Genomic DNA, 144,179 nt, shown 5'->3' with positions numbered 1-144,179 from the left:
CCCTCCCCCATTTTTCTTGGTCCTCTACGATTTAAAAATTAATTAGTCTGCGTTTTAATAAGATATGATGTGTTCCTTTAATAAAAAGTATTGTATAGTACTGAATACTTGGTTATTTTGACATTTTTCTGTAAATATATGCAAAACAAAATTTTTGATATACCCATAATCAAAGGTGCCAGGATTATAATTTAGTACGCCAGACGAGCGTTTCGTCTTCATAAGACTCATCAGTGACGCTCATATCAAAACATTTATAAAGCCAATCTAGTACAAAGTTATAGAGCAATAAGTCCCCCTTTAACCCCTTTTGGACACTTTTTCAAAAGTCTAACACCTCTTAAAATATTCCTCCGATATTACTCTTTAAATTTATACAAAAAAATTGCGGTACCCTGGGGTGTAACACAAAACTGAATTTTTGCCGTACCAGCTGATGAACTATATGTATTACTTATATGTCATGATACTTCACGTTAAAATCCCATATTTTGATTGGCTAATACGAGGTGTTAATATACTCTATCACATGGCTGAGCGGGTGACAATTTTTTGGAATGTTACCCTCTCGTCAAGACCAATCAAAATCGATAATTTATAGGACAAGGAATAGAACTTGCATCAAATGATTAAATGCAATACTAAGGTTCTACGTTGTGGCGAAAATTTTATTATTTGACTATCAAAAAAGAAATAATAAAACATTTTCTGTTGTTTGTTTTTAATACCCGCAACGTTGTTATGTACAGGACGTCAAAGAAAATACTTTTAAAATGATATTAATATGTAAAAGACAATAATAATAGGACATTCAGTAAAATAAATTAAATATCACATAGCTGAGAAAGTGATAGAGCAGATTGGTACCCCTCGAAAAAGCAATGTAAACCTTGGCTTCACCGCGGTTGACAATGTTTTCTCGGGGTAACAATCTGCTATATCACCCTCTTAACTTTGTGTTATTTATATAATGAAGCAATCTAAATTTTAATTTCACTTGTAGAAAAAAAAATTGGGAGACAACTGTTTATTTTAGACTTATGGTAGTTTGGATGAATGTTTTACATTTTTATAAACCAAATATGAGAATTTGAGTCAAATCGGTGACCACGAATTTGACAGCTAGTGCCCCTTTAAAAGTCTTTTCATCTTTATATTCGTATAAGCCATGGCACGAGGTTTTCATTGCAACTAAGTGTTCATCCTGCACATCAGGAATCATCTTACCTCCTATACATTTCTAGGAATATGATTGGTTAGAAGCGTCCGCGTGGAGACCGTGAATATTCCATATAAGATTATTATGGAGGCGGGACTTAATTCAATACACTGTTAGAACTGGAGTTACGACTTTGGTACCATATGATTATTTAAATGTTTTGAAAGTTCTGTTTAAAATTGTTATATCAAGGACTCAAGGTTGTTGATACTAAATTGTTATTGTTGGTATAATATTTTTTTTGTGCAAGCCAATGGAAGAAGGTTCTTAAAAATGAACACTTGAACACTTTAAATAATATAAAAATAGGGAGATGTGGTATGATTGCAAATGGGACATCTCTAGTCTAAATTCAACATATACAGATAGTCGGTAAGATAATTTTGTGGTTATCTATCGCTCTCAACCCATATAGAATTTACTGGCCCGTATATATCATATTAGGTTACTAACACACTAGGTAACTAACATGACTAATAATATAAAAAAAAATATGTATATACCGAACTTAAACAGTATGTATTCTTTATAATGTTTCAGTCGATGTTTTAACTATATCTCGCTGACCTGTCTGGTTAATTGCTTTACTTGTAGCATTTATCGACTTGCTCATTTGATATGATACCATTTATCTCCATTTGTTGTAGAATAATGAAACAATAATTGTGAAGTCAGAATTGAGATGTAAACAGATGTAGTACTCAAGGTTAAAAAAAACTTTAAGGGGCACAAGATATACGAGATATATTAAAATATAAAATTTATTCTTTCAGTCATTAATAAAATTGAAATTGTGAAATAATAATTCGCTTTTAACAGCCAGTTTGATTAAATTTTGTCAAATTAAGCTTAGAGACATTGATTATGAATTATAACTTGTAAATGCATAATACATATGATCTCATTCAGTCCGTAGTCTAGTGAAATTCAATCTAACTCCTTACTTAGAGATGGATAACTCATGAAGTGTGCATGCTCAGTTATCTAAAGGAAAAGAATGTCAATATTGAAAGTGAAACAAATGTAAATCATTTCATTGACTGATTTGACATGTTCGATCAACAAATAATCATTCGTATGCAGAAAAATCTATTGCACGAATGTTCTTTCTATTTATATCTCTATGTATGTGTATTTCGCTTATTTAACCAAAGGAGCTTTTCGGAGGTCAACTCGATATTCAATTAGATGGCATCAAGACTAAAATACACACACTACACAGCTACATATCATGGAGCCCATGTCCTGTAAATTGTTTATTTTATAACTTTTATAATTGGGAAACATGTAACAATATGTTCCCCATTCCAAACTAAAAGACAAATTAAAAGAGTTTGTATTGCTTGGTTTCATAAAAATGAATGGCCAACAAGTATCATGTCTAAGGGTAGGATAAATTCTACTTTGTGCAAAATCACTCTGATTCAAACAAAAATTTCTCTGAAACTGACATTAACAACCTGCTTAATTTCTTGATTGACAACATTATTTGTTACGTTGGGAGGATGTGTATTTTAACAAACTATAATCATGTCTGTGCCCCTCTCCTTGCCGACTTGTTCGTTTGTTGATATGAGGCTGACTTCATACAGGAACTTATTAGGAAGAAAGAAAAAAGTTATCAATAACCTTTAACTTTGCCTTCGTTATATAGATGATGTTCTCTCACCAAATAATGCAAAATTGTGTTATTTATTAAACGCATCTATTCCATCGAACTAGAGATAAAGGATACAACAGATATAGTTGATACAAAACAAGAAGATGGGTATGATTGCCAATGAGACAACTCTCAACAAGAGACCAAAATGACACAGTAATTTACAACTATGGGTCAACGTACGGCCATTAACAATGAGCAAAGACGGTACAGCATAGTCAACTAAAAAAGGCCCCGATAAGACAATGTAAAACAATTCAAACGAGAAAACTAACGACCGAATTTGTGTACCAAAAAAAGAATGAAAGTATATATTATGTCAATAAAGGCAACAATAGTATACCGCCTAAAATACATAAATCGATTGAGAAAAAACAAATCCAGGTTCCAAACTATAACTGAGGAAACACATCAAATATAAGAGGAGAACAGCGAAACAACAGAAACACTAAAATGCAATACGCACAGAAACGAACTATAAGATAACAATAGCCATTTTCCTACACATAAACAAACGACAACTACACTATATACCTATAGGATTTAACATTCGTCATAAAGCCTAAATAGAAGGGTAAAAAAGTATTCCATAAAATCAAGTCTCATTTTGACACTTTAATCTTTTCTCTTTAAACCTTTTAGAATAAAAATTGTTTTGTAATCCAGGTTTAAATTGCGTTCTTTTCAATAAGGCTTATTATTAAAAATTATAGCAAACAAAGATCAACAGACATCAGACTTATACCTATGGGGTTCTTTTAACTTGAAAGAGTAAAAAATTATAGCTTGTGTTTGTCTTGATTTTCATTCTCCATTATGTCTTTATGACCTAATAGATTCCGCTTACCGGCAAGTTTATAAAACAGGAAATGGACCTCCGTCATAATTCATAATGTTATTCATCACCTCGAAACAAACATATATTATAGATCAACCAGATTCAAGATTAATCTCGAGTTTCGTTTTCATTCCTTTCAATTATACAATCAATTATTTGCAGCAAATATACAAAAGACAAAATGGATAAAAGATATGAGAAGATTTAGTTAACGTCTGAAATCTTTTTAATATATCTTCACGTTTGACTGTATTCATTGGTGTTTTTTGTTATACGGTGTCAAGTTTTGCCCAAGGGCCATGAATGCTCTGGTATAGGACCGTGAATGAAATCTTATCGAGAACACATATTGAAGGCCAATTGCTAATCTTATTTATAAATGAATTATAAGAACAAAGCACTAAATATAAAACTCTCTCCCAAAATGGTTCAACTTTATGATCAGTATCTGAGAAAAATCATTGTTTTAAGGTACAATGTTTTTACAAAACTAAAAAGGCAAATTGCTCCATGGCATATTCTTCAATAAAACGAGGTCAAAGGAAATGCATTTTTACTTATTTCTCTGTTAAATAATGTAAAACGGTTGTAGAAAATATTGCATATCACAATAGCAAATATTTGTATATGTTTAAATTTTCTTTGATATCATAAAAAAATAAGAAAATAAGGAGAAACCCATCTTTATCTGTCTATTGATGTTCCGTCATTGTGCCGGATGTTAGATATCATCGAGTCCGAACAAATTTTGCCGGTGTGTTTAGACACAGTGCACTTGTAAATTCATTTTTATCTTCAAAGTATGTACATGTGTACAAAATATATTTTGTCTTCTGTGTTTACATTTTCGTTTGTTGTCTAAAAATAGTTTAATGTGAGTAGTCCCCCTTGATGAAAACCTGGAGCTCAAAACTAATACGGGACAGATAATTAATTGACGCATTTTATAGTCCTTCGCTACTATTTTATTTTTATAATTGATCTGCAATGCTACTATAATTTATAAATAACAACCAAAGCCAGTGGCGGATCTAGAATTTTTCATAAGTGGGGGCCCACTGACTGACCTAAGAGGGGGCCCGTTCCAGTCACGCTTCAGTGATTCCTTATATAAGTTAAACCAAATTTTTTTCTCAAAAAGGGTAGGGGCACGGGCCCCCCTCCCCTAAATCAGCCTCTCAAAGCCCTTTCAATGATTAAGAACAAAGTTGTAAACATCAAAGCTACAAGTTGCGTAAATTAGTCATGTCGCAAATCTATACACGGGAATTATAAATTCTATTTTATCCTGCATGATTAAATATTGTTCGTAAAAAATCTTCTGTTTACATATTCGAAATTATATTCAAGTTCTTAAAGAGAAAAAAAGGCAATTTTAGATAAGTTTATGAGTTAAACAAATTGAACATTCAATAACAGGTGCTCCGATTACGTTACGTAACTTTACATCGACGTTTTCGTATGGAACGCCGGAACTGTCTTATAGTGTAAATATTAAATCTGTTCTGTCGCTTTGCCGTTACGTCCTGTCATTTCTTTTTTATGTTATGTGCAGATGCCTTTATATCCTGACACGGCATCTCTGTGTTATGTCAAATTAGTAATTCGTTTGGTCAAACAATTGTATGATATGTCATTGCTAAACTTTGTTGTGTAAAATATGCATTACATTATGCTTTAACTACTATATATTCTGTGAATACTTCGGAACTTTATGATCAACCACCTTTACATTCTCTCATATTTTATCTATGTTGTGTCTATTCTTCTTTTACGTAAGTCAGTTAATAATTGCGTCCTGTCTCAAGTGTTATTGTTATGTCAAATGGTCGAAACGTTTTGTTTTTATTCACCTTTGTTCTATGTAAATCTCATGATATTATAGTCTTTTGGCGTTATGTTGCGTTTATACATATGTATATCCAGTGAAAAACATAATACATCATGGTATAATGCATATGCGTTTTGCCGTACAGTAGATACTCTCTGTGAGCATTCCGCATTACGTCATGTGCAAATGCCTTTTACATGATATGTAAACAACTAATACGTTTTGTGCAAACCTCGTTAACCTTATGTGCATACATCGTTCACCCTATGTGCAAACATCGTTGACCTTATGTGCAAACACCTATAACGTTATGTGCAAATACCTATTAAGTTATGTATAAAATCTACATCGTTATGTGCAAACACTATTACGTTATGCGCAAATACCGTTTACATTATGTGCAAACACCGATTACGCTATGTGCAAATGCCTATTACATTATGTCCAAACATCTATTACGATAGGTGCAAACACCTATATTACGTTATGTCCAAACACCAATTACGTTATGTGCAAACACCTATTACGTTATGGTAAAACGCTTTTTTGACACAGATTAATACAAAACGCATCAGTGATATACACTTTGAAAATTAAGACAATTGTAGGTTTTAGCTTTCTAAAAAGCTCTGAACTACTTCGCTGTATTCTGTTTCAAGCTAATATCCATTGGATGCTGAAAGTGAACTGAAGGTTATATGTGAGCATTGGGTTGTTAATTTAGTATTGGAAATGTAGTATTTTTATATATTAATTGATATAAAAATGTTTTATAAATATTTAGATTTTTGTTCTACTTAAAGAGTGTGCGTTATACATCCCTTTACTGGTTGAAAATTTAAATATTTACAAATATATAGACACGATTCTCGAGATGTGTCTCTCTGGAGGTGTGCCTAAATTGACAAAAGTCATGAAATACATTTAATGCATTTTTGAAAATTACGCGCGATGTTCGTACCGTTTACGTTTTTGTATGTTTTGTGAATAAAAATGCGCTGCAGGTGCAGAAATAACGTATTTTAAGTAAAACAAAGATATCATTGGCTGGATATAAATATCCTTTTTCAATTATGTCCATTAAAACATGATAAAGCGCATTTCTTCGTGTTGTTGTGCATTTGATTCTGGATTTTGGAAAAATAATTGGCTGTCCCGGGTAATATTTGATGACGAAAAATGAAGAATAAGCCTTCTTTTCAACTTTTTTTCGCCGATTTTTATTATTTCGTTTGTTGCCGCGAATTGCCATGAAATGACAACCCACTATGATATTTTTTACGGCTGATGGCGTCTTATTCTGTTACGCCATGCAAATCTGCAAAGTTTCCTAGTGTGCCATCTCCATTAATTTTCGAAACTACTTTAACGAAAACAGTTAAAAAATACGGATAAATGATGTCATCAGGTGAGAAAATGGTATAGCTAGTTTAATGCTATTTTTTGGTGATTAATTAATTTCAAAGGCAAAATCGATCAAACACAAAAACTAAAAAATCCTACATTTTTTAATTTGGTGAATAAAATGTCACGCGTTTATTTTTTACAAAAACGTTGCGTCCAGTCGAAATAAACGAAAATAATGATTAGTTTTGCACTTTATAGTCGACAATCAAAGTCTTATATAGACATGTTATTTTCTAATATTTTCAAAATATCTATATTGATCTCCATTGCTTCGAACTGTCCGAGAAAACAATGTTTGAAAATTGGTGACTAGATGTCGCACGCATTAAATTTCTTACGGCGGCAACCTGACGTAGTTTTGAATAGCCAAAGCAACAAAAAACGCAGTGCCATAAAAACACAGAGAACAAGCGCACAACTTAGTCGATTGTCAGTGCATATATTGTTCTACTGATTTTTCTGATTATTTTTTATCATCCTATGATATTGATAAGTGCCCTCAACCCGGAACAGATTGAATGTTTTATTTTTTTTCGCAAATTTTATATTAATTGCAGCACTTGCAAGTTTAAACGAGTTAAACTTGGGTGCGTAATTGTACGAGCATTTTTTTTCCGTTTCTATCTTATAGCACTAAAGAGTCTTCTTTAAAAGAATGTTTCGGATGATGCTCCCAATGTTTCTTTGAAAGGATACGAATATATTACTGTAAAAACTAAGAAAAAAAACTTACACTTGTCAGAAAATACACTAAACCGGGCAACATGTTGAATCACTTTAGAGAACTTTAAGACAAATTCGCTGGACATCAGACGGAGTAGAAAGTTTGCCTGATATTTCATGCATTATCACTTTATATTATCGGTTCAGTATAAGTCACGAAATTGTTTTTGAATGTTACTAAACCGACATTAGTTTCCAACACGAATATGAAATTTTTATCCGAAATTATTCTTCGAAACTTCGTGAAAGGGACTTTAGGACGCAGCCGGGGGCTTTTTCAAGTAGAAATTATCTTTTATTGCGGGAACGAAATAATACAATCTGCGATAGATTTTTTTAAATATTGCGGAAAACATTTAAACGACACTAAGTTACTGTATTGTAAGCGCCGAATCGGGAGTATAGATCGTGACACAATATCTTTTAAATCGTTCCTAATATTTAAAATCTCTATCAAGTCTTTTTTCTTCTTTGAATGATGCTAATTTGACAGTTACGTATCTGTCATGTTATTCTTGTGAAAACTATTTGTTTGGTACTTACAAAGACTGCATGAATAATTCCATTTGAAGTATAAAGCCCCCATACCGACAATTGTCGAGAACAATTGAAGCCGTAATTGGGGGTCCCGCAGAAGAGGTGGTATGATTACCAATGAGACAATTAACTCTCCACAAGAGACCAAAATAACACAGACATTAATAATTATAGGTCACCGTACGGACTTCAACAATGAGTCCATGCTGCATAGTCAGCTATAAAAGGCCCCACAATGACAATGTAAAACAATTAAAACGGGAAAACTAAGAGCCGTATTTTATTTAAAAGGAACGAAATACAAATATGTAACACATAAACAACCGACAACCACTGAATTACGGGCTCCTGTCTACATGGACAAGGGACATGCACATACATACATAGTGTGGCGGGGTTAAACATGTTAGCGGGATCCCAACCACCCCCTAGGTAGACAGGTACATTAACTTTATTTATTCTAGAAGTATTTTTGTAGCGTCTAAACCATGAAAAATGTTAGATTTTAGCGATAACGTATGTTACGCTTATAGGCACGAGCATCGCTCGTAACGTCTACATATTGCAGATTAGCAATGCAAGTAAAAACGTATTAATTATTGATATTGTATTTTTTAAACTTCAGTGAGTATTTTATGCATAATAAAACGACCATGAATTAATAACATTTGATCTGAAATGTAATACACACAGTTAATTTCCCGGCCTTTGATGTCCTCAGAAGAGAACTTGGTGTCCTCAGAAGAGAACAGTCTGTAAATATTTATCTCATTTAAGCCAATAGTTGTTGCTGAATTTCAAGATGGCGTGTATATCGACGGAAACTAAAAGCTCTGCCCTGTTATTCGAAGCAAAAAAAGCTACATGTAAAAAACAAAATGCAACCTCATTTCTTTACGGAAAATGTGAACGGAAAATAAGTTGATATAAAAAAAAGAAGACGTGGTATGACTGCCAATGAGACTACTTTCCACAAGAGACAAAAATGACACAGGAATTTAAATTTTAGGTCACCGTACGGCCTTCAACATTGAGCAAAGCCCATACAACATAGTCAACAATAAAAGGCCCCGAAAAGAATATGTAAAACAATTCAAACGAGAGCACTAACGGCCTTATATATGTAATGTTCTTTTCCATCTGCACCAAGCGGGTCATTTCATAGGTCGCCATATCTTGCATACATAATTATAACATATGGGTTTGAAAGGCGCCAAATTACATTTATGAATTAAAGACTTTTGACAAGGTCAACACATTATATATGCGTGTATTTAGATTATATTGACTGACTGACCTCTTATCTTGTATTTTTTTTAATTAGCAGGGAGTTTTGGCAAAACTGAGTCCCGAGCCCCCTCTTAATCAAACTGTTTATAGAACCAACTAACTCAGCTCCATCATTTTCAAACAATCTGGTTCCGCCACTGGTTATTTATTGACAAATCAAAAAGAGAAAAAAAAATAGTTTTTTTTTTAACATAAATTAATAATATGAAAATTTCGTTTAACTCGTTAGAAACATAAATAAAGTAAAAACATCTTTAATATTTGGACACACGTACAGAAAAGTGTGTTACCGCATGCGGAGGAATATCTCAAGAACGTTTGCGATATCCCATGCAGAGTTATCTGTCTTTGCTCATTCTCTGCGTGGGACATTGAATGTTTTGCTGAAAAATATGAATCCCCACTCAAATGCAATCAATTAGAAAAATCGAAATATTACAGAAGAGTATCCACCATGCACTTGCACAGCACTATAATTAATATAGTGCAATAGAATGATATACAAATGGATGAAAATTATATATACATGTAACTGTAATTTATAAGTATCAAAATATTGTATAACAAAAAAACAGAGTTTACTAATTTGTATCACTTCTACGATGAGGGTGAATTTATCATCCACGCACAGAAAAAAAATTGTCTGTACTTTAACGTCATTTTCAGGTAACGAGATGTGATTTTGTTTTCTGAGACAAGTGCTTGTGACCGTCCACAAGAACTTGCGGTTATCCGATGTTCAGTATTTCAGTACTTTGATTCATATCTTTAACATAAAGATGTTCTCAAAAGGTAATAAAACATAACAAGGGTTTTATATTTTTACAAATGTCTTACTGTCCTTATATTATCCTGATTCATTTTAAGAACTCAAATCGTATCAATGACATACTGCACATTTAAAGATTTTTGAAACTGGGAGTTAGCTGGCAATTGTTTCATGGCGATTTAAACGGATGAACAAGAGGGTTCCGAAATTCCAATAATACAAATCATGACAAGTGAACTTTCTTAAGTTATAATCAGTAGCATGACAATTACAAAAGAATTTTAGACTTCATTTTCGTGTTAAAGTCTGTCACAGTTTTCTTTTCGTTATATTGGTGATTTTTGTTTAAAGAATTCTAAATATGTTACGTCGATTTCAAGGCGAACAAGATTGCACCAATTCAAGATTGTTTCCGCACTTTGAGGATAATTTGGATTGAATCATATGAACTTCATGCCTCGCTAGCCATTTATAAAAAAACACGTCTCGCTTTAACAGTAGACGAGAAAAGGGGGACCGATATATCTAAAAATTCGTAAGGGTTCAGCGGAACCCAGTGTCTCGACTACTTTTACTGTTCATCGCAGGCTCAACAAAAATGAGGAAAAAAGTCTATAAAATACTCCTTTTGTTACGATCTTTGATTGTAAGAAGCTTCTGTCCAGGTTTGTTAAAAATACAGGCTAGTTTATGAATCTAATAAATGTTTTAAAAAAATGAACTTCAGACTGGAAGTCAATTCATAAGTAAAATATAGTTACAAAATCATAACAAAATTTCCTTCTAGATACTAGCGTTTGATCACAAACCAGCTTCTATCCAAGTTTGGTACAAATCCAAAAGAGTATAAGAAAGTTATTAAAATTCTAAAAAAAATACATTATAACCACAGAGTGAACATGTTGTTTCACAGAGTGAATGTAATATTTTCTGGCAGAAAATTTTAGTTTATTTATAAGTAAATTACGGAAAAATGGAATTTTATTTTTTACAAATTTTAATTCTGGATACTACATGTAGCTTATGATCATAAACAAGCTTCTGTCCAAGTTTTGTAGAAATCCAGTATAGTTTAAGAAAGTTATTACAATTTCAAGAACTTTAACCACAGAGTGAATATTTGTGGACGCCGCCGCCGACGACAATGACGACACCGACGACGACGGAATGTAGGATCGCTATGTCTCGCTTTTTCGACTAAAGTCGAAGGCTCGACAAAAATGGCAATATTTAACGGAAACTGTCAAAAAATATTTTAGATTGATAACATTTAGATCCAACAAAATGTATTTGTATGAAATTTTATATTTTTTTAAATAAGATTTGTCAGAATAATGATGTGCAGCCTAGCAAATTCCTTTTATGAACATATGGCTTAATTGTGTATTTGGTTATATTTATCAAACCATTCGCGTTCATAACTAAACGCATCGAAGATTACCGTTTATACCGTATATCCAGTAATAATATTCATTGAATTTATGACTCTCCGTTCGGAAAATAAGTTTATGTTTCTAATTTATACGACGATATTCGTTGAAATATTGAACACAAAAATATATTCATATCAACAACTGTGGAATAATGTATTAAACTAAATGTACTTTGTCGGTAAACGTAAAATTCATTTGTGCGAGCTTTATAAACAGGACGAAAAGCGAGGTTTGCCGAATTTTCTCCTGTTTCGCAGCGAGAACTAATACATTTTTTATTTATGACAATGTACATATATTGTTTACAATTTACACCTGGTATTTGAGAATAAGTTGTTAAATCTTAACCATTGTCTCTGATTTTTTACAACTATAGAAACGCAGATTCGAAGAAAACCCCAAAATACTAATACCAGAAAGAAATCCATATTACCGATTGATCAACATGCAAGCGGGTAGCAGGAAAATTTATTTGTATTTGTACAAAGTTAACAAAGCAAAAAAATGTTGTTTAGCTGTTATTTGTATACAACAACTAGCTAATAGCAGGATAAAAGCGAATTACTTAACTGTAACAATTTTTTTGTTAAACTGGGGAAAAAACTAAATGGGTTATTTTTTTTTTTAGATTAGCTGATAATGCTATATGGGTTTTTGTTAAAGGCCATAATGGGATCTATTGTTATTTCTTTCTTTGTCAGTTTGGTCTTTCGTGGAGAATTTTCTCATTGGCATGCATACCACATCTTTTTTTTTTATAGATAGTCAGTATTTTCTGAAATTTAAAGGGAAAATTATGCTATGATGAACATTTTAGCAACGAAATTATTTATTCATTCTTATAGACAACAAAAGAAACTATATACACATCACTTATAAAACAAAGAATAGAAGAAAACAATAATAATTTACTAGATAATGTGTTGTTTTTTTTTGTATCGTTCTTGATGACACGATTCGAAAAGTTACTAGACCAAATACGGATAAATGAAAGTCATTATCTGGAGTTTCAAGTTTCAATTGTCAGAAAACAGGGCCGGGTCACCTGACCATCTCTTTACAGGACATCCACCTTTTCAACACGCCTTGTCAGGGACGGAGGAAATAATAAGTCTTAGGAAGGTTAATCAGAATAATATTCACAACTGTTATAAAGGAAATGAACGAAAATAAAATCTTAAACATTTTGTAGGATTCCTTAGCTGCTACGTGAATCGTGGGAGACGTCATTACATTTGTAGCATTAATCTAGTTCATATGAAAACCATACTGGGAGGGTAATAACAAATCATCCTGGTCTCTTTTGTAGAGTTGTCACATTGTCATTCGTACCACATCTTCTATTTTATATCGTTTTGTTCCTTTCAGTTGCATCTCTTGGAAACTTAGAGTCGTGTCTGTATATTTGTTAAAATTTTCCACAAGTAAAGTGAACAAATTTTCAAATAAAATAAAGTATCGAAATGGGGAATGTGACAAAGAGAAAACAACCCGACCATAGAAAAAACAACAGCATGGATGCATAATGCACACTTTTAAAGTGGAGCAAAATAATTTCCCATAAAACTAGATACATTGTATGTATATAGCAGTTTTACATCAATCAATATAATTATAAAAATCCACAGTTTGTATTAAGAAAGGTAAATATTTTAATTTTCTTTATTTTCAAAATGCATGTCACTGATGCGTTTTGTTTTTAAATCTGTGTAAAAAAAACGTTTACCAGAACGTAATAGGTGTTTGCACATAACGTAATTGGTGTTTGGACATAACGTAATAGGTGTTTGCACATAACGTAATGGATGTTTGGACATAATGTAATGGGCATTTGCACATAACTTCCATGGTGTTTGCACATAATGTAAGCGGTATTTGCACATAAAGTAATAGTGTTTGCACATAATGATGTAGTTTTTGTACATAACTTAATAGGTATTTGCACATAACGTAATAGGTGTTTGCACATAAGGTCAACGATGTTTGCACATAGGGTGAACGATGTATGCACATAAGGTTAACGAGGTTTGCACAAAACGTATTAGTTGTTTACACATCATGTAAAAGGCATTTGCACATGACGTAATGAATGCTCACAGAGAGTATCAACTGTACGGCAAAACGCATATGCATTATACCATGATGTATTATGTTTTTTACTGGATATACATATGTATAAACGCAGCATAACGCCAAAAGACTATAATATCATGAGATTTACATAGAACAAAGGTGAATAAAAACAAAACGTTTCGACCATTTGACATAACAATAACACTTGAGACAGGACGCAATTATTAACTGACTTACGTAAAAGAAGAATAGACACAACATAGATAAAATATGAGAGAATGTAAAGGTGGTTGATCATAAAGTTCCGAAGTATTCACAGAATATATAGTAGTTAAAGCATAATGTAATGCATATTTTACACAACAAAGTTTAGCAATGACATATCATACAATTGTTTGACCAAACGAATTACTTATTTGACATAACACAGAGATGCCGTGTCAGGATATAAAGGCATCTGCACATAACATAAAAAAGAAATGACAGGACGTAACGGCAAAGCGACAGAACACATTAAATATTTACACTATAAGACAGTTCCGGCGTTCCATATTTTCGCATTATATGACGTTTACCTCCATAAGCCAGGAAATGTCATGGCGGGTCACATATGTGTTTCCCAATCGTTCACAATCAAGATTATTTTTATGTTTCCCAATCTTCCATGGTTAGTTAAGATGTTGAAATAACAACATCAAATGCTTTTACAAACAAAAAGAACGGTTTCGAGGATAAGTAAAACTTTAATTTTAAGGCACTATCTGACACACCAAGGATTCACATAAAAATATATACCAGTAATTACAAATTGTAATGTGACTGTTCTAAGTACGAACAATCTTTTTATTCATCCGATAGACTTGTGTTGCGCCTTTTGCGTTTTCTCATAAAGTACTGAACATTTTCTTTATCTCATAGCACAGTGTTATTGAGAAAGTCAAATCACATTTATAGACATCTTTTTACTCGCGTTTCGAAATAATAGTTGAATAATAACTTGCCTTGTGAGCCATCTAAATCCTAAGTTTCTTGTAGTATTATATGAAACTTGCACCAAAGATTAATATCAACAAAGTCTCGAACAAGTCTTAAATGAGAAAAGATCTGTTATGAGAGTAAGAACTACTAGTTCTTGAAAACGTAAATTATATTAAAAAATATAATATTGTGGAACCTCAAGGTTACATATCTTGTCCGAAATGTATACCATTTATGTAAAGGATCAATGCTCTTGTCATGACCACTCTGATGTATTGTCAACTTTCATTTTTGATCTCTGCAACAAGGAATGAGATTCCATTATCAGCTGTCAGGTCGTAATTAATTTCATTTTTCGTAAAGTTACAATTACATATATATAACAAACAATGACTGAAATAAGCACTATTAGTTTTTGTCTCTGAAGAGAAACGTTGCCTTTTAAACAAGAAAAATTTCGGAAGCATCGTTATTATTTTAAAGCAATCAACATGAAATGGGCTTTTATTCTGGCATTATGTATAATATTATTTGTAGTTCATATTTTTGCCGCAGTTGCTTTAGCTAAAACCAGAAAACTAAGAAAAAACGGATTTTTTCGCTTATGTTTTTTTCTGATCATAAGTGACGCCTGTGTTATGGTTGAGTACGCATGGCATACAATTGCCTTCAACACGAACAGTTATAACACTGATGGTGCACACCAAGGCCAGTGTCTATTCCTTAAACATTTTATTGCTGCAGCAATACAATCTTCTCTTTTGATGACAATCCTTATGTGCCTTCAAAGGTTGAATGCCACATTCAGAACACAGAATCACATTTTAAAAGTTTTGACGAGTAATATTGCTATAGGACTAGGATTTCTATTTCCACATATTTATTTCCTATGTCGTTGTATTTTGGAGTTTGTCGACCAAATCAAACGTTTTCAAATTCCACCATGTGCACCGAAATATAATATGCAGAAAAGTTTTCTCCTCTTTGCAGATATTCCTAATGCCTTATTTGTTGCCGTAATTGCAGTCTGTTATCTTGTTACAATTTTTAGAATAATTCGAAATCGGCGGCAGATAAATGTAATTGGACACTTGTCTGACTTACAAATTCAACAGAAAAACAAAGCAGCATTGCGAATGCGCTATAACATGATTACCCTCAGTTGCATTATCATCGTAACAGCTTGTTCAGTGCTACCTCGAACATTATATGGTCTTTATACTAACATGACTGGTATTATCAACGAGGAAATAGTTAAAGTCACTAACAATTTGCTTTTGCTCAATCCATTGGTAGACCCCTTCATATATATTTTCAGTATCAAAGAAGTGCGTCGTCAATTGAAATGCAGATGTTTGCAATCGATTCGAACGGTTCCTGAGACAACACCTATTCAACTAATAAATAATTGAACATTGAACATAAACATGACAAAATATCACGGACGTCTAAAAGAACTACATACATGTAAACAAAAATAGAGGGAATTTTATGTTATTTTATTTTTTATTGTCTTACAAATTCTGGATATAAATTTACGACATTAAATGGACAATCATGAAGTAGGTATTAAATTAAAACCGGATATATAAAATATTCAAGTTATAACGTTATTTGTTATTTATAACGCGTCTGCCGCACTAAATTATAATCCATGTACCATGTAAACTTTTTTTTAAATTGTGCATTATCTCAGTTTAAACATGTTCTGATTCTGTGCTGGTTGGTAGTGTCACTGTGTTGGGGATCCTGATACGGGACTTGAGTTTTTTTTTTAAAAGTGAGTCTCATTTGAAACAAACGTTACAGAATCAATCAAAGTGGGCAGAGGATGTATTCAATCAGATAATGCTCTTCAACTTTGTATTTATTTGGCTTTTTTAACTATTTCGATCTGAGCGTCACTGATGAGTCTTATGTAGACGAAACGCGCGTCTGGCGTATAAAATTATAATCCTGGTACTTTTGATAACTACTAATATGACTCATATTTTTACTTCTGTGCATCCATTTGGCTATTGAATAAGCGTTTTCATATAATCGTAACTTTAATAACATGAAAATTAAACTCACAATAATACTGAACATTCAAAACGGAAAGTCCCTAATCATAAAAGGGCAACATCTTCTCTCCAATATCAGATGCAAATATATCCGATTCGAATAGTTTTATTTTAAGATACAAAAAGCTTGAATTGATGATGTTTAATATAATATGCTGACTAAACTATTTTAAAAGGTGCTTACGGTTAAGTGACCTTTATTACTACAATAAGCATTGTCTTGTACAAAGTCAGGAAAATTACAGTTGTTGTTCAGTCGTGTTTGATGTGTTTTGTCATTTGATTTTGACATTTGTTTAGAAACTTTAAGATTGAATTTTTCTCTGAGTTCAGTATTTTTGTGATTTTACATTTTGTTTAATTCAGTTAAATAATCAAGGTTAGATGATTTAACTACTGGTGCCTTTAATTTCTTTCTTTATGTATACATTGTCTCCAATACATTTCGACTGGATAGAAATAGCCTTTGAGACTTGCTGTTCAAACAAGACTAATAAAACCTTTAAGGCTCGCTAGAATGAAACAAGATGCGAACAATTCGCGTTAAAGTATAACCTTCAACTTCGAGCAAAAACTATAACGAATACCAACTATAAATTCAAAACTAATAAAAAATAAAGACTTCAGCCTGATTAAAGAAAACAAAAATATGACAAATAACCATCAGCGACAACCATTGGTTTAAGCTCTCGTGACAGGGCGTATCATGTTTGTTTCCGCTTTCTTCACTCCCAATCTACATTGCGCAAAACTTAAAATCATACCTAAAATTTAGGTTTTGCACAATTTTAAAACTGTGCAGAAAATCATGTCCTCACAACAGTTATTGTTAAAAATATGTATACATTAGACATCATGAAGTTTTGTTGAAGACAAAAAATCTAAAAGTCTTGCAAGGACTTGATCCTTTGTATCTAAGTACATTCATACATTTATACATTTATCCAAAGTGGATTGCTTATAGTATTGACCTGGAACTGTGGTTGATTGTGTTTGATTACCTTTGATTTGCTGTGATAATATTTTGTACAAATTTAGGTTGATTTGTTGTGTTTCATATAGAAATATGGTCGGGTGGTTGTCGCATTGACATATTCACCATTTCCTTTCTCAATTTTATAATAAATAATTACGTATTTTATAAAGCATTTTTGGCAATTTTAAAAGATATGTCTATGAGAATCAAGATTCTAAGTTCATTCATAATATTTCGTTCAGACGACAATTATCTCTGACGCGCCACTTGAGCTGTTTTTATTCGGTTACACCTAACGTCCTTGAAATTTCTCATTCCCATCTCTCCTTTCTGAAATATTTTACCCAGATCATACTTGACAGGATTAGTATGCTAGACACCGATTGCATTTGCTCTTATTGCTTGAAATTTTGCTTAATTTCTGAGACGAGCAATTAAAATAACTTTTGAACGAACGGACGAACAGACAAACAATGTGGTGGCAATATTGATCCACTTATAGAGTGTGTATTGGTGGGAAAAAGGGGGGTAAGATACAGAAGGTAACTCAGTTATCATATGTAAGCCTGAGAACATACTAACTGATAAAAGGTAAAATCACAAAAGTAATGAACTACGAAAATTTAAAACGGTTCGTCCTTAATCAAATGACAAAATTTATAATCAAATCAAACTAATTGACATCAACTATCATATTCCTGACTTGGTACAGGCATTTTCATATGTATAAAAATGGTGGATTTAACAGGGTTTTATAGCTAGCTAAATCTCCCACTGGTATAACAGTCGCATGAAATGCCATTTTATTGACAACGATATGTAAACACACAGACATATTATAGATAAAAATTTTAAAAAATATGGGTACAACAGTGAAAGTTGTGTATATACTAAATTTAGTCCTGGTATCTATAATGAGTTTATTTACAACTACTGGGTCGATGCCACTGCTGGTGGAGATTTATTTCCCCGAGGGTATCACAAGCCCAGTATTCAGCACTATTTGTGCTGACATGAATTGTCATTGATATGGTTATATTTATAAATTTACTGTTTACAAAATTTTTGAATTATTTGAAATACTAAGGCTTTTCTACCACAGTCATGGAATACCTTAGCTGTATTTGGCAAAACTTTAAGGAATTTTGGTCCTCAATGCTCTTCACCTTCGTACTTTATTTGGCCTTTTAACTTTTTTGGATTCGAGCGTCACTGGTGAGTCTTTTGTAGACGAAACGCGCGTCTGGCGAATATACTAAATTTGTATATGATGAGTTTATTTAGTATCTTAATCACTATAAAAATATTTTAATCATTGCTGTGGCGTCATTCTATTATAGTATCCTTTCTTTATTACATTTACGTGCAAGACACCATTTTAGTCTATTATTTTTAATGACACCCTACTCTCTCTTGTAAATATTGGACAGCTGAAGATAGCATTATTGATTCTTACTGGCAAAAACACATTTTGTTTATGACAAAAAATACAACGAAGGAACAAAGGACAATAACACAAAAATGTTTGATTTAATTCCCCTTCTATCACAATATTTTTGTCAAGTTTAGCAATGTTTAGTTGAAGAATAAAAACTTTCAATGCTTATTTCAAAGCCATTTTCCACAAGTTTCGGGTAGTCTCCTTAGCATCAATTAGGTTGATATACTCGTGCGATTTGTTTTTGTTGCTTTATCCCCCTCAGTTTTAGTTTGTAACCCCAATTTTGTTTTTGTCCATAGATTTACGAGTTTTGAACAGCGGTATACTACTGTTGCCTTTATTTAATGTATTTCTTTTTGCGAACGATTTATCTTCGGACTTCTATGAATATAAAAGTCGGGCTTTTGTGATGCTCTCATTCTTTCTAACATCATTTTAGCTACAAATTAAACGAAAAGAATAAAATAACGAATTAAAACAATGCTTGTAACGCTTGATAGATCATGCCGCAATACAAGAACCACAAGAAAAATAATTGTATTATCATTATCAAAAGAAAATCAGACGTTTAATCACATGTTGGTATAAAAGCCGCATATTGGTAATTAGACAAAGAAGCTTATTTAAAGGAAATTTATTAACATCCTAAGCTTTACCATGTGAACAAAGTACAAGTCGAGAGCTTGCTTCTTTAACTAGAACCAGGTGACTATAGTAGTTATTGTTATAATTTTCAGGTGTCGGTGTTGATTAACATGGTTACGCTTCTCAACTGCGATGCATATGGTTAACAGAACAGCTGCCTCTGCTGAAAAAGGCTGGTCTTGAACTAATTTACTCAAATTATAGACTAGTAAGCAACTTATCTTTCCTGTCTAAATTAATTGAAAAATATGCGCTATATAGACTGAATGAACACGTGAAAGATCATGATCTCCTTCCTACAAACCAATCTGCGTATCGTCAATTCCATTCGTGCGAATCTGCCCTTCGACGACTCGTTAATGACATACTCGATGGGATGGAGCATCAAGAAGTCACCGCTATGATCGCCGTTGATTTAAGTGCAGCATTCGATACTGTAGATCATAGTATTTTGATAAAATTACTCGAATATCAGTACGGTGTAAATGGAACCGCACTTAAATGGATCGATTCCTATTTGAGACCTCGAAGCTGTCGTGTGAATGTCAGCTCTACAACATCATCAGAGCGACAACTTGAGTGTTGCGTACCACAGGGAAGTTGCTTAGGTCCCTGGCTTTATTTAGTCTACGCCGGAACTCAATTCGACATTATTCCACCATCTATTACTGTGTACGGATTTGCCGACGACCATACTGCTAATAAACGTTTCGTGCCAACATTAACGAATGAGATGGATGCAATTCGTGACTTACAGGGCTGCGCTGTTCATATAAACACCTGGATGAACAGTAACAAACTAAAATTGAACAAAGCGAAAACAGAGTTTATTCTCTTTGGCAGTCGACAACAACTCTCTAAATGTCAGACAAAAGAAATAATCATTTGTGGAGATGTTATAAAATCAAAACCATGTATACGGTACTTAGGAGCTTTTCTGGATGAGACTCTAAACTTCAAAGACCATATTACTAAAAAATGTAAGACAGCAATGATGAACTACTACAAAATAAAGTGCATAAGATCCTATCTATTGAAAGAAGCAACTGAAACTTTGGTCTTATTTTTGGTTATTTCACATTTAGATTATTGCAATGTTATACTTTTTGGAATTTCACAAACTGATTTATATAAATTGCAACGTATACAGAATATGTGTGCCAAACTTGTGTTAAACCGTTCTAAGTATAATAGTGCCAAGCAGGCATTGTTTGACTTACACTGGCTTCCGATCAAAGCCAGAATTACATTTAAAATCTTAACATATATGTACAACTGTCATGTAGGTAATGGACCGTCATATTTGATCAATTTGTTAAATCCTCAAGTGTCGAAACGTTCATTAAGGTCGTCAGAATCATCTATTGGTTGTTATGCAGTCCCATATAACCAAAAGAAAACTTTTTCAGATAGAAGCTTTAGTACTATTGGGCCAACATTGTGGAATGAACTAGGTACAAATGTGAGAAACTCTGAATCTTTGGATATTTTTAAATGTCGGTTGAAAACATTGTATTTCGAAAATTATTTTGAACTTTTCTGACTTTTTTCTTGTGTATCACAGTATAGATTTTCAATTTTTGGTATAGTACATACATATTGTATTTGTGTTTAGTATTTTTGTATTTTATATGTCATTTATGTACAACGCCATTGAATACATATTGTAAATGTAGAAATAGGCGTTTAATTAAGTTTTCATGTTTCATGGGTTTAACATTAACAGATATAAGAAAATGTGGTGTGAGTGCCAATCAGACAACTCTCAATCCACGGCACAATTTGTAAAAGTAAACCCTTATAGGTCAAAGTACGGCCTTTAACACGGATTCTGCTGGAACACAGCAAGCTATAAAGGGCCATAAAATTTACAAAAAAATAAACAGTAAAACCAACGGTCTATATAAAAAAAAAGAGAAACGAGATACACGTATAGACTTCATCAACATAAAACAAGCAGTGAAGATCACGTTTCTGAGGTTTTACAGAATGTTAATGCTATGGATTTAAAGAACGTTTACTACAAAAAAACATGTGAAGTTATGACTGTTAGTTTAAAAGTATTGTTACTTTCCTTAAAAACCTGAATAATAACATTTCAGTGTTTTCCCTTCAAATATGCAAATAACGAACCAATATATCTCTAAAAGTAAGTCATATAAATATATTTTTCGTTGCATATTTCATGAGGAAGCATCGAAATTGACCTTGTATCCAAATTTTAAGAAGAAGTCGCTCCTTTAAATAAACTTATTCTAAAAGGTTACCTATTCAACACTGTAATGAGATCATTGAATATTGTTTTTTTTGGTATAAATATTGATTTTGATAATATCAGTAGATTAAAAGCAAACCAAAAATTTCTAGAATGTTATATACATATACACATTCATGAATCTACAATCTGTCGATACCTGTATCTTGGCATTGTACAAGGTCATATTTTTCTATGACTGTTTATGACATCTTTACATATAATCCATTGGATATTGGATGTGTACGGATTGATAATTTAGTCTTAGATGCATGATTGTTCCATTAGTTGTTATTGACTTTGAACAAGCTGTCAGTTAATGCGAGTACTCTCTGATCTATACCTAGTGTCTTTTTGTTGTTGGGATGTACAAGTAACCGGTCATGTCCACATGTATTTTTCTCCATCAGATGATTTTTATAGTTCGTTCTTATGTTGTACGGTTATACCACTGTCCCAGGTTAGGGGAGGGTTGGTATCCCGCTAACATGTTTAACCCCGCCATATTATGTATGTATGTGCCTTTCCCAAGTCAAGAGCCTGTAATTCAGTGGTTGTCGTTTTTTTTATGTGTTACATATGTGTTTTTCGTTCATTTTTTTGTGTACATAAATAAGTCCGTTAGTTTTCTCGTTTGAATTGTTTTTCGGGGCCTTTTATAGCTGAATATACGGCATGGGTTTTTTCATTGATTAAGGCCACACGGTGACCTATAGTTGTAAATGTCTGTGTCATTTTGGTCCATTGTGGAGAGTTGTCTCATTGGTGATCACACCACATCTTTTTTTTTTTTTATAAAAACACAATACGCTTTCTCTTTTTTCATATCTACATTTTCCGAATGCCTTATATGTTAAAAAGATTTCATTATGTTGTGTCGTTGCTGCAACATATTATGTAACAAAAAAATAATTCCGCCGGAACAAATTTCACAGGAAATATGTTCCACCGGAATTTATATCACATGAAATTTGTTCCGGCACTATATAATTTGTTCCGGAACTAATTTATAACAAAATGTGAAATAAGTTGTTGAACAAAAATCTTAGCTCCATTAATGTTGTTTCAATTAATTTATTTTACAAGTATTTAGAGTTTTAAATAAGTAAAATTAGTTTCTGTGGTATCAGTTTTAAACAAACATGCACATATTTCATAGAAATCAAATAATAAATTCTGCTCAAACATATTTTCACAGAAAATAAGTACCTTTGCAACAAATTGCACATTGTCTTTAAACACGTTAATTATTATGCCAGTTAAATACATTTGTAATTGAAGGTATGTCTGTAACTGTAGGATGAAGATAAGAAATAAAATCCATGATAATGTATCATAATTTGTATTTATCTTTTATGTACTAGTATTCTTCCTTAGTTCCTTTTAACTGCCATGGTCTCGTGTTCTAATCATACATGGACTGAGGTTATGTAACAGTTTCAAAAGAGTGTGTCTTTTGTTTCTAAATGTCTTTTGAAATAATTGATCAGCCATTGTGTCCTTTTCAAATAAGTAGATATGTTCATCTTGACTTATACTTTTTCTTAGTCTAGTCTTCTGACACAAAAGTGTCATTTTGAACTTTTTTCCGGAGTACATAAACATTTGCTCTACTCCACAGGATTCGAATTGGATGATTTACACTTTTTACTTATATATCATTATATAGTACTTATTTTTATAATGGACATGAATGATAACTTTAAACTCACTGTTGATAAATGCTCATTTTTTTTATAAGGTAACTTGTTTAACCAGTAGCACATATTTTACGGAAAATGAACTTATTTACCAAGAACAAATCGCACAATCCGAGAACTTTATATTGCACCAAGTAAGAAACAAATCGTATAAACCCGGAACTTATTTAACTAGTTAATGAACAAATTTCACCAACCCGGTACTTATTTCAACAGGTAAAGTGTTTAAATTATTTTATATAGATGGAACAAATTATATTTTAATCATTTGTGAAAAATGTTCTCCTAGAACATATTTCCTGTGATACATGTATCAGTTTCAAAGGAACAAATTTTGACTCACTATTACTAATATTCTAACCGTTTTCTTAATAACAATTTGCTTTTGCTCATTATTGAAGTAAACCCCTTCATGTATATTTTGATTTTGGTATCAAAGAATTGCAGCGTCAATTATTATGCAGCTGTTGGCAAACGAGCACAATCAGTACATTCTACTGTATCTGGTAGCATGTTTTATTTACCTAAACAACATACAACCACAAAGACATCTGGTTAATCACCATATGATACCTGAAAATAGAAGAAACATTGTTTCATGATTTATTGCAATGATATATGACGGATTCAAAAGGAGACGCAAAATAATTTGATTGAGACGTTAACAATAATTGTTATACATATCAAACAGTTATCAATCGTTTCATTCCGTTTGAAAAAAAACACCATTAAATTCATTTTATTCGTTCTTTTTCTGAATTTGGATTTGCCATTTCGAAAGATTTTCTACCGATATAAATGAGGTGTCTAAACAGCTTTGTTAAAGAACGGCATTTAATTCATATAGAAAAAAAATCGTTATCTTAATATATATAAAATTGAAATGAGTCGAATGTATATAAGTTTTTCTTGTTTCCAAATCCTTGTTTTTGTAAAGGTATAATTGTAAGTTTGAAAATAGAGTCTATGTCTTTTACAGTGATCAAGATCACAACACAATGTTGACTGCTGTACCCCAATTTTTGACAATTTCGTCTATAATGTTTGTTTGCCCGAACATAGTTGCCACCATAATGGTATTCGATACGACTTTCATATAAAAGATATGATTTTATCGCATGGTTTAATCCATCATTTTCTCTATTAGTGAATGCCTGTACCAGGTCAAGAATATGACAGCTGTTTCAATTAGTTTGATGTTTTTAAGCTTTTGCTCTTGACATTTGATCATGTACTTGAATTTACTTGTATTTCGATATTTCACATTCAATATTTTATGGTAAAGGCTAGAGAAAATACAGAAATGTTGTCACTCGAGATCACCTCAAACAAGAAACAACCTTTGAAGCACAATCATTCACAACAGATTAAGTTACGATACTTTTTTTGAAAATTTTGAAAAATGGCATTTTTGAAGAACTATTTTTTTCAATCATTTAAATAGATTTTTGAAGCTGGTATGTCAGTAATTATAAGTAATCATTTGTTGATTAATGTTGATAGTTTTGCCTGGTTTCTTTTGTTACTTATTGTAACATCTCACCCGAACATCTTTGAAACCAAGTTTTACTATGCGTATTATTGTGTGTTTATTCTACATTGTTTAGAGGTATATGAAAGGGTTATGCTCTCATAAACACTAAGGCATTTTTAACTCCTTTGTCAGTCATGTGAACATATGTCAGTATGTTTTTTTAGTTTAGTGTGTCGCCCATTTTGCTTTCTCAACTGGTAAATATCATTGTTTGATAGGTCAGAAAACCCCAATTCCGGATGCACAATTGTTCACTATGTTGAAACCCCATTTGTGGCCTTGGGCTATTTTGATTTTTCTCTTGGGTCGGATTGCTGTCTTTTTGACACATTTCCTGTTCCCATGCTCTATTCTATAAAAGAAATTCCAAAGAATATGGGGTGTGTTAATGGATGGATGTATATTTGAATTTTAATGTATACACGTCGTCATGTGCATGTTACAAAATGACTAATATAAGGGCAGAATCCAAGTTTGTTTCACAGCGGTCCAGTGTGGACTCAGATTTATGGTCGGAAGCAAAATACGCAAATCTTTTGAAATTTAGGGATTTATACGCTATTTACAAAGTATGTTTTCACTATCTCTGTTTTAACTGATGACCAATATTATTGCAGTTATAGGAGGAGAACGCCTGCCACATAACCACGTCCAAATAGACAACCAGAATATTGCAACTATTTTCGAGCTTGAGGTAAATAAACATTTATTTGTTATAGATAGAGAATAAAAAAAAAATGCAACTCTATTTTATTCCGCATTTCAATGTTTAAGAAAATCTTTGATGAATTTATAACAATGTTTTGTATGAAAATATCAAATTACTTGATTAGATATCAGATGGCGTCCTTCATCAAACCAAGACTGGATTTTTTTTTTCATTATTAGAAAAACCGCTATAGAATAGTTATTGTTGATTAGCTGAGCCCATATATACTTTTAGATCTATTTTTTTTAATTAAATTTGTGAGTATACACCACTATGAAAGCTACAAAACATGTGTATCATTAGCGGAACTGATAGAGGAAAACTGTATAATAAACCTAATATTGTAAGAGCTTATTTCTCATTAATACAGCATTATTATAAATTAACCCTATTGATGTGTCGTGCCTAATTAGGTCCATCACAGAATATTCATATCTTTTATAACATCATCTTAAAATGTTTAAAAGAAATTCTTTTCCTCGCAAAATGGTTAATTATGTATAGAACTTTTTTTTCATCATACATGGTAGTGCAGCGGCGCAATCTGAAAAGATGCTTAGTTAAGGAGTTAAATCCACCCAAAGAACACACATCTTGATTTTTTTAAATGAAAGAGTACATGTTAAACTAATGTTTTAAACATGCCATAGGAAAATCGTATGGTTAAATTTTCGTAAAAATGGCCTTTTAGCGCGTTATGTAGTGTTTAATTAGAAACAAAAAAAACACTGATATACAGAAATGTTAACTATTATTACGAATCACAATACCAAGGCTATGTTTTATATGCAAATGTAAGAATATAACATTAATGATGAAAATAGACAATATGATTTTGATAGATATTTACCAATTAAATTTTAAAAACCGTTTTACTTTAGGAGTTATGGTAAACACGATTTTCCACGGCTTCCTTTGATAATAGGATAATGATAAAACGCTTCAATTGTGTTTAATTGGCATTAGTATACACTTTTTTAATTACTTTATACAAAACAATTTTCATTTGTAACATTTCTTTTTCGTTTTTTTTAAACTTAAATAGAACACATCAATCTGGTACACAATTAATGTAATTAAGAGAGGGAAATCGTCCTTAGATTGGCACACATGCATTTCTTGTCAGGCTCAAAGCATGAGAAAAAAAATGACAAGGAAAAAGTAAGTTTTGTTGAAGCTACTAAAGAACAAAAAAAAGATGAAATATATGTGATGATTAGGAAGAGTTGTCTGCTATCAATAATTTCCTTTCGGGGTATATTGAGGTAAATACCGTAGATCTTGTTGTTAATCATACACTAGCTAACAAATCTTACTCGTCAGAAACAATAATTTATGAAATCGGAAGAGAAAATCGGTAGCACTTGCATAATTTCAGTAGCAACAAACACATCTTGAATTACAACTCGATCAGATTGGTATTCCTGCATTTTTTTGTAAGAACAAAAAAACTGTGCAAAACTGCATACAAAGCGGAATTAATACACTCATTATAGATATCAGGTAGGAAAATTGTTTTTAAGCCAGATGCGCGTTTGGTTTACAAAAGTTTTGAAAACAGTTTACTTATAATTATGACCATATCAATGATAATTTATGTCAATACAGATGTGCAGACTTCTTGGCTACTGAAACCCTCCGGGAGTAAAAACTCCTCTAGCAGTGCCATCGACATAGTTGTTGTAAATAAACTCATCATAGATACCAGGAATGAAATTTTGTATTTGCGCCAAACGCGCGTTTTGTCTACAAAAGACTCGTCAGTGATGCTGGAATCCGAAAAGGACAAAGATCAGATTAAGAATATACTAGTCAGACAGATAGCTGTAAATTGAATCAACGGTTTTACATGAAAATTTTCTGAAAATGCTTTTGGTTATGTATAAGGCTTGTTAGAAAAAAGTAAAATAACAAAATTACCAAACTCCGATTAAAATTCAAAACGGAAAGTGCCTAGTTCAATGGCAAAATTGAAAGTCCAAAAACGCCAAACGAATGCATAACAACAGTCATATCCCTTCCTAATATTATCTTATATTGTCAATTCAATCAACACTTCCCAACCTGACCAAATTTGTTTGTTGCTAAATAGTTGAAAAATCTTTTCTGGCCGTTACAAACCAAAATCAAACGACCCATAACAAAATGCTAACATGACGCATACAAAAATCAAAGTATTAATGAGAATTAATTGATTCATTTCAGTTATTTTTTTCCGTTGTCATCTAATGGTAGTCCTATCCAGGAAGGATATGATAACAGAAACATTAATACAGAAGCAGTGAACGGCAAGACTACTTTTTGCTAGGGCAGTATTTTATGGTGTTGTCAGTTTGTTTTAGATTTATGAGTTTGACTGTCCCTTTGGTATCTTTCGTCCCTCTGTTTTAACTGCAGACAGAAATGTAAGTTTCAAGCTCTGTTGAACAGATAAAAGTTACACCAGGACAGGATATCTTCCAGTTGACGAGCTAACCAAACAATCGCTCTGAGCCTCGCCGTCAAAAGAATGCCAATAGCGACATACTATCCTGTTCCAAAAGTTGTAAAGCTACATCATAATCTCTCGGTTTTGTTAAAACTTCCGTTCAGAGTAAAATTTCAACTGGAAGTTTGGTATATGCAAAAACACCAATGCTAACGGCACTGAGAGAAACACGTGATCAGTTAAATGACTTGTCCCAAGTTTCTTTATTATATATAGATGATTCGATAGAAGTCAGACGAAAACGTATAATAAGGCTTTATGGTATAAAAGGAAAATCCAAACGCTGCTATAACAATCTGAACAAGTTTCGGGTCAAATAAGCCACTTGTAAAGATTCCCGCTTGTTCGACTCCTACCTTGTGGTGCATCATTTAAACAGCACGTCTTAATGCCTTCTTTCCCAACCAAAGTCTGGAAGAATGCACATATCGCCAAGTCGGCTATCGGATCGACTCTACAGTTTGGCAGGAAAGATACAAATTATGGTCTTGAACTGGTATTGTTTGAATTTCACATTTTATCTGACTTTCTTTAAGATATGATATGCACGTGTAAAGGAAAATTAATTTGCGGTATTAGGGTTGATTGTGTTTTCAACAGAATATGCACTGTATTGAACTTTGTTGATGTCAAGCATCAGACCTTTGTGAAAATATCAATACACAACTGACACAGGTTTTTGATGATGACGTCAACAGTCATCAAAGGCATCAGGCCCACAATCCAACACGCACGTCTCGTTCACACAAGACCCAGAAGTGACGTTCAGGTCGAAATAGTAAAGAAAGCCAAACAAAGACGAAGACCAAAATATCCAAAAAATGGTGTCAAATACGTCGAAGGTTATCTGCCTGGGATAAGAGAATTCCAAGTATTTAGAATAATTCATACTTTTGCTAGCTATCCAATAAAACAACTATTCAAAGTTCCAATGGAAAGGGTTAAGGCATTTATAGATACCTGTACGCTCTTCAACAATGAGAAAGCCGAAACCGTGTAAACAGCTACAAAAGTTTACTTCGTGATCGATTTAGACAGTAAAAGACCAATTTCATACACAATATAAAGATATACAAATATGACAGTGATGAACAAACGGCAACCACTGAACTTAAAGCAAGTGTGTTGATGTGTTTCATACATTTTCTCGATTTTCCTTTTTTATTAGATTTGACTCATGGTATTGTTGTTTGAATAGTTTTATACTTCTTATTTTTTGGGTCCTTTATAGTTTGCAGTTCTATCTGAGCCAAGGCTTCGTTTTGAAGGCCGTACTTTGACCTATAACGGTAAGTTTACTTTTACAAATTGTGATTTGTATAGAGTTGCCTCATTGGTACTTATACCACATTTTCTTATATCTATCTACATAAAACATGTTCACCATTACATTTAACAGTTGTGAAACTGCACAACACAAGAACCAACTTTACAAAACAATAAAACAAATATGAGAAATAGTAATTAACAACAACGATTATGATTGAAGGATCTTAACTTAGGAGACACATACACAGCATATGGCAGGGTTTAAGATGTTTTAAGGCGCTGCCCTTACCTGGTAGAGTGATGTACAACATGATAAAACTATAAAAAAAAAAAGTTGTAAAGGGCTTTATTCATAGAATCGAAAAAAGCAGAAAAAAACTTTTATAGAAAAAAACACAGACTAGACGTGGTAGCGTATTAATTTATCTATCACATATATTAATCCTGGTGTATACGTAACGATCATACATGATAAAATTTAACTAATTACACTTTGGCGGCTGTGCACAAAAGTTGCTGCAAAAGAGTTTTGAGGAAAAGACTAGAAATTGACTCTGCTTACGTTTAACGGTCACCGTCACAAAATGACGGAGCAATACAGTGGTGTCGTTGTCTCAACTCAATAATGACAGTTTGCTTGGTCTTTGATCATAATTAAATACCAGAATTGCTCTTCTAATCTGTGCTCAACTGCATTGAATAGTAGGATGAGGTTACCAGATCGACGAACCGGTTTCACTAGTTGTGCAGGTCAGATGACTCTCTCAGTTTTTGTTCGTTACCTTTATGTGTCTCTTGTTAAGCGACTAACGAGATTTGAACATGAGTAAACTAATTTCAAAAAAATGTTATTGCACTGGCCAATAATCATAAACATGTCGCAAGTGAATCAAAACCCAGAATTTCCTATCGATCAACAAAATCGTGATGATAACGTTAACACTTATGTTGTATAGATTACATTCGTCTTCTCTCATAATCCTAATATTTGTTTGTTTAATTTTTAATGAAAAGATCAAAATCAAAAACTGATTAAATTAAATGCAGTAAATGCATATACATGTGTGTATATGAGTATTTCAAAGTATTTGAATACTGTTATACCATATGCATGCTCATATATTACTTGCACTACCATTACTATATTAATGAAATATTATTACTAAACTTAATCCATAGATTTCATAGTGTTATTCCATAGAATGCTTGGTATGCTATATTCCACTTGCTTGATTATTGTGCCACAAGATAATATATGTTGTTTCTTGTAAATTCATGAAGAAAAAAATATTAATAAAAAAAATGAAGTCTTGAAACGGCCCTTCTACGTTCTGTGTAATCCTTAATATCATGTCTACTTGGATTTATGAGAAACACTCAAGGACATGTTGGGAATGAAATGAAGGGCCATCATCAATATATCAAAAGGATACGAATGTTAATTACGTAATATATAAATGAAAGTAGGCAGGTGATATTACATTCGTTATTAATTTCTTAGATAAATGACAGGTGTTGAATCAGATCGACATGGTTGGCAATGTTTGTTTTAATAAAGAAACGTTGCGCTTATACCGTTATATTGATGTAACTTTTCAACATGAAATGGCCTTTTATTTTCGGACTGTGCTTTATATTATTTTGGGTTCATATCATTGCCGCAGTTGCTTTAACTAAAACAAAAAAACTCAAGAAAATCCGATTTTTTAGGTTGGCTTTATTTCTTATCGTAAGTGATGCCAGTTTGATGGTTGAGTATGCTTGGTTTGTAATTATATTTAACACGAACAATGTTTATACTGATGGTGCACATCAAGACAAGTGTTTAGTCCTGATACACCTTATTCCGGCAGCAATCCAATCTTCTCTCTTTATGACAATCCTTATGTGCCTGCAGAGATTAAATGCGACATTCAGAACACCGAAACAAATGTTGAAGGTTTTGACAAATGATTATGCAATAGGATTAGGATTTCTATTTCCACACATTTACCTCTTAATTCGCTGTGTATTCGAATTTTGCGGCTTAGTTCAACTTGTGGAATTTCCATGTGGATTAGAATATAACACACAGAAACGTTTTCTCCTTTTTGTAGATGTTCCGATTGACTTTTTGGTTGCAATGATTGCACTCTGTTATCTCTGTGTTATTATAAGACTTATTCGAAATCGGCGCAAGGTAAATGTAAACGGGAACTTGTCTGACTTACAGATTCATCAAAAAACGAATGCAGCATTGCGAATGCGCTATAATATGATTACTCTAGGATGTATCATTTGCGTAACAGTAGTTTCAGTTTTACCCAGAACGCTCTATGGTCTGTATGCCAACATTGCCAACACCATCAATGAGGAAACCATTAAAGCCACTAATAACTTGCTCTTGCTCAATCCTTTGATAGACCCCTTTATATATATTTTCAGTATAGGAGAAGTGCGCCGTCAATTAACATGCAAAAGTCGACAAACGAACCGTACAACACTTATAGCAATAGCGAAGCTACCAACAAATGCTACTGTATCTGGTAGTTTGTCTAAAGTACCGAAAGAACATACGACAACAACGCTGCAAGATGAAGGTTCATTTGTTTTATTATCTCAAAATGGAAGGAACATTGCAATGATATCACGGAATCAAAGGAAGACAAGATGCAATAAGGATTAAAGGATTTTATTTTCTATTAACGACGAAGTTCATGAAATTATTGATAAATATGTGGTATGTATCACAATAAATATTTAACATAAATAACATTTAAGTTTGTTAATTAAGCACCACTCAACAAGAACTCTGCAACAAATACCTGCCGGATGGTTTTATGTTTCAAAACAATAAAAATGACAAACAAATTTGGCAGACAGCAAATAACGGCTACAAATGTATTGTGTGTAGTGTTTCTTTTCCATCCAGACTCTTAAAATTTTACATTTGTGAATTAATTGTCAATTACTTTGTAACCATTATTATAGACTCTAAATCTTACTTAAATATTGTGTTTACACAATCCATTAACAGAGAAACAAACGTTTCGGAATCTCTTATACACATATGAATGATTTAAATAAAAATGACTTTGTTGTCTCGACATTCTGGTTCCTTTCTTAAATCTGCAAGTTTGGAAACAGGTTGTTAATTCAAATAAAGAAAAAAATAAGCGATTTATAGCATTTTTATGACCGCTGTTTACAAATACATGTACCATATATTTGATTTTGTTCGATTCAATTTGTCATCTAATCCATATAAGGTAAGCTTACTCTTTTGGTTAATTTTATTTATAATACTTAACGTTAAAATATCATATTTTGAGGGAGTTAATGTACTCTATTACATGGTTGAATGTTACCCTCTCGTCCAGACCAAACAAAATCTATAATTTTAAGCACAATAAATAGAATTTGCATCAAGTAATTAAATGCAATGCTTAAGTTCTACGTTGTGGCTAAGATTTTATTATTTGACTTCAAAATAGAAATAATAAAACATCTTTTGTTGTTTGTTTCTAATACCCGTAACGTTGTTATGTACGTGACGTTATACAAAATACTTTTAGAATAAAATTAATATGTAGAAGACCATACTAACGATAGGACTTTCAGTATAATAAATTAAATGACACAAAGCTTCGCCGCGGTTGCCAATGTTTTCTCGGGGTAACAGTCTTCTCTATCACCCTCTCAGCTATTAGTCCATCAGCTAGTTTTCAAAAGCGCGCTAGTTAAGGAGTTTGTGTTACACCCCAGGGTACCACAAGGTATAAAAAAAAGTGTCCAAAAGAGGATTAAAAACGTCCCTTCCAATGTCCCCTCATTAAGCATGCACGACAAAGTAATTTTTTATTATTTTTTTTCAAAATAAAGCGATTAAAAAAAATAAAGTATAGATTTAAACAACTGAAACAGATACAAAACTATCATATTAAATATAACTCGGAAGATTTTTGTTTAAAAAAGATGTTTTTTTTACAATACAAACAATCCGATTTTTTGGGTTCAAATTAAGGCATATTTTCTCCTTTCTTAAAGAAATTCGTTATGCACTTACCCGTTTCAGTTAATTAAACTTGAGAATTAATCATTATGCAATGTTTAAATCATTTGCAGTATTTATATAACGTCTAAAATATGAATTATTTAATAAAATATATGTACGTGCAAATACTCGTGAAATACCTGAAATCATCAAATTACCGTCTTTGATTCAGTATACAACATGTACAATGTATTCACACATAAGCATTATCAATTTTCAACTGAAAACAAACATTTAATTGTCGATTTATGATGTTTTTGTGAGACAAATTATTTTATAAAGTGAATGTGTAACGAAATATTTAAGAAAAAATACAAATTAAGGTGATTTTTTTAGTGTTCAGAAAAGGTGCACTCTATCGAACTCAATAAAGGTGTGCTTGATAACATTTTGTGTTTTAGCTATGTAGTGATTGACTTAAGATTGTTAAGTCATTCAATCGACAAACATCGCTTTGAACGAACGTCAACTAGTCAGTTGTGGAATTTGCAATACTTTCTTAGGTTTCTTAGAGATACAAAAAAATGGCTTTGTTGGTTTCAGTTTAAATAGAGATTCTGATAAACGTTGGTTGCTAAATGCACATGAAAGAGCATCAATATCCTTAAAATGTCGAGATTTGGTAGGAATGGTTGACCCTGAAACATCCGCCTAAAAAGAACTCAGAAAAACTCGAATGAAGCGAGACGAAACTAACTGATGTTTTGAAATTGTTTCAGACACTGCAAATCTGGCCAATTCCATTAAAACATCTGAGCAGTTATATGGCTTGTTCTCGGGTTATGTTACTTCTTCGGATTTAATGTGCGACCTTTTAAACGCGTATGAAAAGGGAAAATTTGCTTCAGAAATTTTCATTACGGAACGGCTTATTCAAAAGTCAACCGATATCTTCACAACACTCAAAAGAAAATCATTTCTCACATTTTTAAAAAAGGAAATAAAAGGCAAGCAGTTAATGGCTGATAAAAATAACAAACATTGAGAGCAGATGAAAAAAAAACGTCGCCTGCTTCTCATTGCCCAGACAAGATAGTTGGTTATGCGAAATGTTCTCCAGTTCGAATTGGGTTCTCTTCCAATGTCTCTTGCAAACTTTGAGGGTACACGTGTAATGAAAATTTAAAATCTGTGCTGAGTCGTCTTTAAGAAAAGGCTCATTACTTAGGAAAGCATGTGGATATTTGATGACATGGCAGTTATTCAAACCATTACCAGGATACCGACCACTTTTTTCGATTTGACAATGATTATTTTAAAAACCATCCTTTTAGTTTCGAAAAGTGGTCCCGCATCGATTTTGTCACTGATTAGTATCCCACAATATTCATAAAGAAATTAAAACGGCAGGTCCTTGGGAGGGAAAATCATTACGATAAGTTCAAACCATCACAATCGTGTTCTTGGAAATGGAAGAAATGTTTGTTAGTTGGGGGAACACACAGTTGCTTTTATTGAATTCTTTGGTTTTGAAAAGATTGAACAATCCTATGGATTTACACTTGAATGTATTGATTTATTTGTATCACATGGAAGTTTGTGCCACAAAATATATGTTGAAAATGAAACAGTGTAGTCTATAGAATGGTTTTAGCTTATAATCAAACAGGAAGAAGCCGATAACAAAAATGTTTCTTAATGCAAAAACATGCTGACAAAGGTTACGACTCCATTGTTATAAAACCCCTGACACTGATGTGGAAGTATTGCCTTACTATTTTCACAGTTGCATATCAATTCTAACATTGTAAGTCTGACATTTACATCTTCCAAATGCAGATTATTAAATGTGCAATTAATGTGTGCGAAATTTGGTGAGAATGTTTGTAGAAAACTGCCATGATTTCACGCCAATACAGGTTGTGATTCAGTAAGTGTTTTGACTGGTAAAGAATAAAAAGCAAAGCATTCGGCTTTTTGACACATTATGTTGAGTTTTCAGAAGGTCTATTCCATCTTGGCGAAGAGTTGTCAAAACGCTCGAGAGGTTTTCGTGTTCTATATATGGCTACGAAATTAAAAATATCGATGAATAAAGATCAGAACGTTTTGAAATGCAAAAGATGCAATGTTAAAGCACATTAAACAAGCCAACATTCAGACGAGGATTTGGAAATCTGCTTTTAAACACAACATTGTTTAGAGCGCTTTGATCATTATCAGTTTGCTAGACCAACCACCAGCGTTAGATGTTTTGATAATTCTGATGTGCTGTTCATGTTAAGCCGGTTGTGCCAACAAAATATATTCATGTGTTCAACAAGCTTTATCCTGAACAGATAGCTGTATGTTAATGCTCGAAAGCTTGTAGATATAAGCATTATCAAATCGTTGATATTGCTAACGATGACGACGAAGATAATGGAGGAGATGATAATAATAATTCGGTAGATGCAGGTGACCAAAGTGATGATGTTTCTATGGATTAACTCTCTGAGTGACCTTAAAATGTGGTGATTCGGTTGTTAAATTAAAAAAACATAGAAATCTGGAAACCCTGACAGTTTTGTGTGTTTTAATATGTGAGTTATTTCATGAATGTGATGTATAAATTTGTGACAGAATCGTGCATTTCTGGTTGCTTATGTTTGTTTTTGTCGTTGATTCTATGTTTTTTTTTCTTACCTTTATTTTTTTTTCAACAGCCTTTATATACTTTATGGTCTATGTTTCAATGTGAAAAAATATACCATTTTATCAAGAAAATTAGTACGTATGCTTCTATTCATTCAAAATCATGACTTTTGGAAATACCCTCCCCCTTTTTTCCTTGGTCCTCTACGATTTAAAAATGAATTAGCCTGCGTTTTAATAAGATATGATGTGTTCCTTTAATAAAAAAAGTATTGTATAGTACTGAATACTTGGTTATTTTGACATTTTTCTGTAAATATGTGCAAAACAAAATTTTTGATATACCCATAATCAAAGGTACCAGGAATATAATTTAGTACGCCAGAAGAGCGTTTCGTCTTCATTAGACTCATCAGTGACGCTCATATCAAAACATTTATAAAGCCAAACTAGTACAAAGTTGAAGAGCAATAAGTCCCCCTTTAACCCCTTTTGGACACCTCTTTCTAACACCTCTTAAAATATTCTTCCGATATTACTCTTTAAATTGATACAAAAAAATTGCGGTACCCTGGGGTGTAACACAGAACTGAATTTTTGCCGTACCAGCTGATGGACTATATGTATTATTTATATATCATGATACTTCACGTTAAAATTCCATATTTTGATTGGCTAATACGAGGTGTTAATATACTCTATCACATGGCTGAGCGGGTGACAATTTTTTGGAATGTTACCCTCTCGTCAAGACCAATCAAAATCGATAATTTATAGGACAAGGAATAGAACTTGCATCAAATAATTAAATGCAATACTAAGGTTCTACGTTGTGGCGAAAATTTTATTATTTGACTATCAAAAAAGAAATAAGAAAACATTTTCTGTTGTTTGTTTTTAATACCCGCAACGTTGTTATGTACGGGACGTCAAAGAAAATACTTTTAAAATGATATTAATATGTAAAAGACAATAATGATAGGACATTCAGTAAAATAAATTAAATATCACATAGCTGAGAAAGTGATAGAGCAGATTGGTACCCCTCGAAAAAGCAATGTATACCTTGGCTTCACCGCGGTTGACAATGTTTTCTCGGGGTAACAATCTGCTATATCACCCTTTTAACTTTGTGTTATTTATATAATGAAGCAATCTAAATTTTAATTTTACTTGTAGAAAAAACAATTTGGGAGACAACTGTCTATTTTAGACTTTTGGTAGTTTGGATGAATGTTTTACATTTTTATAAACCAAATATGAGAATTTGAGTCAAATCGGTGACCACGAATTTGACAGCTAGTGCCCCTTTAAAAGTCTTTTCATCTTTATATTCGTATAAGCCATGGCACGAGGTTTTCATTGCAACTAAGTGTTCATCCTGCACATCAGGAATCATCTTACCTCCTATACATTTCTAGGAATATGATTGGTAAGAAGCGTCCGCGTGGAGACCGTGAATATTCCATATAAGATTATTATGGAGGCGGGACTTAATTCAATACACTGTTACACTGTCTTATATAGACGAAACGCGCGTCTGGCGTACTAAATTATAATCCTGGTACCTTTGATAACTATTTACACCACTGGGTAGATGCCACTGCTGGTGGACGTTTCGTCCCCGAGGGTATCACCAGCCCAGTAGTCAACACTTTGGTGTTGACATGAATATCAATAATGTGGTCATTTTTTATAAATTTCCTGTTTACTAAACTTTGAATTTTTCGAAAAACTAAGGATTTTCTTATTCCAGGCATAGATTACCTTAGCCGTATTTGGCACAATTTTTTGGAATTTTGGATCCTCAATGCTCTTCAACTTTTTACTTGTTTGGCTTTATAAATATTTTGATATGAGCGTCACTGATGAGTCTTATATAGACGAAACGCGCGTCTGGCGTACTAAATTATAATCCTGGTACCTTTGATAACTATTTACACCCCTGGGTAGATGCCACTGCTGGTGGACGTTTCGTCCCCGAGGGTATCACCAGCCCAGTAGTCAACACTTTGGTGTTGACATGAATATCAATAATGTGGTCATTTTTTATAAATTTCCTGTTTACTAAACTTTGAATTTTTCGAAAAACTAAGGATTTTCTTATTCCAGGCATAGATTACCTTAGCCGTATTTGGCACATTTTTTTGGAATTTTGGATCCTCAATGCTCTTCAACTTTTTACTTGTTTGGCTTTATAAATATTTTGATATGAGCGTCACTGATGAGTCTTATATAGACGAAACGCGCGTCTGGCGTACTAAATTATAATCCTGGTACCTTTGATAACTATTTACACCACTGGGTAGATGCCACTGCTGGTGGACGTTTCGTCCCCGAGGGTATCACCAGCCCAGTAGTCAACACTTTGGTGTTGACATGAATATCAATAATGTGGTCATTTTTTATAAATTTCCTGTTTACTAAACTTTGAATTTTTCGAAAAACTAAGGATTTTCTTATTCCAGGCATAGATTACCTTAGCCGTATTTGGCACAATTTTTTGGAATTTTGGATCCTCAATGCTCTTCAACTTTTTACTTGTTTGGCTTTATAAATATTTTGATATGAGCGTCACTGATGAGTCTTATATAGACGAAACGCGCGTCTGGCGTACTAAATTATAATCCTGGTACCTTTGATAACTATTAGAACTGGAGTTACGACTTTAGCACCATATGATTATTTAAATGTTTTGAAAGTTCTGTTTAAAATTGTTATATCAAGGACTCAAGGTTGTTGATACTAAATTGTTATTGTTGATATAATATTTTTTTTTTGTGCAAGCCAATGGAAGTAGATTCTTAAAAATGAACACTTGAACACTTTAAATAATATAAAAATAGGGAGATGTGGTATGATTGCAAATGGGACATCTCTAGTCTAAATTCAACATATACAGATAGTCGGTAAGATAATTGTGTGGTTATCTATCGCTCTCAACCCATATAGAATTTACTGGCCCGTATATATCATATTAGGTTACTAACACATTATGTAACTAACATGACTAATAATATAAAAAAAAAATTATATACCGAACTTAAACAGTATGTATTCTTTATAATGTTTCAGTCGATGTTTTAACTATATCTCGCTGACCTGTCTGGTTAATTGCTTTACTTGTAGCATTTATCGACTTGCTCATTTGATATGATAACAGTTATCTCCATTTGTTGTAGAATAATGAAACAATAATTGTGAAGTCAGAATTGAGATGTAAACAGATGTAGTACTCAAGGTTAAAAAAAACTTTAAGGGGCACAAGATATACGAGATATATTAAAATATAAAATTTATTCTTTCAGTCATTAATAAAATTGAAATTGTGAAATAATAACTCGCTTTTAACAGCCAGTTTGATTCAATTTTGTCAAATTAAGCTTAGATACATTGATTATGAATTATAACTTGTAACTGCATAATACATATGACCTCATTCAGTCCGTAGTTTAGTGAAATTCAATTTAACTCCTTACTTAGAGATGGATAACTCATGAAGTGTGCATGCTCAGTTATCTAAAGGAAAAGAATGTCAATATTGAAAGTGAAACAAATGTAAATCATTTCATTGACCGATTCGACATGTTCGATCAACAAATAATTATTCGTATGCAGAAAAATCTATTGCACGAATGTTCTTTCTATTTATATCTCTATGTATGTGTATTTCGCTTATTTAACCAAAGGAGCTTTTCGGAGGTCAACTCGATATTCAATTAGATGGCATCAAGACTAAAATACACACACTACACAGCTACATATCATGGAGCCCATGTCCTGTAAATTGTTTATTTTATAACTTTTATAATTGGGAAACATGTAACAATGTGTTCCCCATTCCAAACTAAAAGACAAATTAAAAGAGTTTGTATTGCTTGGTTTCATAAAAAGGAATGGCCAACAAGTATCATGTCTTAGGGTAGGATAAATTCTACTTTGTGCAAAATCACTCTGATTCAAACAAAAATTTCTCTGAAACTGACATTAACAAGCTGCTTAATTTCTTGATTGACAACATTATTTGTTACGTTGGGAGGATGTGTATTTTAACAAACTATAATCATTTTTGTGCCCCTCTCCTTGCCGACTTGTTCGTTTGTTGATATGAGGCTGACTTCATACAGGAACTTATTAGGAAGAAAGAAAAAAGTCAGCAATAACCTTTTACTTTGCCTTCCGTTATATAGATGATGTTCTCTCACCAAATAATGCAAAATTGTGTTATTTATTAAACGCATCTATTCCATCGAACTAGAGATAAAGGATACAACAGATATAGTTGATACAAAACAAGAAGATGGGTATGATTGCCAATGAGACAACTCCCAACAAGAGACCAAAATGACACAGTAATTTACAACTATAGGTCAACGTACGGCCATTAACAATGAGCAAAGACGGTACAGCATAGTCAACTAAAAAAGGCCCCGATAAGACAATGTAAAACAATTCAAACGAGAAAACTAACGACCGAATTTGTGTACCAAAAAAAGAATGAAAGTATATATTATGTCAATAAAGGCAACAATAGTATACCGCCTAAAATACATAAATCGATTGAGAAAAAACAAATCCAGGTTCCAAACTATAACTGAGGAAAACACATCAAATATAAGAGGAGAACAGCGAAACAACAGAAACACTAAAATGCAATACGCACAGAAACGAACTATAAGATAACAATAGCCATTTTCCTACACATAAACAAACGACAACTACTGAATTACAGGCTCCTGGCTTGGGACCGGAAGTCTGTTTTACGCACAACTACACTATATACCTATAGGATTTAACATTCGTCATAAAGCCTAAATAGAAGGGTAAAAAAGTATTCTATAAAATCAAGTCTCATTTTGACACTTTAATCTTTTCTCTTTAAACCTTTTAGAATAAGAATTGTTTTGTAATCCAGGTTTAAATTGCGTTCTTTTCAATAAGGCTTACTATTAAAAATTATAGCAAACAAAGATCAAGAGACATCAGACTTATACCTATGAAGTTCTTTTAACTTGAAATAGTAAAAAATTATAGCTTGTGTTTGTCTTGATTTTCATTCTCCATTACATCTTTATGGCCTATGCCCTAATAGATTCCGCTTACTGGCAAGTTTATAAAACAGGAAATGGACCTCCGTCATAATTCATAATGTTATTCATCACATCGAAACAAACATATATTATAGATCAACCAGATTCAAGATTAATCTCGAGTTTCGTTTTCATTCCTTTCAATTATACAATCAATTTTTTGCAGCAAATATACAAAAGACAAAATGAATAAAAGATATGAGAAGATTTAGTTAACGTCTGAAATTTTTTTTTATATCTTCACGTTTGACTGTATTCATTGGTGTTTTTTGTTATGCCCGCGTCACACTGTCCCGATTTTTACGCCGATGGCAACACGATTATGGAAATTTTCAAAATCGGGACTGATCGTATCCAGATCGGGCTATTCGTAGTGCCATCTTTAACCATCGTAGAACCATCGGCCACTTTTTCTAGCCTTCGGGGACAACTTCGGGAAGGGCTCTAAATTTTTTAACATGTTGGGGGTTCGTATTGAGTTCGTATCACCATCCTCACCATCGTAATGTCACCGGGAATGCTTCTTTGAACATCGTATTGCATTCGTGTTTCCATCGTTACCATCGTGCAGTTTTAACATAACGATACTGACACGAATGAATCACGAAGCTACCCGAAGGTCTTACGATGGAAACACTGAAGACCTCGTTATCTCGTCGTGTTGCCATCGAATAAAAGTACGAAGGCAACAAGATGGAACTACGACGGCAATAAATCCAGCTAAATTTAAGTTAATTTTCGCACTAAAAATACATTTAAAGTGACATGCGCGATATGCACTAGTCAGTCTAATACGACAGTTGATAAATACGTTCACAAAGCATGGAGCTCATATCATATGATTCTATGAAAACAAGAAAGGCGACAGCTTTGTTTCTATTAATTCAAATGGAACAAGAAGGGTTTACTTTTACAAGTAAACTATTATTTTTTGTCAATTTTTCATAGCAAGTAACATAATGAAAATCTTAAACGCGCCTCGTACACCAACACTGCAGGTACACGTATATAGGGAAACCATCTTTTTCTTCATTATTCTGATTTTTGATGTATCGTCTGAGTTGTTGTCACACGAATATTTACTCCATAACCATTTTGTTTTCTATATATCATATTTTGCTGCATTTGTTGCTTTCCCCACATCCTTCCTTTTGTCTATATTATTTTGATATTCTCCTGGAAAAAGCTCTTTTTGAATAAAAGGGATCAACGAACCCATTACCTTACCTTTAAGATATCTTTTCAATATTGATCAAACAATTTAAATCGCGTGATGCCTTTGGCATATAATTTAAATGCATCGTGAGCTGTACACGACGTCTTTTAGACATCGTATGGCCATCGCGCCATCATCGTAATCCATCGTGTAACCTCCGTGATCCATCGTGTATGCATCGGCTGAGATATGAAGCTTAAATACCGTCTTCGGTTAACCTTCGTATGTCCATCTTTTGCTATCGTATATGATTTCGACACCATCGTATAGACTTCGTTATTCATCGTACTTGCTTCGGTAACTTTTTGGTATTTTAACGAGATCGTGAACAACTTCGTACGAACTTAAATTTTCGCATTCGGGTGTCCATCGTATATAAAAATCGGGACAGTGTGACGCGGGCATTATACGGTGTCAAGTATTGCCTAAGGGCCATGAATGCTCTGGTATAGTACCGTGAATGAAATCTTATCGAGAACACATATTGAAGGCTAATTGCTAATCTTATTTATAAATGAATTATAATAACAAAGCACAAAATATAAAACTCTCTTCCAAAATGGTTCATCTTTATGATCAGTATCTGAGAAAAATCATTGTTTTAAGGTACAATGTTTTTACAAAACTAAAAAGGCAGATTGCTCCATGGCAATTTAAAATGTTGCGCACAAACACATTTTTTTCATAATTCGAATGAATAAACAATAACTCTTCTATGTAAAATGTCATTCCGTTCCAATGATTAAAATAATTTTTAAAATTACTTTGTGTTAACATAGTCAGAAAGTTTGTAAAAAAAATTAATCATTTACCAAAAAAAGTGATTTTCTGATAGTGAAAGATCGCCGACCGCTTTAAAATCGTGAAAGGGATCGTGAAAAGGATCATGAACGATCTGATGCTAGGAAAAGGTTCAAAACAATATTTAATTATAGGATAATTTATATTTTCAATTAGTATAGCAAATACTTGATTTACATGATTCATCCTATTAGGTTTTGCTGGCGGATAGGACTATAATTGTACAATTCCATTGGATCTTGTATCTTATAGCAATATCGTTGATTCATTTATTTTCGTGGGTATCAGTTTTCGAACATTTGTATGTTCGTGGATATTTAATTGTGTGGCTTTGTCGAGGTCTGCATACAAATCTATAGAAATTTGTCATTCCTTGAACATTTGATTTCGTGGTTTACCTGTTCCCGCGAAATCCACGAAAATTGGTATCCAGCGAATATAAATCATTCCACAGTATCAGTCTTTTTGTCCGCTCATCATAAGTTTTTATTTTTGATACACATTTAATATTGATAATAGAACTTATTCTTATAATTACAATTCAAGCTGAGCATCATGTACAATCGAGGCACTTTGAAAGACGTATAGCTATTGTGAAAAGAATGATTAAGCAATCAAGGAAAAATAACGTTTCCTTTTCCTTTTTAGTTTATGTCAGCGCCTCAAAGAATTATCAATCAAGATATTGACACGTATCCAAAACTGGCAATTTTGTTTAACTAAAATAGAAATAAAACTCACGTAAAAAAAAACATACATATTTTTTTTCAGGGCGGATGCATGAAAAAAACAAAGAAACATATATCATACTTTTACTTATCGACGATTTACGCACCGAAGGTGCTTTCATTTTGTAAACCTACGTAAAAAGACACGTTTTTAATTATATCAATTATTCTTAAGAAATAAAAAAAAAGAGTTAAAAAAAATTAAAACATTAATGGTCGTTCTTATTTAAACATTACTAACTTCAAATTGTTGCAAAAAGTAAAATCACAAAAATACTGAACTCAGAGGAAAATCAATTCGGAAAGGCAAAATCAAATAACAAAACGCATCAAAAACGAATAGACAAGAACTGTCACATTCCTGACTTGGTACATGCATTTTCAAATGTAGAAAATGGTGGATTAAACCTGGTTCTATAGCGCTAACCCTCTCTCTTTAATAACAGTCTCATCAAATTCCGTTATATTTACATGATGCGTTAAATAAACAGTCACAATTAATAAAATAGTCAAAATATGGGTACATCAGTCATCATCGGATAACAATTTTAAAAGGGGACAATTTAACAGAACACAAAAACATCTATCTACGAACACATGGATTGACTTGAGTGTTTGACGTCATAATTTTTTTATACGTCACATAAATTTGTCGTTCAATGTGCATACAAACAGTTTTAAAATTTACATAGGCAATTATATCAATTGGTAGAAGAATTAATGTTTTCTGACTATTACGTCTGTTCCGACGCGGGACGTTTGGGCTTTTCAAATGAACATTTTTTGACATTTGCCCTTTTTAAAAATGGCAATGTACGTTTGCGCTTTTACTTAATTAGAAAATTTGTGCTCTATGAATAAATTAATTCAAAAAAACATTTGATCTAAAAAAAAAACACACAAGAGTAATATATTTAAATACAGCAAAAATCATCAAACTTTCGTCATCAATGCTTGTGTCAGATAAAAAAAAACGACCACCCTTCATGGGTGTATGGGAGTAAATTCCTTATTACAACCATTACTCTTTCTATAAATAATAGGTAGAACAGGTGGTTAAAAATTGAAACAAGCTTAAATAAACTACGACGGTACAGTTTCTCGGACTATTCGTGCAACATAGTGGACACAAGCAGGGATATAGTTTCCAATTCTTAATACACTTTATGAAAGCTAATTGACGAATAACGTCAAAATTCCAATGTTTCATCCATAAAGTATTTCTTGTAGTATGACTGTTTTACCAGGGAAAACGTCTGATTTTGTCGTATGTTCGAAGAACTTCCATAGAATATTTAAACACTATTCAATGACTTTGGTTAATTTTCTAAAGATAACAGGTACATGTACACAAAGCACAAATGTCTTGTCGTTTAGTGTTAAGTAAAAAGACCCAAACGTCTTGCGTCAATCTGGCCACGCCTTGTCTTTCAACCGAGATATGTGTTTCCCAATCGTTCACGATCAAGATTATTTTTATGTTTCCCAATCTTCCATGGTTAGTTAAGATGTTGAAATAACAACATCAAATGCTTTTACAAACAAAAAGAACGGTTTCGAGGATAAGTAAAACTTTAATTTTAAGGCACTATCTGACACACCAAGGATTCACATAAAAATATATACCAGTAATTACAAATTGTAATGTGACTGTTCTAAGTACGAACAATCTTTTTATTCATCCGATAGACTTGTATTGCGCCTTTTGTGTGTTCTCATAAAGTACTGTACATTTTCTTTATCTCATAGCACAGTGTTATTGAGAAAGTCAAATCACATTTATAGACATCTTTTTACTCGCGTTTCGAAATAATAGGTGAATAATAACTTGCCTTGTGAGCCATCTAAATCCTAAGTTTCTTGTAGTATTATATGAAACTTGCACCAACGATAAATATCACAAAGTCTCGAACAAGTCTTAAATGAGAAAAGATCTGTTATGAGAGTAAGAACTACTAGTTCTTGAAAACGTAAATTATATTAAAAAATATAATATTGTGGAACCTCAAGGTTACTTATCTTGTCCGAAATGTATACCATTTATATAAAGGATCAATGCTCTTGTCATGACCACTCTGATGTATGGTCAACTTTCATTTTTGATCTCTGCAACAAGGAATGAGATTCCATTATCAGCTGTCAGGTCGTAATTAATTTCATTTTTCGTAAAGTTACAATTACATATATAACAAACAATGACTGAAAAAAGCACTATTAGTTTTTTTCTCTGAAGAGAAACGTTGCCTTTTAAACAAGAAAAATTTCGGAAGCATCGTTATTATTTTAAAGCAATCAACATGAAATGGGCTTTTATTCTGGCATTATGTATAATATTATTTGTAGTACATATTTTTGCCGCAGTTGCTTTAGCTAAAACCAGAAAACTAAGAAAAAACGGATTTTTTAAGCTGGCTTTTTTACTGATCATAAATGACGCCTATTTGATGATTGTTTATGCATGGCATACAATTGCAATGAACACGAACGATTACAAAACAAGAGGTGCACATCAAGTTCAGTGTTTAGTCATGATACATTTCATTCCTGCATCTATCCAATATTCCCTGTTGATAACAATCCTTATGTGCCTGCAGAGATTAAACGCGACATTCAGAACACCGAACCAAATGTTGAATCTTTTGACGAGTAATATTGCTATAGGACTAGGATTTCTGCTTTCACACAGTTATTTTTTTGTTCGGGGTGTCTTGGAGTTTCTCGACAATATCCAACACGAAGATCTTCCATGTGGACCAAAATATAAAGCACAGAAACGTTTTCTTCTTTTTGTAGATGCTCCGAATGCATTATTAGTTGCAGTGATTGCATTGTGTTATGTCGTTGTAATGTTGAGAATAATTCGAAATAGGCGTCAGGTAAATGTATTCGGAAATTTGACTAACTTACAACTTCAGCAGAAAAACCGAGCAGCATTTCGAATGCACAATAACATGATTATCTTTAGTTGTATCATTATCGTAACAGCTATTTCAATTTTACCCAGATCGCTCTATGGTCTTTATGCCAACTTTACTGACACTATCAATGATGATATCGTTAGAGCCACTAACAATTTGCTTTTGCTCAATCCTTTAGTAGATCCCTTCATATATATTTTCATTATCAAGGAAGTGCGAAGTAAGTTAATATGCAACTTATGTCAACCAAACCATACAGCTCCGACTACAAAAGCTATACAACTAGTAATTTCAGTTACACCATGTGGTATATCTGATGTACCGACCACGTGTATATCTTGAAAAATGGAAGGAAAACAAACTGTTTTGTGATTTTTTTAAATGATCTGACGGATATCAGAGGACGAAAAACAAAGACTAAAAGAAGGGTTTTCTATTTTGAATGAAATCCATGTACTTGTTACAACAATTAATTATTAATAGTTGTGTAATAGGCTTACAAATAAACTATTGAAATTAAAATAAATCTCAATACCATGTACGTTTTTATTTATTTGCATTATAAATAAAATTGTCATTGGATCATTTGTCTATGAAAACCAACGTACTACAAAACGACAAAACGCTAGGCTATATTAATAGTCGAACACCTCGAAAAAGACGCTTAATTATCGATTAATGTATCGGAATAACACACGGCTGGAAATTGTTTTAAATCATAGAATAAGATCTATATTTAATTTTCGTCTGGTCGTTAAAGACGCTTAAGGTGGTTCGTGTGTCTTTCTCCATCTTGGATTTTGAAGCTGGAAACAACAGTTGGTTTTGATCTTTTATAGAATGTGCAAATTTTGAGAGAAGTGTGTAATTATGAATACGACTTTTGATGTATATATAGAAAATTGTATTTCTCATCGTTTTTATTTAAAATGTGCTATACATATAAACGGATAAATATACTTAATATGTCTGAATAAACCGTTTCCTTTTAAAGAACTTTAACACGACTTCCTCTGTCTGTGTGTGTTGCGTTTTGGTGTTGTGTCGTTGTTCTCCTCTTTTATTTAATGCGTTTCCCTCGGTTTTAGTTTGTTTCCCCGATTTTGTTTTTTGTCCATGGATTTATGAGTTTTGAACAGCATTATACTAATTTTGCCTTTATTTAAGATTTGAATAAGTTATGTATAGAAATATCTGCTTATAAATCTTTTAAATATTTAGCTCGTTCTAGAAGATTCAGTTTAAACACCCCGTTGTATATCAGTTCAGCATCTGTGGCTGTAATTAATCTTGATTCATATTTTTTTCACTCTTGAATTAATTTTGAAACTTTTAAATCTTTAATCTAAGATTGAAAACAAACTTAAGGTGAGTTTTTGAGATAATGTTTGGATTGAAATTTCATTCTATTTAATGTCTTTGTTATCCGTGGCTACACATTTTGATATAGTGCATCATCACTATGAGAAGGATTTTACAATTGTCGTGCTTTCATTGGACATATCATGCTTCTGATATTACAAAATCATCATGTGCGTATTTAACAAAGGACACAGAGAGATTCATGACAAAATTGTGTTTTGGTGTTGATGATGTGTTTGTAGATCTTACTTTATTGAAAAATCTTGCTGTCTACAATTAGCTCCATCTATAAATAATTTAATTTTGGATGTAACGCGTCTTCTGATTGGCTGACATTATTTTGTTATGAGCCCATAGACATAATTTAGTCATGTGACCGAGACGTCATCAACGTTTTTTCATGGTTTTCAACGATTTAAAATGGAATTTAGAATTAAATTATAAATAATGACTGTAATATTTCTTCTGTCTATTCGAAATAACATAAAAAAATGTGGTGAACACTGTTAAATAACCCGCTACTATGTTATTTCTTCATAGACAGAAAAAAATATTACAGTCATTCCTTTATGGAATTGGCCCAGAAGTGACAGTGGGAAAATATTTTGTAAAAATTTACAAAAATTTACAAAAATTATTAAAATTGATAAAAATTTACTATAATGGACCACTTTGGTCAAGTTGACATATTTGTAGCTCTTACTTTACTCTAAATTATTGCAACTTACAGTTTATCTCTATCTATAATAATATTCAAGATAATAACCAAAAGCTTCATAATTTTCTAAAAATTAACAATTCAAGGGCAGCAATGCAACAACAAGTTGATGTGAAAATTTCAGGCCAGACAGATCTTGACCTAATTAACAACTTTATCCACAGCAGATTTATTTTCTCTAAATGCTTCGGTTTCAGAGATATGAGTAAAAAACTGCATTTTACCCTATGTACTATTGTTAGCCATGTCGGCCATCTTGGTTCTAGAGCGGGGTCATCGGACACATTTTTAATAAGATACTCTTATAATCATTATTTACAAGTGTGGCTGTCTAGCTTTAGAGGAGAAGATTTTTGTTTAAGATTACAAAAATTTACAAAAAATTGCCTATAAAGGGCAATGACTCCTTAAGGGGTCAATTGACAATTTTGGTCTTTTGATTTATTTGTAGATCTTACTATGCTTAACATTATTGCTGTTTACAGTTTATCTCTATCTATAATTATTATCAAGATAATTACCAAAAATGGAAAAGTTTCCTTAAAATTACCAATTTGGGGGCAGCAACCCAAAAACAGGTTCTCCGATTCATCTTAAAAATTCAGAGCAGATAGATCTTGACCTGATAAACAATTAAACCCCCATGTCATGCTCTAAATGCTTGGGTTTCAGAGATATAAGCCAAAATCTACATTTTACCCCTATGTTCTATTTTTAACCATGGTTGCCATCTTGGTTGGTTGGTTGGGTCACCGGACACATTTTCAAACAAGATACCCCAATGATGATTGTAACCAAGTTTGGTTTAATTTGTTGAAAAAACATAAAAACATATTTCCAAATATTATCCAAGCATCATTGTGTTAAGATTATGCTGTTATTATAAAGTCATGAAGACTTAACATTAACAAATTAGCTAAAATATTGTATTTATACTCAAAATTATATGATTATCTTTGCATAGTTTTGTAGCAACCATATGTAGACGAAAAGCGGGCATTGCGTACTAAATTATAATCCTGGTACCTTTGGTAACTATTTGTGTCTAAGTCTTTCAAAATAAAATATATCATTTCAATTTAAAATTCCAAGATAGATTTAATATGGATTTCAGTAATTTACATCTGGATCAAAAGTGCGAAAAGTAATACATGCACCTTACACTCAACTACAAAAGAAGCAATTTAACTAAATTTAGCAGGAGGACAATATTCCAATTACTATTGCATAAAATTGGACCCTCATAGTTATATTTTAATGAACCTTTAATACTGTTTAGAGATTCTAAAATTTGAACTAATATATAATTCTTTGTATTCACGGTAAACTGTTGCTTAAGAAATCTTTCCCAAACTGTACAATTGTGTATAAATTTGTATATATATTGTATACAGTCTTGCCTTTAAAGTAGTCATAGTGTAGAAGATTAAAGACCGATCTGTGTCGAACACCTTTACGAAGAGTTCCGTCTGGCAATATATTCAATATATATACACCGACAGCAATAATAAGTTCAGATAAATGTTAAGGTGAAAACTTCGGGGAAAATCATCTTCTTTTGAGGTGAGGTAAATATTTCATCTGACTTTAGGTGTTATACCACCAATTCATGGTACGTCACATCCGGCTCTATACAAAGATAGGTTGAACAAATATAGTTGTCGGTAATTAATCCTACATTTAATGGCAGTAAATCATTTCTGTAACATATGTCTTGGGTATTTCAAACACATATTATTATTTTTTTATGGGGGGGGGGGGGGGTTCTACAGAATATTTTGTAAACTTGAGACTACACGCTTCCTAAACCTTGTACACAGGTTAGATAAGGGGAGAAATTTGATTGGTTAACAACCAGTCATGGTTATTTTATTGTATGCAATGAAATTTTATGTGATTTTTTTTCTATAGTACTGGATAGGATAAAACTTTACTCATACAAAGTATTTCTTTATTTGAAACAATGATAACTTCTGCACATTTTTTGGAAAAGGGCAAATTTAACAAAGACTAGTAATAGGGGAAAATCAATGGTGGTTTAAATTTACACCTTTAAGCGTGTATATTTAAATATACAAAAATACTGAACTCCTAGGAAAATCTAATCGGAAAGTCCATAATCACATGGCAAATCAAATGATAAAACACATAAAACTTGTAAAAGACTTGGTTCAGGCAATAGTCACCCTTTTCATTTATATAAGTGTTAATGTTATATGAATATGTAGGGTGTTAATATAGCAATATGATTGCAATAATATAGCAATTTTTAAAATTGTACAATTCACTTAAACACTGCAATAAAATTCATTTCTAAATTTAAGTTTATTGAAAAATGCTTGGAAATTAATTAAGGTTCTCTTAAATGTGCAAAATTCTGCATATATAGATTAGTACAAAAATTAAATTGAATGTTCAATCTTTTAGAAATGACTCTCAATGGTTATCTATATAAAATGTATATATTTAGATATGATACTATGAAACTACATCACAGAGTTTTGGGGGATGGTTGAGATCTCACAAAACATGTTTAATCCGTCTGCTGTTTGTGCCTTTCTCAAGTTAGGAACCTCATGCCTTTGTTATTTATCGTGTTTTTTTTTTACTTTCAGTTTATTTCTATGATTTGGAGTTTAGTATGAGGACCTTTTCATCGAACTAGTACACATGTTTTTGTTCTGGTGACAGCTGAAGCGCACCTCCGGGTGTGGGAGGTTCTCGGTGTTGTCATTTAATCTATAGTTTTATCATTGTCATAAAAGCGGGAGGTTTGGCCAGCCATTTAACCAGGTTCAACCAACAATTTTAACATAAATGTCCTGTACCAAGTCAGGAATATGGCAGTTGTTATCAAATAGTTTGTTTCTAAACCTTCCATCCTTTACGGGTAGTCTTTCCATAGATAAATACAGTCGTATAAGATAAGCAAAATGAGTATGTTGAATTTAATGTATGCCTTTTTGTGCTTCTTCGTTACATTTGTTGTTTTTAAAGTGATTAAGATGATAACACAATATTGACTGCTGTACCCCTATTTTTGACATTTTTACTCTTTGAGTATGTATGTTTTGTTCATGCATCGTTGACAATGAAATGGAATTTGATGCGACTGTCATATATGTGAGAGGTTAAGCTAGCTATAAAACTAGGTTCAATTCACAATTTTCAACATTAGAAAATGTCTGTACCAAGTCAGGAATATGGTGCGTTTGGACTTTTGATTTTGGGCTTTCCTTTTTTAATTTTCCTCGGAGTTCAGTATTTTTGTGTTTTTACTTTTTCTAGTGGATATGCGTTTGTTTTTGTTGCACTTCAGTGTTCCTGATGTTGCTTTGTTTTGATGTGTTTCCCTCAGTTGCAGTTTTTAATCCGGCTTGGTTTTCTCTCAATGGAGTAATGACTTTTTAATACAGGTATAATGCTGTTGTCTTTATCCATCTCAGTTCTCTTGAAAAACTGATATACTCTTTTAGATTTACAATAAGGTTTTAAAGATTAAGAACTTTCCTGTATTCTTTTTTCATTTCTTCATTTTTATGTTGTACCTTTAATCTTGCGGTGGGTTATGCCTTTCCAATTGAACACAATATTCTATAGCTTATCTTTCCAATGACTTTCTGAATGAAAAAATATCGGAAGGGGAAACCAGGCAAACCAAAGATTTGATATGGACACATAATCTTTTTGCAATGTTTGCGGATGATATATTAACTGAAAAGACATTAGGAATTATGCATGTGATAGATGACAATGCAAGTTTAATTTGTCAAAGGGACAATGGTGAAGCTGTTTTAGGTGTGTGACGCAACAAAACTAGAGGCTCTAAAGAGCCTGTGTCGCTCACCTTGGTATATGTGAATTAAACAAAGGAAGCAGACAGTTCATGACAAAATTGTGTTTAGGTGATTTTGATGTGTTTGTACATCTTACTTTACTAAACATTCTTGCTGCTTACAATCATCTCTATCTATAATGAACTTGTCCGTGTAGTTTCAGTGGAAAATGTTAGTAAAAATTCACAAATTTTATGAAAATTGTTAAAAATTGATTATAAAAACGATAACTTCATAGGGGGTCAATTGACCATTTTGGTCATTTTGACCTATTTTTTAGTCTTAAATTGCTGTATATTATTGCTGTTTACAGTTTATCTCTATCTATAATAATATTCAAGATAATAACCCAAAACAGCAAAATTTCCTTAAAATTACCAATTTAGGGGCAGCAACCTTACAACCAGTTGACCCATTCATCTTAAAATTTCAGGGCAGATAGATATTGACCAGATAAACAATTTTGCCCCTTGTCAGATTTGCTCTAAATGCTTTGGTTTTTGAGATATAAGCCAAAAACTGCATTTTACCCCTATGTTCTATTTTTAGCCATGGCGGCCATCTTGGTTGGTTGGCTGGGTAAAAAAACACAAATTATAAACTAGATACATCAATGTTGATTGTTGCTAATTTTGGTTTAATTTGGCCCAATAGTTTCAGAGGAGAAGATTTTTGTAAAAGATATGGAAATTTACGAAAAAAGGTTAAAATTGACTATAAAGGGCAATAACTCCTAAAGGGGTCAACTGACCAATTTGGTCATGTTGACATATTTGTAAATCTTACTTTGCTGAACATTATTGCTGTTTACAGTTTATCTCCATCTATAATAATATTCAAGATAATGACCAAAAACAGTAAAATTTCCTTAAAATTACCAATTCAGGGGCAGCAACCCAACAACGGGTTGTCTGATTCATCTGAAAATTTCATGGCAGATAGATCTTCACCTGATAAACAATTTTACCCCATGTCAGATTTGCTCTAAATGCTTTGGTTTTTGAGTTATAAGCCAAAAACTGCATTTTACCCCTATGTTCTATTTATAGCCATGGCGGCCATCTTGGTTGGTTGGCCGGGTAAAAAAACACAAATTTTAAACTAGATACATTAATGATGATTGTGGCCAAGTTTGGTTTAATTTGGCCCAGTAGTTTCAGAGGAGAAGATTTTTGTAAAAGTTAACGCAGGACGACGACGACGGACGACGACGGACGACGACGGACGACGGACGCAAAGTGATGAGAAAAGCTCACTTGGCCCTTTGGGCCAGGTGAGCTAAAAAGTGAACTGCCATCGAAAATTGACTTACCATTAGCAACTCTCAAGTTGTGAAGTAGAAACTGCTTACATTTCCTGGGCATCCTTATTCACTCTTACATAGGGGTTAACTTGTACTGTTTGATATAGATATCTTTATCAATATCGATTTTGTTTTCCCTGGAGGAGTTTTATACAGCCTTCGTAATAAAAAGAAAGGAGTCTCTATTTTAAAGCTGGACATTGGGTTGAATTAAAAAAAATGTGTACTATCTTAAGGTAAAGAAAGGATAATGATCAATCCTTTTTATCATAATGCCTGTCTTTACTTATATGTTAAGGTAGGGGGACATTGCTTCCTCTGTACTACTGTATAGCGGGATATTTTCGCGTGTGTAAAACTTCGTGATTTTTGTTGAAGAAGGTATAGGAAATATTTTGGTGTTTAATATTTTGGCGTATTAAAAACTTTTGTTAATACCTTTGTATGTACATCTGTAATTTGGCGGAAATTTGTTTTTGTGATTTTGTTCTATCAGCGAAAATAACCCACTATACGGTATATATAACCTAATAACTAACACGTTTAGAAGTTGATTTTGTGGGTCAGTCTAGTATAACCAATGATATATCTGAAAACTGGCTATACTTTAAGCCTTGTTCAATCATATAAGCTCCTCGCTGTTTGTAATAGATTTTGGATATACAAATCTTTTGAACTTACTTTTTACTTAGAAGACACTAATTGTTGAATAACTCATCTGGTACTTCATGAATATAACATAATTTTTTCACATGACCTTATGGTACTGCATGTAAAATAAGCAGGCAATTATGAAATAGCAAGCTACAAAGGTTAAATAAGGAATTTATTGCACATTATAAATTGAATGTAAAGTTATTAACTACATTATGAAACGCTTATAACTTTAACTTTAAGTCGGTGTTAATATAAAAAAAAATGTTATTTTTTTTTAAAAATACAGAAAAACAAAAGAATAAAAAACTTACAAGATCTTGTTCAATGAGATTCTTATCAATTACAATAAAACACATGTTACTACACACATATAGACATCAATAGTTGATCATACATTCTTATATAAAACACAGACAGACATACCACATAACAAGGTTTGTTCACTTGAGAATTTTATTTCAATGTACAGTGAAAAGACATAAGTGTTCTTAACTGAACATATTTGCTTTACATTCAATATCAGAAATGTTTTAATGGTATTTTCAATAAGTTTTACGCCAGGTGTTCATTTTTTTATTTATATATTTTTTGGGTAATTAATTGGTTTTAATTAATTTGACAATCTGATTTTAAATCTTACATTTTTTTTTTAGACAAATAGAGTTGTCTATCAAATAAAATCATCATAAAAAGAATATTAAAATTTGTTTGCCACATTCACGTTTCAACCTCAAAAGACTCATCTGTGACATATAAATCAAACAAGTAAAAAAGGCCAATATAATGTAGAAGGTTGAAGAGCATTGAAGTCCAAAAATTCTTAAAGGTTTTGAGAAATCAGCTAAGGTAAATAAACTCATCATAGATACCACGACTAAAATTTATATATAGGCCTGCAGACACGCGTTTCGTCTACAAAAAACTCATCAGTAACGCTCGAATCCAATAAAAGTTTTAAAAAAAAGCCAAATGAAGTACAAAGTTGAAGAGCATTGAGATAAAAAATTCCTAAAAGTGTAGCCAAATACAGCTAAGGTAATCTATGCCTGAGGTAGAAAAGCCTTAGTATTTCAAAAAATTCAATTTTTGGTAAACAGTTAATTTATAAATATAACAATATCAATGATAATTAATACTGGATATTCCAAACAAACAGTAGTAAATTCAGTCCTATGATATAAATATTTTGTGTGTTTGAATAATTTATCTGTGTTATTTAGGTCCATAAACTAGAATACAGAAGATACACATAAAAATATCGATAGCAGGGGCGGATCCAGCCATTTTAAAAAGGGGGGGTTCCAACTGTATGCTCCCATTCAAATGCATTGTTCGTCCAAAAAAGAGGGGGTTCCACCCCCCAGAACATCCCCCCCTGGATCCGCCAATGGATAGTACATGTTGATGTTAAGTTCAGTTCAGCAGTTCTTAAAAATTGATACATTTATATAAAAAAAACTCTTATAAAAACCCTCTTTCAAAATCAATACCACATAAAAACTTCATAGATGAAGAACATTTAACACTGTAAAATTAACAGAGAAATAACATGGAGATGGTAATGAAAGAGGCAACAATTAAACAAAAACAGAAATGTGTAAAAAAAATATTCATATCTAAAAATTACATTTCACAATCCTAACAAAAACTAAACATTGAAGGCCTTAAAAAAATATAATAAACATAATGGTCATGATTATCAGTAAGATGCCAAGAACAAATACTTTTTTTCCCATTTAAGTAAAAACAATTCTGACATGCATAATGCAGTAGGAACGATGAAGATAGAAGAAAAAAATTGTCAAAATGTAGTTTTTTCAAAAGTATAATAAAAAAAATTGGTTACGATATTTTTTTTACAGATTTAGCATGGATACCCCAATTTTGTGTGATAATATGAAAAAAAAAAAACAGAATTTAAGATATGAAATATAGTTGTAATAATATGTTACATGTTATGCTATTACAAAGGAGTTAAAAATATATTTTGTTATATATCATTTGGGCCTACCCTGTTATTAAATGAAATTTAAAACATTTACTTTCCATTTCTACATGTATACATATAACAAGGCTTTAACAAATAACCAAATTGAGCATAGAATGAAACACACGAACAAAATCAGTTAGAAAACTAATTGAATGGAAAATGGTCAGATGAATATAATGTCATTAAAAAATACTAAAAAATGTTGACTTATACTGAAATTGAACAAAACACTGAAAGCCATGGTTATTTTTGTTCCCAATTGTAAAATACCTATTTCAGAGGAAACAAGAATGTGTCCAAAGTACCAGATGCCCCACTCGCACTATCATTTTCCATGTTCAATGGACCATGAAACTGGATAAAAAATAAAATTAGGCATAAACATTAGAAAGATCATATCATAAGGAACATGTGTACTAAGTTTCAAGTTGATTGGACTTCAAATTCATCAAAAACTACCTTGACCAAAAACTTTAACCTGAAGCGGGACAGACGGACGAACGCACAGACGAACGAACGGACAGACGAACGATTGGACACACGCACATAACAGAAAACATAATGCCCCTCTACTATCGTAGGTGGGGCATAAAAAACTTCAGTAAGTTTTATGTAATTTAAGTATATATATGTAAACTGAAATTCAGAATATTGACCATATTTGAGCATCTGCAGGTTGGGGCTATAAATTTTCTGGATTTCAATTTTAGAACTTTTACAGGTTACTTAATTTATTGTGTGCTTGGTTAAAAAAGTAATATATCTTTTACTCTATAACATAGAAAATACATCCCTCAAAACATTTGATACAGTTGGAAATATACAGAAAAAATATCCTATTTAGTTCCTTCTTTAATTCTATAAGATAGAACAGCCAAAACAGCTTTGCTGAGGATAGTCAGGAGCATGAACTTTCTTGTCTAATCCATACACTATAAAGTCAGAGTCTGTATCGTCCCATTTGTAACGACAAACTGTCACTGGTACTATCCGTACTCTGTGTCTCTGTAAAACATAAAAAAAAAGAAATGTTTACTTAAAACTAGCCAAGGCAGGATATTCCACAAACAAATATCAAACATCAAAAGATACATTTGCATCTGTCTTAAGGGGGCTCCAGGGTATAAATAAAAAAAAAAATCTTATATAGGATTTCGCTATATTTTTTTATGAATGAACTTTATCAAATACTTAAAAGAAAAAAATGAAATAAAAAAAATGGGGTCACCGTTCATTTAAGCTCACAATCTGCTTCCGGAAAAAGCATACATTTTTGTTAATGCCCTTTCATTCTGTTGAATAAATAGGAGAAATAGAGGCAATATCGAAATAAAAAAAGAACTCAATTACCATGATTACAGAAATCGCTTAAATTTTACAATTATTTAGTTTATGTACAGCTGATTTGAAAAAAATAATAAAAAATATAGTCACCGATGAGTTAAAAAAGATATTTCAAATTTAATGCCAAAAAATGACATTTTTGCACCAAAGGGAGATAATTTGGAGCTTTTTCAATGATATAAACATTTAAAAAGTCATAAAGGGCCAAACCAAATCGATTTTTTGGGTTGATTTTTGTACCATATCATAAAGTAATAACTAATAGTGTAATAAATACAATTTGTAATGAAAAATAAAGGTTTAATTTTTTGCTGAAATTTTTGTACCCACGAGCCACCTTAATTTAAAAGATGTGCTGTTTTATATGATTATCTTTCATAAGGAATCTGTCTCATTTGTGATATTTAACAATATGTATCTGCATATTGAATCTGAGTCATTTGTGATTTTTTACGAGATGTATCTTGCACAGAGAATCTGTCTTATTGTGCTTTTTTAAGAGATGTATCTTGCACAGAGAATCTATCTTTTGTGATATTTTAAGAGATGTATCTTGCACAGAGAATCTGTCTTATTGTGCTATTTTATGAGATGTATCTGCACATGGAATCTGAGTCATTTGTGATATTTTATGAGATGTATCTTGCACAGAGAATCTGTCTTATTGTGCTATTTTAAGAGACGTATCTTGCACACAAAATCTGTCTTATTGTGCTATTTTAAGAGATGTATCTTGCACACAAAATCTGTCTTATTGTGCTATTTTAAGAGATGTATCTTGCACAGAGAATCTATCTTTTGTGATATTTTAAGAGATGTATCTTGCACAGAGAATCTGTCTTATTGTGCTATTTTAAGAGATGTATCTTGCACACAAAATCTGTCTTTTGTGATATTTTAAGAGATGTATCTTGCACAGAGAATCTGTCTTATTGTGCTTTTTTACGAGATGTATCTTGCACAGAGAATCTATCTTTTGTGATATTTTAAGAGATGTATCTTGCACAGAGAATCTGTCTTATTGTGCTATTTTATGAGATGTATCTGCACATGGAATCTGAGTCATTTGTGATATTTTATGAGATGTATCTTGCACAGAGAATCTGTCTTATTGTGCTATTTTAAGAGACGTATCTTACACACAAAATCTGTCTTATTGTGCTATTTTAAGAGATGTATCTTGCACACAAAATCTGTCTTATTGTGCTATTTTAAGAGATGTATCTTGCACAGAGAATCTATCTTTTGTGATATTTTAAGAGATGTATCTTGCACAGAGAATCTGTCTTATTGTGCTATTTTAAGAGATGTATCTTGCACACAAAATCTGTCTTTTGTGATATTTTAAGAGATGTATCTTGCACAGAGAATCTGTCTTATTGTGCTATTTTAAGAGACGTATCTTGCACACAAAATCTGTCTTTTGTGATATTTTAAGAGATGTATCTTGCACAGAGAATCTGTCTTATTGTGCTATTTTAAGAGATGTATCTTGCACACAAAATCTGTCATTTGTGATTTTTTACGAGATGTATCTTGCACAGAGAATCTGTCTTATTGTGCTATTTTCAGAGATGTATCTTGCACACAAAATCTGTCTTTTGTGATATTTTAAGAGATGTATCTTGCACAGAGAATCTGTCTTATTGTGCTATTTTAAGAGACGTATCTTGCACACAAAATCTGTCTTTTGTGATATTTTAAGATGATGTATCTTGCACAGAGAATCTGTCTTATTGTGCTATTTTAAGAGATGTATCTTGCACACAAAATCTGTCATTTGTGATTTTTTATGAGATGTATCTTGCACAGAGAATCTGTCTTATTGTGCTATTTTAAGAGACGTATCTTGCACACAAAATCTGTCTTTTGTGATATTTTAAGAGATGTATCTTGCACAGAGAATCTGTCTTATTGTGCTATTTTAAGAGATGTATCTTGCACAGAGAATCTGTCTTATTGTGCCATTTTGTGAGATGTATCTGCACATGGAATCTGAGTCATTTGTGATATTTTATGAGATGTATCTTGCACAGAGAATCTGTCTTATTGTGCCATTTTATGAGATGTATCTGCACATGGAATCTGAGTCATTTGTGATATTTTATGAGATGTATCTTGCACAGAGAATCTCAAAAAGGCTTTCTTACAATTACTATATTTGTGGCTTTTTAAACTTTTTGTCTATTAACAGTGAACATGATTCAGGATTTTATCAGATACATGTCTTGTGCATACAAAAAATGTATTGTAAATATTAACTCTGGTAAGTTTTATTATAATTTGAAAATTAACATCATGTATTTAAATGAAATCAAGTTAGTTAATTATTTATAGTTAAATTAGGTCAGTCATATTTAGAAGGGATAGATCTCTTGGTATCATCACAGAAATCCTTCAGGACTTCATTTTGATGAAAGATATTTATATAAAGTGTAGGGTAATCACATTTGTTAAAAAAAACAAAAGTTAGGGAAAAACACCACGACCTCAAGAAGGAATCAACAAAAAACAGAGTTAAGACAGCTGAAGAAATATGTAGCACATTAACAACTGCACTTTAGTGTTAATGTTATGGTAGGTACCTGCATGAGAACTCTCTCTGAAGGAACACAGGTGTTTAGAGAGAAGACAATTTAAGAGTACCTGCATGAGAGCTCTTTTGCCCTGAAACTTGTGTTTGGATAAAAGAATATGATATAATATGTGCATGAGAACTCTCTACATGAGACACTTGTGTTTGTATATAAGACTATGATATGTTATCTGCATGAGAACTCCCTACATGAGACACTTGTGTTTGGATAATAGATTATGATAGGTTACCTGCATGAGAACTCTCTACATGAGACACGTGTGTTTGTATATAAGACTATGATATGTTACCTGCATGAGAACTCTCTCCATAGGTTACTTGTGTTTGTAAATAAGACTATGATATGTTACCTGCACGAGAGCTCTCTACATGAGACACTTGTGTTTGGATAATAGATTATGATAGGTTACCTACATGAGAACTCTCTCCATGGGATACTTGTGTTTGGATAACAGATTATGATAGGTTACCTACATGAGAACTCTCTCCATGGGATACTTGTGTTTGGATAATAGATTATGATAGGTTACCTACATGAGAACTCTCTCCATGGGATACTTGTGTTTGTATATAAGACTATGATATGTTACCTGCATGAGAGCTCTCTACATGAGACACTTGTGTTTGGATAATAGATTATGATAGGTTACCTACATGAGAACTCTCTCCATGGGATACTTGTGTTTGTATATAAGATTATGATATGTTACCTGCATGATACTGCTCTCCATGGGATACTAGTGATTGGATATAAGATATATTACCTGCATGAGATTTCTCTCATTGAATACTGGTGTTTCGATATAAGATTATGATATGTTACCTGCATGAGAATTCTCTCCATGGAATACTGGTGTTTAGATATAAGACTAGCTGATGCATTATTGATTTCTTGCTCTGCAAAATGTTGGATTGGATATACCTTCAAATACAAAATAATTTAAAACTATGTGTACATATAGGAATATTATGCCACTTAAGCATGCTTTAAAAATTGACATAAAGACAATTAAGTCTCTGTTATTTCACACAATTTGTGCTTTTACATATACAGTCGATTCCACTTAATTGCATACCGCTTAATAGCATAATTCGGTTAATTAAAATTGAGAATGGAAATGGGGAATGTGTCAAAGAGACAACAACCCGACCAAAATAAAAAAACACAACAGCAGAAGGTCACTAATATAGTTTTCTCCTGCACAAAACCATTTCCCAATCATCTAATGTTAAATTGTCCGGATATATGCATAGCTCTACAAGTGGCCTTTCCGTTTATTGCATAGAAAATTATTGGCGTATAGATATGCTCAGTTAAAACTGACGAGATTTTTGACCAGAAACGGCAATTTGGTAAGTATAATTTTCTTAAATGCATTCTTATTTTCGTTATTATTTCATATTTACTTTTGTGTTATTAAAATAAAGTTTTAAAACAGTTTCTTTCGTGTTTATTTTATGGAATTTGATTTAAAATAAACCTTTATGTCTACACAGGTAAAGTTTCCCATGTTCTATTTTAAGCCTCGAGGTCATAAAAATGTCAAACAGATAATTGTTGTAAAAACACTGACCATTCTATCTCAAACTTGAAAGGGTGTTAATAATTGATTGGATTTAAACAATTGTCCATAGATAACATTTCGGGTTAATTTAAAAAAAACAATAGGCCTACTTCCTGCTAATTATCGATCATAACATAACCAATGTGAACTTTAGTAATTGGGCTTGGGGTGATCTGTATGTTAATGTTAAATATTGTAGGGCATTTATATATGGTTACAGAATTTTATACATCAATCATTTATTTTTGATATTTTATGAAAAGAGCATTCACTTTTTATTATTATATTTTCTCAATTTCAACACTTGTGTCCTGCAAATAACCCGTACAGGGCCCCATTACTGCTTTGCATATACAAATTCGAAACTAACGATGTGTTAGTTCACTGTCCAACTGCATATCAAAGGCAATTCATTACACATCTATTGTTAAAATAATTATAAACTGTGAAGTATTGTTTAAAAGTTTATTTTAATCAAAGCATAGCTATGTACATTGTACATATGGGTCATAGAAACAAATCTATTTTTAGAACAGTTTGTTTTCGTATCCCAAGTAAAGCAAAGTCGGAACACAAATAAACTAAATCAAAATGTGTTTATAATCTTTATTTAAAGAAACAAAATATAATAACACATAAGACACTAGACATAGAATTTTTATTGGAATAAATCAACATTCAGTATGTTGTATTTGGATTACAGGCTTTCTTCAGGGATTTCCTGACCTGTTCTATCGATGTTTTTTGACTCTGTCATTTGGCATTTCGGATATAAGCATATTCTGCTTTATTGCATAATTTTGTCTGACAAATAGGCTATGCAAATAACCGGAATCTACTGTATAAAGTAATTAATTTCACACCAAAGGTACAATGGCATAAGTTCATTTTTTATGATAGCCCCGTTGGTTTCTCCATTTTTTTGGTGATTAGACTTTTACTAAATATTTACTCCTGCATCATAGGTCACACCAACCTTCACTAAGAGACAACATGCTTTGTCTATCATTATAAACGTTAACATAGCCAAAGTGTAATGAAGCTGTCAATTTATTGTTCATTTGGCCAAGCAATCTCTTGTTAATAAAATAATACAATAATTAATCTATCAACCAATCTTTTTCATGGCAAAAATTTGCACACAAAAAAGAATCATGTGAGACATATCTATTATTATTAATAAAAAATAATCTAATTTTGGATGTAACCTGTCTTCTGATTGGCTGACGTAATTTTGTTATGAGCCCATAGACATAATTTAGTCATGTGACCATGATGTCATCAACATTTTTTCACGTTTTCTACGGTTTAAAATGGAATTTAAAATTAAATTATAAGAAATGACTAATATTTTTTCTGTCTATTCGAAATAACATAAAAAATGTGGTGCACACTGTTAAATAACCCGCTACACCCGTTATTCAGTGTGCACCAATTTTTTTATGTTATTTCTTCATAGACAGAAAAAAAAATTATAGTCATTCCTTAAATATATAATTAACAATGCATTTAATATGCTAAACGATTAATTCCGTCAAATATGGCTGAAATATCAATGAACCAATGAAGATATCTGTATGAAGATCTGCATAATGATAGAATAATCAGCATATTCCTTTTACTACAATAATAAAAAGTTACCCTAGGATAAGTTTCTTCAAATGCAGTCTGTCCTTCCACCTTCTTTACAAGTTTGTCAGGTAAACTGGTTCTTTCTACAATGTGGTTGTCATCGTGCTTATGCCTATCAACAGTGTAAATTTATTATTAAAATGCATGCTGGTATTTATGACATCTCTTGCGCTGAAATTGAAACTGATTTATAATTAGATGTACAGTGAAACCTGGCTAAACCGAATCTTGCATAAATTCAAAACCTGTCTAAACCAAAAATGTTCTCAGGTCCAGTCATATCAAACTTAATGCATTGTGAACCTGATTAAGCAGGATCTGCTTACCCTTCCGGAGCACCTGAGATCACCCCTAGTTTTTGGTGGGGTTCGTGTTGTTTATTTTTTATTTTTCTATGTTGTGTCATGTTTACTATTGTTTGTCTGTTTGTCTTTTTCCATTTTAGCCATGGCTTTGTCAGTTTGTTTAGATTTATGAGTTTGACTGTCCCTTTGGTATCTTTCATCCCTCTTTTAAACTGAACATCTGCCAAAACCGAAAAAATCTTTAGTCATGATGAAGAACTTGACATGTTCCACTGTACTTGGAATGGTGGACAATGGGATCCCTTAAATTTAGAAGTCATTGACACAGTTATAAAGTGTAAAATTTCCAATAAGGAGAGAAAATGGATTTGTTTTAGTGTAACAACATATTAAATATAGTTCTGACAAAAATGTTTGTTTAAAGTGATTGACAAAAACAAGAAATTAAAAAAAAATTAATGAGTATTACTCAAATGCTGTAAGTGGTCAACCATCATCATACATACAGTGCAGTCCGGTGTATCTGCGCACCTACATGTAAGACTTATGTCTTCACTTCATTCAACAGATAAAACCAATAATTGGATAATATTGTGTGAACACATTCATAACATACTTTTATTTCATAAAATTATCTGTTTGTATAGTTTCAACCCTTACCATTTTGTGTAATATGTGTCCAAAATTAGGGAAACTCATGTTCTGAGAGTTCCTCCAATGTCTGGTGAATTCGAACATGCCTTCCAAAAATAGATTATTTTGAATATATATAGGAAAGATTTTCTTCTATGAAATATAGCTGAATTTGAACCAAGCACACTGCCAAGGATGCAGAGCAAAAACTATTTCAATCTGATATAAATTTGACTTTTAAAATAGAACAAATTTCATCTGATGATGTAATTTTAGAACAATTTTATTTGTGTTAGTGTGTTGATATGAAGAAATCAGCAAATGCACAGTATCACCAGCCATGTGGACACCTGGGACTCCACTGTAATTCTAATATATTGGTACTTACCATTTAATGGTCAGTTGTATGAAGTATTTGAGTATTCTATGACCTTGACATATTTTACAAATAACATTGCCTTTACTGTGACAGGTCAAACAACTGTAAAGGAAATATTGTTTATTAAGAATCAAAAACAACAAGAAAGATCAAAGGAATCGTATTGTAATTTACATATGCAAGCTTTTTCATTTTACTGAAAATGTTCACAAAAACCATTTATAATTGTTAATTATAGAATATGCATATATATTTAAGGAATGACTGTGATATTTTTTCTGTCTATGAAGAAATAACATAAAAAATTTGGTGCACACTGAATTACATGTGTAGCAGGTTTTTTAACAGTGTGCACCACATTTTTTAAGTAATTTCGAAAAAAAGACAGAAAAAATATTACAGTCATTTCTTATAATATAATTCTAAATTTCATTTTTAACCGTAGAAAACATGAAAAAAAATTGATGACGTCACAGTCACATAACTAAATTATGTCTATAGGGAGATAACAAAATAACGTCAGCCAATCAGAAGACGTGTGACATCCAAAATTAAATTATATATATATATATATATATGAAAAATAAAGGGATTCAGGGGCTTGTGTTACATTTATAAAGCATTTGTCTTGGAAGAAATGGAAAAATATGCAAAGAGTAGCCAACTAAAAATTAACTTATTTTGTAAATTATGAAATTGTCCAGATGTAAATTTTTCTTCTATATCACTTTATACAACAGAATACAAACTTACTCTCTTTTACCTGTACCATTACAAAATGGGCATGCTTCTTCATCATCCATTCTTTTCCCAGATCCAGAACAACTTGTACATCTATTCTGAAATTAAATAGGATAAATACATTTAAAGTCAGGAGCCTCTGGTCTTTGTTAGTCTTGTATTATTTTAATTTAAGTTTCTTGTGTACAATTTAGAAATTAGTATGGCTTTCATTATCACTGAACTAGTTTATATTTGTTTAGGGGCCAGCTGAAGGACGCCTCCAGGTGCGGGAATTTCTCGTTACATTGAAGAACTGTTGGTGACCTTCTGCTGTTGTTTTTTCTATGGTTGGGTTGTTATCTCTTTGATACATTCTCCCTTTCCATTCTCAATTTTATTTGACTAGAAATCAAGGCAATTTTACTATCTGTACAAATCTATATTCATAAGGAAAACTAATAGACTTAAAATAAGAATGTGTCCTTAGTACACAGATGCTCCACTAGCAATATCATTTTCTATGTTCAGGGGACAATGAAAAGGATTTCAAAACTCTTAACTTAGCATTCAAACTAGAAAGATCATGTCATAGGGAACATGTGTACTAAGTTTCAAATTTATTGGACTTCAACTTCATCCAATACTACCTTGACCAAAACATTTAACCAAAAAAATTAGCATGAAGCTGGACAGACAGACAAACATACAGACAGATGAACAGACAAACATGGCACAGACATATAAACATTATGCCTCAAAGTGGACAGGCGATACAATATTTGAGCCCTAAGTAGACTTTCTACATTTATTGTGTCCTAATGCTTACCTGTCCTCTACCATGGCAATGCCAACATCTAATAAAACCAACTGCAAAACAATTGTGGCAAGGCTAAAATAAAAAATGGAGAAAATTTGTGAATCATGCCTCAACTATTAATGACTTGATTTCATAGAGTGATGAGTTTTAATCATATCTGTATTGCACCTGAACCGGTAAATGGATTTTAGTACTGGAATATTATCCTCAATGATTTGATTGATGTCAGCCTCTGTTCAATATTCTTGCATTATCATTCTGGAATTTCTATTGTAACAACCTACTTTATTTCTGACATTGTTCAATTGATAAAATGCAAAAACAGACAGTTAAATTCAGTTTTAAATTCTTCATTTTATTTTTTAGTCAAATTTGATTTTGAAGACCAATTATGTCTATGCTATCTTTCAACCTAAAAATCTTGATGCATATTAATGATGCTATCTATTTCTGTCCAAACTTTATAGTGCGTCTTTCTATGTTGTGATGTTACACTATTGCTTCAGGTAAGGGTGAAGGTTGGTACCATTATTAAAACATTTAAAACCACTGCATTTGTTTGCACCTGTTCCAAGACAAGGACCTGATGTTCGGTAGTTGTCGTTTATTAATTTGGGTCATAAGTGTTTCTCGTTTCTCCTTTTTTATATAGATTAGACAATTGGTTTTCCTGTATGAAAGGTTTTTCACAAGACATATTTTGGGCCCTATATAGCTCAATTTTCAGTGTGAGCCAAGGCTCTGTGTTGAAGAACGTACTTAGACATATAATGGTTTTTCTTTTATAAATTGTGAAAAGCATACCACATCTTCTTATATCTATTTACATGATTTTGTAATTTCTCTTCTATCAAAGCAACATGTGTGTCCTCACCCCATTACTTACCTTAGTTGTAGCTGTATGAGGAACTTCTGATTCTCTCTTTTCATCTTTAAACAATTTTTTACACTGAGCAGGTATATCCCATGGTCCAGGGGCTGGTCCGTTCTCTGGTCCATCTAATGGTCCTCCTGAATAGTCAAAATAAATCTTTATACATGTACTACATAAGCAGGTACACACCTTGAAACAGGGCTTAACCATTATCTGGTCCAGCAAATGGTCCTCCTTAACATTACACTGAGCAAATATATAGCAGGGCCAAAAGTCTATATAAGTTAAACATTCATAGAAATCAATCCTTCACATGAAGATTTCTTCTCCACTTTCAATTCTTAGTAATGAATAAAACCATATTTTTTTAAAGGGTACTGTGTAATCTATAATAGTTCTTTAATATGACGTTAAATGTATCCTTAAAAAACAAATTTTGGTAACAAAACTGTTATCACAGAGATATGTCTTGCCTTTTTGTAATTTTGATTATGCAAATGTTCCAACGAAAATAGCAATACTTTAACATCTTACACAAGAAATGAAAATATTCAAAGTCAATGAACCATGACTGAGTTACATGGCTAAACAATCTTTATGTATTAAAATGAGATGTGCCAATGTTTATACAACTGCATACCAAATACCATCATGACCATTGACTTATTATAAGTCATTCCCAAATATAAATACAAACATTAACTAGTAAACTATAGAAAAGTTTCAAAGTCAATAAGAGGAGTTGGGGCTATATAATTTTCATGGAAACTATACATGCAAATGATAATAAATTTGCATACCAAATATCATGTTGACTTAACATACTATTTAGAAGTTCATCTTAACTGATCTAATCACAAACTAATACATGTAAACTAAGATATGTTTCCAAGTCATTAGACTGTGACTGGGGTGAGGCCAAATATTCTTCATGGAAATTAGATGTGCCAATGCTTATAAAACTGAATACCAATTAACATTGACCTACCACTAATGGTTCCCCTTAAATTGACCTAATCACAAACTAATACATAATAACTCGGTAACATTTTCAAAGTAAATAGACCATGACTAAGGGGGCAGAGCCAAATTATCTCCATGAAAATGAGATATGCCAAGTGTACACAACTACATACTAAATATCATTGACCTACCACTTGTTGTTCCCCAAAAACTGACCTAATCACAAACTAATACATGTAAAATAAGCAAAAGTTTTGAAGTCAATAGACCATAACTGAGGGGGGCAGGGCCAAATAATCTTCATGGAAATGAGATGTACCAATGCTTATACAACTGCATACCAAATATGATTGACCTGTCAAAGCGAGACAAAAAGGGTCTTTTACATTATTTCTATATATTTATACTTTTTTTGGCAAATTGTCTTTTATTTTTGATGACAGAGACAATGGACTCAACTTTTAAAATAACCTCATAAAGATGATGCAGGCCATGTTTGGTTTAATTGGCCAAGTGATTGTAGTGTTATACATGTGATCATGGAGTTTCCGAATTGATTTTCCTCTAAGTTCAGTATTTTTGTGATTTTACTTTATACATGTAGATCTCTTTTTAAGATTGAAAACAGACTCTCAGTGATGACAGTAGTACACACTAGCTCTTTGGTTTTAGAGCATTAAGAAAACAATCCTTATATTCATAATGACATGTTTGAATTAACCCCATGCTGTCTGTATTGTTTTCTTAAAACTCACACTTACCCGTGTATGGTACAAAAGTCCACTCTGTTGATCTGGCTTCTGTGTATGTGTCTAATTCATACTGTAAAAATGTAAATCTCATAAGAATCTACAGAGGTTTAAGGAAACTGATATCACTTTCACTAGGTGTGTATATATAGGTCAATGTCGGAAAAAAAACATTTTTTTGTATGAGGCTGAGAAACTTGGTATGGGGTGAGGTTTTACCGCACCCTTCCCCAGTTTTGTGCTGAGCACAAAAAAGTTTAAACATTGACTTAATATTGTTTTTATACTGCAACCTAAATAAATACAATGATAGCTATTTAAATGTAAAACTAATTTCAAACTTATTTTCATCCCTTAATGAACCCCTGATTGTAGGATAAAGTGTTCCATGATGAAATTGACATTGCACAAAACATAGCTGTGTTACTATATTTAGGAAACAAACACAACTAGTTGCAGCATAAATATATATACTTATTTATAGGGTTGTAAAATTTGTGTATACTTATTTTTAATGAGAACAACAACAATTTATCATACTTATCTGAAAAAAAGCCTTTGTGGCATCCCATCCAGGAATTTCCTTTACAACTTTATTTCTCGTATTGGTAATGTGATTTAGACAAACAGGCTAGTCTTTTTTAAATATACAGCTTGACTTATTTTTTTTCACTGTCAGATTTATTGTGGGAAACAGAATGTTTGGGCACATTGCATTTGTGCTAATTTTTACAAAATCCAATCTTTCATTTGCGCCACAGGGTTATATTTCATTTGTGCCAAAAGATATAAATTACATTTGCCCCATTTCTTCTGATTTTCCTATTGTGACATTCTGAAATAAAGTGATAATGTATGATGACGTCACATATAAAGAACATAACTTTCTTAAAATCTATGAAAAGGAAGGATAAAAATCATGAGAGAAACAGATTCCACCACTCATGTATAAAAATATTTCTACTCTCAACAGTTTAATTTTAATTATTTAAAAAGCTTGTCAAACCTTGTGCTTAAAATATTAAAATCTAACTGTCTGGAGTGGAGAAATATTGTTACACACTAGGTGCAGTGATGGAATCTATATACAGTATATATAACCTTACATGAAATGCGTTAGATGACTGTAATTCAGTAAATGTTAATTCTTCTACGGTCTTTTTACCAAAGCAACAGTTCTCTCCAACATACAATCTCAATGCTTGTCTGGCCTCATCTTCTGATATAACTGATAGGCTATAAAAAATAAATAAGGGTTCAAGTTACCATAGCAACAGTTCTCTCCTACATACCATTTTAATGCTTATCTGGCATCATCTTCTGATATAACTGATAGACTATTAAAAATAAATAAGAATGCAAGTTACCATAGCAACAGTTCTCTCCTACATACCATTTTAATGCTTATCTGGCATCATCTTCTGATATAACTGAAAGACTATTCAAAATAAATAAGGGTTCAAGTTACCATAGCAACAGTTGTCTCCTACATACCATGTTAATGCTTATCTGGCCTCATCTTAACAATGTAAAATCACTGCCAAAAATGATAAAACAAATCTAAGTAACAACAGCAACAGTTTTCTCAAAGTTTATACAAATATCATTCAAGTACCTGTACTGCAAAACTGAAATCCCAACTATTAAGGTGGTACCTAACACTTTCCCTAAAATTAATTTGGCTCGATTAATTTTCATAAAATTTTGACAAAGTATTTACTTTGACCCTTTTACAAAAAATAAAAAAAAATCAAAAAATTTTAACCAAGCCTTTTATCAGAAAAATTACACTGGTTAGCAGTTTGACAAACACTAATTTTGATCATTGAGAAGCTTTACATTGCCTTCACAATGCAACGTAATTAAAACCTTTAGCTGATACTATAGAGTTATCTCCCTGTAGTGTTAGGTACCACCTTAACTTTAGCAAAAGTGTTTTCGCTTTCAACATATGTCTTTTTAGTTTAATTCTTAATGTATATCTCTGATGCTGAAGGTAGATATTTTTCATTAAATGGCTCAAACGACATGGGCTAAAAGGGAATAGTTCAGATTGCATAGAGCAATTTTGAGTTATTTCTAAGAATGAATTATGTAAGACAGTTTGCTGATGATACCTTTTTTATAAACTTTTTTTTATGATCCCAGAATAAATAAATTAACACAACTTGATAATCATAAACCTAGCTTAAATAAATCTCACAAAGGAATCTAATGCAGATGATATGGATGTTTAGTACTAAAATAATTGGCATTAATTTTCATCTTACTAATGCTGAGTTCACACGTAATTCGAATTCGATTCGCATAACTAATTCGAATTAGTTTAATTCACATTCGAAATGTTTAATGTCCTAAAGTCAATTCTGATTCGAATAACAATGCACATCAAAGGAGTAAGTTCGGTAAGGGCCATATGTGGCCCCAATTATAATTTAAAGTTCATAGTTATAAGACAATAAATGTTTTAAGTTGCCTTAAAGACATGTTAGAAAGTTAAACAGAACTGTTTTTGTCAAAGTTTAATTCTAACACGTTGATTTTTACATCCAAAAAAGGTCAAAATAAGGGATTTTGGTGAAATTTGACGAAATCAGCTAGATTTCAACCAAATGAAGGACCAGGAAACATAGAGCGCAGGCGTCGACAAGCTTAAGATTCAAATAAGACATGTGAAATGTCTTCACAAACATTATTTTAAAAGATCTTTCTTGTCGACGTATGCGCTCTATGTTTCCAGTCCAATAATCTATGGAAATTTACCCATTTTCATTGATTTTTTCGTGAAAAATCAATATGAGTACAACTTGTGACGTCATAATGATACGCAGAAACGTAAAATTTTCAACAAAATTGTTTATATCCTAGCTAGTCAATGTATTAGCTATAATTCATCGTGATATTGGTCGATAAATCTGAATTTGAAATTTACGCTAAAAAGGGGGGCCATTTTAGGACCTTATCGAACATACTCCTTTGCTTTACAGTCCAAACTATGTTAACTTTTAATTTGTATTCACAAAAGCCTAATTCTAATGCAAATTAGATAATTCGAATTGGCCAATTCGAATCAATTTGAATTAAAAAACTAAAAGAAGAGTGTGTGAACACGATTTGGGAATTCTATTCGCATTCGATTCAAATTCAACTCGAATTAAAGGTACGTGTGAACGAGGCATAAAATTTGAAAATTAAACAAGTTTAAAGACAAGAAACCTAGGTGGCCTTCTGCAATACATATTCCAAAGATCAATATATTCTTGTTGGATCTTTTTTAGAAGATTGTCAAAACCAGTTAGAAAAGCTATCAATGGCTGGCACACTTGTTCATATATTCAGCCATGATAGCAAGAACTAATTCTATCTTGAATTATGAGGATACATACTCAATTTTCAAATGACACTTTCGTGTAATCAACAGATATTTTCATGCCTACAGAGTTCAGCATTCTCCAAACAAGAGATTCAGAGAAGATGCTAAAATAACGGTCTGTAAGACAAGAGTGCACACACTGAAATGTCTCGCCTTCTTTACTAATCATTGATATTATGTTGATAGTCCTAAATATAAAGCTTTATTACAACTGTCACATAAACTTAACATAAACCAAGAAAACTAAACATTGACCTTTGAACCATGAAAATGAGGTCAAGGTCAGATTACTCATGCCAGGCAGACATGCACAGCTAACAATTCTTCCAAACATCCAATATATAGTTGACCTATTGCTTATAAGTTAGGAAAAACTGACTAAAACACAAAAACTTAACACAGAGCAATGAACCGAGAAAATGAGGTCAAGGTAAAAAAAACCTTGCGCAACTGACATATAGAGATCATAAAATATTTCCATACACCAAATAAAGTTGACATATTGCATGTAGTATTAGAAAAAAAGACCAAAACTCAAAAACTTAACTTTGACCATTGAACCATGAAAATGAGGTCAAGGTCAGATGACACCAAACAGCTAGACATGTACACCTTACAATCATTCCATACACCAAATAAAGTAGACCTATTGCATAAATTATGAGAATCAAAGCGCTGTAAGCACTGCAGGCAGTTAACCAAAAACCAAGGCAAACATAATTATGAAAACTGTGGCAATGTTGCTTCTACTTTTTTTTAAAGATTTAAAAGAACAAACATTAAACATTCATATATAATTGTGCATTTATGTTCATTTAATGCATTAAACATTGAGGCAAATAATTCATATTTTATCAAGGTTTTCAATAGCAACGCACATGACCACGAATGGTCATGAGACTTTCACGAGTCAGCAGTAGTACAAATTTGCAATGATAGCAGTTCTTCTAGTTGAGAATAATTGTTCGTATTAGTTGACTGTTAGTAGTTCAAGTTGACTTTAGTACGAGCTTGTAAAAGTATGAATGGACTTGCTTCCCTGGAAAGAAAACTGAGTTTGTGTTTTACAGTACAAAAGTTATGAGACACAAATCAGACAAATGTTTACTACTACAGGGATCAATGGTGAGGTCTGACTGACCTGTCCATAGTAAATGTAAATGACTTCCACCTTCACCCCAAGTCCATGATGTCTAAGTTTGGAATACAAAGACAGGTGTTAGGGTCTAGCAAAGTGATATGCATATGTGTCGCCTATGAGATTGACCTTGCATGTCATTCAATCTTTTTGAAATGAAAAACAGGAATGAATATGGTTTAGGCGTTGGTATATTAATCTTTTACAAGTTCTCAAAACACACACAAGAGGGTGTGGGGTGACCCTAGGGACTCTCCCTATATTTCATTTGATTAGTTCTCAAAAATGAATATATATATGGTTTAATTTAAAGGTGGGGATCTTGACTGTTGCCAATTTCTCAATCAGGTGATTGCAGGGACTCCCCCTATATTATATTTAATTTAGAGTTGGCGATCCCAACTGTTTCAAAGTTCTTAAACATGATGGGTAGGGTGACCACAAGGATTCCCCCTATATTTCATTTGATTTGTTATATAGTCTTATACATGACTATATATGATTAAGGGGTGAAGATCTGGAATTTTTCCAAGTTCTCAAACATGAAGGTGTACAGCGACCATAGGGACCCCCTTATAATTTATTTAATTAGTAATATTGTCCCATTCATAAATATATATAGTTTAAGATTGTGGATCTCGACCGTTTTAAATTCTCAAACAGAAAGGGGTAGAGTGGCCCCACGAACTCCACCTATATTTCATATGATTTGTTATATTGTCCCATGAATATATATGGTTTAGGGATGGGGATCTTGACCGTTACCAAGTTTTGGTCATTTTGGTTTCTTGTGGATAGTAATTAGTTGTCTCATTGACAATCTTACCACATTATAAGAAACTTCCAGCTATTTTAACTGACCTATCAAAATTGAGAAGAAAAAAATACCCCTTGAAATTGCAGTAATATGTTTAACTTGAAAAGCATTTAACATGCATTACCAACATTTATCACTTATAAAAAAAAATTATACTGTTACCAGGAACATATATATTGTTAGATAAACTGTTCCCAGCTGTCACTTACATAGGTTTACTTAAGTCTCTATATCTTAATCTTCTCCAATTCACTTGTATTGGATTTTGACATTAAAATTGGTGTACAAAATATTTTCTGCTTTTTCTTTCTTTTACACAATTTTGGTTTTCAATTCTAGTGTTTATATTTATTTACCATGCATAGATGTATCTTGTCACCTGTCTGGATTTTTTTAAGTTGATAGCCCCAAAACCCAGGATTACCCTTATCCGCTTCTGGAATCGGATCCGATATTGTAATCTCGCGGCAGCCATTTTGTTTACAATGTTGTTTTTAACAGAAAGTGAGATACGATTTTACTCGGATTTACACATTATTTATCGGTGATTTTCTATATAAAGCTAGCAGTTGAACAAATTGAACATCGCTGTCATGAATAGTAATGATGAAAAGAAGTTTGAGATCGTTTTTTTTAGGAAACTTTGGTAAAAATGTTTGCAAAGTTGTTTTTTTATTTTCTTTCAAGGTCTGTCGGGCGAAGCTAGTAATTAAATAAAAGTCCAACTGCAGAAGTGAAAGGTCACAGACCTCGGACCACCACTAATTTGAACCCCTGCGTCCATATTAAAAAGATACGAAAATTTCGTCTTCTAGTTCAAAATTGCCGCCAACAGCGTGATCATATATACGTAGATGACTACGTATTGACGACAAACAATATTCCAATGAGTTTTGCAATTTGGGAAATCTTAACTACTTGTCTTTAGAGATTTTCGGCGATTAAATATTTCATACATTTGTTCTTTGACATCTTAGCCAAAAGCTCAGGGGATAATAAACTACATATGGATTCCTAATGTGCTCTACTCCCTTATGCAACTTCAAAACTTTTGGGAAAATCGTCGATCATTTAAGGTTTTTCTGGTCATATTTTTTGTATTCAAGAATGAAAAGTATGAAAAAACTGTCCAATAAGTTATAAATAATATAGTAGCCAGCTAGATAATAACAATGGCACGTATTTCAGCATTTACTGGGTAGCACACAAATCCAGGGTGCTCGCATAAGGCAGCTTAACTGCCTAAAAACATCCCAAAACACAAAAACTTAACTATAACCACTGAACCATGAAAATGAGGTCAAGGTCAGATGACACCTGCCAGTTGGACATGTACACCTTACAATGCTTCCATACACCAAATATACTAGACCTTCTGCTTATAGTATCTGAGATATGGACTTGACCACCAAAACTTAACCTTGTTCACTGATCCATGAAATGAGGTTGAGGTCAAGTGAAAACTGTCTGACGGGTATGAAGACCTTGCATATCAAATATAGTTATCCTATTACTTATAATAAGAGAGAATTTAACATTACAAAAAATCTTAACTTTTTTTTCAAGTAGTCACTGAACCATGACAATGAGGTTAAGGACATTGGACACGTGACTGACGGAAACTTCCTAACATGAGGCATCCACATACAAAGAATGAAGCATCCAGGTCTTCCACCTTCTAAAATATAAAGCTTTTAAGAAGTGAGCTAACACCGCCGCCACCACCACCGGATCACTATGCCTATGTCGAGCTTTCTGCGACAAAAGTCGCAGGCTCGACAAAAACCATTTAAACCATGTTGACTTATTTGTATACCATGTCGTTCAATTTAGTTTCTTTCTAATCGTTATTGTTTATATACTATTTAATAGTTAAATGCCCAAAAAATTGAAGAAAAGGACATTAAAAGAGTGGTCTGACAGTTTTAGTTGAAAGAATAGCTTGAAATTCAAATCATTTTCTGCCCTGTTCAATTTTCTCTATTATATTATGGCTTAAAACTTGCCTATTACCCCAATCTGCTATTTTTTTTACCCAATTTTCTATTTTTGACCATGGCTGCCAAGTTTGACAGTTAACAAAGAAAAGACAACAGACAAAAGAAGCTATAAAATATAAAGAGCTCACACATATACCAGATGAGCTAAATAATTAGGGATTTTCTCTCCCAACAAAACAACAATCATTATAAATTTCATTCAAATTGTTTTAGCTCTGGAAACCTAACTGTTCTGTTGATGTAGTTATGCAGATTAGGACTCAAGTCTGATGTCAGAAAATAAACTCTACCATAGGTTTGTATACATACTTGGTGATATCTTTTCTTTCTTCAGGTGGCTGTACTACATCTTCAAATGGTGGAGGCGGTAAAAAATCTGAATAAAAAATTATAATTTCAATTTTAGTGGCAATAACCTTATTATAAACTGTTAATTGAACAAAACTGCTTTTTAGATTTTTTTTAAGTCTTTACTGTAACTCAATCACAATGTGGAAGTTAGCAGAGAAAGTAGATATTACAAAAAATATTTTTGAAATCTGGGCAATGGGAGATAACCCAGGCTTAACAAATTTAATCAAGGACAAAATTGAGTCAGGTATTACATTGTCACTATATCTGTAGTGGGATTACATGGTACAATATTCTATCCTTTTCAATCAGATATTTTTTTTCTAAAATGTAATTTTTTCGATGAGCACTAAAATCAGATGTTGTTTGGTAAATGAATAAAAAATCATATCATGATTTTCCTGGACAACAATTTCGAATAAGATGAAATATCTTTTGGAAAATCGTATCTTATGAAAGCACCTTTAGGCACCATTTTCATGAGTAATGTAAAAAAAATATTTTAAGGATACCTTATTTCACATATGTTTTCTTCAATATACTGAGTATTGTTTTTGTATCAGTGATATTAACAGTGTTTAAAATCTGTGAAATAAGTTTCTCTAATTTTTGTGCAATTTTCACATTTCCTGACCGGTGTAAGAAAAATATTTCTCCTCACTAGTGAAAATCTGTTCTCTCTTAAAATAAATTAATAACATTTAATATTTCATATTTATATAACAATTCTATAAAAATTAAGTATTATTTTTTTTTATAAATGGCCGGGTGTTCAAGTATCAAAATACATGTACATCCGATGAAATTATAATTTTAAACATCAATATTAAAATTTCTTTGCTAATAACATTTACTTTTGAAAAAAAAACTTATAATATAATATATTAATCATGTTATAAAAAAGGCAGCATACTATCATGAGATTCATGACTATAGCTATTTCAAATTTACCTTTTATCAAAAAATGACTGATTACCCGTAAGCTGCATTAATTCTTAAATAATTTTAGTTCAATAGTTTATGTGAATCTATCCTTGAAGCAACACATTTAAATTGAACTTTTTAAAAGGGCTTCAATGTATACAAATTTATTTGCAAATTATCAAAATAGGAATTTTATTATTAAATTACGTTTGAAAATTATTTATTACATGCTCTTTGATCATCACTTAATAAATACTTAAATATCCAAAGCTCAGTTATTATCAATTTATTGAAAAATGTAATAAATGTAATAAAAAATTACATATGCATGATAAATTGTATTTCCTTTTCCATTCAGGAACTTCAAATATGCACACACATGAATAAATCAATATCCTTACAACATGATTCAAATCCATTTTAAAAGATTTCTTGAATAGAATATAACAATTAATCAATATAATCAATCAAAATTAAATTCTGATTATCCCCCCTTAATTATATTATATGTAATGAATATGTTTGGTCTCTTGTCTATCCAAGGTTATAGAAATCACCAAGAATTGATAGAAGATATGTTGTTTTCAATTAAAAAAGAAGAATTATTTGATATTTTCTAAAAATTCTCCAATATACCTATATTCTATGCACCTGTTCTATGATCATGTTATAATACTATTTACAAAAGTACATTTGAATTCTTAAATTTTATAGTCATCATGAATATTTTATCATCATTGCCGTGTATATAAAAAAAAAAAATACACCCCATTCATCCCTTCCCATTATTTAAGTCATGTTATCAGTATGATTTAAATGTCTAAATCTTCCATTTCTGCAGACAAATGATTAAACTGTAAAATGTTATACAAAGATCTTACCTCCAGAGAATCCAATATTCTGGTACCCAGGTATTGGGCTCAACCCATCCAGAGTAGGTGCTGTAGGCTCAGGGGGTGCTGCATCTGGATTATGATCTACATCTTCATCTGGCATGTCCCCTGCATACTTCGGCACCTCTATTTTAGGGGGTGGGGAAGAATGTAAAGGTAATACAATTGACATAGCGAACAGAATAAACAGAATATCCAATGGTTACGACAACAATATTTCTCAATTATTCAAAGACTTCCGTCATGAAAGTATTTTTTTACGATACAACAAACCACATTCCATAAATTGATTGCAGATTATACTGATCAGTCACTGCAAAATTCATTAACTGTTAAAGTATGAAGCAATCAAATAAAAATCATGTTTGTGTCTCACATGGGTGGATGTTATACTTTCACAGAGGATCTTTACAACGTAAAGTAAATAAATAACATTCATACTTTACAAGATGTTTGCAGATGAGTATTTAACTTTACATGAAAGGTCAACTAATTTTAATTTTTATTGGAATACTTTCATTCATATTTTACTTAAAATACCGTTAGTCATAATAACCGCACCTTGATTATTTCAAAATACAAATTGAATTTTTTTAATTCTTTTAACATGTTTAATTAAACTTAAACTTGTGGTTTAATTTATTATTTCAAAATCAATTTGAGCTAATTCAGTTTATGGGTGAGATATTCAGTACTAATTGAATATAATGATCTTTATATAAATCATGTTTTCAGGACACAATGGTAAAAAGGTCCCACCCAAGAAACAATACATCAGATTGAAGATCAGCTGATCATGAATAATACTATACAAAAATCTTTTACCTTTTTCACGTTCAAATATTCAATATACAGGAAATTTATATTTTCCAAAATTTTCTTTTTTTTCGTTAATAAAATGTATGCTTCCTTATAACTTTTAAATTTACAATGAAAATTTCATACAAAGCAAATATTCCAAAAAATACAAACAGAATTTTTTTTTTTTTTATTACATGATATTTTAAAAATTGAAATTGATAGGAGTAGAGAAAAATTGCCTTCAACAGTAACATGTAGCTCTAAATAGCATTTTAATTTCAATGAAATATGTAGAATTATGAAACAGAAAATAATTATCCTTCACTTATTCATTTTACTTTTCATAGACCTAAGTTATGTCATATTCAAACTTGAATAACACTGTTTTTCAAAATAAAGTATTGTTATCAGAAAAATTCATGTTAATAAAGTGGATAAATTGTACAGCGAATAGTTTTTACTAACTGGCAAAAAACTCTGGATTCATGTATATTTTTTTAAATTATTTTCAAGGGTACCAATTTTCATGGATTAAGGGCGCACGATACAGTTTTGATCCTGTATTTACAAGTTGATGAAAATTTGCATATAGGCTATTTTTCACCCAATTAAAACAAATATGTAATAAAAAATATACCTTCATGTGCTACTTTTTGGGTTTAATGAGGTCGAAATTTTGTATATTTGCTAAAAATTTCGGATTTGTGGCCGTATTTTTCCTTTCAAAAGAAAGAAATAACTTTTTTGTTTTAAAAGATAAACACAAATTGTTTTTTGTTAAATAATTTGTAATTTCTGTACTTTATAAGTATTCTAAAAAATTATACATTTTTTGTTCAGAAATAACTCAATTTATCAAATGGTCATGAATTGAGAAAAAAACATAATTTCTTGCTGTATATTTATCAAAATTAAAAAAATTGTACTATTTACAGTTTTATAAAATTTGGTCCACATAATCTCCCTGCAAAATAAAACAATATAACGGTTTAAAAATGGGGGTCCATGCACTCATTTTCAAATTAAATCAGTTTTAATAATACAAATTAGCCGAAAACTGCACCTTTTCCAGATAAGTCAATGTTTGACATCAGGAAAATAACAATTTATGTTAGCAACGTCACTACCTCCCCCTGTAACTGTATCGGACGCCCTTTAAGAAAATTAGCATGTTTGTGGATATTTAATTTCATAGTTTTATTGTAGTCTGCATATAAGCCTATAGAATTTTGATTTTCATGGACATTAAATATTGTGGTTAACCTGTACCCACAAAATCCATGAAAATAATAAGGTTTCCATTTATAAAATTACACTGTTTGAATGTTTTACATTTGTCATTTCAGGTTAATTTATGGCTTACTTTGGGATATGGGATTTGCTCATTGTTAAAGGCCGTACAGTGACCTATAACTATTAATTTCTGTGCATTAGCAATCTTATATTCTTAGCTTCTGCCTTTAAAGACCAAACAGCTTATTCATTTCTACCAGTGATTTTTCCTTAAAATTTTGTGTGAAGGTATTTCATGATTTGAGGAACAAAATATGATGAAAAAAATTGGGGGTCACCGACTTAGTTTTGTCACTATAGCAACCTCAGTTTCCTGTTTTCCCGAATATTAAAATAATATTTGCTTGTTATCTACTCTCAAAAAAATGCTTTATATCAAACCTACAAGCATAATTCTTGTTTCACTTTAAACAGTAGATTTGTATCTTTCAAATACAGGTTCAAGAGTTTAAGGCTCATATAGACTTGATCTTTAAAAATATGATTTATTTCATTCCCGCCAAATATAAAACGTAAAACTGAAAAGTGTTTCCATTTTTAAAAAATATCTACCAGTGATTTCTTCATAAAAATTTAGAGAAGGAAAGTGCCATATGTACTCTTCAAAATAAAGCAAAAAAAAGTGAATGTCACCGACCTTTCAAAAAAGTTATGGAGTAATTTTCATGATTTTTTCTCGTTTGTTTTGAAGAAAAGAGTTTTCTTTCTTCAGAACATTGCATCTGACGTCATAGTACAAACTTGCCTTGCTGGCGCACTATTTGAAAAAAAGAAATCGCAAATTGGACGTTTGAACCCACATTTAAATTTCCAAGAGTAACAACTATATTCACCTTCTTTATTGTCCGGTAATACTAGAGATTAAGCTTGTATCAGTTTCAGATTTTTATGATGTTGCCGCACAATATAAACCTTCAGAAACACCATCAGTCGGAATGGAAAATTGTTTGAAATAACCTCTCACGCCGCTTTTGTATTGAAACTTTGTTTTTGTCCTTTGTCCCACATATGCAGAATTGTTGAAAATAAAAGAAGAAATGAAAGATGGCACTGGTAAACTTACAGTAGTTGACTTTACCAGAGACTATATGTGCTTGTTTCTTTTTTGCGTCAAGTTTGCCGTAATAAACTCATTCGGTACTGTTAAAAGACGGACATACACTTATCATACTAAAATTTTTTCCGACTAAGACGAATGTTTAGAAATTATTGCATCAAGTTTGTGAATTCATTATTTTTCAATATTTAAGATATAACTGAAGGAAATTAAAGTTATAGGTATAATATATGAATGAAAGTTTGATTCTAAAACATTATACATCTATCTTAAAATACAATCCTTTTATTACTACCTCATGTGTTTTCAATAAACGAGACAGTAAATATAAAATACAAAAAGTTTTTGATTAAAAAAATAATTTAGAAATAATTTCCGTTGGAAACTACAAAGTAAGATTTCTCCATCAGGATAAAATATAATCTAAATTGCTCATTTTGGAAATTAAAACAAAGAAAAAGTTGTTGCCAGCATTGAAAATAGATTTTTTTTCAATCTTTATGGTTACAGTTATAGCTAAATGAAAGGGAGCGATTTTATGTAAGATATTATTCTTGGAGCAATTGTTTTTGTCATAAGCTAAATTTACAACAATTTAGTTTTAAACACTGAAAATTATGATTTTAATTCACATTCGCTGAGTAGTATTAGTTTTATTAATATTTGTTGCCTTACAGCTAATTTCCTTATGCATGTAGGGTAAAATTTTGGTTGGCTTCCTTGCTTTGTTTGTATTAATATTCACTCAAGCTCTGAAATTAAGATTGACATCTTAATGTATAGGTATGTAAACCTGTATATACGTCATCAAAATATTATTATACGAAATATACAAACAAAGCAAGCAGGCAAAAGTGTTGATCTACAGACATTAGGAAATTAGCTGTAAGCTTTAACGAGATTAGACGATATGTTTATCATTTCTCTTAAAGACAATTTAAAATGAAACAAATGACAAACAAAAATGACCCTTTGTCATCATTTTATTCTTACTATAAGATTTTGTAAAATAAGCAGTATAAATAAATTTTAAATTCATTGCAAGATCGGACATTATTTTACAAGAATCATCCAGATATCAGTTACATGCACATGTTACCAGTAGGTCAAAACTTTTAGGCATAATTGATTATCGGCCTAACCTTGTGAATAATCAATTTTATTTTTTTTTGAATCGACACTTAAAAATTAACAAAAAACTTTAACCTGAAGTGGGACAGACGGATGAACGAACAAACGCACAGACCATAAAACATTTTTCACCTAAGCTGTACACAATCGGCACAAACAAAAGACAAAAATCTACGCAAATGAAGAAGAAATAAATGAAATACAGATTGATGCAAATACATGTACATGTATCAGACAAAATCTACGCATGTGAAAGAATAAAAATAAAATAAAATTCAGATGGGCGCAAATGCAAAAAGTCGAGATCAAAATTTATATTTTTTTTTATTGGAACGAATGTAAAATATAGTGTAGTATCTTATGTGTCCATTTGTGTTAAATATCCACATGATATTTAGGTAGCGCGACGCATAATAGTTCCTCTTTTCTTGGGAAGACGCTACGTAGCGTATCTACGTAGCATGCACCATGATGAAATCCTTGAAAAACGCGAAATAGGACGTTACAATTTGACGTTTTTTCATTGCTAGAAACAACGTCATAGAGCTTTTATGTCACTACCAAGTTGCGTTAGCTGATGCGCATAAACAATAGGCTGTTTGGTCTTTAACATAAAATTCTTGAAATCTCCTGATAAACTTGAAAATTTTCTCTTGTGAAGAGTTGTCTCATGTGCAATCCTATCACATCTTTTTTTATTATATCCAACAAATAATAATGAATTCATAGCAGATACCTTTTAGCTATAATTTTTTCTTTGCTTTGAATACCTAATTCTGGTGGTGATGTTTCACAGTGAACAAGTTTGATAGATTTCGACTTGATAGATTTAGACTTGATAGATTTAGACTTGATAGATTTAGAATTGATAAATTTCGACTTGATAGATTTAGAATTGATAGATTTCGACTTGATAGATTTCGACTTGATAGATTTCGACTTGATAGATTTCGACTTGATAGATTTAGACTTGATAGATTTAGACTTGATAGATTTAGACTTGATAGATTTAGACTTGATAGATTTAAACTTGATAGATTTAGACTTGATAGATTTAGACTTGATAGATTTAGACTTGATAGATTTAGAATTGATAAATTTAGACTTGATAGATTTAGACTTCATAGATTTAGACTTGATAGATTTAGACTTGATAGATTTAGACAGACTTGATAGATTTAGACTACAACAGAATTGTTTCTGGTACAGGGGTTATATAAAAAGAAAGATGCGGTATGATTACCAAATGACACATAAATTAACAACTACCTGGTATAGGTAACTGTATATGTACTAGTGATACTACTTAAGGTGACAGACTTTATTAGAAACATCCTACAGTTGAAACCAAAGTTACTAAATTATCACTTATCACCAAAATATCAACAACCAAATATACTAGCTGAGTAAAAGCTCAGACAGAAATTAACATCATCAAGTAGGTTGAAATAATTACACCACTCACCTACCATGTCTAGCATTTACAATAAGAAGAGGGTAAAATTACCCTGCACAGACTGCAGTGCGTTGGGCCATTCCACAGCAGTGTTTTCAGTGGCTAGCATTATTTACCTATAAACTTTAATATACCGGTATATATCTCTTAATTTATCACTAATTATAAACAGCGCAACAAATAAGCTTTGACAAATACAAAATGAATGCTTGAAAAGAGTGAGGCTTATTTTACTATAAGCATTCATTTGGACAGAGTTTTGCTTACAGTTGCAGTAAGCTGGTGAAGTTGAAGCAAAATTCTGCCAATAATAAGCTAAAATAAACTAGCAAATTCAAGTGCATTTACAGAGGGTTGTGAAATGGTAAACATTACAAAAGGACCTTACCTATAAGAAACTTGAAACACATATACTTACTTGTTTGGCCTATGACCTATTTAGCTATGAAAATAAACAAGTTCTGATGAGACACTTACCCATGAACACTGAAGAGGTAACCTAGGTTTCAACATGGTCTCCATTAATTAAAGAATTAAAATATCTTTTGTAATAACGAAAAAAAATACTTTTCCAGTTCCAGTTTGTACAGTAAAGAGTTATACAACAAGAACATATATGTATTACATTTTAAACAGAATTACAAGCTTTTTTATTTGTTGCCAATCTTATTTCAAGATAATTATGGTGATTCTGCAAATTAAAGGTCAGGTGTTTTACTAAGTTTATGAGAGAAAATGTGGAAACGCACAACAAAATATAAGAGACAAAATTGGAAAGGTCTGGATATTGTTGCATTTTTAAAAGGACTTACTATATAGATATAGGAAGATGTGGTGTGAGCACTCTCCATCCAAATAACAATTTCAAAAAAAAGTAAACCATTATAGGTCAATGTACGGCCTTCAACACAGAGCCTTTGCTCACACCGAACAACTATATTATATATATAGAGAATAATACATGGCAAAATCCGTATCATATGTCGTATCATCCCGAGACATCAATATCAGCCCAAGGGCCTTTAGGCCCGAGGGATGATATTGGTCGAGGGTGATACGGCATGTGATACGGATTTTGCCATGTATCATACGCTTTATCATATATTTCAACAAAAGAGTATTATATTATATGAACTGTTTTCTAATCCATAGATTAGCACTAGGTTACCTTCAGTTCTGTTTTTGTCTTGTTTCAAAGCCTAAAATAACTGCTTATACAAAGCATCTGGGTTACCTTAAGGGCATACGATACAGTTTTGAACCTGTATTTACAAGTTCGTGAAAATTTGCATGTAGACTATTTTTTACCTGATTAAATCAAATATGTTAAAAAAAATATACCTTCATGTGCTACTTTTTGAGTAAAATGAGGTCGAAATTTTGTATATTTACTCAAAATTCTGATTTGTGGCCTTAATTTCTTTTTCGAAAGAAAGACATAACTTTTTAGTTATAAAAGATAACTCCAAATTGTTTTTTGTTAAATAATCGGTAATTTCTGTATTTTATACGTATCCTAAAAAAATATGCATTTTTTATTCAGAAATAACTCATATTAATCAAATGTTCACGAATTGAGGAAAAAACGTCATTTTTTGCTGCATGTTTATCAAAATTAAAAAAAATCCTCTATTTACAGCTTTATAAAATTTAGGACACATAATCTCCCTGCAAAATGAAACAAATTGCTGTTTTGAAAAATAGGGGTCCATGAACTCGTTTTCAAATTAAATCAGTTTGAATGATAAAAATCAGTCGAAAAATGCATCTTTTCCCGATATGTCACAGTTTGACGTCGCGAAAATAACATTTTACGTTAGCAACGTCATTACCTCCCCTGTAACTGTATCGTATGCCCTTAACAATTTGCCTGCTGATGTTTTAAAAATATTTTGTATTTATTTGAGTGTTTTGTATTTTTTATAGTTGCATTTAGTGTGCCAAACGATACAATATGAAAACTTGACGTTCGTGACGTTACATACCAAACAATGACGTCATTAACAAAAATGACCTATTTTGAGGAAATTTTTTCTTAAGCAAAAAAACCACTAAAATCTTAAATTATGTAAAAAAAAAAAAAAAAAAAAAAAAAAGGTATGCGATACGGGTTTTACCATGCGATACGGGGTATGCGATACGGGTTTAGCTATGCGATACGGGGTATGCGATACAGGGTAGGTGATACAAACTGGAAAAACAACCTTTATTAGATATACAAAATAGCTGTATTTTGTACTAAATATATGATAAATATCTATATCTATATTCAAACACACACCCTAAATGTGTGTTTGGTGGGGATATAAAAAAAATTGTTGCCTTGTTGATATTATATCTATGATGAAGATTCTTACCTCCTGTCTGTCCACCCTCTGCAGTGTTGCTAAAATATAAAGACTGAGTGTTAGTCAAAATATAAGTTATAGTAAACGTTTTATTTAGTACCAGTGGTACCTAACACTAAAGGGAGATAACTCTGTAAAAATTAGCTGGTCGTTTTAATCATGTTTGTATTTCTAAGGAAATATTAAGCTTCTCAATGATCAAAATTAGTGTTAAGCAAACTGCTATGTATCCAATGTGTGTGGTTCAATGTTTTTTGAAATTCTATATTTTTGTCAAAGGTTCAAAGTAAATATTTAAATTTTGTTAAAATTTTATGAAAATTAAACCAGCAAAATTTATTTCAGTCAAGGTGTTAGCTACCAATCAATTAATAATCTGACCATGCTAGACCCTTATCAAAATCCAGAGGGTTCAATGAAGGGGGTTGTGAAATTGAATCCCTCCTAGTGCAGGTGAACTTCTAAAAGGTTACCAATTCAACATTGTAGTTACGAGTAGATCATTGAATATTGATTTTATTGGTATAAATACTGATTCTGTATTTTTATTTAAATGATCAGTAAATTAAAAGCAAACTAAATATTATTGTCAAAATATAAATAAAATTGAGATTGGAAATGGGGAATGTGTCAAAGAGACAACAACCTGACAACAGACAAAGGGCACCAATGGGTCTCCAATGCAGCAAGAAACTCCCGCACCCAGAGGTGTCCTTCAGCTGGCCCCTAAACAAATATGAAAACTAGTTCAGTGATAATGGATGTCCTACTAAACTCCTTATTATACACAAGAAACTAAAATTAAAAATCATGCAACACTAACAAAGGCCAGAGCCTCTCATTTGGGACAGGCGTAAAAATGAGGAAGGGCTAAATTGAAGATTTTAAAGAGTCTACTGATGCGCAATTTACAATGGGGGTCTCATTGGGGGGTTCTAATCCCAGATCCCGCTTACTGTTTTGTCAGATTCCCGTAAGACCTCATTTCCTGTTTTCACGCCACAATAATTTGACATGTGTCATGCTTACAAAAAATCGGCAATCTCATGTCAAGCTTAGACCCCAATGAGACCCACTACAATGTTATCCAATAGTTTGTTCCAGTCTGTTAGTCAATAGTTCTTGGAACTTTTCTGTACTGTGTTTTGTATTTGTCATTTTGATGCCTTTTTTGGCTGACTATGTGGCGAACAAGTTCAACCAGCAGAATGAAAGGTCCTTATTTTCTGTAAAGACAAAACGAAAGTGAAAAAAAGTCACATGACATGGTTTTCTTCAGGGGTGAAAAAATATGGTACATCTGACTACCGGCAAATCACTTTAAGCTCTTCAATGTTTGCCCTTAATATCAAGCTTTGGGAACAAAATATACTTGTTTCATGTTAATATTGCGTGATGTAAACGTCCGTTTCTTTTTTATAAATTAAGAATGCAATTGATTATTACATATCCGAAAACGGAAAAACTTATGTTATGGGCGGGTCTATTTCGTTTTCGACAAGTCCCCAAATGATGGCAGATCGCAACAGTGTTGTATATCAATATAACTGAATGAAAGTATTTTTGTCATGTGTTACCTGTTATCCATTTACTACGGCTCTTTTTACGTCGGTTTTCAGAGTGCTCACTGTCCAATCGGTCCAAATCACAAAATAGGCAACCGGACACAATAAATGGTCAGTCTCTGTACCAGCGAACCACAAATTTTAAAAACAAGAACAAGTAATTGCTTTCTTAAAAGAAAAAGAAATGAAAACGTGAACCTAAGTAATGCCAGTTGTATGTTAGTTATACGTCCTTGCAATATATAAGATCTTTTAAATAATTGTTTTTTCATAAAGATGCATGATTTCACCTCATTTATGAAAACTTGTTTATAAATGTACTTTCAATAGAAATATAAGTATCAAATATCATAAAAAGTAAAATCACAAAAAATCTGAACTCCGAGGAAAATTCAAAAAGGAAAGTACCTAATCAAATGGCAAAATCCAAAGCGCAAACACACTAAATGTATGAAAAACAATTGCCATATTCCCGACTTCAGTACAGGCAGAGACATATATACACATGTCTCTGGTACAGGCATGTTCTTATGTAGAAAATGGTGGATTAAATCTGTTTTTACGGCTAGATAAATCACTCACTTTTAATTGTTATACAGTCGCCGCAGCAAATTCCATTATATTGACAAATATGTGTGAACAAAACAAACAAACATAACAGGTAAAAATGACAAAAATAGGGGTACAACAGTCAACATTGTGTTATAATCTTAATCACTTTAAAAACAAACAAATATGTAATAAAGATGCACAAGCATAGAACATATAAGAAATAATATAGAACAAGCATCATGGATTAGCAAAAATTAAAGACAAGAATACACAAATTTACCACAGTACACCACATTAAAACAAAATGGTAATAAGCTATGTCAAGCTTTTAAAAGCATATAAATGATTTGGGAAAAGGAAAATTGCTCTTTTTTTTTGGCTCATTTCTTTGCTTAGATATGATGAAATTCGTGTTCACCGATTTGACACAAATTCTCATATCTGATATAACCTACTGAAACGTATGTCCAAATTATAAATAGTCTGCAAAAAAAATAAAATAATGAATGTACTGGGTGACATCAAGGATTTGTATACTATACAAATCCTTGGTGACATGTATCAACAATTCAGGGCTTGTTTGTATTTTTGTCTAGACGTACGCCGTCTACTGATTAACCATCGAGGCGACCCCAGAAGACTGCCTACGGTCATATGACCCGATAGTACATAAATATAGTTATACATAGATTAAAATTCAATTGGATTGTTCTATGTCTGTTAGATTTTACTTTCATTTATGATTGAACAAAAAAAAATCCTATTTCGGGTTTTTTTTTATATTTCCCGTAGATAATGCTTACGAATAGACAAACATGTTATCCAGAGGGTGTCTATTTCACGTTAGAAATCTTGTATACTGTCACGGCTTATCGAACTGTGAACATTTATTGAGTTCAGACTTTGCATTTTTTCTCTTTGTGTTCGGTAAAATTCGATGACAACCATCAATGCCCTCACAACTTACCAAATTGAAAGACGGTTTAACATCTTATCGTCCTAAATGATATGGACGTAATAAACAACTGCAACTTTCTTCTAGTGGTCTACACTGAAATAAGGCAAGCTATGTATCCAATTTGATTATTTGCTAGCCATCCAATTAATATTAGGAGTTAACAGTACGAGTGTGCTTTGATTTTTTAAACCACGATCTAAATTTACAGGAATCACTCATGCGAATATGTGATATAACCGTTTAATAACCTACTTTACACAACACTGTTATTGAAAATAAAACATGTCGTAGTTTATAATAATAAAGTTTCGTTCATTTTGGAGAAGGACATGATATAAACACATGGGGCAGAAGGGAAGCAGCATCTTGAATAAGAGTGGAAACAAAGGTAATAATTAATAAAAATGATTGTCGTCTCTGTTTATATTTAAAATAGGTCAACCAAAACATGTTGAGATAATCGAATTTATACGATTACATACTAGTCATGCTAGCATCGATGATTGACTTGCTAATTAAGTTTACTTCAAATTAAACATGTGAATTTCTCTAATAGTATTTATTATATTGACACGCAACAACAGTATATGTGTTTTATTTGTTTTTACATGGCTGTATGAGTTGTATTATCATCATTTGATAATGTGCAGAAAATATATGTTTCATGGTGGGTTTTTTTAATACTTGCTGTATTTAAAGGTTTTTTTCTTCTATATTGCTCTTTCAATTGCTAATTTTAGGTTATATTTGGTATTAGTGCCTATGACATGTACATGTAGTTTTTGGAAAATGACGCAGTCATTGTTCCATTACTGGCGACCTGAACTTCATTACATTCTCTGCCTACCGCGCTTGGTTTCGTATTTACTATTTTCCATACAAACTGGAATCTGCTTGTGTTAACATTATGCATGATCATTGTGTAGTAATCAGCCAGGAACCAGTTTACACTCGGTTTCATATTACTATTTTACAAACTAACTGTTTTCTGCTTGTATTCCACTACACTCGAACAAAGTGTTGTAGTTTGACGGAAACCAGTTTAGAATTTGTAAACTACAAAACGTAATCGGTTATTGTTCATTCCGTTTTGGTGTTTCATACCGACTTATATGGTTTGAATAAGCTTAAGACCATTCAAACATTAATGTGATAGGTATATTAAAGACTTTTTTACAAAAGGATTGAACTGTTTTACTTTCAAAGTCGTATTATAGTGATATCTGTCATGTACGGATTTCCACTCTCACCGGTTAATTTCTTCATTAACACGTGCTTTTGAAACTTCCTGTTTAAACAGCGCAAGTTTCAAAATTGTTTTTTCAGTGAATTAAACTTATTTTAACAATCATGAAGCGTTCTAGAATCATTTTCAAGCAATTTCTTCTTCTCTTTGCTGATGGAAAATAGGTTTTCTCAAGAAAATACCGCAAACGATCGCAGAGGAATTGAAACGTACAAGTCAAGTCGGCACCTGGTTAAATTGGCGTCTAGTCAAATCGGCACCTATTTGACGTCAATTCGGCATCCAATAATATTTGTTATAATATTTTCTATTCAATTAATTAATAACTGTTACCAAGATCATATATATAGTGAATATGTTGTTGTGTATTTAGGTAAACAACGAAACCAAAGTGAATATGTTGTTGTGTATAAAGGTAAACAACGGAGCCCTTACCCAAGCTGTTGTTTTAACAATTAGACAATAATTAAAATAAAATGGAGTCCCTTTCAATAAATCAAACTTTCATGCCAAATAATTAGCAAATTTAAGGTGGTTTTTTTTCAGTAAAGTTTAAACAGCATTAAACCAGCAATCCTGTAAAATTCTCAACTGGTAAAAATAATGCATAAAAATATCCAATATCTCATGTATTAGTCCAAATAATTATGACGGGCAAGGATATTTTATTTTTTTTCTGGGACGCCTTCCTAACGGCCCTTGGGCTGATATTGATGTCTCGGGATGATACGACATATGATACGGATTTTGCCATGTATTATACGCTTTATCATATATTTCAACAGAAGAGTTTTATATTATATGAACTGTTTTCTGATCCATAGCAATGGGTTACCTTCAGTTCTGCTTTTTTCTTGTTTCAAAGCTTTGAAATAACTGCTCAATTATTTATACGAAGCACCTAGGTTACCTTACAATCTGTTGTTTTGAAAATATTTTGTTTATTTTTGTATATATTTGAGTGTTTTGTATTTTTTATAGTTGCATTTAGTGTGCCAAACAATTTGTTGTAAAAACTTGATGTTCGTGACGTCACATACAATATGAAAACTTGATGTTCGTGACGTTACATACCAAATATGACGTCATTCAAAAAATTGACCTATTTTAAGAAAAAAAATCTGAAGCAAAAAAAAACTGACTTTAGTTTAAAAAAAAAAAAAAAAAAAAAAGGTATGCGATACGGGGTATGCGATACGGGTTTAGCCATGCGATACGGGGTATGCGATACAGGGTAGGTGATACAGACTGGAAAAAAGAACCTTTATTAGATATACAAAATAGCTGTATTTTGTACTAAATATATGATAAATATATATATCATTAAAAATACACCAAAAAAGTCATTTAGTTAAGAAAAATAAATATATACAAAATGTTCATGAACACCCAAAAATGTGAAAGTTAGTATTTAACTCTTTTTGCTTAAATACTGTTAAAAATATATATTTAACATGGGTGACGAATTGACTATATCAGGGGTCGATTTAACCAGGTGCTGATTTGTCCAGGTAGCACTCCACAGTTAGGTGTGTAGTTTCGCATTTTGGCCCCTGTGGATTTTTAAAATATGAGAGCTAGTGTGAAATAAAATTCATTTTTGGATAGCTGAGTACTAAAATAGCCTTCGTATTGTGTTTATATGAACATCAAGATTATGTAATGCATGTAATATAGGCTGTTTTCTGTATGACAGTCCGTATGTGCATGCCCATACCCTACATTGGTCCGGCAATTATTGTAATGTTTATTTCCAACTTTTTGTGGCACGAACTTTGTGCTTAGATTTTACGAAAAAATGAGGCGAAAGACACCCACTTTTTATTTGATCATTAGGAAGATCTATGCAAACAGTTTCTAAAAAGGTATCACTCAAAGGCATTGAAATTCTAGTTTGATCCAAATTTTGGGGGGATATGTGACATGTTTACCCCCTTTTTTTCAATATTTTATTGTAAATAAATGCAGAATGTTGCCATGGATACACATAAAAGGAATTATTTTTCACCCTTTTAACTTTGAAAAATCAATTCTATGGAAGATACTGATTACATACATATGCACATGTACAACACAAACAGTAAGGTTAATGTATTAGAAATCCAGGAATAGGAGATGACAAAACATTTTGTTGCTCATTTTTAATTTTAATTTCTAACTGTGGAGTGCTACCCCAGGTGCCAATTTAACCAGGTGCCGGTTTGACTAGAATTCTTTGACAAATGTTAGAAATTACCTGAGTTTCATTAGACCTTTGATAACAGTAACAAAAAGATTATTTACTTATTATTTTGTGGGAGAAGGGGGTTCAGACTATGTGGTATTAGGTCTGTTCGCGCCCAATACACTTTCGCACCCTACACGTTCACACCTTTGCACCCAAGGTCCATTCGCACTCTACTCTTCGCGCCCAATTTAATCTCGAATTCAAGTTGAACAACTGGAAAATCATGATTGTTGTTTTAAATTGCTTTGGTGTAAATACTGAATATATTTATAGCTTGGTATGAGTAAAACATTGAAGATTTTAAAGGAAAAACACAAAAGATAATTGTTTTTAACAGCTTGGTCCCTTTGATCTGAAACAACGAAACAATATAATATAGGAACCAAAATATAGCAATCCACTATTATAACCGAAACATGATAAAATTTAGTCAACACACAGAAAAAAAATTAGTCAGAATCTCATTTCATTTTGAAACAAGTCAATGAAACAAAGTTATAGCAATACACTAACCAAAACATGATTAAGAGTTATTCAACACAAAATAAAACGTTGACAAAATACCACTTTATTTAGAAAGGATTATTATTATTTTTAACAAAACGCTATCCAAAACATGATTAAGATTTATTCAACACCAAAAAAATATGTTGTTTCACCTTATTTTGAGACAATGACAACAATTATACTTATAAGAAAACACTTACTTACAGAGTTGTTCAACACAAAATCAATTAAGATTGGTTGCGAACATGTAGGGTGTGAAAGTGAAAGGGGGCGAACACGTGAATGGGCGTGAACGGACCCAGATTCAGACTATGTACCAGTGAGAAATATACAAGCCTTTCTACGGTATTTATTTGTACAATTCAGGTAGTCTTGACCTATTCATTTGTCTTTAAAAAAAAACCAGCCAGTTGTCACCTTCACTTCACACACACACACATACAAATATCAATTATATGCTTACGAGACATGTTGCATTGTTAAACTAATTAAGGTATGTGAAAATCAAGACTTGCATTAAAACTATCCCAATATTAGAGACAGAGGCGTCATTTTTTTCTCAGAGCTTTCAGCTCTTTGATTTTTCGTTTGAATTGTTCTACATTGTCTTATCAGGACCTTTTATAGCCGTGACTATGCCGGTATGGGCTTTGCTCATTGTTGAAGGCCGTACGGTGACCTATAGTTGTTAATGGCTGTGTCATTTTAGTCCTTTGTGGATAGTTGTCACATTGGCATGCATACCACATCTTCTTTTGTATATGAAACAACTACCACATATATTCATCAGAGTTAAAATGAAGTGGTAGAATAAAGCAATTTGTTACACATATACACCATATATCGGTTAACCAAATATTGATGGCGTCCACAAAATATTCTTTAAGTTGACATATGAACGGTTTTATACTAGACAAATTAAAATGTATTTTGTTTTAGAAATAAACAATATGTATCTGCTCAAATGTCGAATCGGATGTGAAAACTACCTTTTTTTGCAGGACCTTCAGTTAATCCACAGAGTGGCCAGTATGAATGGTTTAAATTTCTTTGTGACAGTTCAGAAGAGAATATTTTTCTATTTCTCAAAGAAAACTCTTCGGTAGTAAACACCCCTATGAGATTTAGTAAGTTAAATTCTGTTGGTTTATACATAACAATACCAAATATATCTTGTTATACCAGGGATAACTGGACTCAAACCAAATAATTAACACATTCATATAAATAAAAAAGAAATACATCAACAAAAGAGTACATGTTGTACCAACGATCTTTGTATTTGTAACATATTGTTCGAGGACAGGCGTTAAATTCTATCATGATAGAGTTATTGATTGCAAGGAAGCCATTGCTTAAAAGGCCATTCAAAATAACAATATTGAAGCTGACCTTTAAAAGTTTTACGAACGCCACCATGCTTTGGTTGCCCGATTTTTAATATACCGAGTGTGACAGTCTTATCGCTGTATTTTTAAACAACACGACTGGTGCTACTATATAGTGGAGAAGGAACTACTGACTCTCTCGGAACACACGAGTTCCACTCCGTTGACTGGCATAATTCGATTTAGCATCTGGCTTTGGAATTTCCAAAATGGCGGCAGTTACCATGGAAAATGCTGCCGAAAACCTTTAAATACAATTTACTTCATAAGAATGGTAGGTCAAACCCAGTGATGGTTTTGATGGTATGTTCCCTCTCTTGTACAAAAGTGGCATTGTATTAAAGTTTTGGAAATGGTTACAATTAGAAACAACAACAACAAATCAAAATTCAAAATGCTCAAAACCAAAGGAAATGCAATAGCAGTTTTAGTTGTTATTGATGTTTGTCCTTTAATTGTTTGATTTAATTTCGCCATAGTGTTTTTTTCTGTTTTTATTGAACTTATAGCAAATAATAATGATCACCTTATGTCTGGCAATATCAATCCTTTTGAAGATCTTTACTGACCTCCAAATGTTGGGTGTTTCACATTGAAGCGTTCTTTAGATCCTCCTTCTTCCTTTCATATAATATATATGCGGTAGAAGAAACAGATATTCGAGCCCTGACATAATAACACTTTCCCTTAGTGCTATTATTCAAACGTACGAATAAGACGGTAAAATTAAAACATAATATTCTTTTACTTTCATTATATTTTGTATTTCAGATGTGTATAAAGACTTATCATCTGGTGAAATGTGTTCCTGTGCGTTTTACTTGGAGCAAGGATTACTTCCGGAGTCGATGGGTTCCACGTCAGCTATTAGGGTTCTAGGAAAGTGTATTATGCGTGGCATGTGTCCTCATGTTATAATGGATTTGTGTGGTGAAACCGACATTTTGAAAATCCCATCATTAACAGAAAAGATTTTTGAACAATATGTCAAAATAAAAGGCCCATTAGAAGAACGATCTTATGGTGGCCTTTATCTCATACATATACTTGTTATTATTGGCAAAACAGAAAAAATGTATGAAATGTTGTCATATTTTAAGCCACTGACATGTTCTGGGGGCTCTATGGAGTTAATTTTGATAACAGATATTCATTATTTTACCCCATGTTATTTGACACTTGTACATAACCAAACTAAATGTCTTTTTGATCTCCTACAGTATAACGAGAAGATGATTGAATATTGGCACTATGAGAAAACAACAAATACTGAACATGATAAACAATGTACATTACTGGTGTCGTGTGTTAAAATGGACAGACATGACATCTTAGATATGTTATTATCAAGATTTGAGCGAAATCCGTCTTTTCACACAAGATATCTTGAACGCATTTATTCGACAGAGAAAAACACAGCATTGGAGTATGCAGTTGAACAACGAAAAATTGAAAGTATGAGAATTCTTAACAAATATGACACAACAGTTGATACACAAAGACAAAATATACTGACAGCGGCTGATCTATGTGTTATCAATAATGATATGGAATGGATGCGTGCATTTCTTGAGTTAAAGAGTAAAAAGGAGTTAGAAGTATGTCCTATCTTTAACTTAATCGCAAAAGGTATATTATTACAGTTTGTCATTTATTAAAACAACTTAATCTCTAAAAGGTAAATAATTGAAGTATATCCTTTCGTCAACATAATATTTATTTTTCTCCTTTGAATTTTTTCATCTCAAACATAATATCAACTGGTAAATTACAGAAGTATGGTCCACCGATCTCCAACTTAACATTTATCAGGTAAATCACAGAAATATGGTTAATCTCCCACTTAATATCAACAGGTAAATTACAGAAGTATGGTCTATCGATCTCCAACTTAATATCAACAGGTAAATATCAGAAGTATGGTCTATCTCCCACTTAATATCAACAGGTAAATTACAGAAGTATGGTTGATCTCCAAATTAATATCAACAGGTAGATTACAGAAGTATGGTCTATCGATCTCCAACTTAACATCAACCGGTAAATTACTCAAATATGGGCTATCGATCTCCCACTTAATATCAACAGGTAAATCACAGAAATATGGTCTATCTCCAATTTAAAATCAACAGGTAAATTACAGAAGTATGGTCTATCGATCTCCAACTTAATATCAACAGGTAAATTACAGAAGTATGGTTGATCTCCAAATTAATATCAACAGGTAAATTAAAAAAGTATGGACTATCGATCTCCAACTTAACATCAACCTGTAAATTACTCAAGTATGGGCTATCGATCTCCAATTTAATATCAACAGGTAAATCACAGAAGTATGGTCTATCTTCAATTTAAAATCAACAGGTTTTTACAGAAGTATGGTCTATCGATTTCTAACTTCATATCAACAGGTAAATTACAGAAGTATGGGCTATCGATCTCTAATTTAATATCAACAGGTAAATTACAGAAGTATGGACTATTGATCTCCAACTTAACATCAACCTGTAAATTACTCAAGTATGGGCTATCGATCTCCAATTTAATATCAACAGGTACATCACAGAAGTATGGTCGATGTCCAACTTAATATCAACAGGTAAATCACAGAAGTATAGTCTATCTTCAATTTAATATCAACTGAACACCAACCGGTAAATTACTCAAATATGGGCTATCAATCTCCAACTTAATATCAACAGGTACATCACAGAAGTATGGTCGATCTCCAACTTAATGTTAACAGGTAAATTACAGCAGAAGTATTGTCAATCTCCAACTTAAAATCAACAGGTAAATTACAGATGTATGGTCGATCTCGAACTTAATATCAACAGGTAAATAACAGAATTATGGTCTATCTCGAACTAAGTATCAACAGGTAAATTGCACAAGTATGGTCGATCTCAATCATAATAGCAACAGGTACATTACAGAAGTATGGTCGATCTCAAACTTAATAACAACAGGTTAATTCCAGAAGAATGGGATATCAATCTCCAACGTAATATCAATAGGTTAATTACAGGAGTATGGGATATTGATCTCCAATGCAATATCAACAAGTAAACTACAGAAGTACGGGATATCGAGCTCCAACCTAATACCGACAGGTAAATAACAGAAGTATGGTCGATCTCCAACTTTTAAAATACCAATAGGTAAATTACAGAAGTATGTTCAGTTCAGTTTCTTGTATATTCCTCCATTAATTGTGGAGCACTACCCAAAGGGTATAGTTTTAGCAACTATGTACACCTTAAAACATAGGCAAACAAATAATTATATACAGATGACTGAATTTGGTTATAATAATCACTAAATAGTAAATAATAGATATCATAATTGATTCATAGGAGTGTCATCATAAAGTTTTAAAAGATATATAATAATTGGTATGTGCTGGGGTGTAAGAAAAATGTTAAAAAAACAACTGCATATATTTACAAATAAGAATTGAAATGGTCTCAAATTAAAATTACTTATAATTATTAGTTACGAGTGCTATAAATACATCGGGATTAATAACGAAAATTTTATTTTATAAGACTTATGTAAAATGGCTATATATAAATAAATCTTCTTCACAGTATAATTTACTGTATGGAGATCTTGTCATTCCTCTTTAAATTATAACTGATATCTTACAATTTTAAAAGAGAAGATTTATTTTAAATACTCATAAGTTATAAAATAGTAAGATGATATACTATTAGTAAGGAACTATTTTATTTTAAAAAGTTTATTTATACTGTACTTTTGATAAAGTTTTTTTATCCTTTTGTGCGCAGCAAGTGCATCTCATAACACATATTTCTAGCCAGAGTTTCAATGTTTTCATACACAGTTGGGTAACATTTTATATCCTTGCTAGTACAGTCCATTATGAGCTGCAGTAAATTCCCTTGTTGTATGATCTTCTTGTATGTTGAGGTATCAATTTCATCCATTGTCTGTTCGATTTTTGAGCATTATTTAGATCTTATTTTCTCTAATTCTTTGCAGTGTAGAATAAAATATTCTAGATCTTCATTTTCCTGTTCACAGATTGTACACATCGGATTAACTTTCGGATCGAACTTAGCTCTTTTGGCTTGGAATATGTACGTTTGAGTACATAGGCTTGCTTTTATTTCTCCTGCCTTTACATCTTTACTATTGTTTTTTACCGTTTTCCATATATTGTGAGCTTCATGTAATGGATTGTTCTGTATCTCTATGTATTTAAGTGATGTTTTTTTTCCCATTTTTTCAGTATTCCTTGATCTTTATTCCTACTAGTCTTCCATTCGATTTTATTCAGTGGATTTTCTATGTAGTAGCTACTAGATTTCACATTGTATTTTGATAGATTTTTTTTCTACTCTGTTGATAAAGTCTTTTCCTCTTTGGTTTGAAAATACTATTAGTCGGCGCAGAATTTCGCATTCTATGGTTCCTGAATTTCGAACAATATTCATGAAGAAGTTGAGTACATTTTTGTCTTATGTGATGGCAATAGGTTCTGCTCCTACCAGGGTATAGACAGACATATTTGCTGTATTATTTGGAAGCCCTTGAATTTGTTGGGGGATTTTTATCTCTGCCAGTTCTAGCTTATTCTTTTCTTTTGCAAGTAAGTTCATCACCTCAAGTCGGTATATGCTTCTTGGTACTGCATATGTTCTCAATAGCTTGTATGCGACCATGGGTGAGAATCCCCTTCTGACATGTAACCCAGTTCCAAGAAGGCTGTATATTGTTGCCCTTCCGGTTCTTATTCTTTCTGAGATATTTTCACAGTTTTGCTCGTTTCTTTTGATACCTAGATGTTTTGTTTCATTGGTTATATTGATGTCATTTTCTTCAAATTGCAATGTTTGAGCCTTTTGCATTATATAGAACCGCTTCAGATTTAGTTGGATTGGTTTTGACTAGATCTCTGCTTGTATGGTGTTGTACTATATCTAATATTTCTTGTACATATGCAGTACTATTTGCCAGGACAGCAATGTCATCGCCACATGTTGGTGCAGGGACTTTTATATCATCAAAACATGCTCCAAGTCCACTTTTTAATATGCTTTCAAGTATGACGTTGTTGTAGCATTTATATAGCGTTGTAGATAGTTTTGCACCTTATTGAATTCCTTGCAGCACCATTACATCTTCTGTGCATTGCCCTTCCCATTTAACCTTAATGCTCATTCCTTTATACAAGTTTTTCAGTAATACCCAGAGTTTTCCTTTTATTCCATAATGGTAGTTTGTTGAATAGTATTTCATGGTTTAGTTTTTCAAATGCCTTTTCTGCATCAAAAGTTATTAAGTTCAGCAGTATCTTTAACTTCTTACTTTCTTCCGATTGCTTCTGATGTGAGGAATGCTGCACATAGTGATGATACTCCTTCTGTAAAGCCTCTTTGACGGGAGTTTTGTATGTTGTTAAATACATTAGATATCGATCTCCAACGTAATATCAACAGGTAAATTAGAGAAGTATGGTCCCTCGATCTCCAACTTTTAAAATACCAACAGGTAAATTAAATTCATTAATACATGAGAAGTACTTTTACTTCCGTTCAACAATGTTAACATTAATCTGACTCTCGTTATTTTGATGTAGATTAGAAAATTCAGGAATTTGATTTAATAAACTAGTAAATAAATTAACAATTAAAAAATTAAAAAAGGTCATAAGATATAAAAAGATCTGATTGAGATCAATAGTGAATTGTATCAGGTAATAAACATTGATCACAAGTTCTTTTTTTTTCCAGGTTCTCTTGAAATGTTAACACTTATTCTACAAACTCTTCAAAATAAGAACACATTTTTCGGAAGAATCAGTTCTGAAGAGATAAATGTTGCTGGAAGGAAAGGAAATGGCTTTTTAGTGGATTCATTGTTTCTTCATGATGCACAGAAAGTTAAGACACTGTTAGACTATGGTTTCAACAGTAATACATTCTATAATGGATTCAGTTTAATGTGCTGGGCTCAAATTTTGGGTCTGGATAACATATGTCACCTTTTATTGGCCAAAAATGGTAAATGTTTTCGAAATGAACATTCTCAAGATTGTTGTTTGTTTTTTGGTGTTATTTCACATCCTTTAAATACATTAGTTCATGTTGTCTCTTTGGTTGAAAAAGATTGTGATGTTGATTACTACAGCTTGAAATGTACATTTCCTTTAATGATGGCTATTCGTTACAAGAGATTTGATGTGTTCGAGTTCTTACTCAGACATGGTGCAGTGAGTAACAATCCAAATCTTTTCACCGAGAATCAATTGCCTTTATTGATTCTATTGAAATTTATAGTAATACTCATTAAAGAGAATGGAGAATTAGATTTAGAGGGAAATTTATCACTTTTAAAGTCAAGAAATGAATGTAATGGATATAGACAACTACTTAGGATGGTACTGCGGACTACATGCACCGTTTCCTGTGAGACATTAAAGGAATTATCAACCAATTGTAAAGATAAAAAACTTATTGAAATTATTTATGAGAAAGTTCTTCCACCAAAACTAATGCAAGCTTGTAGAAACACTTTGCGTCAACACTATGGACAATTCTTGTGGAAATACATTGAATATATAGAGAATACTTTTCCCAAAGGACTAGTGAGATATTTACAGTGTTTAGATGTCATAGAGGATTTTTATGAAGAAAACGAAGATACAGTAGGAAAGATTGAATAGTATTATGACATGTTTTCTTAAAATAAATCATTACTACTTGGAAATCAATTGCTCTCCTCGTTTATCAGACATATTAGTTGCAAGTACAGAAATCTACATCTTAAAATCAAAAGTAACTCTCATTTTTTTTTCCAAATCCCAATTTTGTGATACACTTCATTAATTTTACAAATGTTTATTTTTGTGAATCAGTTGCATTATACGATTAGATGAATGGAAAGCGTATCATTTAAGGAATAATAAAGGCAACAGTAGTATACCGCTGTTCAAAACTCGTAAATCAATGGACAAAAAAAAAAAGGGTAACAAACTAAAACTGAGGGAAACTCATTAAATATAAGAGGAGAACAGCGAAACAACATTAAAATTTGTAAGGGTTCCGCGGAACCCAGTGTCTCGCCTACTTTTGCTGTAAATCGCAGGCTCAACAAAATTTGAGGAAAAAAATCAATAAAAATATTCCTCTTGAAACTAGTAAGAAGCTTCTGTCCATGTTTGGTAAAAATCTAGGATAGTTAATGAATCTAATAAATGTTTTGAAAACTTTAACTGCAGACTGTATGTACATTGTAATGTTAACTGGAAGAAAAACTAAGTCCATTTAAAAGTAAAATACGGAAAAAATGATTTTTTTTACAAAATTTACTTCTGGATACTATCTTATGATCATAAATAAGCTTCTGTCCAAGTTTGGTACAAACCCAGGATAGTTAAAGAAAGTTATTAAAATTTAAAAAAAATTAACCACAGAGTGAATGTAATGTTTCCCCGCAGAAAAACTAAGTCCATTTAAAAATAATATACGGAAAAAATTGATTTATTTTTTTACAAAATTTACTTCTGGATACTATCTTATGATCATAAATAAGCTTCTGTCTAAGTTTGGTACAAACCCAGGATAGTTTAAGAAAGTTATTAAAATTTTAAAAACTTAAACCACAGACTGAATATAATGTTTCTCCGCAGAAAAAAACTAAGTCCATTTATAAGAAAATATGGAAAAAATGGAATTTTATTTTCACAAAATTTACTTCTGGATACTATCTTATAATCATAAACAAGCTTCTGTCCAAGATTGGTAGAAATCCAGTACAGTTTAAGAAAGTTATTAAAATTTCAAAAACTTTAACCACAGAGTGAATATTTGTGGACGCCGCCGACGACGACGCCGACGACGACGCCGACGACGACGGAAAGTAGGATCGCTTAGTCTCGCTTTTTCGACTAAAGTCGAAGGCTCGACAAAAATGTAACAAACACAGAAACGAACTTAGCATTAGACAAAATCTGACGAGAATAACAAATATAACATCAAAAACAAATCGGGAAATTGGGATAGAAAAGTACTGTGACACGTCTTATAGTAATGTGACAGAAGTGTACTTGAAGAATTGGTGCCTTTAAATGGTGATGTCAAATCAATATTGATAAAGAGAACTCTTCAGCTACAGTACTGCTATTCCTGTTGTAATGCATTAAAAAGTAAATTGAACATATTATTAAAGAGCTTGTAAAAATATAAAAATCTGGATAAAATAAAACTCCTTGAAACTTCATTAGAGATTTTTGCTCATAAATCATGGAAAAGATGGTGTCAAACAAACCAAAAAGTTCAACCAGATGGTTATTACATTACTAAAAATTGAGAATGGAAATTGGAAATATGTCAAAGAGACAACAACCAAAGGCCACCAATGGGTCTTCATCACAACAAGAAAATCCTAATTACAACAGGCCTAACCTTGAAAAATGTGGTATTTGTTTGTTTGTTTCTTTGCTGTACAAATCAGATTCAGATGCAATCTTATTAAACTGGCATAAATTAGGTAAGGCAGGTTATGTTGTACTTTGGATCATGTTGAACTAATCAAACTTTTTTGTGAATTCAAGCAATTCAAAATGGCAACCCAACTCATGTTAATATGGGTTTGATGGACAGAAACAAGAACTTTTCCATAGTACACTGAAGCCCCACTCGCACTATCATTTTCTGTGTTCAGAGGACCGTAAAATTGGGGGTAAAAAACTAATTTGGCATTAAAATTAGAAAGATCATATCATAGGGAAAATGTGTACTAAATTTCATATTACTTCATCAAAAATACCTTGACCAAAAACTTAAACCTGAAGCAGGACAGACAGACGGACGGATGAATGGACAGCAGAAAGGACGGACAGACGAAAGGACGAAGAGATGCATAGACCAGAAAACATAATGCCCCTCTATTACTGTAGGTGAGGTACAAAAATATCGTGCTTATGCTCTGGTTATGTGCTAGCATGGTTAAATAAACATTTACTGTGACACAATAGTAAATATGAAACAAAACTGTCATCAGGTAAATTTTTTAATAAATAAATACTTTATCATAACAAACAACTAGTTGTCATGGAAACAGGTGTCAATTATCAATGAGTATCACAAAATAAAGAACACTGACTTCTTTGATTTAAACATTTCTCTGACACAGATTATGTTTTAAACAATGTGTGGAGCAAACAAATATCCCTATATTAAAATATATGTACAAAAGTTTAAGTTATAATATTAACCCTAATATCATTTAAACACAGTCCCAATATGCTGTTTCAGAATCTAACGCATCCTGGGTAATATTTTCAAAAGCGTACACCAAAGCGTTTTGATTGGTTTAAAACGCAATAAACAATGGAAATTCAACCAATGACGTAATGTTATTTTCACTTTGGGGTACAATTACCCATGATGCTTTAGATTCTGAAACAGCCAATTAATATGCATGACTTTTGAACTTCAATCTTGTGTAGTCATCATCACAACAATAATACATTGCATTCAAACTATTTCATTTCTATGTTATTGATCCACTAAATCTGGGTCATATATTTTTTTAACTGTTAATCATTAAAGATTTTTATGTAAATGTCTATTTGGAATATTGAATGCTATATTTATTAAAATAGTATAAAATTTACAAAATAAAAGCAAAAACAAAACCATGTCAAACAGACCAAACCTGTGAAAATGTGAGATCTTGGGGTTTAAGGTCAATGTGCCAAAAACTTTTGTTCATCTTGATTATGGATGCAGTAGTTTCAAAATTTCGAGTTAGTATTTCTATCTGTTACAAAGATATGGACATTGGAAACTACATAAATATAATAGACAAAACTGACTAAATTTTATCTATCAGTTTGCAACAAACCATTCATTTATCTTCACAAAACTAAAGTAAGTTTGTCAAAATCTGCACAGTTATTCACAGGTTAATATTAGCACAGTACAAATAAATTTGCCATCTGTAGTTTGAAATTTTCAGGAAAATATTTATGTTTTGATAACAATACTTACAAATGGTGGTACAATCAATGTACAGTCTTAAATTTTTTTTAAACATTGCTACATTTTAGCTTTTCAGAATGAAGTGAATATAAAACAGATCCCTTTAAATTTCGTTACAAAATCATTCAGAAAATTTATATAGGAAATGAAAGGCAATTTGGATTCAATATCAGTTAATTGATTTAACATATTTCATCTACATAAAAAATCAAAAAAAAAAAAAAAATCACTAGAAGTTCAGTTGCAGAATAAATGATCAGTTCAAAGAGTTTTCTGCATCAAAGTAGTGAATTGACTGTTTCAAATACAGAACTTATGTTCCTTGAATAATGCAATAATAGTGCAATGTTCAAAATAATAAATATACTGAAAAAAAATTCTGGAGTTTGTTAAATGGTATTAAACATGGAAACATATTATGTTAGTTTCTATTCTAAAGAACTTTTGATATAAATAGACAATAATAGTCAATGCACTATTATTGTCTTTATACTGCAATCTAAAAAAAACATTTTCTTTTGTTGTTCAGTGTGTTAATGTTATTTATTTGATATAAATATTGGAAAAATATCCCTTTAAAAAGGCCTCATATCACACAGGCGGAGAAATATACAACACGATGAAATGTACATCTGTATTCATTACCTGTTGACTGAAACCGGAATCAATGTTGAACGAATTCGTTTGTTTACAGACTAAAATATCAACAATTAACATAAAACATAATGATTTATAAGTTGCAAACAAAAAATAATAATAAGTGAAATATGTTTCCCCAAAAAAATGTAAAAGAAACAAGTTTGAGTCGTTAAACGCATCGTTGTTTACATTGGAAACAAGAACAGGTTGAAGAGGTCGTATGAATAATCAAATATAATTTCGACAATTTCTATTTAAATATTCATGAGGAAAAGTGATATCAGGTCAGTGACTGTATATGACATAGAAATATAGGGTCAACGCATTTTTACTGCTCAAATAGAACAAGTGCAGTATAAAGGACTATATTTCTTCTTAAAATCAAATCTTCAAAATAGAGAGAATTAATGTGTAACAAAGACTTAAATGTTAAATCTCAATATGTTTGGGTCAATTATAAACTATTTAACATAATATAAATGCTTTTACAAAGCATCTTTCAAATCAACATTTACATATATTACAAAATAATAAACAAAAACAGGTTTAAAACAAAAGATAACAACACTTCATTGTACCACAGGGTCAAATTTTCATGACCTCATTTTAAAGGAAGACTAGCTGGTGACTGAGTCACCCAATAGTTGTGGCTGTTATATAATATCTGAGGTATTATATTTCTTGTGATGTTTATCTAATAATAAATACTATTAAAATTGACTTTTTGTAATTGTACATTGCATATGACCTTTAAATATCACATTTGACCAATCATATATATTTATTTTAAAATGTTCATGTTGCCATTCTATTGATATTTAGTCCATCTGAGTGTCCACACTCATCTTATAAAAATCTGATGACACTTTGTTATATATACTGTTTTGATAATTGTCACGTAAACCAATGAAATGTGTGCCTACATTACAACAAATTTGAGTATCCATAAAACATTGAAGAAAAAGAGTACTGTCAGATTATCATAAGCAAAGTGTGGACACACAATCAATACTTAATGATTAATAATTAATATGATTTATTCGCCAACATCTGCGTCTTTGTCTCCAATCAAATACAATAAATGGAAAGCCACAGCTAGGAATGAAGTTCCTAATAAATCCCCGATAGCTGTAAGGTATGGTATAGCTACGTTGTCTGGATCATCACCCAGTCGCCATATCAGATGGACCATCCAGTTTGCCAAAAACAACAGAATAATCACCTGTAAGGAAACAATCATGTTGTATTACTTTTCAGGGAAAGTAAAAAAAAAGTTAGACTTTATAAATAAACAAAACATTTTGAGAAAGTAAACAATATAAGAGATATTGCATTTATGTACAAATAAAACAAGCATTTAACTTAACATGGTATAAGGAATTTGATTATGGACAAACAAAATCAGCTATTTTGATTGGTTGTGATCTTTTATAAAACTTTGACTTCTCAATGAACACGTCTCCAGAAAAGTCTTTTGATTGACCTCCTGTACTTCAATTATCTCCCTTACAACCACAATAAAATATATATTAAGACTTATCTCCCTTGCATGTAGAATAAGAAAAGAATTTCAACTATCTCCCTTACATCTACACCAAGAAAGGTATTAGACTTATTTCTTTTACATGTACAATAACAAAGGTATTTCAATTATCTCCCTTACATTTACAAAAAAAAAAAATATTAGACTTATATCCCTTACATTAACAATAAGAAAGGTATAACAATTATCTTTCTAACATCTACAATAACAAAGATACAAGAATTATCCCCCTTACATCTTCAAAGAAAGACATTTCAATTATCTTCCTAAAATTTCAAACTCTTTTAATGTTTCTGCACAGCAGATTACTGCACTACAAAACCCTAGTATACTTTAATGTTATAGTTAATCCCAAAGATTATAATTCCTGTGATAAATTTCAGAAACATTCAAACACATAAATATGAAAATACTTCTTTTATTCATTAAAGACACAAATTAATCATTTCATTTAAATTTTAACATATTTTTTTCTATTAGTTAACCTATATTTTTATATGCTTGAATGTTTTCTTAATTTATCATTATTATAGGAATTTTTATTGTATAATAGAGGATGAAGTCTGCATTCAAGTAGAAAATGAATATGATTATTAAAATACATGTACAATGTAATCTAAATCATTACTTTTCTCTTTTCTTCCCCATCTTTCATAAATGCAATGTAATATTTTGTTGTCTAATGGTGACAACGTTACAATACAATCAGATAGCCAAGCTGTTAGCATATCAAAGGGAGTAAGTTTTCCTAAAAAAACATATTAAAATAGCACTTATTCCCAATTATTTTATTCCAGATAACCTAAGTGAAAAATAATAATAAATTTTAATTTTTTTTAAATTTGTACCTGTTTACAGACTTCATACCCTTTTTGGAAAATAAGAGTTCATGTTTATTATATATACAAAGTTAAGTATTGGGTTCCTGCAAGAAAAACATATTTTACACAGACATAATTTTTGTCCAATCTTTTATCTGTTAGCTTGACCTAAAAAGATAGAACCATCTCCCTGTCTTGACAAATTCAATGGAGGTCTGATCGTGGATTTAGTTTATATCATTTAAGGTGGTACCTAACACTACAGGGAGATAACTCTGTAAAGTCAGCTAAACGTTTCAATTACGTTGTGTTGTAAATGGAATATTAAGCTTCTCAATGATCAAAACTGGTGTTTGTCAAACTGCTATATAACCAGTGTAATTTTTCTGACAAAACAGTTGGTTCAAAATTTTTGATTTTTTAATATTTTTGTAAAAGGGTCAAAGTAAGTTCTTTGACAAAATTTTATGAAAATTAAACGAGACAAATTAATTTTAGTGCAAGTGTTGGGTACCACCTTAAACCAAACTTTTGTTACAATATCACTTTTGCAAATGTGCAAATCACGAACAAAATATCATGAACTAACCATGCTAACATTTATAACTTTATAATTTAGACAGAAAGGCGATGTTTCTGACATATTATTTCTTATTCATGCTATTCTAGATTTTGTTCTTACAAAAATTAAGATGGTTTTCAACAAGTTTGTGACTAAGATAATATTTCCAATCATGGGTCAGAAAATAAATCTGTTGTTATCCTGCAATGCAGGATTCCTATATCTAATGAATGTAAACATGGCCTTTATTATGGAACGCCACGACTGCCTTATGTTAATAATCAGCATTATACGCAGTGTTCACAGCATTATATGAAGTGATCACAGCATTATATGTAGTGCTCACAACTTTATATGAAGTGATCACAGCATTATATGCAGTGCTCACAGCATTATATGCAGTGTTCACAACATTATATGAAGTGCTCACAACATTATATTAAATGCTCACAACATTATATTAAGTGCTCACAACATTATATTAAGTGCTCACAACATTATATTAAGTGTTCACAACATTATACGTTTTTTGTTGTATGATGAGATTGATGTATGATGAGATTTATGAATGATGAGATCATTCGGTAAACTTCGTTTTTTAGCGGAAATTACCGAATCCATAATTGGTAAATTACGGTAATGCCCAGCAAACAAATTTAAAAAGTTATTAAAATCATGTTATCATAAGGTAGCATACAATATTTAAAACGGATTGAAATAAGTAAGGAAAAGATGAAACTGAGAGGTGAATGATTGAAGTAGTTCTGTTCGTCGTAAGAAATACGAATGGCAAAATGTAAGTTAAATAATAAAAAGTTTATTTAATGAAATATCGTAGGAAAATTTGTATGATATATTCTCGAGTTCATTTCCTACTGAAGAAATTTAGCAAGGTGCCACTTTATAGTCCGTACTCAGTTTTAAAAAGCTTAATTACCTTTTAAATAAAACAGTCAGCTTTCTATAACACATAGGTGCCATATTACGCTAGCTTATATATGTCATGATAGAGTCATTTTTGGCATCGATTTTCAGAATTTGGCATTTTTACATGAATAAGTATCTAACAGAAATGGAAAATGCAGTTTAAAGCATTTCACTGTAGGTGTTAAACATAACTTTTCATCAATTATTCCATTTTTTTACAAGCTTTTTAGCACGGCAAGTACTAAGATTGTCTTCTAAATATGATCAGCAGTCTTATATAGAAATTTAAACTTTCATAGAAAAATTTACCCTTTCAAGACCCTGTTTAACATTTTCATTTAAAGTTATCATCTCTTATGAAAATTGAGTTTGTGGGGATGAATAAAACATTTACTACGTTTGTTCGTCAGTTTGCACGGTACATATGTATGTATATATATAAAAGTGGTAAGCTTGCCAATGAAACAACTTTCCACAAGAGACAAAATGACAGCACAGAAATTTTAAACAACTAAACGGCCACAGTACGATTTTAACAATGAGGAAAGCCAATACCGGATAGTCAGCTATAGAAGGCCCCGAAATGACAACCACTGAAATAAAGGCTCCTCCTGACTTGGGACGGCCACATATATGCAAAATGTGGCGGGTTTTAACATGTTAGCGGGATGTTGGTATCCTCCGTCTAACCTGGGACAGTGGCGTAACAGAACAACATAAGAACGAACTATGAAAATCAGTTGTAAAAGGCTTGTTAGTTTTCTCGTTTGAATTGTTTTACATGGTCGTATCGGGGCCTTTTATAGCTGACTATGCGGTATGGGCTTTGCTCATTGTTGAAGGCCGTACAGTGACCTATAGTTGTTAATGTTTGTGTCATTTTGGTATTTTGTGGATAGTTGTTTCATTGGCAATCATACCACATCTTCTTTTTTATATTAACTCATTAGATGGGTACAAATATAAATACATATGATCTAACAAGAAAATAGAGTGAACGTGCATGTGGGCGGGTACTTGTATATCCCAACAATAAAAAGACACTATAACTATTAAGTACTGATCTGAGAGTATATATAACTAATATAGTACCATGCTGTTGATTAAAAATAACATCACTCCAGACCCTTTTGTTTTCCACATAATTAATATTGCCAATAATTAAGAAGTTCCGGGTCGAATCGATACCAATAATATATTCACCTGTTAACTATTACATTATCTGTACGTTCCGCATCTGACAGGAGTACCACGAAACGCTGTATTTAAGATTTTGCTATATACACGGGTCGTAATCACAGGGTTGAAACTACTTAATTCAATCATTGTCACATTGTTCCCGATTGTAGTACTTTAATCAGTAGGACTTTCTAAGATGACAATACGAATAATAAAAATCTGGACTTAAAATAAGGCGTATAGGTACAGCATGTACAGTTTTCAATTTGTTAGACGTAAAACGGCGAATCAAAGATTCAATTTTATTCATAACTCATAAAGGACAAAACTGTTAATTAAAAAATACTCCTTTCCAGAGACTTTTGTTTTCCAAACAAAATCAATAATACCAATATTAAATTGACAAGTTCCAGGTCGACGGGTTCAAACAGAAAGATGTTAAAAGCAGAGAAAACTTCATCTTGTAATCGGCATGACTTTATCAGATGACAATACCAATACTAAAATAAGGCTTACGCATAGTTATATTCTTTAATTCAGTCACAGACCCGCGATATCACGGATGTGTTCTAGTAAATATATATACATATTAAGGTAGATTGATGGTATACCGCCATCTTGGATTGTACAATCACAGTACAAAATCTGTCTAGTTATTTGCCTAAATCTGCCAATTTGGAGACAAATTTGCAATTCAATGGATAAAATGTTTTTATTATTCAAAGAAAACTTGTTGATTAACTGTATAATACAAAATATTTCAACAAATATCAATTTTTTTGGTTTTAAAATCATTTTTTTCAAATGAGCCATTTAAGGGGAGAAAACTCTTTCAGTACAAAATTTATACTGGGCTAATAGGGAATTTTTTTATTTTTACTTGTAGCAAGAAAACAAGTTCGGTGACACCATGTTTTCTTTTTATTTTCTTAAAATATGTTATGAAACCTTTCTTCTCACAATTTATTTCAAAATTCTATCTCACAGATTTTTTTTTATGCACACTAATGTGTTTTTTCATGAACAAACTAACCAAATTTTGGCAAATTTCAACGACGCATAACTTGAAAAATAGCACGGTGACCCATACTTTTTATTAAAGTTTTGAAAAGAGCATAGTAAAATCTTCATTTGGGCAATTTATAAAAAAAATCTGTCTCAAAATATATATACTTGTGATCTACCTTAAGTTGTGAATATGGTGAAACTAATCCTCAAAATAAGTTTAAAATGCCCTGGTGTGGAATAAACTTGGGTTAAATTGATCATACTTCTTAATTTACTTATTTCAATCCGTTTTAAATATTGTATGCTACCTTATGATAACATGATTTTAATAACTTTTTAAATTTGTTTGCTGGGCATTACCGTAATTTACCAATTATGGATTCGGTAATTTCCGCTAAAAAACGAAGTTTACCGAATGATCTCATCATTCATAAATCTCATCATACATCAATCTCATCATACAACAAAAAACGTATGATGTTGTGAACACTTAATATAATGTTGTGAGCACTTAATATAATGTTGTGAGCACTTAATATAATGTTGTGAGCACTTAATATAATGTTGTGAGCACTTCATATAATGTTGTGAACACTGCATATAATGCTGTGAGCACTGCATATAATGATGTGATCACTTCATATAATGTTGTGAGCACTACATATAATGCTGTGATCACTTCATATAATGCTGTGAACACTGCGTATAATGCTGATTATTAACATAAGGCAGTCGTGGCGTTCCATACTTTATCATGGGTTTATGTCATGGTATTCCTTATTGGTCTATTGTCAAACATTATAATCTAGCCCCTTTAATCTTTTAAAAACCTTTACTGTACTGATTGAGATTGATGAAAAAATAAAATGGAATGTTGTAGTAGGCATAAAATCATATGACATGAGTGGCCTTGCAGAAAAAATCCAAAGTATATACATGTATCTTATTGTCCTGTGTACAACTGGCTTATAAATTAAATAACTTTCAAAAAATACAATGAGTCATTATTAAATCAGTATTCAGTATATAAAAGAAATTGTAAAGTGGGAAAAGAGTTCAAAGGTACATGATCAAAGGCATTCAATAACTAAGTTTTAATCAGGCATTATCGTTTTCTAGAAAACAAGTATTTTTAACATGTTTGCTTTAACTGCATGTAATTAACATTTCAAAATGCTATAGTTAACATATTCAAGTTGTTGCCATAATTTGAAAGAAAGGTTTAATAAAGAAACAGTTTCATGAAAAGCTACACTACAACATTTTAAATTGTATCATGTGCAATACTTTAGTGAAATCTAATTTTAATTTTAGAATATTTCGGTACTATACCAAGGTATTCTTAAAACATTTACAAAACAGAATAACTTCACAGTGAAAGCCTTTGATCTAGTAATTCCAGTATCCCAAATTATAGGATGGATCATCCAATCCAAAGAGTTCATTAGGAGAAGCTGTAAGGATCACCATATCCAAAAGAAGCCCCACGTTTTTACCAGATAAATATAGCATATGAAAGGCAACAGCTAGGAAAGCTGTGCCAAGTAAATCTCCAATAGCAGTTAAGTATGGGATGGCAAAATTGTCTGGATCCTGTCCCCAATTCCAAAACAAGTGTACAATCCAGTTTGCCATAAACAGTAAGATCAAAACCTAAAATGTGTACATACATGTGAAATATCTAATTAGTTAGGCCATATAAAAATAATGTTCATCCTTTTTATAATTCATCACACAATCACTCTGAAGCTAAACCTGGACAAACCTATTCAATGATTCATCACACAATCACTCTGACGATAAACCTGGACAAATCTATTCAATGATTCATCACACAATCACTCTGACACTAAACCAGGACAAATCTACTTTATGATTCAGCTCACAATCACTCTGAAGCTAAACCTGGACAAATCAAGGTAATGATTTAACATACAATCACTCTAATAATAAACCAAGACAATTCTATTCAATGATTAATTTCACAATCACTCTGATGCTAAACCTGGACAAATCAATGTAATGAATAATCTCACAATCAGGCTGATGCTAAACCAGGACAATTCTAATCAATGATTCATCTCCCAATAACTCTGAAGCTAAACCTGGACAAATTTATGTAACAATTTAATACACAATCACTCTGATGCTAAATCTGGACAATTCTATTCAATGATTCATCACACAATCACTCTGAAGCTAAACCTGGACAAATCTATGTAACAATTTAATACACAATCACTCTGATGCTAAACCTAGACAATTCTATTCAATGATTCATCACACAGTCACTCTGAAGCTAAACCTGGACAAATCTATGTAACAATTTAATACACAATCACTCTGATGCTAAACCAGGACAATTCTATTCAATGATTCATTTCACAATCATGTTGATGCTAAACCTGGACAAATCTATGTAATGAATGAACACACAGTCACTCTGAAGCTAAACCTGAACAAATATATGTAATGATTAATCTCACAATCATTCTGATGCAAAACCAGGATAATTCTATTTAATGATTCATCTCAAACTCACTCTGAAGACCTGGAGAAATCTATGTTATGATTAATCTCACAATCACTCTGATGCTAAACTGGGACAATTCTATTCAATGACTCATCTCACAATCACCCTGAAGCTAAATCTGGACAAATCTTTGTAATGATTGACAATTCTATGGAATGATACATCTCACAATCACACTGATGCTAAACCTGGAAAAATCTATGCAATGATTTAACACACAATCACTCTGAAGTTAAACCTGGAAAAATCTATATAATGATTATTCTCACAATCACTCTGATGCTAAACCAGGACAATTCTATTCAATGATTCATCTCACAATCACTCTGAAGACCTGGACAAATATATGTTATGATTAATCTCACAATCACTCTGATGCTAAACCAGGACAATTCTATTCAATGATTTATCTCACACTCACTCTGAAGACCTGGACAAATCTATGTAATGAATAATCTCACTATCACTCTGATGCTAAACCTGGACAATTCTATTCAGTGATTCATCTCACAATCACTCTGATGCTAAACCTAGACAAATCTTTGTAATGATTCATCACACAATCACTATGAAGCTAAACCAGGACATTTCTATGTAATGATTTAACACACAATCATTCCTTTGCTTAATTTTGATAAATCGACTTTACAATTCATCTCCCAATCACTCTGAAGCTAAACCTGGACAAATCTATGCAATGATTTAACACACAATCACTCTGATGTTAAACCTGGACAATTCTATTCAATAATTCATCTCCCAATCACTCTGAAGCTAAACCTGGAAAAATCTATGCAATGATTTAACACACAATCACTCTGAAGTTAAACCTGGACAAATCTATAAAATGATTATTCTCACAATCACTCTGATGCTAAACCAGGACAATTCTATTCAATGATTCATCTCACAATCACTCTGAAGACCTGGACAAATATATGTAATGATTAATCTCATAATCACTCTGATGCTAAACCAGGACAATTCTATTCAATGATTCATCTCACACTCACTCTGAAAACCTGGACAAATCTATGTAAGGAATAATCTCACAATCACTCTGATGCTAAACCTGGACAATTCTATTCAGTGATTCATATCACAATCACTCTAATGCTAAACCTGGACAACTCTTTGTAATGATTCATCACACAATCACTATGAAGCTAAACCAGGACAATTCTATGTAATGATCTAACACACAATCATTCCTTTGCCTAATTTTGATAAAACCTTCTTTACGATTCATCTCCCAATCACTCTGAAGCTAAACCTGGACAAATCTATGCAATGATTTAACACACAATCACTCTGATGCTAAACCTGGAAAATTCTATTCAATAATTCATCTCACAATCACTCTGATGCTAACCTGGACAAATCTATGTAATGATTTAACACACAATCACTCTGATGCTAAACCTGGACAATTCTATTCAATAATTCATCTCACAATCACTCTGATGCTAACCTGGACAAATCTATTCAATAATTCATCTCACAATCACTCTGATGCTAACCCCGACAAATCTATGTAATGATTTAACACACAATCACTCTGATGCTAAACCTGGACAATTCTATTCAATAACTCATCTCACAATCACTCTGATGCTAACCTGGACAAATCTATGCAATGATTTAACACACAATCATTCCTTTGCTTAATTTTGATAAATCTTCTTTATGATTCATCTCACAATCACTCTGAAGCTAAACCTGGACAAATCTATGCAATGATTTAACACACATTGACAATCACTTTGATGCTAAACCTGGACAATTTTATTCAATAATTCATCTCACAATCACTTTGATGCTTAACCTGGATGAATCTATGTAATGATTTAACACACATTCATGTACAACTTAAATGATACAGTGATGTGATAAAATACGATGTCATCTGAGAGAAAATATTAATAATATTGTTTTAAAGACTGACAATATTTTTCCTAATTTAAAAAGATTTCAATATTATTTTATAAAATTTTGCTGGTTTTTTTTTTAATTTCTATTATTTTAAAAATTAGTCACCACATTGGAGATATGAATTATTAATCAGGTTATGTATTTCACATAAAATTAAATAATCTGTAAGCCCAAATAATTTAAGTAGCACCAACAACAATGAAATACTAGTAAGCAATTTTGTAAAAACTAACCCCAAAAACTAATCTATTTAAAAAAGATTTGTGAGAGTAATTATATTTTACCTGTAGAAAAGCTGCTGTGAGATAAAAGGATGCAAATGTCCAGGTAATTGATGTGTGACCTGCTTTCATGTAAGCTATAGTATACATAAATATTAAATGCCCTGGTATGACTAATGCTAATAACACTCTTGTAGCTTTTGCTGTTACATCTACAAAAGACGAGCATTTTTTTTAATTATATATGATATGTCTATGTTTTTTAATAAGAATCCCCAAAAATAATATAGACCTCTCAAAAAATAAATCAACATTCTTTGTAAAAAAAAATGAAATGTAATAAGTGGTTTAGGAGATGTGTTTGAGGTTCTTCATACCTGTCAACTCACCCGTTTTTTACGGGTGACACCCGTTATTTTCACCTCTCACCCGGAAGTTTTTCTTTACCCGGCGGGTCCCGGGAATTTCTAACATTACCCATTTCACCCGGATTTCTGACCGGAATTGTTTCAGGTATTTAGAAGTAATACGACCTTCGGTTTTATCGGTCTTTTTCAATGTAACCTAAAGTCAAAATGTAGGACTTGTTTACCTGAGCTACGTAACGATATTTTCAACAAGCTACAAGATGAGTTCAGTGACTATCAGTTGACCCCATTAGATGAACTTCCACTTTGCACTTCCCCTGAAACTGACATTGGTACATTTTGGGGAGAAATGTCCAAGTTGCATGACATTTTTCTTAACAAGCCAAGATTTTTTGTTTTGTCAAAACTTGCTAAAACATTACTGGTTTTGCCAAACAGCAATGCAGACAGTGAGAGGGCATTTTCTTTAGTAAAGAAAATAGCTACAGAGATTAGGGCTGAACTTAATAAGGATACACTGTGTGCTCTTCTTTCTTGTAAAATGAATACACATTTGCATTGCTATTAACTGAAACCAAGTGCAGTTCTTTTAAAGAATGCCAAGTCTGCTACTATGGAATATAACAATAGTCTGAAATAAACTTGTATACATGTTCTAACTGTTTTTATATACATATTGACTATATAAATTATATGTAAATATATTTTTGTTCTTCAATTGAGCCCGCAAAATGTCGTACGCGTTATGACCTGAGATTTTTTTTCTCAATGCAGGTCATGACCTGACTTTTCATTTTCAGAGGTTGACAGGTATGGTTCTTTTGTAGAAATGGCTAAGTACATGTATGTGCATCGCTATAAAAATGCTCAAAAACATGTTTTAAATCATTAAATTATTGCGCAATGTCATTGTGTCAATGTGCTGAACGTTTCAATGAAAAATACATAAAGAGTTTTTGTTATATCAAATAATATGTTGATTTATAAACTTGAATAAATTTGAATATTGGACAATTTTATAGCAATTCAAAATAAACATTTCCCCTTCAGCATAGAAATTATTATAATAAACCTATACAAACTGATAAACTAATTTTGTCACAACATCATTAAAGTGGAGTTAAAGTCTTATAGGATTGTAAGTATGTTTTATTTTATCTCATTGCACCTTCATGACTTGGCTGTGGTTTTCTACAGCAATTGGTTCAAATTTCTGACCAGTTGAACAATTTGATTTTATAAAACAAATTGCAATTTGGTCAAAATTTTGAATGAGTTGCAATTGGTGGAGAGCAACACTAACAGTCAAATCACTGTAGTATTGTCAGGTTCCCGTCACTGACTTCACAATAACAAGTCCGATCTTATTCAAAACTATTTCAATAATTACTGCCAGATGGAGAACAGCAATGTGATTAAAATAGAACAATTTTTCTTAACTTATTTCATTAGACAGTTGTGTCGAAGAACAGTTTTTGAATCTGTTACTTTCCAAACATTTATCCAATCAAATTAACTAACAATTATGCTGATTTCAAATGGCTGTTTTTACTTGTCTGTCTCAAATCAAACTGCTTGTATTATTCAATTTATTGCAGAACATTTTGTTATTTTGAGTTAAGGATGTATTCTTCTGACATTTCAGTCTCGTTCAGTCTCGTTCAGTCTCGTTGAAATCTCGTTCTTGAATTAATTCCAAAACATGTGATGCAGGTGGAAAATATCAATGAATTCCAAAAATATTATAATCAATATATATCTCTGTGAAAAAATTGTGTATTTACAATGAACGGTTTTTGAGTAATGCAGTTTTCAAAATTTTACGCCTATTCAAGTCAGTATTTTTAGCCATAATTTTGAGAAAATGGGTGAGGGATACAAAAAATGATTTTACAAGAATCATGTACATCCCATTTCATTTTGGTCTTTTTAAACTTCTTAGATATGTTTTCTATCAATTATTTATATCAAAAAAGTTGAAATAATATGCATTTTGTTCTTTAAACTGAGAAAAATCACAAAAATAGAAAAATGACAGCATGGTAAATTTTACCCCAAAAAGCGTCAAAGTATGATAAAACTTTCTTATATTTACACCTACCTATAGTTTTTTTGGGTTAAATTTATTCAGATTGGTCCACTTCATCTTTATAGAAAGTACGAAAAAAAGTTTAATTGTGGAACTGTGATTTTTTTCCAGATAATAGCCCAAAAATAGGTAAAAATCGATGAAAAATGGGAAATTTATCAAAATTGGGCATTTTCAAAGGGCCGTAGCAAAAAAAGAAGTGCACCACCATATGATTTTTTCATTGCCAATTGTTTTGTTACAGTCTTATAAACCCCAATATCAGGTTAAGAAAAAAAGTTTAATTCTAGAAATGTTTGGATCCTCAGAGGTGAACATCCTTAAATAATGATAAGATTTGTAAAACGTACATGATTTACAAAATGTTCCAAATATATTTGGACTGTCATTTTGAGTTAAATAGTGATAAGATTTGTAAAACTTACTTGATTTACAAAATGTTCCAAATACATTTGGACAACCTTTCACATCCTCCACTATTCCTTTTCTCTTTTGTAAATGTAAAAGTGTAGTAATACGACTAGCTTGAACAGCGACTAAATTTCCTCCCACCCCTGAAATTTAATAAATACCATTATATAACAAGAATGTGTCCAAAGTACATGGATGCCCCATCTGCACTATCATTTTCTATGTTCAATGGACCAAGAAAATGGGATAAAATCTCTAATTTGGCATTAAAATTAGAAAGATCATATCATAGGGAACATGTTTCAAATTGATTGGACTTCAACTTCATCAAAAACTACCTCGGCAAAAAACTTTAACCTGAAGTGGGACAAACCAACGGACATACAAACAGACGGAAGGACACAAGGGCCATAAAACATAATGCCCATAAATGGGGCATCAAAATCATACAGTGTCATTCAATTACTTTTTTTCAGGTTTCATTACCAGAAATGATCAATGAACATGAACATTGAGTGATATTGCTGACATGAAAATGAAAGGATATTTTGGTAATTAAAAAAGAGATTTAATGAGATTCAACTTTATATAACAAAGAAAAGACATGAGGTACAAAATCTTTCTGACAGCCGATAGACATCGAGAAAACATCTAGGACTATACTGGAAGTTAATAGAACAAACAAAAGTTACACATTTTTTAATATATTTTCAATTCTTTACAACTTTTACAGGTTGAAATACAGTCAAAACTCGTTGTGTCGAAGTCGAATCGACCGGACCAAAGTATTCGACTCATCCGAGGTTCGAATCATCCGAGGTAGAGTGTGTCGTCATAAATTTTGAATGCATGAAATACAGTATGAGATTTGTGTAAACTAGATACAATAAACAGTGTGCCTTTTCCATTCAATCTCAATTGTTGGTCCTTCGTAATAAACACACAAGTACAGATACAAATCATGCACAAATAAAATCAATGCAATTTTTATATAAGGATTGCACTTATCACAAATTCTAAATACTTCTAAAGTCAGTTAATTTTCCTCCCTTCTATACAAGAACACCATTGATACAAATAATATTTAACAAATAACAGACAGAAATTCTACTTACACACTTAATTTTAAGTACATACCTCAAACACAAGAAAGCTTATTATTTACCGCATAACAAAATATTGCTTCCCTTAGAGCTACATAGGAACTCAACTAAGTGACATTACAACAGGTTAAACAAGAATGTGTCTTAAGTACACGGATGCCCCAATCGCACTATCATTCTCCATGTTCAATGGACCGTGAAATTGGGTAAAAATTCTAATTTGGCATTCAAATTTAAAAAAAAACCATACCATAGGGAACATGTGTACTCAGTTTCAAGTTGATTGGACTTCATCAAAAACTAACTTGACCAAAAACTTTAAACTGTAGCGGGACAGACGGACGAACAAACGGACGAACAGACGCACAGACCAGAAAACATAATGCCCCTCTTCTATCGTAGGTGGGGCATAATTATATAAATAATATTTATGTGTTGTATCTCATCTACTACAATGGAACAAAAAATTAAACTGGCTATATCAAATTCAATACCAGGGACACCAAATCAACTCACATTATTTTTTTAATGGCTTGAACATCATATTCATTGTAATATTATTACCATCCAACACATAAAGACTTACCATTTATCACAGGCTGAAAAACTGCAATACCATGATAATTCCCTACAGTAAAATCTAATATCAAACCACCTACACTGAAAGAAAAAAAAAAATTGTTAAATATATATTGTTAATAAAATAGAGAATGGAAATGGGGAATGTGCCAAAGAAACAACAACCCGACCATAGAGCAGACAACAATAGAAGGTCACCAACAGGTTTTCAATGCAACGAGAAATTCAATGCTTTAAAAACAATGTGCTATTTTCCTACAATTTATGTTGTCGATAGCTTTGTTTTCAAATGTAACAGTTATTAAAGAATATGTCATATTTATTCATTGGAAAACATACTGATGCCTTTTTCATATGCATAATTATTTCCTCGTAAATAATTTTACAAAAGTTTGGAAAAATTATTGTAATTTCAAAATCTTTGCCTCAAATTTCTATTATCCGTTTGATTTCAAGTTATCAAATTTTTTTAACACCATAAAAAGTATATATCTCTTAACTAGTGTATTTTTGAATATAACGTATTGCTAATTTTAAACAAGCATTTAACAGAAAAAAATGACAACTTCAGCATAAATCTTCTGTTTACTCATAACTTCTTCAATTTCAGTGTAGTTTTAGCTAGATGACTTCAAAGCAAAATAACAACGACTGATTAAATAAATCCTTGTTTTCTAAATTCCAATAGGGAACATACTTTCTGATAAAATAAATACAAACTATGGATCCATATGCTAAATAGTTAAGTGTCCTAAATATTAACCTTACCTACTTATCACCATTGCGCTCAAAACTGGAGTCCACCCTTCTCGTATTGCTTCATTAGAATATTTATTTTTTAATGATATATATATCCATATTGGTGCTAAAGCTAGAAATAAAACTATTATTGATGGTGCCAACCAATGTTGTTTACCTGAAAAAAAGAATAAATTAAATATTTGAATTTATTATACCTCAATTATCATTTTCTATATAAAATAAGTACACACAAATTACTATTTTGCAGGTCAATAGTTTCAAACTTTTTGTCCTTAATGAAACTTTTTGACTGTGAGTGTAATTACTTTTCACGATATTTTCAACTGTAGGATTTGCAGATGTTGAGAATACCACAGGGTATCAACATAGCATTTTACCTCTTGTATCTAGGGTTGATGTCAGTTCAAATTGTTGTTTGCTTTATGCCACATCAGCACAAAAAGGCTATATTGCGGCGAGATGTCAGTTCAGAAATTAACCTTATAATTCAGAATATATGTGAAGTTAAACAGTATAGTTGGGTTGCAGCTTTTTATAACTTTTATGCTAGGTAGTTTAGTTATGAAATTTATTGTCAGCCGTCTCTTTCTGTATAATAAAACAATTACTGACTGAATATTTGTGGAATGATAAAATTATTTTACCCTTGGATATGACTAATGCCCCTGGCTATGCCTCAGGACAATAGTTGCACCTCGGATGACTATAAACTTATACAAAAAGGATTTAGCTTCCTCAAATCAAAAACCAGAAAATAAATTTCTGAGACCAAGTCAGTTTAAGGGCATACGATACACATTTGATCCTGTATTTACAAGTTCGTGAAAATTTGCATGTAGGCTATTTTTTACCTGATTAAATCAAATATGTAATAAAAAATATACCTGCATGTGCTACTTTTTGAGTAAAATGAGGTCGAAATTTTGTATATTTGCTCAAAATTCAGATTTGTGGCCGTAATTTCTTTTTCAAAAGAAAGACATAACTTTTTCTGTTATAAAAGATAAACACAAATTGTTTTTTGTTAAATAATAGATAATTTCTGTATTTTATAAGTATCCTAAAAAATTATGCATTTTTTATTTAGAAATAACTCATATTTATCAAATGTTCATGAATTGAGGAAAATACGTCATTTTTTGCTGCATGTTTATCAAAATTAAAAAAAATCCTCTATTTACAGTTTATAAAATTTGGGTCACATCATCTCCCTGCAAAATGAAACAAATTGATGTTTTGAAAAATAGGGGTCCATGAATTGGTTTTAAAATTAAATCAGTTTTTCCCAATATGTCACAGTTTGACGTCGTGAAAATAACATTTTACGTTAGCAACGTCATTACCTCCCCTGTAACTGTATCGTATGCCCTTAAACATCAATAGATCGTGTTTTCAGGATTAATAATTGAAGATCTATCTTCATATCTTTAAGCCAATATAGGTATGTGTAAAATAAAACTAATCTTACCTATTGCATTAAATAAAAAAGAACTAACACCTGAAAGTAACGACAGCGTAGTTAAGTCCCCAAGACTAGCAGCAATAGGTGTAGCCACATTGTCTGGGTTTATATGAAATCTCCTAGAAAGCAAAACAACAATAACCATCACAGCACCTATAAAATAAAAGTACTATTATTATACCTCAGTTCTATATAAAATAAAATATAATGTTCTTACAATAGTGTTAATGAGGTAAGCAAATTTTTTAAGACATTAACAGAATAAAGGGAAGTAATCCATTAAATTCGTGAAATTGTTAAAACAAATATACCAGTGAATTTAAAGTGCTAAACTCAGAAGTCTACCTCATTAAAAGCAAACATATTCATAGACATTTATCAAAATGAAACAGGAACAAGCATTCACTATTTAACCAAAGTAAGGGAGGTAATTCAATAATGTGTTTGTAAAAGTTTCAAAAATGTGTTTTTAAAAGCATCTTTAACTTTATGCATCCATATGATACAGATAATTTATCTTACTTAAAAGTTTGAAATAATCATGAAAACTGTTGATACAAATGTACCAATTTATTTCAAGTGCTATAACTGTAATTCAACTTCAATTAAAGAAAATATTTTAATAGACATTTATCTAAATAAATTAAAATCAAACATTTGTTAGAAACTTTTTTTTTTATGTAACTGTTATCTAAATTTGTGCAGTTAGCTTTTACCTTTTTGCCTTATCTAAATATATATTTGACATGTTAACAGTTAAACGGTTCATAAAGGTTAGGCCTGCAGTAATGCAGATATGACCTTCCTAAACAATGCTTGTTCAATGTCCTTTCACACAACCTACTCAACATCAGATTATTGCCAGTTGTCATTGAAAATGTTTTATTGTGGATCTATTTATTTTTCGTGGAATCAATTTTCGTGGATTGCTGAAAACTTGTATAATCGTGGATATTTGATTTTGTGGTTTTGCCAATATCTATATACCAAGCCTATTGAAAATATGTTATTCGTTGAACATCTGAATTTGTGGTTCATCTGTAACAACAAAACCCATGAAAATTGGTATCCAACGAATAATAATGAATCCACATTATCTCCCATTAATTTCCTCTAGCAGCAGATAAGTAGTCTATGTATTGTTGGATTACTGTCTCAATGAAAAGTACCTCATATCTACTAATTAAAACAACCAACCTAATACAAAGCTAGCTACAGCTGCTGTAAGCATACTACTGGCACATAGCAGCAGGGCATGGTGTAAATTAAATTCACCATCTGGTATCCATCCCATCACCATTGCAACCAGTGATGCTAAAAATCCTACAACTATTGCCTGTGCCTGAAGAAAAAAGAAAATTCAGTTTTGTCAATCTTGTATACTGTAAAGAAAGCATCAAAACATAGGACAAAACTGCTTTATGTATAATTATTTTTAATATAACAGATTAACAACAATGTTTGAACAATAATAATAATTTACCAATAAAAGAGAAAGAAGTCTATGCAAATATTCTTTTTTAATATACTGTATAATTTGTTATTTATGTTTTTGTTACATAATTATACAGTTATTTAAGAGTTAAGTTAGCTAAGTTAAGTGTTTTATCAGTTATTTTTTGTTTGTGCTGGTTTTTATTGTACTTTTTTTTGGTACAGGTGAGCGGACATTTCATATTCTTAACACATGACCTATTTCTTATTGATTCAACATTAACAAGTAAATAAGCTGATTAACTGATTGATAGCCGTCTATTATATATCCCACTGTTTGAAATAACCATATGGTCAGCAAAGTTGTGCAATGTAAACTTTACATGGAGTCTTTAAATTGATGAATTGAAAAACCTGTGCCTTATACAATTTTATTTTATTTTGATTATAAAAATATAAGTTCTATATATACTTTGCCTGAATTGCAATTACTATTCTAATAATTTATAATTTCATCATTTCACATTTGCATTTGGCTTTGCACTGTTCTTATCTGTAGTCATTGAATACTCTTTAAATTTGTGACTTCATAATATCAAAATATATAACCTGTACAAGAGCCATATTACCACCTATCATTTTCCATTTCTCTCCAGGTTTGTCCATATTACCCATGTGTGCCTGTGAAGAAAACAGTCAAACAAAGGATAAATCAAAATTTGGGAAAAATCAATTGCACTTTCATTTTTAAAATAGCATATTAAATTGGCTGTTTCAGAATCTAAAGCTTCATGGGTAATTTCATTGTTCGTACCCCAAAATGAAAAATAATGTCACTCCATTGGTTGAATTTCCATTGCTTATGACATTTTTAACCAATCACGATGTTTTGGTGTACATTTTTGAAAATTTTACCTAGGATGCATTAGATTTTGAAACGGTGAATTAGAAATGAATACTGATACTTTACTGATTAAAATACCTAGATATAAACTATAAAACTATCTGAGCAAACTTGACATTTTTTAAAACAATTTGATGGAAATGAAGAAATATCTCTATTAAGAGGGCTTGCGGGTCTAAATCATTTTTTTTTAATTTAATATAGGATTTCTCTATATTTTTCTATAAATGAACTTTATCTTAATCCTAATAGAAAAATAAAATAAAATAATTGGGTCACCATTCATTTAGGCTCACAATCTGCCTTCAAAAGAAGCATACATTTTTGTTAATGTCCCTTTTTTCTTTGAACTTATATCAGAAATAGCGGTAATATCGAAATAAAAAAATAACTAAATTACAGTTAATCTTATACCCACGAGCCTCCTTAAAGGTAACATTGGTGTTCAGAATTTTTTTAATGATCTTAACAACTATATTTAAAAATATATAAGTCAAGTAAAGTAACATTTTCTGTAAGTACACACTGGTAAAATAATCAGAATTCAACTTAAATCTTTGAAAAATCATATCATTTAGTCAAACAACTTGATATATAAGAAAATGACTCTTGTTGACAAATTTGTCAGAAATTGAAGCAAGATTTCTAGACTTGATTTTATGTAGAACAATAAGTCTTGTAAAATCATAAATAACTAAACCTGCTATATTACCTGCGTAGATAGTCTGGATACTAATTATGTCATTTGCAAGATTTCTAGGCTTGATTTTATGTAGAACACTAAGTCTTGTAAAATCATAAATAACTAAATCTGCTATATTACCTGCGTAGATAGTCGGGATGCTAATGTCATTTCCAAGTTGCCTTTTAAACCAAGTAGAGAAGGAACTAAAATAAATATCTCAGAAACTTTTGTATATACATCCCAATGCTGAAATTAGAAAATAAGACATTGTTTATTAAAACTCACAGATTTTACTGTAATATATTTCATAATTCACTTCCCTTTCAATTCACCATTGTTGTGCTGTTGAACAAATAGAAATAAAAATGAAAATGGGGAATGTGTCAAAGACACAACAACCCGACCATAGAGCAGACAACAGCCAAGGCCACCACAGAAAGTCATTCTGTGCACTATTTTTTTTAGAAAAGAGTGACTTAGGGACAGATTAACAGCCCCTTGGAAGAACACTGTCCCAGGTTTTGGAAAAGTTGGTACCTTCAAAATAGTTTAACCAAGCCACATTCTATATGTGCCTGTCCCAAGTCAGGAGTTTGTAATTAAGTGGTTGACATTTGTAATATTACAATTGTTTTTGTTTATTATTTACACTAGTGTAACCAAGCCACATTCTGTAAGTGACTGTCCAAGGTCAGGAGCCTGTGATTTAGTGGTTGTTCTTTGTTGTTGTGTTCCATATTTGTGTTTACATGTAGTCCATTATTTTGTACATAAACTAGGCCGTCAGTTTTTTTGTTTAAATTGTTAAATTTATCATTTCCAGGTCTTTTATAGCTGACTTTACGGTATAGGCGTCGCTCATTGTTTATGACATACAGTGACCTATAGTTGCTTTCTACTATGTCATTTTGGTCTCTTGTAGAGAGCTGTCTCACATCATACCACATCTTCTTTTTTATAAACAAGGCAACTACAATATAAAGGTTTTAAATGTGCACATAGCTCCCAATTGGCTGGCATTGCAGGACTCAGGGACATGCCTAACAATTATGCTGTAGCTATATAGGGTAGACAAAATAATGGTAATTCAGTCCAAGTGTCCAGTTAACAAAAATGAGTGTCATTGCTATCTCGTATTTTGCATCCAACATTAAAAAAAACCGATTTTAAAGTTTTCCCTATCATCATCATTATCATTAAACCCTTAATATTGTATTCATTAAGTTTTCACTTCAAAATTCTGGATTTATTAGGTAGAGGGAAATGCTTATTTCTTTGAAAACATAAGATTTAGCAGTTTATTTTTACAAGCATGCTCTTATAAGCACTGGCTTTAGAGTGTAAGTCAGAACAATTCTATGGAACTTATTTCCACAAAACATTTTGGTTTGACTGATTTTAGTTATCACATAAACCATTGCTAGTTGTCTGCCCAAATACCTGAGTCTTTTGATGTCATGATTAAAAGAGGAGCCAAAGATGCCAAAGGGACAGTCAAACTCATAGATCGAAAAAAAAATGACGCCATGGCTAAAAAAAGAAAAAGACAGGTGAGACAAATAGAAGTATACAAGACACAAAATAAAAAAATTAAGACTAAGCAACACAAACCCCACCAAAACTTTAAAAGTATGTATGAAACATAACACAATTATACATGTAGAACAAAAATTCTTCATTTACCTGAACTATATCTAGCACCATGCCAGCACCAACAGTACCAAATCCTGCTATAATGAATGGAAAGAAGACTTGAAGACCAATTGTCCACCAGCTCTCGTCAACTTTGACCTCCCTGTTGTCTTCTTCAATTAATATATCTGGGGAGGCACAGATTTCATCTCGAGATAACAGTGGTGTCTGATCAAATAGTGTGTTCTCTTCATCCTCATCAGAATAGCCTGCATTAACTGTTCCATTTTCTTGCTTTAAAATATCTTTCATTTGAATTGTTCCTAAATCAACTTCCATCTTTGGTCTTTTGTGTGTTACAGATTTTTTAATGGAGGGATGTTGGATTTTGGTGGGAGGGTTCTTTCTTTGTCGTAAATCATACCCTTTCTTATCCATTTCAGCCGTCACAATACATTTCAATCCTATTTAAGAAGAAGGGTTGTCACAGAACTACATGTATCTTGCCTGAAATAAAACAAAATAAAATAATTCTTGTTTTACTTCACGTAATTAAGTATGATCATGATAGTTGGTTTTTATATCACTGTCAACTTACTTATTTTCACTCATTTTTTTTTTTACATTTTGTCACTTCTTGCCAACTTTGCAGGGAAATATTTTTTGTGATTCTATTTGTAAGTCTGAAATATCCCATGTATTTGTGATCATTCATTTTTACAGATTATTGAATGTTTTTTCAAGTGAGGGGTGTTTTTAAGCTACAATCTCCCCCGAAGGTGTCATCCCTGTCATGACATGTAGCTGAGAAACATCCTCATGTTAAAGACCATTGATTATCTATAGCTATTAAGGACTGTTTTCCTAGGAAAAGTAAATTATGTCACAAAAAAAAGATCAATGCAATTGAGATAATAGCCATTTGAGAACACTTAAGTTTGATTAACAAACATAAAAAGAAGCTTCTTACAACCAAATTAAGTAATGCATATGAACATGGATAAAAGTTAGAATATAGGTCATGTAGTGTTATAACCAGCTCACTTTGGTCAAAAAGATAGGGTAACAATTATGCAACCATCACACTTCAGTGTAATCATCACACTTCAGTGAAACCATCACACTTCAGTATAACCATCACACCTCAGTGTAACCATCCCACTTCAATGTAATCATCACACTTCAATGTAACTATCACACTTCAGTGTAATCATCACACTTCAGTGTAACCATCACACTTTAGGGAACAGCTTTATACGACCACAGAGATCAAACAATGAACAGTTGGGGCAAGTATGGACAATACATTCAAGCTGGATACAACTCTAAATTTGGATTGTGATTAAATAGTTGACTCAGCATAGGTTTCCCCCCCCCCCCCCATTTTCCAATTTGTTTTCACCTCCCCTTTCCCTTATTCCACAAAAAATCTCAATTCAAATTTCTAATGGAGTTTGCAACAATAACAACTCATTGAAATACAGCATAAAATACTAAAATATAAACTGACAAACAGTCATGGTTAAAATCAATATCAATAATAGTATTAAACGTCTAAAAAAAAAAATACAGCTAATCATCTCAAGACAATCATCAGTTCTTGATACATAATTTTCAAGCAGTGTAAGGGAGGAAATCAAACATAAATATAACAGTATTCTTAAAATGGAATTGGGATTACCTCCCTTAAACTGCTTTTAAATTGTCTAAATTGCCTTTAACCAGAAAAAACCCTCGTTTCCCCCCTTTTTTGACCCTATTTGCTAAATGATTTGAGCCATAACCCCCCATAACCATCCCTTTGTAGTATAAAAACTTGTGGTATAATTTCAGAGAGATTGATACACTTAAACACAAGTTATTTACTGGAGACTACAAAAAGGCCCCTTTTTTGGTCCTCGACTTATTGAATCCCCCCTTTGAGCAAGAACACCAAAACTCAATTCAGCCTTTCCTTTGTAGTAAGAAACCTTGTAGTATAATTTCAGAGATATCCATACCCTTAAACACAAGTTATTGTCTGTAAACTTGAAATAAGCTTCTTTTTGGCTCTTTGTTGGCCCCCTCTTTCCTACATGTTCAGGGAAATTAACCCCAAACTGAATCCCAGTCTTCCCTTTGTTATATGGAACCTTGTGGTACAATGTCAGACAGATATATACAGTTACACACAAGTAATTGTGTGGGAACTCGAAAAATACTAGTTTTTGGCACCTTTTTTGCCCTTTATTCCTAGGCTGTTTGCCCCAGCGCCCATAACTCTTAAATTAAATCCCAACCTTCTACTTATGGTATTTAACATTGTGGTACAATTTCAGAACACAACTTATTGTCCTGAAACTAGATAAATGCTTGTATATTGGGACACTTTGGGCCCCTTATTCCTAAACCTTTGGGACCATAACCCCCAAAATCAATTCCAACTTTCCTATTGTGGTTATAGACATTTTTTTATAATTTTATTGATTTCTATTAAAATATACTTAAGTTATTATACCGAAACCATCCGTCTTCGAACGATGCTGAAAACCATGACGTGATAATAATATTAGACCAAAACAATTTAATTTTTGCTGTCGTATTAAAAGTCAATACATATAATATATCTGCTTGCGAAAAACTTCTTGTACATGTAGGTTAAATTCATTAAAAAGATATCTTTAAACAACAGCCCTTTCAATAACAATAGAAAATTACCTGGTAGTTGCTAGTAATTACATCATTTCAAAAGTAAGATACTTACTATTTCCATCACATGATCAAGCAAAATGAAAATTACACAAAACTTTTGCCATTACTTACAATGACAAGTCATAAACAATTATTGATTTACATTATTGGAGGCATATGCAATTGCATGGTTTCATTAAAAAGGTATCGACAATAAAAAAAAGTTAATTTAGCAATTCTGATTGCATATTTATTCATAATTCTAACCCAGATTAACCTATTCTAAACTTAATAATTCATACTTTTTATTTGCCCTGATCATGAATGTCTGTCATCTCAATGAATATCAAGAGATATATGTTATCTATATCTATGTGAATTATTCGATTGACAAGGCATATTAATTTTTTTTAATAAAAACATAATGTTTCTAGTAATAAATTGAAGGATCTCTAGAAGCTGTATTGTAAAAATCCATCCTCATAAAGAAACAACAGCTGGCGTGTCAAGACATTAATATATTTATATGGTAAAAATGTAAGACGAAAAGTGATTGAAATTATATATGCATGCACATACTTTATTTTATACTAAATTTAAGAAGTTTAAATTATTACACATAGGATAAGAGGGATGCGGTTTAACAGATGCCTTTCATATGATAATAATAATATAACTGCATTATTGATTATACAATGTACCAGTATACATGTACATGATGTAGATGGTGTTTATTCAATATCTACTTCTAGTCCTAAATTGTTTTTCATACATGTATATATTATTAAATATTTCATTTCAAAATGTGATTCAATTTGTGACCCAAAAAGTTTGATGTTGCTTACAGTAAACCCACTCTATCATGTCTATCTTTGGTTATGTGTGATTTCTTATAAATGTAGTCAGAAACTTACTGAAAGTCAAATTTCAACTAAACATACATTGTAGACTGGAAACACTAACCCAGTCACACAAATTAGCCAAAACAATTTTAACTATATATACACATGTATAGAGGCTGACATATGGATATATAGGTGTTCATACCAGTGGCGGATCCAGAAATTTTCACAAGTGGGGGCCCATTGACTGACCTAAGAGGTGCCCGCTCCAGTCAAGCTTCAGTGATTCCCAATATTAGCAACCAATTTTTTTCCCAAAAAGGGGGGGGGGGGCTCCTAAAACCGCCTCTGTATACAGTATATCAAATCAAAATCTCTGTAAGACTTTAACTAAGACTAAAATATTACAGAAATATCAACACAGGCATATTAGTTTAATTATGATCTTTTACCGTTTGTACATGTAGTAGAAAATATAATTCCATTAATTCCATCATAATTAAATAGGAAGAGATTTAGCATGACTGCCAATGAGGGTTTTACTAATTGTTAAACAGTCATAAAATTATAGTGATCTTTATTTGATAAAATAAGCATCCATTTCATTTGGACTCTGGTATATATATTTCCAATGGTACAGTGTATATAGTTTGTCTCATTGGGTTTACACCACATGTTCATTTTTTCATTTTTATCTAAAAACATATCAAAGCTTTCAAAACCTTTTAAACCTACATATAAAATGTACACATGTACAATTATATGAATGACATACATGTACAAATGTAAATTACAAATGAATACACACAATATATAAAATATTAGATACATACAAGACATTCATGCATTTATATTTAAAGCACACTATTTACAAAAACTATACTGGTTTTATCACATGATCATTAAGAACATGTTAAGATTAACATAATTTATGATATCACCACAGAGATAAGATTTGCCAGTCATGTTTCTGCCCTGTCAAATATCTTATTTTATGCCATGCTTAAACATCTAATACATGTACATGTATTTAAAGATGGCTAACATTACAACAAAGAAAACCTCTTGCATCAGTTACCTTGCTCTATCAACTGGTTTAAAACCAAAAAAGTCATTACCTAGTACCTTAAACATCAAGAGACAGTAATTCTCTCGACAAATTACCATTCATATTCAATTTTTCTTAGAAGAATAAGGTTTGTGAAATTTCTTTCGGACCGACTAGGCAGCCAGTAGACCAGACTTAAATGCATTGAAATCTTGAGCTCAATCCATACTAAATGTATTGCTGAACAAAAATATACATGATATATCTGCAAGGCCGTAACTAGGCCTCTTATTTTAGTGAGGCAAAATAATTGAGCCGAGCGAAGCGAGGCGAAAATTTTTTTTAGGGGTATGAAATGAATGGTGCAAAATCCTGCATCCTAGGCATTTTTAGAGAGTTTGATAATGTTTCGAATTTGGACACTTTTTATATAAATTTTTCATATTTTAAGACTTTTACTAACATCAAATTTTTAACAACTTTATTTAAATTTATATGTAAGATAATATCATCCAAATATCAATTTGAGTCTGCTGCCAGAACATAAAACAAAAATTGATTCAGTAGAGTTTTCTAATTTTTTCTATGGCCACTCAGTTAAATCGTTTCAGCATAATAATTTGTTCTGTTGATATCCTTATCGTGATGAATATTGAGCATGGCAAGACCGCACAATCTCTCGCCACTCATGCATATTTTCAGTCAATTCAGGGCATTCTGTTTTCTAAAGGTAGCACATTATCATCAACACAATGATCAATGTCTTCTTTCAATTCCTTTTCCATCAGCAATTCGGTAGCAGCATCGGTAGTAATAGTTTTGTTTGCAATAGGGAATTAAGCTTTCCTGTAAGCACCATCATACAGTCGCATTTGCAAAATATTAAACTCGCTTTGCTGACATAGAGTAGACTAACTATGGATAGAATGAGGAAAGATACATGTATATGATTCTATCTATAGAGTAAGTATATATGATATGGGTACAGGGGAATTTGAATGGAGTTTTTGACGTTTACATGTAGGTCCGTAATTTCAAATCATTTCTGGAAATAGTCGATGGTATTTTAGTTCCAGAATATATAAATTTAGGATTTGGGGGTTGGGATGTCCGATTCCGAGACCCTGAATAAAGAAAACGAAATTCCATAGTCCCTAATAAGTAAAGACAAAATACTGTGTTACAGGTTCTACCATTCCTCAATAATATCAAATTGGAATATGGGATATTCTTTCAATTTTTAAGGTTAAAGAAACATGGATGAAACCTAATCCATGCATGTTTCATGTTATTTATATTTTATTTATCTGTAAAGAGAAAGATGAAAGTTCTTGAAACGGAGAAATGAATACGCAGACAGGACCGCCCCCTTACGATGTCCAGTACTTGATTTGTCAAAAGTTGGTGATACGGAGAAATGACTCCGCAGACAGGACTGCCTCCTTGCGATGCCCAGTACTTGATTTGTCAGTCTACTTATCGTTTTTGGATTGTTCTAATGAAGAATTTGTATGCAATACCCAGACTCTGTTCACAAAAACATAATTTATTCCTTCTTAACCTTCAGTGTCGCTTTTCCTTTTTCTGCAAGAGCCTGTTTTTAACCAGAGATCCATGAGGATTATCGTTACTATAGGTTAAAGTAATCGAGAAGCATCACCCGTTGAGATGCTAAGTTATATCCAGGAAGAATAGTTTGAAAGGAATGATGACAAGTTATAGAAATTAAGGTTGAGACAGAACAACAAATGACTATTATATGTTTATATATGTATAAAAAAAAATCAGTGTCGAAATTTTAGTGAGGCAATTGCCTCACTTGCCTCAAGGGTAGTTACGGCCTTGATCTGTTTTTATCTTTCATCCAAATGATGAAGAAGAAAAAAATCATTGCGATCATTATCAGATTCTAGCTTCTAGTATTTATAAAGTGTTCTAATCATCTTCAACATGTTACATATTGAAGCTAAGGACCATTTACAAACTACTTATTTCAGCAATAGGCTTAAATAAGGCTGTTAGTTTTCTTGTTTGAATTGTTTTACATTGTTATTTCTGGGCCTTTTTTTTAGCTTATTGTGAGGTATGGGCTTTGCTCATTGTTGAAGGCTAAATGGTGACCTATAGTTGTTAATTTCTGTCTCATGGTCTCTTGTGTGTTATTCATGTTATTGGCAATCATACCACATCTTCTTTTTTTATATAAATTAACACCGTCAGTTGATAACAAGAATGATCACAGGTGACTTGTTAAATAGAATAATATAAGGTTTTACTGTCGATGGTGGTCCTTATTACATTTATTAAGTCAGATGAGATTTAATGTCGATGGTGGTGCACACAATATTCCGGAAATTAAAATCTAGTATGATGGTGACATTCGATATTATAAATTACTGTCCTACACGAATTAAGATTACATACTTAAGGAATATCAATTATTTCTGGACTACCCTACAGGATAATGATTTTTTTTTTATGCCGAAATTCCTTCATTTAGACTTCAACAGTTCAAGGAATCCTTAAGGATGCAGATGGGCCTTTAAGCTCATATTAAAATGACATCCTATACAAAAAACTACTAGTTAAGTAGTTGTAATATAAGTTAGCTGTTGTAAGACAAAAAAACTTTATTTAGTTGGTACATGAATATAAATATTCAACATTCAATTACAAAAAACACATGTAACGTCTGGAGTGGATCCACTGTATAGGATGAACATGATGAAGTGGTTTCAAACAGCATGATAAATATATGTATTTTTTTTTTGTACATGTATTTCTCCTTATCTCCAGTTGTAACACATACATGTACAGTTAGACAAGTAAGGAAAATATGGAAATTATTCAGAAATGAACCTATGGAACTGGACTATAGACAGTATGAGATTTTATCATTGTTGAAGGTCATATGGTTGCCTATAATGTAATTCCTTAGTTTAAACATACATGTATTTACTTACAGCGGATTGGGAAACAAGTTTTGCAAGTTATATTAATCCCTTACCGCTTTTCTGGTGCAAGTGCTGCCTTGTAGCAGCATTAGCCTGCTCTTTTTTAAAATCTACAAGGGTGTCTTTAATCATCCCCTTCCGACAGATTATCAATGTTTCCTAAAGACCATACTCGCAATTTGTGTCAAGGGAGAGCCTAAGATTCAGTCCCTGAAATTTTCAACCTGGAACAGGAATCAAACCAGAAACTTTAGTGTTAGTAGTACGATGAACTAACCACTACACCACAGCTTTCATAATTCATTACATCCACTTTATTTAAAATTAAGTGGGTAGTTTGTCTTATTTCAATATTTGGCAATCATTACCACATTTCCTTCTTATTTTTATCTATTTATACTGTCAGTTCAACTGTTTGTCATTATGATCGATTATGGTTTATCTGGGACAGGCACCAGGATACATCACTTTTTGTTTTTTATACATGTACCACAGGACTTTAAAATCTTAAGCCTCAGTCACACCTTACCAGATAAGACAAAAGGACCCCTAACGGATGAAAATAAAAGTTGTCCGTTGACAAAATTGTTATCCGTTAGGCGTCCGTTCGAGCTATTCAGTAAGGTGTGACCGAGGCTTAAGCAATAAAGCAATAACAGAAGGCTATAGACTAGTGTATGTCTAGTAGAGGCTAGAGCTTCAAGTCCCTAGAAAAAATAGTCGATTTTTAAATATTATTGACATACAATGTATATTGCGGTTATATTTGGGATCGAATTTGATTACTACCTTTGAGTTATTATGAAAAGTGATACGGTAACCAAATCATATATGATATAAACGATTTTGGTTGTGCGTTGCTGTTGTTTACAAATTTTGCCAACTTGTCACTTGTTGGTACCACGTTATTTGGATAGAGCGATGCACAAAAAGTTTAACCGTTATTCTGGTACCAGTTAGATAAAAAGTCTCTAAATAAAAGCAAAGATTATTTTGTGAAAATTTAAATATACTTTTGATTTTTTTCATTATTGTTTTGATTATAATTTCTTTGTATTTATTCAATACAAAAATAAACCGATATTTCAAAAGGTTATACAATATTTATAGAGATTATTTCAAAGATGTCTGCGCCCATGGACACATGAATTGAGTACATGTATATAGAAGGTTTACTCTTAAATTTTTACATTAAATGGCGTCAAAAGAGTTACTAGGAGTCGAATTCAGCAAAAATGGTAACAATTTTAACACTTCTCATAAAGGGTTTTCATATCTAAGGTCTGAAATGGACAAAATTTACTCTGTTTACATCATAAAAAAACATCTTTTTAATATTCATAATATTCTATGGCTAGTCTATGCTGAAATAATTTAGTACAGACAAACATTTTCAGCTATCAGGTCCTATTTTACTCCAATAACACTTTTGGATACTGACCTTACACGCTAGTGTTGAGTAAAACTCTAATGGGAATCATTCAGTAGACAAAATGTTGCAGATAATGTAAGAATTTTTCCCCTGGGAAAATATTTAATATACCTTATCGCTATAAACGTATTTACACTTTTGGTATTTAGCTGTATTTTGCCTCCGAATAACCTTTTGACGTCAAGCAACAATCACTTTTTAGTTGTGACGTCATATGTTTTGAATTATGAAGTCAAAGTTTCCGGGAACCTGTGTGATGTTATGTAATGGCGGACAAATTTGCATACAAGTGTAAATACGTCTATTTAGTCCATTCCTGGAAAAACAGTCATTTACACAACTTCCTGTTTAGGTCACATGGGCCGAATATGGAGGTCATCAGCAGTGAGCTGAGGGAGGAAAAACTTTAGAAAGTGATCATGAAGAAACTTTGATACAGTATGATCCACTTTTTTGGAAATTAAAATTGAAGTAGAAAAATATTTTGTTTGAAGTATTTACGGTAGTTTAAACAGGTCTCATTAAAAAGTATCATGCATGGTGAATTGTTTAAACAGGGTCCCAGATAGCTTCAACTGGATGAAAAAGTTGTGTAATTTTAGAACTTATCCGGAATGGAATAAATAGCGATTAGGTGTATTAATGGTAGTTATGCCCTTTACCCTCAGCTTTCAAACAATCATATTGGCTACTAATTTGAGGCAGGAATTACCTGTGAATGGGGACGAAGTATATGATTTTTTTTTAATCAACAATGTTAACGGAAATACCGTAACGTTTCTGATTTTGGTTCTGTTGTTAGGGATTTTAGTTGTGACGTTATTTAAGTTATGAAGTCATATTCAATGTAAACAAAGAAACGCTGTCATCAGGTAATGGTTTTTTAATAACAAACATTTTTTTTTTAAATGAATCAGTATTAGTTCCTTTCTTAGACTGATAAAAAAATATACAATTTATTCAGTCTCATGTTAACAAGACAGGAAACGGAAGTAGATTTCTGCGCTGATCCGGAAATTCAAAAACACAACAAAAAAAAATTGAATAATTTTGAGTTCATTAGTACAATGATAAATTCGGGAAATTTTCCCGATTTTTTTTTTTTTTTTTTTTTTATTGAATTTTCTACTGTAATAGGGGACTTCATCCCCATATTATCGTAAAATTGGTTAAAATTTTACTGTGATTTATCAAAATATTCTTCTCATGATTTGTCAGAGGTCTGAAATAATTTTTGTTTTTGTTAGTTTTGTAAAAAAGATTTGAGTACAATCAAAAGTCAGTAATTCTGCACCCTTGATGTGCACATACTTCAACAGGTCAGACACAATCATTACCTACAAATAACAGAAGACTTAACATGTAGCTAAGGAAGCAAATTCCAAAATAAGATTCTGCCCAAAAGACTAAGAAAACAGCTGTAATCTCATTTATCAAATCTACAATGTAAAACAGGTCAATAGATGGTACACATAATCATAATTATGGCCACATACCACAAACAAGATAACAACACCAACCAACTAGAGTTAGAATAATTTATGATTACTTTTAATTGTTCAATATTTTATTTTGTTTTTTGTCAAGAGTCGAATTCTTATTGGAATTTTATTTTTTCAATAACACAATTACATGTACATTGTACAAGTAAACAGTATAAATATATGTACATGTATAAGTATGTAGTATGATAGCAAACTTGATAAACTTGCTACAAACAAATTTCTATCTTCATTTTTTTAGACAAAGGTTTAGCAGAGTTATTATCTGTTAAACAAACTGATAGAAAGTCTACTACACCTCCAAGCATCTGTAAGATGCCTCCAAGTTCAGGTTAGTTCTATTGCTATACATTGCAAGGATAAGTGTGTCACTATGTATGTATAATTATATGTGCTGAATGGTTTGAAAGGTTTACAAAGACAAATAATTACTATGAAAAAATAACTGATTTTCAAGAAAGAGATGTTGGTTGTACATTTACATGTATGTTAATGACCTAGGAAGTTAGGTAGATATAAAATCAAAGGACATTTAGAACCTTAAGTGTCAAGCCTTAGGATGACACAACTTCAAAAAAAAGAAAAATTTGTCTCAGGACTCAAGCGTTGCAATTTTTCCAGTAAAAAAAAAAGCATACATATATAACTCTTAGACGGAAACTGTCTCACAACCCAAATACGACAGCTGTCTGCTTGTTGTGGTTCTTAACATTGTTCATGAGTTCCATAAAATTTGGATGAGACAAACTTAAGTTAAAGTGTGGAAACAGAAAAAATGTTTTGGCCTTGTTATTGTAATTGTATTTTAATGCATGGTTTTGTCATTTAGTAATAATAATATACAAATGTAATGCACAACATTGCCATGTAATTTGCACCATGCCTGATACAGGGGCATAACTCTAGAATGGCAAGTAATTCATGATCACTGCCAAAATTCTTATTCTGTGTGTTAGTTTTCAACTTTTGGTTCTAAGCATTTTGTTAAAGCTTCATAAAATTTGAATAAAATTTGAATGAGTCAAATTTAAGAAAGATAGCAAAAATCAAAAAGGGATAGATGGAAAGAACGACATCATGGGTAACACTTAATGTCCTCATTACTTTCAGCGGTAGCAGTAAAAGTAGTGGAAGAATTTAAAGTTTATATACACAGATTAACAAAGCTCTGCAGTCATCAACACAAAACTCTCTAAAATAATAAAGAAATTATTGAACATGACATGAGATAATGTTTTTTTAGCATAAGTGACCTGGGCTGTCAGGATATAATGTATTTGTACTTATAGCATCTAAGATTGTTATTGACAAGTATATATATGTAGATACATCATACAATGTTTTGCCATTGCTAGACCAAACATAGATATCATTTGAAGATTTAGTATGAAAAACATATGCTTTTTCTTAACTTTTAATCTAAATTTGATTACAGTTTTATCAAGTGTGAAACAATTTCTTCCTTTGATGAAAGATGCAAACAAAGAACTTGACACTATTCCTGCTGATGACCTTGACATAGAATGTATATCTAATGAAAATGATCATGTTATAGAAATGGTAAGAATTCATTTTGCATTCTTTAAATAATCTTGGATAAATTTTAAAATAATTAAAAAAGAAGAAGGAAATATCCTTGTATGAAATAAATATATTAATATAGTTTAAATGTGTGCATGCCCAGTCCTACATGTATGATATAAATGTGCGGCAGTGCCTGAAAAATATTTTGCATATAATGTCTATTAAAAATGAAAAAAAAACAGATGATAGGTTTGTACTGAACCTTTATATTTCTCTATAGTGGTAAGATATATTCATCTACTAGACCATTATTATACTATATAATACATTCCAAACCATATCTTGTAAGTAATTTTTTCATGGAAACAAAAGGTGTAAGCACAAACAAAACTTGCCTGACTTCACAAATGAAGTTGTTGCCATATTCATGTGCAATAAGTGGCTAAGACTCATCGAAATCTCTTGTCCTTTAATAATGTTATGAATGTCTATTATTTTTTTCACAGAACATTGCATTGTTTGAACAGAGCTCTGGAGAAGATGATTCAGAAGAGAGCAGTGAATCATCTGAGGATGAATTCTATGGTCCAGAAGTGACTGAAGAGAATTTTAGAATAATAAAAACAAATACCAAAAAACCACATATAGAGGAAATGGACCATAATGATAAACCACCTGGATGACATTTGTACAAGATTTGTGATAACTTTCACAGCTCCTTTGAAGACATTGCCATGTTTATGTGGTCACCTTAGAACACTTTGTCAGAATGTATAGTATTCATTGTTCTCATCATTATTTCTGTGATCATTCATAATATGTGATTTACCAGTTTAGTATCTAAAGGGAATACTTCACAGAAATAAGTAAACATTTTAAAATTTGGTTACAGGCACCAGTTCAATAGAGACAATAAGAAGAGCTAGCTTTGCATGCATGTGCTGGACATGTCTCATAAATTTTGTAACATCAAACTTTAAAAGCTAGTATATTTTGGTAAATAAAAGCATTTACAGTATTTTAATATTGTACATATATATATCATTACATGAAGTAGGGGAATATTATCAATTTATGTTTTCTGGTATGTTCCTCTGTCTCTCAGGCTGTTAGTTTGTGTGTTTGTCTGTTAGTCTATCCTATACTGGGTAAAAAAATGGTTAGCTTACTAGTATCATGCAACTTGCGCCACATCAATTTGAAACTTAGAACACATGTTCATTTTGAAAGGAAATTTAAAAAATAGTAATACCAAATTAAGTTTTTGATCAAGTTTGATGCTTCTTTGAACATGTAAATGTGAAAGTGTAAAATAAGATCATTCTCATGTGAAAGTCTTTGGTTAATAAATATAAAAAAGAATATGTGGTATGATTGCCAATGAGTCAAATCTTCATGAGAGACCAAATGACACAAAAATTAACAACTATAGGTCATGGTAAAGGCCCCAAAAGACAAATGTAAAACAATTCCATTGAAAAAACTACCAGCCTAATTGATTTACAAAAAATGAATGAAAAACAAATATGTTACACAGCAAAAACTGACAACTACTGATACTGTGGATTCATTATTATTCGTTGTATACCAATTTTCGTGGGTATAGGTGAACCGTGAACCACAAATTCAAATGTTCAACGAATGTTATATTTTAAATAGGCTTTGTATACGGAGATTGGCTAAACTACGAAATCAAATATCTAGGAATATGCAAGTTTTCAGCAATCCACGAAAATTGATACCCACGAAAATAAATGAATCTACAGTATACAGGCTCCTGACTTGGGACAGGTACATGCATACAGAATGTGGCAGGGTTAAACATGATAGTGGGATCACAACCCTACTCCTCACCTGGGACAGTGGTGTAACAGTACAACATAAGAACGAACTTTAACAATCAGTTGAAAAGGGCTTAACTCATCAGATGAACAAAATAGATATACATATAAAAAATACATTAGAGTGGACATGCACATTCAGTCACTTGTTGATCCAAACAACAAAAAGACACTAAGACCTTAGTACAGATGAGATCTGAGAGTATTTGCAGTTACTGACAGCTAGTTCAAAGCCAATAAAAACTCATAAAAGAATCATGCATGATGACTAAGACTTAAATTATCAATCAATACACATCCAATGAATTTAGTGGGAAAAAGTCATAAACAGTCAGAAAAAAACATTGCCAAGATACATGTATCAACAGATTGTAGATCCATGAAAATGCATATGTATATAGCAATGATATTTAGTTTGCTTTTAATTTACTGATAACAAAATCAATATTAATGCATATAAAAAAATATTAAGATCTAATTACTGTGTTGAATTGGTAACCTTTTAGAATAAGGTGTGACAGGGTTATAATTGCAATAATTAAAGCTCACAATTTTTTATATGAATTTAACAGGAATTTTTTAAACAATTAAAATCGCATTTTAGTCTAAATGTTCAAAATTCATTCTTAAGAACTTCCTTGTAGAATTCACTGCATACCACCACCATATTGTTTGCTGCTTTGTGATCAGCTGGTCCAAACACAAACTGCATTGAAAATTATTAATTTTTATACGACCGCAAAATTTGAAAAAAATTTCGCCATATATAGCTATCACGTTGGCGTCGTCATCTGCTAATGGTCGTCGTCGTTGTCCGAATACTTTGGTTTTCGCACTCTAACTTTAGTTGAAAAAAATCTATGAAATTTTAACACAAGGTTTATGACCACAAAAGGAAGGTTGGTATTGATTTTGGGAGTTTTGGTCCCAACAGTTTAGGAATAAGGGGCCCAAAGGGTCCAAAATTAAACTTTGTTTGATTTCATCAAAATTGAATAATTGGGGTTCTTTGATCTGCCGAATCTAACTGTGTATGTAGATTCTTAACTTTTGGTCCCGTTTTCAAATTGGTCTACATGAAGGTCCAAAGGGTCCAAAATTAAACTTAGTTTGATTTTGACAAAAAAAGAATCGGTTGGGTTCTTTGATATGCTGAATCTAAAAATGTACTTAGATTCTTGACTATTGGCCCAGTTTTCAAGTTGGTCCAAATCGGGGTCCAAAATTAAACTTTGTTTGATTTCATCAAAAATTGAATAAATGGGGTTCTTTGATATGCCATATCTAACTGTGTATGTAGATTCTTCATTTTTGGTCCTGTTTTCAATTTGGTCTACATTAAAGTCCAAAGGGTCCAAAATTAAACTTAGTTTGATTTTAACAAAAATGAAATCTTGGGGTTCTTTGATATGCTGAATCCAAACATGTACTTAGATTTTTGATTATGGGCCCAGTTTTCAAGTTGGTCCAAATCAGGATCTAAAATAATTATATAAAGTATTGTGCAATAGCAAGACTTTTCAATTGCACAGTATTGCGCAATGGCAAGAAATATCTTATTGCTCAATATTGTGAAATAGCAAATAATTTTTTTAATTACAGTTATCTTTCTTTGTCCAGAATAGTAAGCAAGAAATATCTAATTGCACAATATTGTGCAAAAGCAAGATTTTTTTTTAATTGGAGTTATCTTTCTTTGTCCAGAATCAACTTAAATCTTTGTTATATACAATATACAATGTATATTCACTTTTTACTACCAACTGATAAATTAAAATAATCTTTACCATTCAGTGATAACAAGCAGTTTTTTTACATCTTAATATTTTATGATGTATTTAAATGAGTAGTTATTGTTGCAAACTCCATTAGAAATTTTAATTGAGATTAG

The 144,179-nt window shown here is 31.7% G+C and overlaps 4 protein-coding genes across 6 annotated transcripts; 2 read left to right on the top strand and 2 right to left on the bottom strand.

Moving 5' to 3' along the window:
• Positions 1–55,225: 55,225 nt before the first annotated feature.
• Positions 55,226–88,936, bottom strand: LOC134721105 (protein SSUH2 homolog). 2 transcript variants are annotated; one of them, XM_063583859.1, is made up of 14 exons: positions 88,803–88,921; positions 87,235–87,263; positions 85,296–85,319; positions 79,128–79,265; positions 77,281–77,347; positions 70,750–70,879; positions 69,656–69,716; positions 67,944–68,068; positions 67,067–67,129; positions 66,271–66,356; positions 65,527–65,619; positions 64,210–64,312; positions 61,827–61,925; positions 55,226–58,068 (listed from the first exon to the last, which is right to left on the bottom strand). In XM_063583859.1, exons 4-14 carry the CDS (start codon positions 79,240–79,242, stop codon positions 57,922–57,924), a joined length of 1,089 nt encoding a protein of 362 aa, XP_063439929.1. In that variant the 5' UTR covers positions 79,243–79,265; positions 85,296–85,319; positions 87,235–87,263; positions 88,803–88,921; the 3' UTR covers positions 55,226–57,921. The 2 variants fall into 2 exon arrangements, with proteins under 2 accessions (XP_063439929.1, XP_063439921.1); XM_063583851.1 differs by lacking the exon at positions 85,296–85,319 and having other exon boundaries at positions 88,803–88,936.
• Positions 88,937–90,520: 1,584 nt separating this feature from the next.
• LOC134721096 (uncharacterized) lies at positions 90,521–102,648 on the top strand. 2 transcript variants are annotated; one of them, XM_063583828.1, is made up of 4 exons: positions 90,521–90,688; positions 95,282–95,407; positions 96,440–97,297; positions 101,428–102,645. In XM_063583828.1, the coding sequence occupies exons 1-4, from the start codon at positions 90,643–90,645 to the stop codon at positions 102,357–102,359; spliced, it is 1,962 nt and encodes a 653-aa protein (XP_063439898.1). In that variant the 5' UTR covers positions 90,521–90,642; the 3' UTR covers positions 102,360–102,645. The 2 variants fall into 2 exon arrangements, with proteins under 2 accessions (XP_063439898.1, XP_063439907.1); XM_063583837.1 differs by lacking the exon at positions 95,282–95,407 and having other exon boundaries at positions 101,428–102,648.
• A 2,046-nt stretch (positions 102,649–104,694) lies between these two features.
• Positions 104,695–136,955, bottom strand: LOC134721080 (solute carrier family 41 member 1-like). The gene is made up of 11 exons (XM_063583801.1): positions 136,779–136,955; positions 128,527–128,982; positions 126,982–127,089; positions 125,864–125,935; positions 125,018–125,162; positions 123,827–123,973; positions 122,365–122,512; positions 121,604–121,677; positions 119,929–120,057; positions 117,110–117,258; positions 104,695–107,542 (listed from the first exon to the last, which is right to left on the bottom strand). The coding sequence occupies exons 2-11, from the start codon at positions 128,911–128,913 to the stop codon at positions 107,357–107,359; spliced, it is 1,545 nt and encodes a 514-aa protein (XP_063439871.1). The 5' UTR covers positions 128,914–128,982; positions 136,779–136,955; the 3' UTR covers positions 104,695–107,356.
• A 133-nt stretch (positions 136,956–137,088) lies between these two features.
• Positions 137,089–141,465, top strand: LOC134721089 (uncharacterized). Its single transcript, XM_063583814.1, has 4 exons — positions 137,089–137,227; positions 139,165–139,254; positions 140,359–140,483; positions 140,954–141,465. The coding sequence occupies exons 1-4, from the start codon at positions 137,185–137,187 to the stop codon at positions 141,128–141,130; spliced, it is 435 nt and encodes a 144-aa protein (XP_063439884.1). The 5' UTR covers positions 137,089–137,184; the 3' UTR covers positions 141,131–141,465.
• Positions 141,466–144,179: the final 2,714 nt, after the last annotated feature.

The sequence above is a fragment of the Mytilus trossulus genome, chromosome 1 (assembly GCF_036588685.1).
Source record: "Mytilus trossulus isolate FHL-02 chromosome 1, PNRI_Mtr1.1.1.hap1, whole genome shotgun sequence".
Taxonomy (NCBI): Eukaryota; Metazoa; Mollusca; class Bivalvia; order Mytilida; family Mytilidae; genus Mytilus; species Mytilus trossulus.
Note: the sequence above shows the minus strand (reverse complement) of the source record. Positions and strands in the feature narration are given on the sequence as shown.

What these genes read in the sequence shown, in the direction of transcription:
- LOC134721105 (XM_063583851.1), bottom strand. An exon ending in ATTGCCATGGTAGAGGACAG is followed by an intron (nt 66,357 to 67,066) that starts GTAAGCATTAGG and finishes ATTTAATTTCAG; the next exon opens with AATAGATGTACAAGTTGTTC. An exon ending in TGGAGAGAATTCTCATGCAG is followed by an intron (nt 58,069 to 61,826) that starts GTAACATATCAT and finishes TATGTTTTACAG; the next exon opens with AGACACAGAGTACGGATAGT.
- LOC134721096 (XM_063583828.1), top strand. Translation starts at nt 90,643, where the DNA reads ATGGGGCAGAAGGGAAGCAGCATCTTGAATAAGAGTGGAAACAAAG. An exon ending in GAATAAGAGTGGAAACAAAG is followed by an intron (nt 90,689 to 95,281) that starts GTAATAATTAAT and finishes CTTTTTTTGCAG; the next exon opens with GACCTTCAGTTAATCCACAG. An exon ending in AAACACCCCTATGAGATTTA is followed by an intron (nt 95,408 to 96,439) that starts GTAAGTTAAATT and finishes TTTGTATTTCAG; the next exon opens with ATGTGTATAAAGACTTATCA.
- LOC134721080 (XM_063583801.1), bottom strand. Translation starts at nt 128,913, where the DNA reads ATGGATAAGAAAGGGTATGATTTACGACAAAGAAAGAACCCTCCCACC. An exon ending in TGTAGCTAGCTTTGTATTAG is followed by an intron (nt 123,974 to 125,017) that starts GTTGGTTGTTTT and finishes TTTATTTTATAG; the next exon opens with GTGCTGTGATGGTTATTGTT. An exon ending in TCACAGCAGCTTTTCTACAG is followed by an intron (nt 107,543 to 117,109) that starts GTAAAATATAAT and finishes GTTTCCTTACAG; the next exon opens with GTGATTATTCTGTTGTTTTT.
- LOC134721089 (XM_063583814.1), top strand. Translation starts at nt 137,185, where the DNA reads ATGGCGTCAAAAGAGTTACTAGGAGTCGAATTCAGCAAAAATG. An exon ending in AGTCGAATTCAGCAAAAATG is followed by an intron (nt 137,228 to 139,164) that starts GTAACAATTTTA and finishes TCATTTTTTTAG; the next exon opens with ACAAAGGTTTAGCAGAGTTA. An exon ending in ATGATCATGTTATAGAAATG is followed by an intron (nt 140,484 to 140,953) that starts GTAAGAATTCAT and finishes TTTTTTTCACAG; the next exon opens with AACATTGCATTGTTTGAACA.